The sequence below is a fragment of the Pelobates fuscus genome, chromosome 11 (genome assembly GCF_036172605.1).
Source record: "Pelobates fuscus isolate aPelFus1 chromosome 11, aPelFus1.pri, whole genome shotgun sequence".
Lineage (NCBI taxonomy): Eukaryota > Metazoa > Chordata > Amphibia > Anura > Pelobatidae > Pelobates > Pelobates fuscus.
The window spans coordinates 105,686,857-105,794,164 of NC_086327.1; the positions used below are offsets into that span (position 1 = coordinate 105,686,857).

The 107,308-nt window shown below is 42.0% G+C and overlaps 2 protein-coding genes across 3 annotated transcripts; both read left to right on the forward strand.

The window, feature by feature from the left end:
- Positions 1-16,690: 16,690 nt before the first annotated feature.
- Positions 16,691-88,360, forward strand: PUSL1 (pseudouridine synthase like 1). Of its 2 annotated transcripts, XM_063437214.1 has the most exons (9): positions 16,691-16,772; positions 20,452-20,509; positions 70,731-70,918; positions 73,683-73,829; positions 75,949-76,122; positions 78,665-78,719; positions 84,287-84,449; positions 86,368-86,422; positions 87,942-87,982. In XM_063437214.1, the coding sequence occupies exons 1-8, from the start codon at positions 16,714-16,716 to the stop codon at positions 86,388-86,390; spliced, it is 867 nt and encodes a 288-aa protein (XP_063293284.1). In that variant the 5' UTR covers positions 16,691-16,713; the 3' UTR covers positions 86,391-86,422; positions 87,942-87,982. The 2 variants fall into 2 exon arrangements, with proteins under 2 accessions (XP_063293284.1, XP_063293285.1); XM_063437215.1 differs by lacking the exons at positions 84,287-84,449; positions 86,368-86,422 and having other exon boundaries at positions 87,942-88,360.
- A 1,258-nt stretch (positions 88,361-89,618) lies between these two features.
- LOC134577188 (lysophosphatidic acid receptor 6-like) lies at positions 89,619-91,308 on the forward strand. Its single transcript, XM_063435858.1, has one exon. The coding sequence runs from the start codon at positions 90,105-90,107 to the stop codon at positions 91,170-91,172; it is 1,068 nt and encodes a 355-aa protein (XP_063291928.1). The 5' UTR covers positions 89,619-90,104; the 3' UTR covers positions 91,173-91,308.
- Positions 91,309-107,308: the final 16,000 nt, after the last annotated feature.

Genomic DNA, 107,308 nt, shown 5'->3' on the forward strand with positions numbered 1-107,308 from the left:
GCGGAGGTTCACGCTCGCCGTTCGCGAACCGAAAATTGTATGTTCGCGACATCACTACTAATGAGTTTACCAAAGGAAGCAGTATAGATGGAGAACAGTAGGGGACCAAGGACTGAAGCTTGGGGGACACCAACAGAGAGGAGTTGGGGGGAAGAAGCAGAGCCAAAGAAAGAGCGCTGGGAGAGGTAGGAGGAGCACCAGGAGGGAGCAATATCTTGTAGACCGATATTGCGGAGGATGAGAAGCAGCTGTTTATGATCAACAGTGTTAAAAGTCGCAGACAGGTCAAGGAGAATTAGGATAGAGTAGTGACCACGAGATTTTGCAGCGAGTAGATCATTAGATACTTTTGTCAGTGCCGTTTCCACAGAGTGCTTAGCGCGGAAACGAGACTGAAGCGGGTCTAGCAGAGAGTTAGACTCGAGGAACTAGCAGAGAGTTGGACAGATCAGCTTGATTAATCAATAATCTATCATCCTTCAAAGGAAATTCTGCAGGGACATTAACTTGGGGGAGCAAGTGAATCAGAGGATTTTTCTAATCACAAACTAAGTGGACAAATCAAGTGAAGTGTCTACGAGTTCTCTGTCCATCAAATGATACCTATAATATGTATGAGACCGTTGTGTTTCTCCAACCAGCCTTAGTTATTGTTACTATTCATTATTTGATCAAGTTGACATTTTACTGTGTTTGTGTTTAAGTTCTTTTATACACGCTAATAATACACATAGAGGAAGAGTAATGGGTCAGAAGGTGGAATGTGACATTCCCAAACCTTCTGTCAGGGAAACATTTTTGTTATTATGGTTTTTTTTCCTATCTTCGTGAAAGTTCTAGAAATTCATTATAACTGCCATCACGATTTATGATCTTTCTTCTGACTAAGCATTTCCTTGTATGCATTGGAAACCATTTATTTCTGTCTTTAAACTGCGGGTTGCCTGCCAGCCGTAGACGGAAACAGTTTCTCCAAACATAAGTTAGCGATCGTGTAAACATTACATTTCAACTGTTTAATAGGACCACATATGAAGCTTTATAAAATATCAAAACATTAAAATTTCTGGCCAATGCCTTTTTTTTCTTTTTACAAGGATAAACATGAGCTAAACATCCACTCACGGAGGTTCACTTGAAATGTCCGTCTGGCTGACTTGCAAAAGTCATCATAATCATATGAAGTATGACTGGGAAGCATACATTGCGTTGTGGCAACCTTCAAACCAGTGTGACAACTGTGAAAGCAAGCAATGTACTTCAATAGTAATTAAATATGACTAAGGCAAATACTGTTAGAGTAAAATATTTTTCTATTAAAAATATGCAGCAAACTAGGGCTGGGTTACTGATGATGTTTGTTGTTATAAATACATTTAGCAAGACAGTGAAGCTGGATTAGTTACTGTCATTGTGTGTTGGCCAAACCTTATACAAGGTACATAGTGGTAAAGAGACAGCAGTGTTACAAAGTTTGTTAAGTAACGATCCAAACAAGACTCGCCCACTTTCTCCAAGAGTGACCTGGACTCCTGTTTTGCCAATACCCGTAATATTAAAAAAAAATAACCAAAAGTTGCAGCTGTTCTTCTCTATGCAGTGTTTGTTTACTGGTGTCCAAATACAGGTACTTTTCGTCCAAATACTGATACCTGGTTTCATAAAGTTCTTTGGAGGAGAACAAAATGTAACCTGGTTTTGGGCATCAATGAAGAAATATTGTATGAAGATGTGTTGACAATCTAATTATTTTACAGTATATTTTAGACTGTATGAAAGATCATGTAATGGCTTGGTATCTCCCATTCCTAGAAAGTAATGCCAGATCTCTGGATATCTGGGTAAGTGATTGACTGCTGGGCAGACCAGAATCGTTCTTCTGGATCCTTGATGCATCAGGCATTCAATGAAACGGGATGATCTCGAAGTATGCTCAGCCTTTAATGATTTGGCATCTACCTTTCTAGCTGAGTCAGTAATGTCCAGCCTGCCATGACATGTCAAAATAGCAAACTAGTGGTTCTTAACGTTTTTCTTTTTTTGGACAAAGACCCAAATTATGTGCGTGGCATTATCTTGGTAACCCATTCTTCAACTGCAACAATAGCTTAAAATGCTGTGTATTCTGCATTTGTGATATAAGATATACAAATAAAAATATGCAAACCACCTACATTAGGTTATTCGGTGTCCAAGAGGTCTCCGTAATATTGGATGAAGCAAGGCTGCTAGGGTAAATCATTGTGGGCAATTGCCATATGGATAGGATGTGTCTGTTCCAACACCTCAGGCCCCTCTAAAAATGTTGGGTCCCAATCCAGTGGTTAAGAACCACTGCACAGTCAAGGCACTTTTAGTTTCAGGAGGCAGGTAATTATTTTCCCACAAATAGGGTCTTGGAAGTTTGTTTCAGTTACAGCTGCAAGAGACTCAATTAAAAAGAGTAGGGAGTACTGCTTCAGGGTTAAACCACAAAGTGAATTTATTACAGGCAATGCTGGGGTTGTGACAAAGAATTACTACTGGGAGGTTACAAATACGGAATTTCTGGCCAGAGAACAATCAACTCAAGGTGAGTACACATCATCCAACAGTAAAAAGCTGTTAGTTAAAGGGGATCTCATAATAACAGGAAAGGAGAACTGGGCAGTTCATTTAATGTAAGGAGGGGTAAGGGACAGACGGACCTCCTGTTGGGAACTGGCTCCAGAGCCATCTTACTCTGACTCACAGCTATCAGGAACCTTCCCACCAGCAAAAAATACAACCATAGTATTAGATGGAACTAGAATACAATGGAACATAGTCTTTAGCATCAGGAAGAAAGACAGCTCATACCAGGATGCTCTAATAAATATATGATTAGCTGCAGGGGAACATGACGATACTAGCACAGGCATTCTATGGTATCAACATTTCTATACACTCGTATAAAAAAGCTTATCAACAGCAGTGGAATAAATCTTGTGCAGACTCTGGGTAGCAGTACACACCTGTCTTTAAAGGCATGGTTGTCACAATGACCAAGTAGTAGCAGACAATTTTAAATATAGAACTGATAATTATACAGCATCATTATTTGGCTTTTCACAACTGAGTGGAATTTATAAGGTAATTTATTAGAATATAGAACAGATATGAAATGGGTCGAAATCGATAGATTCTTATTTTTCAATTTTGTCTTTCCCTACAACTCTTATTATCAGCTTTCTCTTAAATGGCCACGGCGCCTGACCGGGCCCCTCTTCAGTGATACCGATCAGGTGGCCCTAAATGCTTGGGCCACCCGATCAGCAAATTGCCGCGGAACCCCAATTGGGAAACGCTGCCCTATATAATACTTTAAATAATATTTAAATTAAGACATTTTGTAAATGTCTCATTTGATTCACTATGCTTTACATCTATTTTGTGTTTTATTTGTTTTATTTTATATATATATATATATACATATATATATATATATATATATATATATATATATATATATATATGTATATATGTATATATATATAAACAAATAACAAATATATATATATATATATATAGTTCAGTCAGATATGATAACTAGAGATTTGCAGAACCCTGGCACCGAAGGAGTTATGTCAAAATATTTAAGTGCTGTTAATCTGGCATTTAATGACATTTACTATGAAACTTTCCTTAGCACTGGAAAGATAGAAATAAATAAATAAATTACTTTATTACAGGAATCAGTGCTTCATACTTCCACCAAGCATGTAGGTGCCTAATACAAAGCAGTATTGTCAGGTTTTTGTTTTTTATATAAATATGGATTTTTATAAAAAGCTAAATTACATCATGTTAGTAGAATTTTATTGTTTTAAATACAATCAATATGCAAAATACAGAGATATTGAGAGCTGATGCTAGCCAAAGTGTGCTAAAAGGAGTTTATAATTTATTCTAAAGTTAGTCAATCCACTCACATTCGTTATAAGGCTGTTGTAGTAGATTTAATGATCCATTAGAATCACCCCAAGATGCAAGTCTTCATGTTCTTCAGCTCCGCACTAGCATCACAATATCAGTGACATCATGCAATTAATTTTGCGCAATGGAAAAGGAATGTGATGACACAAGAGCACGTTCCATGCCCAGAATAACATCAGCAGGCAAATATTATTAGTTTCTGCTTATAAATAATAAAAAAAAAAAACAGAAGGTAATTAATGATACAAGATATGTTTTAGTGTAGTCATTTATTCTGAGGATTGGATAAGCATATCCCTGCACTGAATCTCAGTTTAACATTGTTTGTGTTGCTAGGTGAGTCTTTCTGTGTATGAGGTAACTAACTTTCAGTCCTGGCCAACTTTAGTAGTAATCTTTGTGCCTTATTTAGGTTGTGGAGAATAATTACATAAACATAAATCAGCAAGCATACATTAATACAGATTATAAACTCATGGACTATCTAGCTAATGTGTTTTGTATAAAAAAAAAAGCTTTAACCCCTTAAGGACCAAACTTCTGGAATAAAATTGAATCATGACGTGTCAGACATGTCATGTGTCCTTAAGGGGTTAAAGGGACACTATAGTCACCAAAATAACTTTTGCTTAATGGCGCAGTTGTGCTGTATAGATCATGCCTCTGAAGTTTCACTGCTCAATTCAGTGCCATGTAGGAATTAAATCACTCTTGTCTCTGTTTACTCAGCCCTGGCTACACCACCCCTGTGTGTGACTGACATCTTCCATGAAAACGAAATGGTTTCATTTTCAATCAGATGTAACTTACTTTAAAAGCGTTTATCTCTTGATCTGTAGCGGATCCCTTATGAGCTTGTTGAAGTGAATGGTCTTCATGACACACACTACCTGATACTGCAACATTCAAATACCCTGCTTCAACTGTATTTGGTAAAATTCTACCAATCCTTTTAACATTTTTTACTTGAATTTTTTTTTGATTACTCAGAAGAACTTACATATCAAGACTATTTTTTTTTTGCTGATTTTTTACACGTTTTTGTTTCTGGCAGTATTTCATTTTTTGTTGTCTTTTCTAGAGACTCTGCTACCATTTTAGGCAGGACTAACTATATTCCTTAGAATTAGTACGGAGTATGGTAGGATGCATATATATCACAAGCATATATCGCTTAACTTCGATCCATAATATACCCAGGATCCAGGTTTGATGAACTCTCCAAAAACTTTTTTGATGAATTTGTTCTAAGTTTTGTACATAATTTTTCACGATCAAGTCTTCCGGATGAACTATTGTTGCTTTTTGATCTATATATATGATGTACAGAATATGAACTCTACTTGTACAGTCAATAGTGTATATAATATGAATTCAGTTTTTTTCGGCCAATGAAATATTGGTGTATATAGATGAATTTTCATGTGAAGTGATGCACTAATTGATTGCCTTTAATATTTTTTTGTTTACACTATCCATTTAATACTTTTTGATTTTTTTGAGCAACATTTTGGAGTGCGGTATCATTCCTTTTATTGTTGTTGTATATTTTCATGTTGGGGTTAATAAAGGTGGGTAACCCTGACACCAGCACCCTTCTGCAGGTTCCGGTGCCAACATACATTTATATTTATCTGAAATACAGCCTTCATTATTTATGCCTCCATTGATTTGAGAATATAACATCCATAATGTAATATCACAGATAGAATTGTACAGTGCTGCGCAATCTTTTGGCGCTTTATAAATACCAGTAATAAATAAATAAAATGAACATTGAACACAACAAAATGCAAATAACAAATGGTTATCCCCCATTCAACTTATTAACAAGAGAGACACAAAAGCATGGTCCCTCTCAGACCCTCACAATACAGGTGGCAGTATGAGGGTTACTAATAAACAAGAAGACTGGATCCAGCCCACTTACCCTATAAACTGAGTCACTATCCAATCCCAGTTGTCAGTTAACACCTCCTAATATTGGGAGAGTTTAAGCTCGTTGAAGCATGCCATTTTTTTTTTTTTTTTTACCTGTCTGTCCACATTATATTTATACATCAATTACAAATAAACCCATTGTATTATTATAAAGCACTGAGGAAACTGCGACACAATAGAAAGAATAATAATAATAATAATTTATGGAATATTATTGTGGTGGAATCTCGGTAAAAATAAATTTAGTAGGCCGAGATTACCACGTGGCATGTGTACGTGCATATGCTGACGTATCGATCAGTTGGTTGCACGAGGCAAGATACGATCAGTAGTGTACGGAGCATGTGCAAGAATACAGGATATAGTATTCCCCCTCCTCCATTGTGCTGGACAAGCCATGCGGTCAAACAGGAAGTTAATTCTTATTTGTGTTGATTGGTTAAGAGAATGTGCGGGTGGAGCTTAATATGGGAGGAGTTATATGCCTATATAAGGAGCCTGCACTATTGTCCGGGGCTCAGAACTTGCTGTATTTTGGTGACATTAGTCCCTCTGAGTCCCGATCGGTGATCCAATAAAGAATCTCTTCCTTCCTGAAGAAACCTGTGTCCATCTCTCTGTGCTTGGCTTCCGTCAGTTTCTCCGGTATCATTTGGTGCATTGGCCGGGAAGCTCATCGTTCAACGGTAGCTGAGAGGCAGAGGCGTGAGACGGTCTATCTTTGCCCACGTTCTCTACGGCTGCACCCCTGAACTTCTGCGTGGACCTCCCTTCGTCTCGGCGCCACTGGGCCGTTGTCCAGGAGATCATCGGCCTCTACGTGAGAAGTGCTGGGGTGTCCCCGTCGATGAGTGTGAACTCAGGTTCAGGAACGAGGAGGTAAGATAACTGCTGTTTTAGACGGCAGGACCCACTAGGGGTATACCGATTGTGCGGTAGGCCCAAAGGGGTTTTGAATCTGTGTATCTGCCCCCTCTGTCGGAGGGAAGGAGCGAAGGCGCACCGCTCGATCGAACGCTCTTTAGTCAGACCGTTTGATTTGGTTAGTCAGGCGGGGTTCTGGTGTAAATAGCCCTAGCCGGACACCGGTGTCTTGTCTAGACTAGCGTTCTAGGGTGTATATTACGTTCGCTAGGTCGGAGGGACCGGGAGACTAAGCGGCGCCTGTGTAAATTCGGTTCGCTAGTTCTCATCCTATCTGGGCTAAGTGGGAAGGCGTGTAAATTTGGAACCCACTAGACTTTTGATAGTGCGACTAAGAGGCGCCTGTGTAAATTCGGTTCTCTAGCTCGCTATATATGTGGTGATTGGGCAGTGTGGCTAACCAAAACGGGTGTATATAGTTTTAGGTAGTCCATTCAAGGTACTGGCCAATAGTTTAGTTGGGAATTGTAAATGTGTTAACGATTGTTTTAGTAAAGTGTATATCTTGTTAGATAGCGCGAGCTCAGCCGTCTAGCGAGAGTGTTAATAGTGTGTTGCTGTATTATAGTGCACGGTACCATAACCCTGTATATTTACTGACACTGTATATAAGTACTAATCATTGTCGTCCATTGCATGTTTAACACCATAACCACTAATAATTGTATTGTGACCTTAACTTGTGCTTTGACCTATGCTAACCGTACTGTAACCGCTATTTGTAAAAGACGATGTTACTGGGGTGTGTTATAGACGGGTAATTCGTATATAGAGAATTATAGCGTGGGTGACTGTATAGTTACGCCAAAGGGCATAATATTGATTATATAGTGACTGGTGTAACAGCTGTGTGTGTACGGGAATTCCCTGAGTGTTTATTGTTATTGTGTACGTTTCACTTGGTAACCGTACCACGTGGTGCTGTTGCCAGAGGAAACGGGTGTGACTGTTGAATAGTACGCGTGTATAGTATTCGTTGTCGACGACGTTCCATTGTTAAGTATGGGTGCGTCGCAGTCAACGATTCCGGATCCCTTAGGTTGTATGGTGAAGAATTTTAAAAAGGGATTCAAAACTTGTGATTTTGGGGTTAAGATGTCTCCTGTACGTTTAGTTACTTTGTGCACTAGGGAGTGGCCTACTTTGGTTGCGGCATGGCCGCCACGTGGCAGTTTGGATCTAACTCTGGTACAGCGCTTACACGTGGCTGTATCAGGTAGGCCTGAACTTTACGGCCAGTTTCCTTATATTGACTGTTGGAGACAGGCCGTAAATGACTCGCCAAAATGGCTCCAGACATGCCACGAGGAGCAGTGTCGCCTCATGGTAGCTAGGACTTGTTCGTCCACTAGGACTGGTGTTAGGCCCATTTTGGACACGCCCCCTGAGTCCGAGATCCCTTTGCCGCCCCCTTACTTTCCGTTAAGAAGAAGTGACGCAAACGCAGGAAGCCCTGCACCCCTCCCCTCATTACCCTCATCCACTTCCGCTTCCTCCTCCAGTACAGGATCCACCCCCCCTCGTACTAAATCTCCCCTTCCGGAACCAGAACCCACCCCCATTAAAAACGAATATCCTGATTTGGCGCCACTTCAGACTTCCGGTCAAGCTTCATCTAGCTCGGCTCGAAGTGTTTTATTTACGACCTTTTCCCAAAACCAACCTCCCACATCCCCATACCCTACCTCTCCCCGACCGGAACCCATGACTGACGCCTCTCTACGTAGCCCCATCCAAACCCGACAGTTGACTGGTGCCCAACAATTAAAGCACTATCAGATGCCTCTTCGCCTAAATCCCGGGTCAGCTTATATCGATGCCGCAGGTCAAATGGCACACGCTGACCCAGTCTTCGTATATGTCCCATTTACCACTACCGACCTTTTAAACTGGAAGACCCATAATTCCTCGTATACTGAGAAACCACAAGCCATGACTGATCTGTTCACCTCAATAGTACAGACGCATAATCCGACATGGGCTGATTGCCAGCAGTTATTAATGACTTTATTTAACAATGAGGAAAGGACAAGAATAAATCAAGCAGCCATTAAAGCATTAGAAGATAGAGCCCGTGCTTTGAACCAAGCTAATCCAGCAGCATGGGCCGCAACACATTATCCCAACACTGATCCCGATTGGAACGTAAATGGTGCTGATATGGTTCAACTCAGAGCCTATAGAGACGCTATAATTGCTGGCATGAAAGCAGGAGGAAAGAAAGCCATTAACATGTCGAAGACAGTTGAGGTGATCCAGAAAAGCGATGAAGCGCCCAGTGTCTTTTATGACCGATTATTGGAGGCATACCGCTTGTATACCCCCTTTAATCCGGAAGACGCAGACAATTCCCGAATGGTTAACTCCGCCTTTGTCAGCCAAGCATACGGAGATATTAAGCGCAAGCTACAAAAGTTAGAAGGGTTTGCAGGTATGTCCATCACCCAACTAATGGAGGTAGCTAATAAGGTTTATATGAACAGGGATACAGAAAGTAAGAAAGAGGAAGAGCGCAAGATGCGTAAAAAGGCTGATATGCTAGCGGTAGCGATCGCAGGCGTAGATAAACGGGGCCCAGATAGAGGCAATAATAGATGGAGTAGGGAGCCTTTGAGTAGGGATCAGTGCGCGTATTGCAGGGAAGAAGGGCATTGGAGGAACGAATGTCCGCAAAGAGAGCAGTACGAGAGAGACCAACCCAGGGCAGGCTACGGAAACTTTAGAGGCAGAGCGAGAGGTAGAGGAGGCCCCGGAGGGAGTAATGGTTATAGAGGGAGTAATGGGAACAGAGGAAGTGTTAGGGAAGACAGGTATATTCCAGCAGCGCAAAGGTCCCGCGATAGAGAAGGTAGGGACTTCGTAGGATTGGCTGACACGGTCATGGAGGACTATTGATACCGACCGGGCTCCATCCCCCTTGGTCGAGCGGAGCCTATGGTCGATGTATCAATAGGGGGAAAAAGGAGTGCGTTCATGATCGACACTGGTGCTGAACACTTCCCCCTGGAACACCCCATTGCTGCCTGTTCAAAAGCCCGGTACAGATGAGTATCGACCTGTGCAGGACTTGAGAGCAGTCAATGATGCGGTTGTTAGTATACATCCAGTTGTACCCAATCCATATAACCTGCTTGCTTTAATTCCGGGCGGGGCTACTTACTTCACAGTCTTAGATCTCAAAGATGCCTTCTTTTGCCTCCGAATTGCCGCAGAAAGTCAATGTATTTTCGCTTTCCAATGGGAGAACGCTGTAACGGGCTCAAAACGCCAAATGACTTGGACAAGACTGCCCCAAGGGTTTAAAAATTCACCTACCCTATTTGGTTCAGCCCTAAGTCAAGATCTACTGGATTTCGAGTCTATCCCAGGAGAATGTGTATTGTTACAATATGTAGATGACTTGTTGATAGCAGCAGTTACAAAAGAAATCTGTCAGCAAGCAACGCACAATCTACTGCACATTCTCTGGAAGGCAGGATACAAGGTGTCCAGGAAGAAGGCTCAGTTGTGTTTGCCAACTGTCAAGTATCTGGGATTCCATATCTCTGAAGGTCAAAGGATTATGGGGCCAGAGAGAAAAGAAGCTGTCTGCCAAATACCAATACCCAAGAATAGAAGACAAGTGCGAGAATTCTTGGGGGCAGCAGGCTTCTGTAGGATATGGATTCCCAGCTATGCGATACTAGCAAAACCTCTGTACGCAGCTATCAAAGGTACAGAGCACGACCCCTTCTTATGGACCCAAGAACAGCAAACGGCATTTGAAGATGTGAAGAAGGCTTTGATGAGTGCCCCAGCATTAGGTCTACCTGATCACACACGACCATTCTACTTATATGTACACGAGCAAAGAAGAATGGCTGTGGGAGTATTGACACAGTACTTGGGATCATGGCAAAGACCTGTTGCCTACATGTCTAAGCAACTGGATGCAGTGGCCAGCGGACTTCCACCTTGTCTAAGAGCCGTAGCTGCAGCCGCCCTGCTAGTAGCTGAAGCCGATAAACTCACTCTGGGTCAAGAACTTTATGTACGAGTCCCACATGCAGTACAGACGTTGTTGGATTACAAAGGAAATCATTGGTTTAGTAACAGCCGTATGACCAAGTATCAAGCAATGTTGTGTGAAAACCCAAGAGTGCATTTAGAGACTGTAAACACCTTAAATCCAGCTACCCTTTTGCCACAACCTACTGAAAGTCAACATGATTGTTTGGAAGTAATGGATGAAGTATTCTCAAGTAGACCAGATCTTCGTGATTTTCCCATCCAGAACCCCGATGTTCAATATTATACCGACGGCAGTAGTTATGTGAAAGAAGGGATCCGCTATGCAGGATATGCAGTAACAACAATAGACAAGGTGATAGAAGCTCGGCCACTGGCGAAAGGAACATCAGCACAAAAGGCAGAATTAATAGCACTAACACGAGCGTTACAATTGGCTGAAGGTTTAAGAGTGAATATCTATACGGACTCTAAGTATGCGTTTTTAACCACTCATGCCCACGGAGCTTTGTATAAAGAAAGAGGACTACTGAATTCAGAAGGCAAAGAAATCAAGTACGCAGCTGAAATCCTACAACTATTGGAAGCAGTGTGGGAGCCGAAAGAAGTCGGTATCATACATTGTCGAGCGCATCTGAGAGGAGATGGTGATGTAACCAAAGGAAATCGGATGGCAGATAGTGCAGCTAAGCGTGCTGCTGAATCAGGAAGACAGGAGTATGTGGGGCATATAGCTGCTCTAATACCAACCCCACTGTCTCAATGGACTCCAGTTTATACAACTCAAGAAGAGGAGTGGTTAAAGACTGAACCGGGAAAGTATTTGGAGAACAAGTGGTATCAGCTAGAAGATGGAAGAATAGTCATACCAGCATCACTAGCGGTAGAAATTGTCCAAAATTATCACAACGGGACACATTCTGGGAGAGACAGTACTGAAGAATCTCTCAGGAAACATTTCTACATACCAAGATTGTCCAACTTGACTCAGGCCATTGTACGCAGATGTGTAACGTGTGCTAAGAATAATGCAAGACAAGGACCAGTAAAGCCACCAGGAGTCCAGTTTATGGGGGGACTCCCCATGTCCGATCTACAAATAGACTTTACAGTGATGCCTAAATCGGGTGGACATCGTTACCTGCTGGTAATTGTGTGCACCTATTCAGGCTGGGTAGAAGCATGTCCTACTCGTACAGAGAAAGCAGGAGAAGTTGTGAGATTCCTGCTACGAGAAATAATACCCCGATATGGACTACCCTGTTCTATAGGATCGGACAATGGTCCAGCTTTTGTTCACCAGTGCCTACAACAACTGACTCATATGCTTGGTATAAAGTGGAGGCTTCATACTGCATATAGACCCCAGAGTTCTGGTAAGGTAGAGAGAATGAATAGAACTATTAAGAACCAGTTGGCTAAAATGTGTCAGGAAACCCAACTTAAGTGGAACGTTCTCTTACCTATAGCTCTATTGCGAATCCGCAGTACCCCTACCAGAAGGATGGGCCTCTCTCCTTTTGAAATTATGTATGGACGACCACCTCCCGTACTTGGTAACTTAAGGGGGGATTTGAGTCAGTTGGGAGAAGGAATTACTCGGCAGCAGGTTGTAGAGTTGGGTAAGACTATGGAGGAGGTACAGAAATGGGTACAAGATAGATTACCTGTGAATATTTATCCCCCTGTTCATAGTTATCATCCAGGAGACCAAGTGTGGATTAAAGAGTGGAATAATGTACCGTTAGGGCCCAAGTGGAGAGGTCCTTATGTTGTTCTTTTGTCTACCCCTACAGCGATAAAAGTAGCAGAAGTGACTCCGTGGATACATCACTCCAGGGTTAAACCAGCAGCAGTCGATTCTTGGCAAGTTACAGCAGATCCAGAGAATCCCTGCAAGATCCGGTTGAAACGCACTACTCAGTCGGAGTAACGAGGAATTATTGTGGATTACAAATTTTATTGTTACAGGTGTGAGTGAGAAGGCCATAATAAAGCCTGTCCGCTTACCAACACATAGTGTATAAGCCAGGAAAGTCTCGAAGGGACACCTGTGAAGACGAGCAGAACTCCATTCCCTGCAGCCCTCACATCCTGGAAGCTGAGGTTCCATCGCACGGACGAAGACTGAGGATGACGGCGAAAGATGTGCTTTTGATTGTGTTTATTTATATGTGTTTTTATATTCAGGAAGGTAGAGGTACCGACACTCCTAGCTGTGAGGTATGCATTAAGACTACGAGAACAGGTAACCATATTTCCCAAACCCTAATTTGGCATTCACAATACGAGTGTAAAGGAGATGTATCGAGATGTAGATACTTAAATATAGACTATAGTGTGTGCCATTTAGGAGTAGGAGAACCTAAGTGCTTCAGTCCGGAGTATCAACCTCGTACAATTTGGTTGACTCTCAGGAATGGAGATCCTCAGGGGACCCTAATTAATAAGACGGTGTTAGAATCCGTACATTCTTCGGGTGTTCTGCTATTTGATGCGTGTAAAGCGATATCGAGTGGTAGAAAGCCGTGGAATGTATGTGGGGATCTTAGATGGGAGAGGACGTATGGGTCTAATGATAAATATATTTGTCCCAGTAGTAAAAATAAATATGTAAGTCCTAGATGCCCAAATAAAGACTATAACTTTTGCCCATATTGGTCTTGTGTGGGGTGGGCGACTTGGGGACAGACAGTAGATAAAGACATGATAGTGACTAAGTTGCCGACTAGCCCTTATTGTAAGTCTATGGAATGCAACCCAGTCCATATACTTATTAATAACCCCGACAAGTTCCTAGATAAGTATGGCAATTTATTTGGGTTTCAGATATACGGGACGGGTTTAGATCCTGGGACATTATTGTTTATAGGAATAGAGACTGATACGGTATCCTCCCAGACTCATCAAGTATACCATTCCTTTTATGAAGAGATGAGTATAGATAATAAGATCCCCCATAACGCTAAAAACCTGTTCATTGACCTAGCTGAAAGTATTGCCGGTAGTCTTAATGTTACCAACTGCTATGTGTGTGGAGGTACTAACATGGGAGACCAATGGCCTTGGGAAGCAAAGGAGGTAATGTCCGGTTCTGAGGCAGTTGACCAACTAATATCTACACAAGCCGATTATCATTTGAGTGTTAGAGGTAAATCTGAGTGGAGATTAAAGACCTCCATCATAGGTTATGTTTGCATAGCAAGGAAAGGAATAATGTATAATACTTCTGTAGGAGAATTAACTTGTCTAGGGCAAAAAGCTTATGATGATGATACAAAGAATACAACTTGGTGGTCGGCTTCAAATGTCTCAGAACCATCTAACCCGTTTGCTAGATACGCCAATTTAAAGGATGTGTGGTTTGATCTATCCATCACATCTACCTGGAGAGCCCCAGCAAATTTGTACTGGATCTGTGGTAAGAAAGCCTATTCGGAGCTGCCACAGGACTGGGAAGGGGCATGTGTGTTGGGTATGCTCAAACCATCCTTCTTCTTGTTACCGATTGAAACAGGTGAGACTTTAGGTGTTAAAGTGTATGATGTGAATCATAGGAAGAAAAGGGGACCCATAGAGATAGGCACCTGGGAAGATAATGAATGGCCTCCCCAGCGTATCATAGATTATTATGGGCCAGCCACGTGGGCTGAGGATGGTACCTTTGGTTATAGAACCCCTATTTATATGCTCAACCGCATTATAAGATTACAGGCGGTGGTTGAGATTATCACTAACGAAACATCACAAGCGCTCAATCTTCTAGCGAAGCATAACACCAGGATGAGGACAGCAGTCTACCAAAATAGATTAGCCTTGGATTACCTTTTGGCAGTAGAGGGAGGTGTATGTGGGAAGTTTAACCTAAGCAATTGCTGTCTTCAAATAGACGACGAAGGGCAAGCAATAGCTGAGCTTACTAGCCATATGGTTAAACTAGTGCATGTGCCTACTCAGGTATGGAAAGGGTACAATCCAAGTAGTTGGTTTGGTAGCTGGTATGAGTGGTTTGGAGGGCTTAAGGCAGTGGTAGGTGGAGTCCTACTGATTTTACTGTTGTGTCTACTCCTACCGTGTCTTATACCCTTAGTAGTTAGGTCTGTGCAAAGCCTGATAGGAAGTATAGCAGAGAGGAAGGCTGCTGCACAGATAATGGCGATATATAAGTATAAGGCTCTAGATCAAGGAGAACCAATGCAGGAAGATGAGTGTTAAAAGATTCACATCATAAGATAAGTCTGGTCTGGTTCAAGGTAACTTGCGGTGTAAGCAAAACTAAGGTTATGTGATGCCTCAAGTAATTGTAAAATATCAAGAGGCATCAAAGGGGGGAATGTGATGGAATCTCGGTAAAAATAAATTTAGTAGGCCGAGATTACCACGTGGCATGTGTACGTGCATATGCTGACGTATCGATCAGTTGGTTGCACGAGGCAAGATACGATCAGTAGTGTACGGAGCATGTGCAAGAATACAGGATATAGTATTCCCCCTCCTCCATTGTGCTGGACAAGCCATGCGGTCAAACAGGAAGTTAATTCTTATTTGTGTTGATTGGTTAAGAGAATGTGCGGGTGGAGCTTAATATGGGAGGAGTTATATGCCTATATAAGGAGCCTGCACTATTGTCCGGGGCTCAGAACTTGCTGTATTTTGGTGACATTAGTCCCTCTGAGTCCCGATCGGTGATCCAATAAAGAATCTCTTCCTTCCTGAAGAAACCTGTGTCCATCTCTCTGTGCTTGGCTTCCGTCAGTTTCTCCGGTATCATTATCACCTCCCAAGGAAAAGAATGAAAACATTGTGATCGGCTGGGCAACATCTTGATCTGGTGACATATCTCTGTACATACAGGAAACACTTGGGATTTTCCAGTAAATGGCAATTTCAAATGAGAATTTGTTTTTATTTTAATTTGTGAAATTATTTTATTTTTTAATATGATTATTTATATAATGCATTCAAATGGTTGTGATATGGAGCATGCTATAGTGGTTATGGTGCTTGGAGTGTTCCTTTCACTGGGAATGTAGAGAAGTAACCGGTGTGTGACCAGAAAAGGTGAAGGATTGGAACGGGAGTCTTATATTGTAAGCCAAAATAGACAAACTGGTAAAAAAAAAAAAAAAATCTCCATCTCAGATAATTTAACAGGCCTGTTATTACAGTCCAATACCTGCAAGCCACCTGCTACTGCACCACAATTCACATCTTAGTAAATAAAGCCACATTACAACATTCTGCATTTAGCCTAAAATTACCAATTAGGACTTTAATCATCCAGTATTTTAATATATATCAACTGCTTTAAGAAGAGATTAATTAAAACACAATGTTACTATATGGTCAAATATTTGCAGTTTTATATTTTCCATTCTTACACATCCTGTATATATGCTCCACCTAAAAATGCACATTGGATCGTTGGGTGGCGGTCCCTTTAAATGCGTGACGTCATACAACGCCGACCAACACGCTCAAAGACCTTGAAACCGCTCTATCTTCCACTCCAGTCAGCTATAGGATGAGGCGACCGCGGTATGCCTGATTACAGATTTAGCAAGCGTCAACGCCGTGTATAAGAATACACGTGTTTATCATACCCGGCCATCGGATGGGAGCATAAAGATATTCACTAACAGGGTTTTTAAAGATTATTACATCCTATCTTTTGAAAAGGCAAAGAGAAAGCCACCCATGGGGGCCTTTTATTCCAGTGTCGCAGAGTAACATGCTGGAAGTGCTGTCCATGTGAGAGAACTCACTTGTCTCTATATACATCTATGGGGTCGTGCTAATGTCACGGATAACTTCTGCTTATCGTGCATTCATACAAACGGTTTATTTCAGTGACTAACGTGGAATTATTATTATTTTTTTACCATAATGAATTCTAACAAAGTTAGATATTTAATATTTTTCCAATATTTTGGGACAAAGTATAGGTAGGTGCCATTATTTTAAACATTTCAATGTCATTTGTTCCTTTTCTTTATAGCTGGAAGAATATCATAATACGTTGACTTTACATTAAAGGAGAATATATTTGGTACAAACATATACTTTGTTTAGCTGATGTTTATTTTCAAGGGTTTGTAGTATGTTTATGAACTCCCTAATATGGAGTATATTTTAATTTAGTTTCTTTTATACATAAAGTAAAAGATCCATAATGGTATATGTTGTAATTAATGAGGCATGCATGTAGTTGTTTAGTGTAATGGATTAAAAAAAAAAAGAAAAAATAATTCTATATATGCACAAATTTAACAAGGTGTTATGAAAGGCAAAATCTGTTTAACCCCTTAAGGACACATGACGTGTTACATGTCATGATTCCCTTTTATTCCAGAAGTTTGGTCCTTAAGGGGTTAAAGAATGTTTGACATAATTACATTTTAATAGCCCAATGGTTTTACAAAAAATAAGCCCCACTTACTATAACAATCTATGCTTTTATCAGGTTATGCAGTTATAGTTGTGGTGATTTCCAAAGGTTTGTCCAGCTATCACCCCACACTTACTGTATGCTGTCACCAGCGTGCCCCCAAGCTGTACCACCCGCTAACTTGCACAATCTTTATCACAGCTTGTACTGCAGCACTCACCTGCAAGTTTAATTAGTTTCGTTCATCCAAGCTTGAGGAAACCATGTCTAATGAATGGAACAATCCAATGTTAAAAATAAATGTATTTATTTCTAAAGTTGGGCTGGTCAATTTTTTGGGGTTAGTTTTAAGGTCCTTCACTGGTTAATTAATTAAATAAAATAAAAAAGTTATTCATATTTTTTCCAATGGCGAGACAGTCATCCTTGCGACTTCACTTTACCCTGGGAATCATCAATATGATTGGGCCAATCCAATGTTTCTCAAGAAAAAAAGCATTGGGTTTATAGTGCAGTTTCCGCACACTACAAATAGAATGCTGTTCTAATCCAATTCTTTTCAATGAGAAGCAATCACTAGTTCTTTGAACTAGCCTTTTTGTTGCTGCATTCCAGGTTTTGTATGAACACTTTTTTTCAATATTTGTGGAGTATTTTATTTTTTTTTTCCCCTGGAAATCTCCTGATTGTGCGATTTTATTCTTTTGTTTCTTGAGATTGATTATCCAGCTTAAATTGGATCTGATATCTGTTAGTTCCTAATAAAGTTACATTATGTGATTTAAAGTTGCTATATATTGTGTATTTGTATTTTTTGTTTTTCCATTTAAAAAAAATATTCTCGCGACTTTGATTTACATATATTTAAAGCAGAACTGTGATTTCTCTGGAAATGACAATTCATTGTTTCCACACTACAGTAAATGAAACAAATCACACCTCAACTGCACCAATGTGTTTAACCCCATGATGGCTTAGGTGGGAATATACAAAGAAAAACTGTACAAGCACGTGTCCATCTGTACATAATTTTAGTAGTACTCATTGACTTGCACAGGTTGATTTATATTACATGTTGTGCCATGCAGCCCTAGTAATTGACCCGCTTAAGGACCAAACTTCTGGAATAAAAGGGAATACCGACATGTCATGTGTCCTTAAGGGGTTAAAAAACAAAACTAAAACCCTCTTCTCTTTTTTATCCCATAACCTTGTTTTTACAAAAATAAAGAAAAATTGATATAAAAAAAAAAAACCAAAAACTAAAGTGATGTTTAAAAATATGAAAAATCCTAGGTAGAATTAATTGGCTATTGGCATGTGCATGGGCTAGGTAGAGATGTTCTGTTTTATCATCCAGAAGTGGTGGCATTACCTGTTACACAAATTCAATGATCATTCTAAAGAAGATATCCGCTGTCTTATATCCGACTTGTTTCATAGTCTCCATAATGCACAAAAATACACTGAACGCTAGCCATCTTACATAGGAAACAAGTAGCTCCGCAGATCCCTTACATGAGATGAAAATGGCCATGCTGAATCTCAAATCTGAGCTTTGTATCTAATATTTGAATCGGTACTGATCCTAAATCCTGGTCATGGGGAAATGCTTGTATTAGTAAACCTAAAGGTTTAACAAAGCTAACAGATAAAATGGAATGAGAACGTCTGCTTTTAGTCTCTTTGTGAAGATTGGTAGGAGCATGACTGGTTAGAGGTACCAAGGTAAGTGTCAAACCATTTAAAAATGCTGCAAATACATACTGTGGGACAGCACCAGGGGTCACTTGGCACCAATACAGCAGGCTGTAGTGGTGTTGGTGCTTGGCATGCTCTCTAGGTTATCACAATATGTGGTTAGATCTTATATAAACAAGGAGAATAGAAAGTACCCAATAATATAACACCGGAGAACTGTGTATAACGTTGAATAGGCGGGAGTCGTGGCACCCTGAGTAATGTCTGATATGTATTAAAGGACCACTATAGGCACCCAGACCACTGCAGCTCAATGAAGTGGTCTGGGTGCCAGGTCCCCCTAGTTTTAATGTTCACACTACAGGGTTAATCCAGCCTCTAGTGGCTGTCTCCCTGACAGCCACTAGAGGCGCTTCTGCGATTTACACTGAGTAAATCCCACTTTTTTGATGCTGGATGTCCTCACGGAGTCCAGCGTAAAACAATATCCCCATAGGAAAGCATTGAGTAATGCTTTCCTATGGGCGGGTTTGAATGCATGTTTGCCTCTGGCCGCGCATGCGTATTTGGCTCCACTCGGGAGCTGACGTCGATGGAGAAGGAGAGGTCACCAGTGCCGAGGGAGCCCGGCGCTGGATTAAGGTAAGCAAATAAATGGTTAATTAACCATTTATTCGCCGTGGAAGGGCACCTAGTCACACTCTATAGCGTTAGGAATACATACGCGTGTTTTGACTTTTCCTATGGTTTGAGTTTTCTTAATTATAATATTAGGGTAAGCAGAATAAAATCCCTTTTTCAAAATTTTGAAAGTTTGCTTCAGAAACATGTTAATTATCACCGGAGATTAATCTTTTAGAAGGGTTACAGTTACTGTAGATATAGTTAAAGAAAGTTCAATTGTAGTGGGGTTAGAAAGTATTATTTGGCATTTGCATCTACTATGTTAAATGAAACATTAAAATATTTCTTTAGACCAAAACAAACACTCTCCCAGCATTTGAAGCAGTGTTTGTGATTTATAAATATGCTGTAGTTTTCTTGTGTCAATGGAAGGTTCGGCTATTTATTGGTTTATACAGTAATCTTAGCAGCTAATAAGAGGGTGAGTTCATATTTTTTTAAATGTATGAAAACACATTTTTTTTCATGTAGACTGTTTCAAATGAAACTCACTTAGCTTTATGTTTGAACATTGAAGTTGTTATAGTTTGTATGTGGCCTACGTATTCAAAGGTTCTATGTTGCCATTGTACAGCGCTACGGAATCTGATGGTGCTATATAAATAATAAAATAATAATAAGACCTATTCGTTTTTACTGTTATATTATATAGTTTATATCCTTGTATGTCCATCTTACGTCACCATAGATATCCCTGGTGGTTGTCAAATTTCATTTCCATTTTCTATTTTTTAAAATGAAATATTACTAATTGCAAGCTGTCCAAATCTTGCCATAACTCAGAGACCAATTTATTTTTTCTACCACCATTTCAGTAAGTGACCTGAATTTGTCTTTTTCTTTACTTTTAGTGGAGTGGTGGAGACACCTGTCACACAGTCTGTTCTAGGTGTGCAGAACTATTTGCAGGTGAGTTTCAATTTAATCACTTGTCTCCTAGAGTTTGTTATATTGACGGCCAGGGTTATTAAATAAATTGAGAACTGTCATTAACGGACTAGGGAATTTGCCATTTCTAGGCTAAAACGGCCATATTGGAATATTAACAGAGTACACTTCTTTTGGGGACCTGACATTGGTTCTAGTGGTGAAAGGACACAACAAATGTACTGAAATATTTTTGTTATTTTTATGTAACTAGGTTGTGGTGGTGATGAGGGGGAACACTAATCCCCTGGTAAGTTTTAGTGTTAAAGCATGTGAAAGAGTGGGTGACCCCATTTTACTAGTAGAATCTATAATGATCAGATATAATGTTGCCCATAAATAACAGCATGGTTTAGTATATGTAATACGGAAAATACAAGTTTAGACCACCCAAGTGCAGTGTGTAAAGGATAAAAAATATATAAAAGGATAGTTACTTCCTTTTCCTCGGTCAGGTATAGCAAAAGGATTCCTCTTAATCCTCAGTACATATAGAAACAAAATAAGAGATATACCTAGACCTAAACAATAGAAAAAAGCACGCTCATAGGGGATTACGTAAATTTACAAACAGCCCCTTCTTTATATGTCACACTCACAAAATTTAAGTAGTTTTCAAGCCCATCAATTGAGTAGATTTTCACGAATTCCTCGTAGTTGGAATAGTGGATATTACATGTAAAAGATAAAAGATAGCATAGTATAGCACTGTTGCAAAAATATAAACCTAGTCTTAAATTAGAGGGGCAAAGGTTTAAAAATGATATCATGAAGTATTACTTTACTCAGAGGGTAGTTGATGCATAGAATAGCCTTCTAGCTAAAGTGGTAGAGGTTAACACAGTGAAGGAGTTTAACCCCTTAAGGACACATGACATGTGTGACATGTCATGATTCCCTTTTATTCCATAAGTTTGGTCCTTAAGGGGTTAAACATGCTTGGGATGGGCATTAGGCTATCCTAACTATAAGATAAGGCCAGGGACAAATAAAAGTATTTGGATAATTGGGCAGAGTAGATGGGCCGAATGATTCTTATCGGCCGTCACATTCTAGGTTTCTAAGTAAAACCCTTCCTTTATTTTCTGAAGTATTAGGAGCTGAACATCTAAATAGGTAGGTTTAACATGCTACCACTAGGAATACATGTTTGTATTCTGAACGCTAGTGTTCTGTAAAAGATGTGTTTTCCTACTGATAACTAGCCTATACTGACAGCCTTTTTCTTTCATTCACATTGTTTAGATTACTTTATAACTGTTTACAAGATCTGCATTCTTTGTTTGTGTTACTTTATCCATGATTAGATCCATTTACCTAACATTCCAATATTATTATTGTTATATATCAGAAATGAAATCGGTCGATGTCCGCACTTTACACTTCACACCTTCCCCACTGCTTACCAGTTGCAGGAAACATAAGAATCTGCCAGCGACTAATACTGATAAAGGTTTCCGTGTATGTCTGGAACAAAACCTCAGAGGATTCCAAAGTTAATGACCGTTTAATTAAATAAAGGAAAATGCATTGCTATGTTAGGCAGCTCTGTGCCACACTTCTCCTTCTGGTGCCCGCTGCCTGCATCACCTGCTAGTAATTAAGAGGATCCCCCATTTCCAAGCCCATCGTTGCTGTAGTTCTCCGCATACAATAACAGACAGAGAGTGAGAAAAGGGTCAGGTGGATTTAACAGGTGTGTTACAGCCTGGCAGGTGGCCAAAGGGCTACTTGTTTAAACACGTTAACCTCTGCGCTGCCATATTTATTGTAACAAAAGGACTGTGCAAATTAATTGACTGCTGTTCCTAAAACATTATATTAAAGGGACACTATGCATTATAACCACTTAATTAAATGTAAGTGTTTATGGTGTCTGGAGTCGCCCAGGTGCTGGCTTGCCTCCATTGGTTAAAGGAACACTATAGTCACCTAAATTACTTTAGCTAAATAAAGCAGTTTTAGTGTATAGATCATTCCCCTGCAATTTCACTGCTCAATTCACTGTCATTTAGGAGTTAAATCACTTTGTTTCTGTTTATGCAGCCCTAGCCACACCTCCCCTGGCTATGATTGACAGAGCCTGCATTAAAAAAAAACTGGTTTCACTTTCAAACAGATGTAATTTACCTTAAATAATTGTATCTCAATCTCTAAATTGAACTTTAATCACATACAGGAGGCTCTTGCAGGGTCTAGCAAGCTATTAACATAGCAGGGGATAAGAAATTCTTAATTAAACAGAACTTGCAATAAAGAAAGCCTAAATAGGGCTCTCTTTACAGGAAGTGTTTATGGAAGGCTGTGCAAGTCACATGCAGGGAGGTGTGACTAGGGTTCATAAACAAGAGGATTTAACTCCTAAATGGCAGAGGATTGAGCAGGGAGACTGCAGGGGCATGTTCTATACACCAAAACTGCTTAATTAAGCTAACGTTGTTAAGGTGACTATAGTGTCCCTTTAATTGGGGAATTCTCAGACAGGGGTGCTGCTGATAGGCTAAGAGTGCTGGATTTAACAATTTGGTGATAAACCAATGGTTCCCAAACTGCAGGATGCCGCGGAATGTTTCCCCCGGTGCTATGATTAAAAATTACTACTGAACAGGGGCCCGGTAGCGGTCTTAACCCCTTAAGGACCAAACTTCTGGAATAAAAGGGAATCATGACATGTCACACATGTCATGTGTCCTTAAGGGGTTAAAGTACCGCAGCACCCGACTGGACCCCTGTTCAGTAGTAATGTAATGTCGGCCTGCTGGGAGCAAGTGACAGGCTGCCAGCGTCCTGCAGGGAGACAGCGCGGGAGGAGGTAGCCGCAGCATGAGGGGAGAGGAACAGAAAGAGCTTCAGACCCCTCACTCCCACCAGCGGCAGGACTCCAAGCCACCTTCCTGGCACATAAGGTAAGCTGAAGGGAACAGGAGGGTGGCTGGAGATATATAAAAATAAAAAATACCACTTGTGTGTGTGTGAGTATGAGTGTGTGTATGTGTATGAGTGTAAATATGAGTGTGTGTGTATCAGGGTGTGCATCTGTGTATATATATATATATATATGTCAGTGTGCTTCTGTGTCAGGGTGTGTGTTTTTATGTCAGTGTGTGTATCTGTGCCATGGTGTGGGCATGTATCAATGTTTGTGTATGTTATGGTGCATGTGTTTATATGTCTGTGTGTGTATGTGTCGGTGTATGTATATGCATCTGTGTGTTAATGTGCATGAATATCTGTGCATGAAGCTGTGCATGAAGTATGTATGTATGTGGTAGTGTATGTGCATACATCCAAGCAGTCAAACACCAGCACAACATACAAGCACACTCCTGCAATCTAACACAAATTTAATATACAAACATACCCCTGCATTCAAACTCAAAAAAATATGTACAAACACACCCCATTACTCAAACAAATACTTCACACAAATGTTCATCCACATTGAAAAGTGAACATTACATTCAGACACACCCCTGTATTAAAACACAATAACTCTATACAAGCATCCCTTCAAACACCAACACTGTACGTTACACTATAGCGCCAGTAAATGCTGCAGCGCTGTACAGATATACAACCTAGAAGTTTTGACTTGGGGTGCCTTGGAAAAATACTGAAATATTAAGGACGCCTTGAACCTAAAATGTTTGGGAACCACTGCGATAAACCATGCATTAATGGTTTCACCCCTAGGCTGGTGCCTGAGGACATCCTCGCCCCATAACAACTTCAATCCATTGAGGTTGTTATGGTGCCTGGTGTGTCCCTCTAAAGGGGAACAGTCACATCCTAGAATTGTTTATATTATTTGTCCTTATCACCTATATTTAACAAATATGTTTTTTTTAAGGGTAGAAAAAGTAAATGTAGAAATCTGCACCACTACATATGTCTTATCCCAGAGTTGCGCTCCTCCATCCTGTCTTTCATTTTTATGAGTTCTGCCTTTTGCATGTCGTAGAACCAGAAACAATACTTCCATTCCTTCTCCTATGCAATGTGTGCCTTGACTATGCCTGAACTGACCGGGCTTGTGGCATCAATTCCTAAATCTCTATTATACATTTAGAGGGACACTATTATCACCAGGAAACACTTTATCTCAATGAAGTGGTCTTGGTGCAGCGTCCTTGTCCCCTTAAAGCGGCACTGTCATGCCGAATCCCGTTTTTTTTTTTTTAAACCCCCCTCCCGCCTCCACTACATCCAATTGACCCCTTAGTCACCCCCAAATGCCCCTAAGCCCCCTATATTACCTCTTTTTTATTCTTTATTTTCTGCCCCGATCTATATTAAGGGTGCCGCCATCTTTGTGTGGGTTGGTGAAGTCCCTGTGGGACACGTCATCTGCCGACACTAGATAGCCTGTGAGATTCCCGCACATGCCCAGTGAAACACCTGGACATGCGAACGGGAATTTCATCTATTCATTCATTCATCAGACAGACGAATGAATGAATAGAAAAATCAGACGAACAAACTAACACTGTGTATCAGTGTTCGTTTGTTCGTTCGGTTTATTACAAGGAGGGCGCTACTGGCGTGCAGCTCCCTCCTTGTAATATGTAAAGATAGAAGCGTCAGGGAGCAGTGCTCCCCACCACTTCATAAGCCCCCCAGGTCCCTCCCTCACTCTATGGGGGTCAATATGACCCCCATAATAGCATAAGGGAGATTAAAATGACAAAGAGCACTCTGATTGGCTTAAACCCACCAATCAGAGTGTTCTTAGCCTAATTGCAGGGCGGGGCAAGGCTTTATAAGCCTTCCCCCGCCCTGCGGAGCTCGGTCTGCGCGGAGCCCTCCATGGGTGAAGATGGATTATTTTTTTTGCGCTCGGGTTGTTTCTTTTTCGGCAAGTTTTTATTTTTGCGCTGGGTTTTTATTTTGCGCTCTGGTTTTTTTTTTATTTTAAGTTCGACGGGTATAATGGATTTTTATTTGCCCTTTTTGGGGGCTGAAAAATTAAGATTTTAGAAAAAAGAAGACTTTAAATGGTAAGTTTAATTTTACTTTAAAGGGTAGTAATTTTATTCCCCCCTCACTATTTTTTTAGGGTGAGGGGGGTAGGTAGGGGCTTTTTTATATGGGTGGGGGGGTGGGTGACTAGGGGTGGGGGCCGGGGTGGGAGGAAAGTAGGTCCCCCCCTCATTATCATTATGGACCCCACCCGCCGCACAGGGGTGGGGGCCTGGAGGGGAGGACAGTAGGTCCCACCCCCTCATTATCTTTATGGCCCCCACCCGCCGCCCAGGGGTGGGGGACGGGGGGGAAGACAGTAGGTCCCCCCCTTCATTACTGTTGTGGCCCCCACCCGCTGCCCAGGTGCGGAGGGGACAGTAGGTCCCCCCCCCTCATTATCATTATGGCCCCCACTCGCCGCCCAGGGGTGGGGGCCGGAGAGGGGGAGGACAGTAGGTTCCCCCCTATTGTAATTTATGGCTCCCACCCACCGCGCAGGGGTGGGGGCCGGGGGGAGGACAGTAGGCCCCCCCCCATTATCTTTATGGCCCCCACCCACTGCTCAGGGGTGGGGGCCGGGGGGGGGGCAATAGGTCTCCCCCTTATTTTACTTTAGGGCCCGCACCAGTCGTTTAGGAGTGGGGGCCAATAGTTTTTTTTTGGTTTTTTTTACAGTGAGCAGCCACAGGCTGCTCACTGTTTACTAGACATGCCCCTACTCGCGGTATAGCGAGTAGGGGCAGCATTTACTAATACTAAGTAATCTTTACTTAGTATTAGTAAATGTGGCTGAAAGAGTCTTTCAGCCTTTTGGTAGATAGCTCCCTAATACCGTGGGAATTAGGGAGTCATCTACTAAGCGGCTGCAAGATGCAGCCACGGCACAAATTAAATCGGAGTTTCATTCATTCGAATGAAATTCCGACACGAACAAAGTGCCGAATTGCGTTCTAAAACAAACGAACATACTGTTCTCATTCAGTTAGAACGCAATTCGGCAGTTTCGGCTAAAATGACAGGAAGCATCGTGGGAACAGGGAGGAAAGGTAAGAATTATGGGAAAATTGCTCTGACCTGCGGAAATGAAGCACACTTTGCTCCTCCGTTGGTCAGAGCTGGTCAAGCGGACTAATCCTCCATAAGTCAAAGAGTCCCTACTTTGTCTTATGATTTTAAAGACAACTATAGCAGACAGGAAGAAACGGAGAACAGATCCTGACAGAGGGGGAGAAGAGGAAGAGATTGAGGAAAGGTAAGTTCGGCATGACAGTGCCGCTTTAACCATTCAATGTAAAACATTTCAGTTTTTTTACTGACAGCCACTAGAGGCGCTTCTGTGGCACTGAGTAGGACTGAGTAGTGCTTTCCTATAGGGAATTTTGAATATTCTAGGGGGAGCATTGGATTGGTCTACGGCCTCCTCTATGATGTTGCCTGGGGAGGAGAGCCTTGGTGCCTCATCAAGAGAAGCTAAAAACGGGTATTTAACCCTTTCAAAGTCGAACGGGGCAGAGGGGGACCTAATACTACTAGGGACAAGAGCACTATACTGTTAGATTACAGATTTATATTCCCAACATTATAGTGTTCCTTGAAAAAAATAAAAATAACAAATAATCAGAGCATGACATGAAAAAAAGTTTTACACAAGTTACATTGTTTGTGATTTGCAATGATTTATACAACGGTGTAATTTCTATAGAAGTCACAGTTCCCCTTTAAATCCACCCATTTCTATATATCAATATGGAACGAGCAACAGCTTAGAGAAATCCAGTAGCTTTGAAAAAATCCCTGTGGTTAGTCCCTGTTCCGGTCTAAAAAATGTTTTTGCTCACTTGTGTCACTTGCAAATAAAACCTGTACCATTTGCACATCAGACTGATCCCCTCCCATAAGGGCACTCAGTCTGGATCTGAAATGCAGGAACAAGCGATACAGCAACCTTGGACTTTCAGCTACACTTCGCTGATGAGGCCCAGAGAAGGCGGAAACGATCGTCGAGGGTTGATGCATTCCTTGTGCAGAGAGAGGTTGCCAGCATTTCGGTTCCGAACTGCCCTTATGGGTAGGAATCAGTCTGATGCGCAAATAGTATAGGTTCTCTCTGTTCCTCGCACAAGTGAGCAAAGCATTTTTGAGCCCTAAGCGGGGATTTACCAAAGGGCAAGCTAGTGAGTTTATCTCAGCTTTTGCTCGTTGTTAGAGTTCTCATATTCTCTGTTTTTGTTGCAATGAAGTTACATGTATAATTCGGAAGAAATTGGTGGTTTTAAAGGGGAACTGTGACACCGCTGAATGAAACTCTGTAAATCACATACACTGTCACTCTCTCAGATTCTTTGTTTTTTTTGTTTTTTTTTGCTATATATGAAACTTTCATTTCTACTGGAAGATTTTCATAATGCACTTATGTTATACCTATTCATTCACCAAACTAGGAATTATGGAAAACTGACAAAATAATTATTAGATTTAAGTTAAAGCTGGAAACATGGTTGCAATAGAGGACTTTTCATATTCTGCTACTTTGTCCTACATGTCATGATCCCTTGTCATTTATCTGCGGACCCTAAACGAGAGAATTGCAAAACTGAGGTGAAATGGCCACGCTGTACCTCAGTGGGAGAAATCTTGTCCCACTATTGACAAACAGTTTTGTTATTTACACTGGGAGGGCGCATATACACTCTTTGCACCATAACCACTGCAGAGGGCTGCGGTGGTCATGGTGCTTGGAGTGTTCCTTTAAACCTTACATGTGTTGGCCAGGAGTAAGGACCTAGGAACGTGAATAGCACACGATCTTCTTTCACTGATGTCCCTTGGTTCTCTCACTGTTGTCGGTGACATTCCACAGAACCAGCTGTGCGTAGTGTGTAGACTTCATTCTTTCATAAAAGCAGTTCAGTTTGTGTGCCCGAGCTATTTTCAGCCAAATCTTATCAATGAATGCCCTTGTTACGTACAAAAACAATTTGTGGTTTCCTTCTCTGTTCCTCTGTGGTTACAGGATCCTTTTTTTAGCTGTTTATTTCTATTTTAGAAGACAGCATTTGTCAAAATAAAATGGCCTCTTGTATGTTTTTGAAGCTCACAGCTGGCTGCGTGATCTGTTTATAAAATAATGTGTACTATATTGGGAACATGTGCAAGGAAATTCTGTCAGGTCAGGTGACACAGTAGTATCCCTTAGTGTTAATATTCCTTAAAGATTTACTGCTAACCTAGGCAGGAAGAGGAAATGCACCCCAGGCACGTGGACACCATATATGTTCATTAACCCCTTAAATGTTAAATATTTACCTTTGCTGTCATCAAAATCTGGTCTGCAAAGATTGCATGCCTGCTTAAATGTTCCTAATTATTTTGCATTTCTAGCACTATAAAGCTGGGCATGAATCTTGCCCTTTCATTGCTTTTTGGAATCGGATCCGTAAAGATCACATTGTTATGATGGCCTTGATTGTCGGTCCTTGAGGGGTTAAAGATCCACTAAAGTCACCCAGACTGTGAACCCTGTAAAACCTTGCAGTTTTTTGTTGTTGTTTTTTTAATTTAAAACTGCAATATTGTAGGGTTAGGTTCACCTCTTGCGACTGTCTACTAGAGGTGCTTCCGCTGCATAACCGATTAAAACTCATGTCACGCGATGCAGATGCTTTCGTACGGTGAAGCATGGATGCACGTGGGGCATCAGTTTCCAATGCTTCTCTACAAGGAGCATCGGGTTGTCCATCACAGAGGAAGCCAGATGACGTTGCAAGAGGCAGTGTGGCTGGCAGTGCTGAGGAAGCCTCTGTGCTGGATTAAGGTAAGTAAAAACCTTACTGTGGGGGTTGGGTGGAGGGGGAGGTTTGAAAAGAAAAAAAAAACACACAAAAAAAATACAAATAGGTCAATATAGCTTTAGGAATGCAGGTTTGTTTTCCTAACAATGTAGTGTTCCTTTAAAGCAAGGCTGTCCGACTTGCGCCCCCCCCCCCCCCCCCAGAAGGAACACTGAAGCTTCCTTTTGGAGCGTGGTGACTGCAAGTGAGAAGCATATTACATTTGTTGCGTGTACTCAGAGATGTAATATTTGCATCCCCCCATCAGCTGTCAATCAGACAGTGGGCCATGTTACTCCTTGATTGTTTTGCTCAGTGGAGCGTCTGCTATATAAAGTCCTTCAGTAGGGGTGGGATGTAAAAGTGACACTCTGAGCCAATCAGTGCCATTCAAACATGGATGAAATAGATGCAATTAATGCATGAAATGAGCTTCCTTGGTAGCAATCCCGGCGAGTGGGGGCAGGCTTTCTGGTGCCTCAAGGACCCCTGGTTTTACCCATTTCCCAACTAGTATGAACATGGGCACAGTGCCTACAGCCTAATAGCACCATAACAACCTTGCTTGTAATGGATACTGTGCTTAGAATGATTCTTTAATAAGATTCCAGCATCAAGTCCCTAATTAATGTTTCAATTAAATACAACATTCCATGTGTATAGCAACCCCCCACCCCTTTACCAAAGTACCGCTTGGGGTCCAAAAATACCTTCCAAACATGAAGTTTTAAGTTGATATGACTCTGGCTCCTTGTTTGTCACACAGGTGTCTTTGTTTTGTGTGAGTAATGTTTTTCTCTTAATGTAATCGCTTCAAACACAGCATTATTGCATTTTTATGCTGTCAGTCTGTGATTAGGTGACTCACTTAAGAAAATGTGTGGATGTCGTTTTGAAATTGAATGTTGCGTTATAAGTTATGATGAGGAATGAAGGAAAATATCTTCCTCTAAATATGAAAACGTCTAATTTACCCTCGCATGCAAAGATGGTGAAAAGTATAATTTTTCCTACTTCAAATAAATAGTATGCTCACACTGTAAAAGGTGCATGTACACTGTACTATGTAAGCAGGTGAGATTTTAGTCAGGATTCTGTGCGGCAAAACAAGGGGGGCCCTGCAGCTGTTTCTGCTGTCAGTGAACGACAGCTTGCTTTAGAAGTTTGTAATCTCTATATATTGAACTTTATTTACACACAGGAGGTACCTGCATGGTCTATAAGGTTATAAACCGTGCAGGAGTGCAGAGTGAGAAATAAAGGAAGTTTTGAAAATTAAACCTTGTTTTAAGGGAAGTATTTATAAAGGCTGTACAAGTCACATGCAGGGAGGTGTGCCTACAGCTCCATAAACAAAGTGATTTAACTCCTAAATGGCAGAGAATTGAGCAGTGAAATTGCAGCGGCATGATCTATACACCAAAACCACTTCATTAAACTAAAGTTGCTATAGTGCCTATAGTGAAAATTGAATAATGAAAATTGTACCTAGCTCAATGTTGGCCCTAAATTGTAGAGAATTGTGTTAAAACCTGTATTATATTTTAGAAAGTGTTAACTATATTATCTCTTATCACTGTACCCAAGTTATGCCTAAGATCTCTCCTCTACACTCTCCATGTCACTTTACTACATTCTCCTCAGGGCCGGTGAAAGGATTTCTGCCGCCCTAGCAAAGATCCATCTTGCCGCTCCCTCATGTCACTCACTCACTGGCAGACACACACTGGCAGACACACACACACACACACACACACTCTGACAGACAGACATACACTCACTGACACACACACACACACAGAAACTTAGTAACAGACTCACACACTCACTGACACACACAGACACTTACTGACAGACTGTCAGGATACAGTAGATGCCCAACACACAGAACTTAAGTAGAACACAAGAAAATATTCAAGACGTAGTACCGGGCCTTAGAATGGTCGGATTTAACGCATAAAGGTAAAAAGCCACAAGACAGGGAAAAGACAAGATGAAGATATAACGCAAACGATGAACAAGCCATGGGTCAAGGAACGGAGAAATCAGAATAGTCAGGAGCCAAACCAAAGGTCAAGGAATACAGAGATCGGATAGTCAATAAGGGAAGCCAAGGTCAGATACACAAGAAATCAATACAAGGAACGCGCTCTCGGATAACCAACTGGAAACCACGACAGGGCACTGAGAAATGGACAAACTAGGTTTAAATAGCTAAAGGCCTTTCCTGATAGGCTGTAAGGAAACATGTGATCAAGCTTATGTGTGTAGCACACCCATATTAAATTAATTGATCTGGCCCTTTAAGGTTTTAACAGGAAACCCTTAAATTATTCACAGATGCAGCGGGCGGCGTCTTTAATGATACAGACCCGGCTGCTGAGAGAGGAGAGGTCACCTCCGGTGAGTGTTTGGCAGTATTCCCCTTAGTTTGTGGGAATACCGCCGTAGCGATACGTGCCTGCCAGGACCCATGCTGCCCTCTGGCGTGACACAGACATACACTCACTCACTGACAGACATACATACACTACCTCACTGACAGACAGAGAGACACACACACAGACACTCACTGACATATACACACACAGACACTCACTGACATATACACACACAGACACTCACTGACATATACACACACAGACACTCACTGACATATACACACACAGACACTCACTGACACGCATACACTCACTCACTGACACTCACACACTCGCTGACAGACACACGCAGACACTCACTGACAGACACACAAACACACACACACTCACACACAGACTAACACAATTAATTTTTTGAGGCCCATCCAGCCTCCCTACCTCCCTGGGGTCCAGTGTGGGGCAGCTCCTCACTTCTCCAGTGCGCTGTTTAGTATGCCGGGGACGGAATTACGTCATATTCTGGCTCCCGGCATCACAGAGGGTGCGCGAGGGAGGAGTGAGAGGCTGCAAGAACAGCTCCCTCACCGCCTGCCTTCTCTGTCCCCCTCTCCTCAGGTCACCGGCATTTGTTGGCAGAACAGGCACCTGCCATCAAGGTAAGCAGGTGCTCTGCCTTACCTAGCATTGCATTGGGGGTGGCCAAATGGCCACCTCCTGTGACAGGGCTCTTCTCGGCGCCCCCACCTTCGGGCGCCTTGAGGATCGGCCCGGCGTTGGGGGCGGCTCAAGAGCCGCTTGCCCAGCATTGCGGCCCCAGACATGGGTAGGCAGCCCACCAGGAAACATCTGCAGGCCGGCGCCCTGGGTGAATGCCTAGTTCGCCTAACGGTTGTGCCGGCCCTGATTCTCCTGGTTGCTTACCCTCAATTCACTTGTTTCTTTAACTTTATCCCCAGTCTCTATACCTCACTACCCTGGCTTGTTTTAACTTTAGTCTTTTACAGTCTTCATGTGTATTTCTGGATATGATTAGCACAGCAAACCCATGGTACACCAGCCTGTCAGACCAAACAGGCTGCAGAGACCTGAGGATCTCCGCTGGGGCTGGTCTATCAAGTGTCCTAGTGTTACTTCTCCAGATATGTGCAAGCTCCAACTGAGCGTTCGGCACTAGCAGTGATTGCAGCTGAGGGTGGCGGGCAGCTCTCAACTTACTCATTGCAATGCTTGGTGGTAGAGCAGATACTGCAGCTCCTGCCCTTGGTTAGCCAGGTCTGTTCACTGGACTCAGGTAAGCAACCCAAACTGCTAGATATACACACATAGCTGCAGAAAAAGCCTCACCAACACGCAAATACACAAAAAGCTTCCACAAACACAACACCACCGACAACTTGCATGCATGCAAACAACCGCACAGCAACATATCATCCCACACACACTCCCACAAGCAGACCCCCATACACAGCCCGCATTCAAATACATACCATGATACATAACCCACATACATGTGTAACACACACATATGACCACCAACTGCCCATGCACATACAGAATATAACACCGCCGACATACGCACAAATACAACCCTACAAAGCACCAAAACGTAACACAGCAGAAAATATCAACTTGCACATTAGTTTAAAAAATGAATAGGGTCGGCATGCCCAGGGACTTTAAAGCCTTGTTTTGGTTGTGCTGCTAGGTTGCCTAACCCTGGTTTTAGCACCTTAACAGGACACGTCCTGTTTCTGTTCCGCTGATCCAGGTCAAGCAAAAAACTGACAGAAAATCTGCACAGTAAACTCCTCCATCACCATCTGCCCTTCTCCAAATGTTAAAATGTTTTATTAATATTGCTGTTATGATGCATTCCTTTTCCAAAGTCCTTAGTCCCCCCAACAAGTGGACTTGAAGAGGGCAATCCTCGAGGTCAAGCAGAATGCTGAACGGGTGAAACTAAATGCTGCTTGCAAAAACCTGAAAAAATAGCTGTCGTTTTTTTTCTTTTTATTTATTATATTTTCTCATATTTTTTTATATCACACGTGTCACTGTGTTCTTTGTTTGAATTTGCTTTGATTCAAATCTCTCTGCACGCCATATTGGAAAGATACAATTGATATAACTGTACTTTATAACCATGTGCCACATGGCGTAGCCGTGTTATCTGTAAAATGTAATGAATGCTTTAGGAAAGAGTTAAGCAAACCCCAAGTATGTTAGCTTACAGTAGCAGGCAGAGCGTGGTGAAAGGATGTTGAGACTGATTCTACGTAATATAAACTGTCTCCTGAAGCCGAGTGTCTTCAGCTTATAGCATTGCGGTAACATTATAAGCCGAGGAAAAACCTCGGAAATGGTCGAACGAACGCCAACCCTGGTTATTTTACAAGGACTTTCTAAACAATTGTGCTTTTAGTTTGCAGACACATCACAAGCGCTTCTTAAAAGTACTGGTTGGCTACAGCACAGTTTGTTCGATTGATCTCTGCTTAGTAAATTAATCCCTAAATACTTTCACATTTCTGGCGTACAATGATTCCACCACTTGAAAGCAATCCATATCTCTGGTAGTTTGGAAGGGTTTCATAAAGTGTGTCTGTAACCCCCAACATATTTAATTTTAATTAGCAGAGCAGATGTGGTGTTAACATTATTTGTTTTTTTTTATTGTATAATTTTATTAATTTATATTATTCCTATGGCATACATGGTACATATGCTGATTTGCAATACTTTTTAAGCAAGTTTGGAGAAACATGTACAACTTAATAACTGCATCTGGGCCTGTTGATACTGATTTAAAAGGACACTATAGTGCTAGGAATACAAGCACGTGTTCCTAACCGTACAGTTACCTGTTCCAGATAACCGGCTCCCCTCCAACTGCATGAAAAGGTGAGATGTACTTGCCTTTTCTCTATAGCTGAGCTGGTCTTACCGTGGCTTGCCATGCCTCCAAAAGAAAGCATTGGGAGGTTATTGCACATGCGCGGCAAAACTCTGTGATGTGCCAATCAGCATCTCCTCCTAGAGATTCATTGAATCAGTGCATCTCTATGGGGAACGTTCAGCATGCAGAGCGTGGAGACCCTGCACACTGTGCCGCACTGAAATATTAAGCACCTCTAGTGGCCGTCTGCGTGGCTGCCACTGGAGGTGTTACTAGGCAGCATTTACATTGAAAGGCCTGCAGGGACATTCTATAGACACCAGAACCACTGCATTAAGCTGTAGTGGTTTTGATGACTCTAACGTCCCTCTAGCTAAAACGGGGTGCAAAATAATTTGATTGGCGCTTGTGCAGTAATCTCCCAATGCTGCCCTATGGCGAAGCTCTGGATTGGCTGAGGTCATCAAGACTGATGGTAGAGTAACAGTATAGCATTAGGAATACACGTTTGTATTAAAAGCCATAGTTATGTAAACTGTTTTTAAAGCAGGGCCAGTTAGAATTTGAGATATCTTGGACCTGCTTGAGATACAGTCATTGGTTGGGGCCTCACTTGTCACCACAGAGTACTCACCTCAAGCCAACAATTTTTGTTCTTTAGTTGAAATATTTTCAACTTTCTCTTGAATTTCTCTACGAGTGCCTAGTTTCTTTATGTAAAATGTTGGGTGTTTCAGGGCTCTGCTCATTTATAAGCAAATTGCATTAGAATGATGTGGGAGGACAGAGCATACACATCAGTCTTTTGTTGAGATCCAGTGGGCTGCATGACTCACCGTTCAGCCCCCACACTGATTAAATAAGACATGTTCTAAGGCACACGGCTCTAGCAGGAAAAAGTAAGTTTATAAAGTAAATCACGCAGAGTTATTGGAACGATGGCTATTGTTATCTCTGGATACATGGAGTTCTTGCTTATAAATCTTCTTTTACTTGACAAAAATGATTTTACGGACGATCTTTTTTTAAGTGTTTGGTCGTATTGCAAAACAGGTAAGAAATATAAGGTTTATTTACCCAACGTTAAATTGTAGTTATATATAATAGCAAATAAACCCAGTAGATTGTGATTACAGATGTCATGTCTATTCTGTGGTGTCCTGGGAATGAAGACTTCTGTGATTCAAAACTATGGGCTAACACTTTTTTTTTTTTTTTTTAAAGTGCCTTATAATTTTTATGAGTTTGACGGTGGTAGATAGAGACTCCAATCAGAGAATGGAGTGCAATAGGGAGCACACAAATCAGACTAGAGAAAGTAGCATGAGGAGACCGTAGGTAGGCAAGTTGGTAGTCTGATAAATGGGAAAACCTCGGAACAAACAGTCTGGGCATAGGCAGTCACTAGAACGGCTGCTTCTACATCTCATCGGCCAGTTTAGAAAAAAGATTTCTCAAAAATTTTCATTTATCAATTTTTTTTAGGGTAAGCGCAGTCAGTGCAAGCGGGCTGTAGTGGTTATGGTTTTTGGAGTGTTCCTTTTACGTTCTCAATCTAATCAGAACCAGCATTGTAACAGTAGAAGACATGAGGCTGATATCAGGTAAAGCCTCTATCTCACACACATTCTCTCCAGCAGTTAAAAAGCCTAGACACGGATCTTTGCTGTGACTGTCTTCCATCAGTGGTTTATTTAAATCTCTTGCTTTTTGCCTCTAGACTTTGGTTTTTACATTTTATTTTCAGATTATACAGGATGATTTACCAAAGTGAGAATTTAAAGTGAATTCAAAGTGAATTTCAAGTTTAAGGTCACAACAGCCAAAAGTGAAAAATAATTTAAGTCAGCTATTGCTTTAAGGTTGGCTACTGTGGCTTTAAACTTGGAATTCTCACATTAGTGAATAGCTCTGTTAGAGGCTGGGTTTGCCCTATTTGTGCATTATATAATTCCATAGATAAATATAGATATACATCCCGAGCATTGTTTGACCGAATTAGCCATTACTTCTTGGATAAGAACTGTTACATTCAATCTACTGCCTTTCAATAACAAAGACATTTTAAAATATTTCAGAAAGCTTTAAAATGTTTAACTTTGGGCTGGAAGTAACGTTGGTAATGCATTGAGCGAAGCTCCCAGAAACACTGACCCAATCAATTTCATTTTGTGTAAAACTAAAGTTCCTTAAAGGGACACTATAGTCATCAGAACTACAGCTTTTTGTATTTTTTTCCGGTGAATATAATTATTCCCTGCAGGCTTTTTGCAGTAAACAGTTTTTTTTTGTTTTTTTTTAGAGAAAATGCAGAAAATGCAGAAAATTACAGCATAGGGATACCTCCACGAGCCACTCCTGAGATGGCTGCTAGAGGTGCTTCCTGGGGCAATCCTGCACAGTAAGCAGCACTGCCATTCAGTATCTCTACCATCTGCATGTAGACACTGAACTTTCCTCATAGAGATGCAGTAATTCAGTGTATCTCTATGAGGAGATGCTGATTGGTCAGGGCTGTGTTTGACTTGTGCTGACTCTGCCCCTGTTCTGCCTCCCTGACAGCCTCAGCCAATGGGGAAGCATTGTGATTGGCTCAGACCACCACTTCTGATGATGTCAGCCAAGCATCATCAGAGGCAGCAGCTGCAGGCTTGAATACAAGTAAGATTGTACTATATTTAGGAAGGCAAAGGGGGAACCAGGGGGCTAGATGGTGGTTTTAATGCTCTAGGGTCAGGAATACATGCTTGTGTTCCTGACCCTATAGTGTTCCTTTAATTGTCACCTAACCTTATACCTTAAATAGTGACATAACAGTAACTTTTAAAGGAATATTTTAAGCACCATACCCACAATTATGTATTATGCCTATTGTACCCTGGTGCCATCCCAAAGTAAGTAGTCAAACATTTTAAAGGGTACATGTAACCCCATGTACAATGTGTGCTCATTTTAAAGAGCATAAGATGTCATCTCTATATAGTGCTAGCAGCTTTTCTAGCAAATGTATAGATTGGGAAAAAAAACTAATTTAAAAATCGATCCTTCTCCTGCTTCTCAGTCAATCAAATCTTCGGCATAGACTTTATGTTAACAATTTGACTGACAAGGGAGAGCAAAATAGAACTACCATAGCAGGTCCTTCTGCTCTCCCAAACATAGCAACCAGCAACCACAACGCATGCACTGTGGTTTCTACGGAAACTCCCTGTGCAGAGGCTGCTAGTGCTGGCTAAGGAGTATAGTAACGAAGCTTCCGGCTCCAGGGTATGGCCACCACAGGTGCATGGTGGACCCTAACTAAGTTTTTTTTTTTTAATACAATTTATTAGAATGTTAAACGGTCAAACCATTTTTAAACTGTTTGACTGCTTATTCTTTCAAAGCGCCAGGATACTCCCGGCACCATAACCACTACAGAGGGCTGTAGGGGGTATGGTGTTTGGAGTGTTCCATTAAATGGAAAAAATATGCAGGAAGCGCCCTCCAGATGTCATGCATCACTTTCATGCATCACCTCACTTTGAAGTGTTATGGTACGTGGAGTGATCGCTTATAGAACCAGTTTGGGCACAATAACAACTTCATTGAAGTTATGGTGCAAGGACGTCCCTGATGCTGACTCACCTTTAGGGGTTAAACCATTCTTGAACTGTTTAACTCCAAAGTCTGTGTTCCAGCTCCTGATTTCGCTGCTCGTCTGTCTTTCTATTTTCTTAAAATCTGGAAACCGTAAGGCTCTTGCCGCATCAGTGCAGCTGTTTTAAAATCATTAATTTTTTAAATGGACTGCATTCACTTTAATGTAAGGGCCAACATCTATGCCAGTGGTTCCCAACCCAGTTCTCAAGTACCCAGTCCAGGATTTAGAGATTACCCAAAAAGGGATTACAAAATACACTTTAGACACAACAGGGTAATCCCTAAATCTTGGACTGGTAGGGGGTACTTGAGGACTGGGTTGGGAACCACTGATCTACACAAAGAAGACCTAGAATTTTTTCTGAGTACTGGGCCAAGACTATGCACTCCGATTTTGCCTTTAAAATTTATGTGCATGGAATGAGGAGATTTGGACAGTGACAATCATGTCTCTACATCTTCTGGAAGATAAGCTACCATCGAAGCAGTTATTTTTCTCTTCCATTACTCATAGTTAAGGACTGTGACCCATCCTCTAAATTGTTCCAGTAAAGATAAAAAACACTAATTACTAAAAACTAGGTTTGTGTTTATCTTGACACTTTTCTTGACCAACCAGAATTTTTTTTTTGAAATACTTAAAAATACAAAAAACATATCTTGCAACATTCAAAAGAAGAAATAAGGTATATAAAACCAATATTTTTCTGCAACAAGAAGAAACTGATGGACGTCTTTTCTGATGACCTCGTCTGCCCATTGCGAGGCAATTTTCAATGTTCTTCCATAATTGGGGATTGTTTTGGGTGGTCCCCATGCCATATACAGGACCAAGGCCAATAGGCTGAACCATTGTATGTTTTTCTTGTGCACCAGGATGTCGATCCTTTAATAAATTTTGCTTCTATTGGCCCAAACAAGACATCGGTGGTCTGCTGTTTCCTGACTAGTGGTACCCTGCTACAGGTCTCCTCTCCCCTGCGAGAATCTATTTTTTATTTTTGGACAATCTTTATTTTGGTTTTGTCAGTTGCAAACAGAAAAACATGAACACTATGGTATACCTCTACGGTGATAGTTCCATAATAGTTTCACATAAGTGACAGCAATGATACACTTTTCCTCTCTGACATATAGAACTATATAATGTATATGCATAGGTTAAATCTCGCAGCAACAGGGTGATTGTGTCATTTATGGGCAATTCAACTGGAATGTTCTGGTTTGTCTCGGTCCTTCAGTAGCCTCTACCCATCCCCAGGACGCTCACTCCCTCAAGACTCTCAGATTCTTCATTCATCCTGTGTGCATTGGGTATAGAGACACCACTGGGTACCGTTGGGTACTGTTTTATACGGCGTAATTCCCCACTGGTTAACAAATCATCTGGTGTGGCCTTTTGTACCCCATCTGTGTATTGGTGAGGATGTGAGGTGTGCCTTCCACTTGTAGCTCATCTTTTGAGTTGGGTAAGCAAATACACCTGCCCCTGGGTGGCACCTGCTGTGGCGGGACATCACCACTAAGTGCCATGTCCCCTGAGTATTCAGAGGTTTGGTTTTATATTTTGTGTCTCCAATATGTACTGTGATGGTTTTCCCTTGTTAAGTATGTGTTTCCCTTTGTATTTGGCAATCACTTGCCCCTGTCCCCTGTGGCAAACCTAGCCACTTACAGAATGTCCTTGTATATATCTTGCTATTACTGCATTGCAGAACATTTAAAAGTTGATAATTGACAGTTGACCGTTAACTCCTGGAGCGGTGAATAAAAATAGTCAGTTGACTCCCAGGCTATGTGTCGTGTGGTCCTTGGGAATGGGAATTATGCTGTGTGTCCTGCCTTCTGTATGCTGGATCCTGATTACCGGCGGAGAGCCCTTGGATTAACCCCTGCCGCTCCGCTACACCTGCCATGTGTGAATCACTGGTCTATGCAAGTCCCTAGGGGCCGTACAATAAATGGAGATGCCATGTGTACATTACATGTCTACTCGGGTGTCGTATAGGGTGGAGGTCATGTATGTCTTCGTGTCTGAGCATGACCGCTGTGTCTTAGTCATTCGACTGCCGGTTTCTCCCGTATGTACAACCTTGGATCCAGCTCAGTGAGTGGTCGGTCGTGCGTGAGTCTGACCGTCAAAGTCGTGGATCACTTCTCTCCCTTCTGCTGTGTTCTGGGGCCTGTGTTCCTAGTGTATGGCTTGTCACCCGTGTCTGTGTCCCTGGATGTGTCATAATTGAGGTTGTCTGGCGCGTGTCTTGGTATGTCCTGGGTCAGCGCTTCCCCACCCTCCGGTAACTCTTGAGCAAGTGTTCTGAAATCCCAGCGGGCCCGTCTCTGCCTGGCCAGCTCCCCCCCCCAACCTTCCAACCTGGCCCACAGAGCCAGAGGGGAGGACACCAGCCGCCCACTGGACCCGAAAGGCAGGCTCATGAGCAAGTAGGCGCGGAAGGGTGAAGAGCTGACAAAGAAGCCAAGGGACAGCAAGCGCACCAAAGGGGTCCCCCACGCCCCAGTGCACCCCCTTAATCCGCGTACCCGGTCCGCCTGGAGATGAAGTCCAACCATGGCATCCACGTCTGTGAGCAGTGCACTGTAGTTCTGCGGAGTGCGGCTGTAAGTGTCTTCATCTCATTTAGGTCCTCCACCCTGTCCATCCAACTCCGTAATGTTGGGGTGTCCGCGTCTTTGCGAGATTCTAAGACTGACCACCCAATCGCAGCCCTAAATGAATGCTATGCCTTTGATGTATTCTGGATTCTCGTGACACTTGGCTTTGACATCCCAGTTTCGCTGATACTTTCAGTTTACCTGTGGTGATGATGAAATGCAGGACAGTGGAAGAAAAATCTTCATTTTGGCAATCGAGACAGTTGCATGCATTTTTTCTTTCAAGCCCCAAATCATAACCTCTCGATCACATCCTCTTATCTCTAATTCCACATGTTGGTTAAGCATCATGGAAGCTTTAGTTCAACTATAGCTGGAGACACTCAACAGGCCCAAACATACTGAGTAGATAGTGCTCTGTTCAGTTTCGAGTCCTACTGAGAAGAAGGTGAGAAGTGACATTGGCGCATGCTTGGGTTATCACTGGCACTGGGCTCTGATCTCAAACAGAATCAGAAAATATGCACAGAGCTTTCATGTGGAATTTGGGACACAGCCAGGATCTGCTGAATTGGCAGCTACTATTAAAACCGCATGGGGAAATGTATCCCTTATGTTTGGGCCTGCAACAAATGTGTCAGAGGCATTAACCCTTGTACTGGTATCCTTGATATGATGTACTCTTGAGGGACTCTTTACAGAGCTCTGAATATGCATCCGAGATCTATGGTTTGGAGCAATATATAAATCTAAACAGAAATTTGCATGCAGTCATATTTACTAAGGTAAAATATCTTTATAGGACAATTTGGGTAACAGCAAACCCATATGATCCTTTCAGGGGTAGATACTTGCAATACTCCGAGGGTGTAGGTACTTTTTCGAGTTGCTCCAAAACAAATTTAGCCAGAACCCAGCAGTTTAATGAAATATTTTCTATTGCTTTATGCAAAAAAAGATAAAACAGCAAAAACAATATCAACACATCAATCCAACACGTTTCTTCCTGCTTACAGGACTTCCTCTGGGAGCACTTAATTATAAAATATACAAATAAGCATCACCATACAGACAAGATATAATCCCTCACTCTCGATTCCCTGTTTAAAATCTTTATCCTAAATGTTGACCTAGTGGGTGTGTGGGCTGATCCTTTATTTTCATTTATTATTTAGTGTATGCCTCTGCAGTCTCACTGCTCAATTCACTGCCATTTATGGAGTTAAATCACTTTTGTTTCTGTTTATGCACCTCTAGCCACTCCTCCCCTGGCTGTGACTCACACAGCCTGCATGAAAAAAAAAAAAAAGTTTTATTTTCAATCACCTATGACAGCACATTGTGTTTACTTTAAATTTGTGTTGTGTTAATTTTACGATAATCATGCACAGGGGGCTCCTTCAGGGTCTAGAAGGGTTTTAACAGAGCAGGAGCTTATAAATTCTAAATTAAACAGACTGTGCAATAAATGAAGATTAAACATTACATTTATCTTTAACGGAAATCTAGAGCAAGGCTGTGTATGTCACATGCAGGGGAGGTGTGACTAAGGCTGTAGAAATAAAGTGATTTTACTCCTAAATGGCAGACAAATCAACAGTTAGACTGCATGGCCATCATACAATCATGCAATGTAATAGAGACAATGTATAAAAGGCAATGGATAATTGGTAACATGTGTACGTGTAATAATTTGGATATTGAATTATTGAAACTATCTACGTCTACTATCTATGTCCTCGCTTCTCCTTATCACCAGTCCTGATAAAGCTTGGAGTAGGAAGCTTTTGTGTTGTATGTTTGTTGACTTAAGATCAAGGGTCAATTCATAAAAAAAAAATAAGTTACTGATCCTCTGCCCAAGAGAATGAAGACCAATTTTTTTCCAAGTACTGTAGGATGATCTAATGCTGAGGTCCCCTTTTCTGTTGTTTGTACACAAGCCGTAGTTTGAAGGTCTTGCTAAAAGGGAAATAAAAAATGTTAAGAATGACTGAAAACTAAGGAACAATGTAGGAACTCGGTCAACAAAACAAAAGTACCGTATATCATATAGAGAAACAAAAGTATACACTGTCCCTTTGTACACTGCTTCATAAATAATAATAAAGTAAAGTGATTGTAACTGTCACAACTCCCCATGTATGTAGTTACAGCGGGGTGTAGTCACATGTGCAATTTGCAGTTGTAAAGCGCTGCGGAATATGTTGGCGCTATATAAATGATAAAGATTTGTGGCCTCATTGAATTTCCACTTCATGTAAGTAGATCAGTGAGGGGGAACAGGGAAACGTGGAAATAGTTAGATTTTAACGGAGGTTGGAAAATATTTTGCTGAGCAAACGTGTGCTTAAAGGCCTCGCTCCGCCATGTTGTTGGAGAGTATTAATATTTCATGAAGCTGGAGCCAGAGCTGGCACGTGATAGTCTGGCTGTGTCAGAACCGTGGAGCTTCAGCGCTCAGATCTTCGAGCCAAACCCATGTAAAATTCTCTCTTGAGTTTCTAAGTCGATGAGGTGATCCAACACTTTAGGATCCAACCAAGATATCACTCTGCTCGCAGAGTTTAGCACTGGTGATGTTTGTATATGCTGTGGCCCTTGGTTTCTTAATGCTGTCAGAGGCTTTAAAGGGACAATATACTTATCAGAACAAATACAGCTTATTGCATTTGTTCAGGTGAGTAGAATTGCTGTCTTTTCAGATAACTCCACTGGCCATTCCTCAGATTGCTGCCAGAGGTGCTTCCTGGGACAGTGCTGCACAGTGTGACTGCCATTCAGTGTATCCACCCTCTGCATGAAGACACTGAACTTTCCTAATAAAGATGCATTGATTCAATGGCTCTCTATGAGGAGATGCGTTTAGCTTGTGCTGGCTCTGCCCCTGTTCTGCCTCTTTGACAAGCTCAGCCAATCCAATGTTTTCCTATGTGAAATCATTGTGACTGGCTTAGAATAAGAGTTCTGATGTCAACCAAGCAGGCAGATCAGGGGCAGAGCAAGCAGTAGCAGACTGGATCAAAAGTAAGATTGTACTATATTTAGGTAGGGTAAGGCAGGGCCAGGGGGACTAGATTGTGTTTTCAACATTACAGGGTCAGGAATACATGTTTGTGTTCTTGACCCTATAGTGTTCCTTTAATGAGGAAGCCTCGGATTTGGTGAGTACCTTTCTCACACAAGTTTGCGAATGGGGAGCCAATGATGAGCTAAGAGCCAGCTGATGATCTCAACCTATAATCGGTGCCAAGTCCGAGGCTTCCTCACAGAGACCTCTGACAATCTGGAAACCCAAGGTTCAGAGCAGATGGGTGGCGTCTTCACAACTTTGAGGTTAAACTGTTCTTGAATGGTTTAACTCCATAAGGTAAGACTGTGCCTTAGGACATCTTGGCACAATAATAACTTCATTGAGATTAAGTTGTTATGGTGCTCAGAGTGTGCCCTTTGAAAGCATAAATTTCATAGTGAAATTCATGTTGAAATTCAACAAAGGTAAAGTAACTAATGTCACCTAGCCCTGTCATGTTTACAGCATAATATCAGGTATCCTTCTCTTGAAAATGATACACCAGCTCCTGCCTACATCATTGGAAATGTAGAACCCATTTACATCAGGGTTATGATGGGATTAATGGCCGCCCATAGAGGGGAAACTACCATAGTATTGAGAGACTCTCTTTTTTTTGTCTAAATGCCACTAGGGGCTCACAGATAGGAAAGTACACCCACTTGAGTAAGTGAGACAATACAGAATTTTGGCATTCATTCTCGTGTATCGGCACTGAATATTTGCCTCTGAGCCACCAGGTCATGATACCTTTATTTAGGGTCCCTGGGCAAGGTCATGCATGTCGGACGTCCACCTCAAGAGTCAGCTATAATGCTATTTCTGATTTCATTCTTATCAGTTCAAATCTGTGTTTTCACATTTTATGTTGGTGCTGAATCGTCAAGTTATATCAGTATCACCTACTATTTAAACATACGTGTATTTCCTAACACTATAGTGTCCTGCTAACATTTTACTTCACTTTCTTCCTTCACTGCGCTGCTCTACACACTACCGCCCCGCCTCTCTGACTGAGATCATCCAAATTCATGATCTCAGCCAATCCAATTTTGTTCTCACAAGAAAGCACCTCTATTGGCTCTCAGGAAGGCTGTCACATTACAGGTGTGTTTAACCCTGCAACAAAACATTGCCGTATCTACTGCAGGGTTAAAGCTAAAGGACCCCAACACCCAGACCACTTCATTGAGAGGTGGTCCTTTAACCTTTCAAACCAACATGTAGAAGTATGACTTGTCCATACGCGCATTCTTTTGTGACCGGTAGTGTTTCTTGAGTGTGATCCGTTGTGTCCTGCAATTATCCTGATTTCTGATACCATAGTTCTTTGATATGGTGTATTTCTGATTACCTGACTTTGGCTATAGTTATTGATTATTGCTGCTTGTCCACAGAATATTTTTTCCTCTCGTTGCAGATATATTAAGCCTGGCCACCTTAAAGTGAAACGCGAACGTCATGAATAAATATAATTGTTTCTAATGTTAGAGTGCTCCTTTTATTAGATTCAAGGCCCTACCTTTTGGAAAAGAAAAACAAACCTACAAGAAAACTTTTTCCAGTGTTGTCCCAATCTCCACCCGCTTCGAGATCATCAGTCTGATCCAATGCTTCTCATAGAGAAGCATCAGAGTGCTATGGCGCATGTGCAACAATTGCTACACTCCGCCAGTTGGATGCTTCTCATAAAGGAACAGCAATTTTTGCATATGTCAGACTGCTGGGACAGGGTATTGCACCAAAACCACTGTTTTAAGATCTCTTTTTTACTTTCCTATCTTTCCTAAAATATGTTATGGCCGGTACCTTACAAGGTGGTAACTGACTAACCAGTAGAGTGTTTTAGTACTGATGTTCTACATCCAAGAATTCTAAGAATCCATCTGCTGCTTACCCCTGCCAGCAGTTAAGAGGTTACTGGACCATTTGAACATATCTGGGCGTGCATTGCTGTGCTCTGATTACACACACACGGAGTTGGCTTGGCAGCTGGCCCCAGACTTTGGAATAGCCTCGCTCCCACATTCGCCCTGCTTTGGCCTTCTCCCTGTGTGCGTTCGGCCGCCGGGGCTGAAAGCAGCACATGTGGAATGAATAAGGAGTCAAAGGAGCGTGAGGGGGGAACCTTAAAAAAACACACTTGGGGCCCACCACACCTCCTGTCACACTTCTGTGGCTCCCGCAGACCAGAACCCATAATCAGTACGAAGAAAGGGGAAAAGAAAATCTAAAACTTGTATATATCTGCAACACATGGAGACATGGATGTTACCCATTATATACTAAAATGTTTAGAGAGAATTCACGAGTTGTAAAAATAACACAAGGCTACCACAACACTGAAAGAGTTCACAGAGGTCAACGCTTCCACTAACATGTTTAACCCCTTAAGGACCAAACTTCTGGAATAAAAGGGAATTGTGACGTGTCAGACATGTCATGTGTCCTTAAGGGGTTAAAGGGACAGTCCGAGCACAATAACAACGTATCCCCTTTGCATTAAATATGTGCACTGTGTGTCTGTATTCTCATATAAGAATAGGACCCCAGCTCATGCTTTTGTTTAATAAGTTGTGTTTAAAGCAGTGCTGCATTGGTTATGGTGCTTGCATAAGTGCAAGGTGAAGTCTGGAACACGATGCCTATCTGCTTCTCATTTGAATATTCAGCAAGGCATTCTGGGATAATTGTGGACACACGCTCTCTCAAGACAATCGTTTTCGTTTTGTGATATGTAGATAATATAATTGTAAGGTTATATAACAGTACAGTTATGTAACATACTGTTGTCTGTATCTTTTGGTGCTGTTTTTTTTTTGCCTTCTTCTAAAATATTAGTGTTTAGAAATGGTCAGCGCCGATGGATTTTATATCACAAGTTAATAATGGGCTTGTCAACGGGTACTTAAGCCCCTGTTAACATTTTATTGTATAACAAGGCTTGCTGTCTGTCATCCCTGTCTCAAGCAGGGATGTCAACTATGACAAACTAGTAGGAAAAATAATAACTGCGAAAGTTCAATCACGATTAAATCACAGTCAAATATGAAGTATTCCTTCTCAAGTGTATGACCTCAGAATTTGCCCATTTACTCAGTAACCGCAGTAAAAGCTGTGACCTTTCCAACACACGATTAGTAGAATAATTTACTAGAATTATGTTCTGTATGTTACTTTGTAGTGGACGTAGCAATGCTTTGTTTCCCATAGGAAGCTCCTTTGGTGTATAGGATATCGTCTTACTTTTTAGTGTCGTTTTTATCTCTCTGTGTACAGCTCTGATGCCCCATTGTTTGAGATAATTTCTTTTAAAAAAAGGCTCTTAGTTCGATTTAAAGTGGAGTTGTCACCTGTGAGATTGTTTAACATGCCAATGGCTAACTAAAAGTTTAAAGGGACACTATAGTCACCAGAACAACTACAGCTTGTTGTAGTTTTTCTGGTGTCTGTAGTATGTCCCTGCAGGCTTTTTAATGTAAACACTGCTTTTTCTGAGAAAAGGCAGTGTTTACATTGCAGCCTAGGGACACACCCACTGGCCACTCCTCAGGTGGCTACTAGAGGTGCTTCCTGGGGCAGTGCTGAACAGCGTGACTGACATTCAGTGTCTCCACCCCCTGCATGGAGACACTGAACTTTCCTCATAGAGAGGTGCGTTGATTCAATGCATCTCTATAAGGAGATACTGATTAGCCATGGAGGGGGTCTCGCTCCGCCCACCGGCCCACCTCTTCATCAGAAATTGCAATCATAGCCAATCCAATGCTTTCCTATGAGAAACTTTAAACAGAAAAGGTGAAATTGTGGTAGAATGCAAAAGTGCAAAAAAGGCCTTGATTACAAAGGCATTGCATCTCAAAAGAGTAATGATTCGTAAGAAGTTAATAAAAGCATAGATACATAAATACATTTAAAAAAAAACAAAAACAAAAAAAACACATTGCACCTCTTCTTGAAATAAAATCTCAATGTAATGAAATGTAATCATGTGTCTTGCCATGGGCACATGCTCATTCCAGTAAATAAAATATCTGTTGTTTTTTTTATTTTATCGGTAGATTGTCTGTTTACTGATTTCATGCAGAAATGAATATACTTTCCTGCTAGAGTAGCACAGCGAGCCATTTGCCTGACAAGTACATTCATTCACAGAATCATTAAAAAAAAATGTAAAAAAAAATCTGTCACTTCTTCAGCAATAAAACATGATGTGTTTTTCTTGTGTTTTCAGTCTTTCATTTTCAAAGCAGACGACACATTAATCAGTCTAAGTGTGTACGTTTGCTGGAACCTCTTCTCACCCTCCATGTGTTGATAGAACTGTCCAAATACAGCAGATCAGTTATGAGTGCCACGTGCGCCACTTAATCCTAAAATCAGCCTGCATGGGCTGCATTAGGAAGCGACGTTGGCTTCACTCCAGGCCGTTGTGAAATCTTAATCCAGTTTATCCATAAATGAAATTGATAAATAACTGATGAGACGGATTTTACTATTTTTAGTTCGAGACTAGACTGGACACACAACAGTGTAAAACTTGCTGAAAATTGTGGCTTGTGTAGTAGCTATGGTGCGATGAGGCTATGGGTACATTCCCTTTGTTTTGTTTTTTTGTCAAACCATTTTTATCCTGTTTTCCGTAAACAGTAGGCTTCCCCAGAACCCAAAACTTACACCTCCTCTATGCAAAATATTTGTAGAAGTTAGAGGGATTCGGTAGGGGAGAATAACCATTAACCCTTTTAGTGCTTCTAAAAAAGTGCACGCATCAAGTTGGCAGTCACGAATGTGTTAACATTGATTCACTTAAGAACAATTCCTGGGAATTCAAATACATTTCAAATTTAAGGCCAAAATAGCAGAATTGGAAAAATTCTCCAAGTCAGCTACGCTACTATGGTAACTAGTCTAACCATGTGTGAATGGTTTGGCAGCTTACCTGGGGTACCTTGAGTGCTGGGCTTAGCTCATTGGCTGAGAGCAGTCAGCTAACACTCGAGGAACTCAGGTAAGTTGTCAAATTGGCTGTAGTGGTTATGGTCCTTTTAACCTCCCCATGATTTTCTAATTTTGGTGGACAACTGCCTTGTTACTCAAGTCAAGTTGTCTCCTTTTTGCTTTTTCCGCCTTTCCCTAGAACTCAGCTTTAAATTATTTGGAATGTGATACATTGAGTCTTTTCTGTACATGACTAAGAGTGAGCGTTTACCTGATTAAATACTGGGCAAGAAGAAGTCCTATTTACACAGCCAACGTGCCTGTGCGTCAGTATGACTTGTATCTTTTTGGCGGCTGTAAAAATCAACTCATTAGTCACCCAAATGCACGACAAAGCTAAAGAATATCTATTTTCTGTCCCGCTGCTGAGCAATAAGATTTGGCTTCTTAATCAGAACCACATGTAAACTGAAACAACACAGACAGAGCGAAAATGAAAAAGAATAGAGTCTCTCTCTCTCTCTCTCTCTTTTTTATTTTGTTTTTTTGTTCTGGTTCCCAGGCATACTTGGGCCGTCTTGGTTACAAAATATACATTTATTTTTCTCTATTTCCCCCCCCACGGTCTAAGCTTACAGAGACTTGTCTATGGAACATTAGCGGGAGGGCTGGAAGGCGGCCGGTGAACGCGCATTCAAATGTAGCTCTGTAGCTGGCTGGCGATAGCAAAGTAGAATTGATAGAGAAAGGATCAATTAGTGGTTAAAAAATGGTTTAACTCCTTAAGGACCAAACTTCTGGAATAAAAGGGAATCATGACATGTCACACATGTCATGTGTCCTTAAGGGGTTAAAGGATTATGTAAAGTTTGGCTAGTGATAATTTGTTTCTTTAAAAAATAAATAAATAAATAAACTTAAATTGCAATCAACTGGGATTAAAGAAACTGTCATAGTTCAATGTTTAAACTGGTGGCAGTGCGGGTTGTGCAGCAGTGTTTGTGAGAACAATTTCGTGGTGTTATGGTACTTTTTGAAAGTAAACCAAAATGTTCAAAGTCTATCTGTTCCTGTCCAAATCTGAGATGATTAAATTGCGTATACGCAGAAGTAAGCTCACACTGACACATGGAGTTCAGGTTAAAAGCACTTCAGAAAATTTAATGCAATCTGGTTGGAAAACAGTTGTGCAGATCTTTTTAAAAGCAAAATGACATCATCATTGAATATCAGATAATAACAAATAAACATCATTGATTGGATTAAACATTATGTGACTAACTTCGTGTCCACCCACCAATATTATTAATTGGCTCAGGGGTTTGAGTGACCAGCTAGGTGTCCTCCCACCGGGAGGTGGTATTGTTCTGGACAAGGGTGTGGACAGAAGGCTCAGGCGCCATCTTTCCCAGCATGAGGTTTACTCGGTGGAAAGGGGGGCTTGAGCGTCATTTTACACAGTCAGTGATATCAGGCCTCATGTCCAGGTGCAAGGTCTCTTATGAATAGAACATTTCATTACTACTGTGTTCTCGTGGCCTTCAAACTATACTATCTTACAAGTCCTAAGGAGTAGCCGGCAAGTCTTAAGGAGTAGCCAGCACCTCCTGGTACTTGTCCTTGTAGGAAACACGGTCTTTGTCTACTGTATTAATTGGGTTTGAGAAGTTCAGTCACGTAAGGTAGTTTTAAAATGAACAAGTTAAGTCATGAGGACAAAATGGAGGATTTGAAGAAGTCAGGTTAGGAGGACAAAATGGAGGATTGTCACAATATAAGGTTAAAATGGAGTTAGTACAATAATTCAATACAAGTACAATAATAATTTTTAATAATTCCACATCAGTCCCCCCTATGAAATGTTAGATTCTAAGAGATAAAACTTTATTATGTTAGTATCAGAAGACGTGTTAACCCAAAGGCACAGAAATGACTGGAGTAACGGTTCTCAAAGTCTTCTTAGTTCTTCAGAGGGACATCATAAATAGACAAGCTTACATTACCATATGGACTTGTGTTATCTGGAACATAGGCACAAGTAGTCATGGTGACAGGTAAACGTTGTTGGTTGCAATAGATATAATAAATGCAAATCAAAATATTATTATTATTATTAGCAGTGACGGTTGGGAAAATGGACTCAAACTTTCCTTTTACTGCAAAATCATCTGGTACCCCCCTTGGCACACCTATGGCATCAATATATATATATATCAATCAAACTTTCCCTTTAGAGGGGTGCTCCTCTTTATGTTCTGAAGCATGAATGTGGTGTGTCAAGAGTACCTTGTCATGTATTATGTGTATGGACATAATAACCTTGGCTAGGGTGTAGTATTAAACCTGTCCCACGCTACATCAGCGTAGGTGGACTCGGATCATTTAGTCAATATTAATATCACCACAAACTCAGGATGGGCAAATAATCCTGAGGGAGCTTGGCGTTTGGATCTCTTTAGCTTCACGAGGTCTCCTTTTGGGGTCCTCGGCTTTCCATCGATGGCAGGTGGTCAGGCATTATTATGGCCATCAAACACCTACTTGCTGGTATCTTTTTATTTAACAAGTCATTTTTTTTTTTTCTTTAGAGTCAAAAGTGTGTCAAAATCAACAAATGTCACTTCTCATGTTGCAGAGAGAGTCTTGAATCTGGAACAATGAATCCACTGAGTGATCTCTGCAACTTTCACAATGCATTACTGGGTATATGGTCTTGGATGTCACATTGATGACCGGCTAGGCTTCTGGCCATCCTGACAAAATGTCTATGATAACTAGTGCATATTTGACCCAGTAGCTCTTTGTCACCTGGATTCTTGAAAGGGATATTGAGAGTTAGCTAGGTGCTTAGGGGTATTTTAGAGATCAAAGAGTTCATGAGGGTCTTGGATAGGTATAAAGTTCCATGGGCTCACTGCCCAGTACATGTTTTTGGGTAAACAGAGCTTAAGAGCGTTGGAGTACAGCCCGTCTTCAAGGGTTGCCCCTTTCTGTTTTTCCAGCTTTGTATTTCTTCAGGGTCAGCAGCTGCTTGTCATTCTTTCAGAAGCTTGAAATCTGTGGGTAGGATCTACATGGTGAGTATAGAAGTTTCTTTAGCGGACACCCTTCCGTCCACTTCCCTTGGTGCACTTGTGGCTTGGTTGGCAGTTTTTAGTCAGCTGAGTGGTGCTTCTTATCTTCCAGATTGATCCAAAATAATGTGCTGCACCCAGGGCATGTCTTGAGTCAGTGTAGATATTGGCATGTCTTCCTTCAGGCATTTTGTATGCCACTGAGAAGGCTGTCAATTCAGCGTCTTGAGCAGATGTGAGTGAGGAAAGTGAAGGTGCTTGACGTACCTGATCTTCTGTAGCAACAGCAAATCCAGTATGGTACCTTTCCTCTTTATCCGCAAACAGAGTGGAGTCAGGATCTGGTAAAGCTACTGCATGCTCTGTTGAAAGGTGTCTTGTTTCTTCTTTCATCTGTTCAAAGCAACCATAAGGAGCAGTAGAAGAGGTTTCCTCACCTATTTCTGTGTGAGATTGGGGGGTATTTGTCTTTCTATTCACAGTTCTCTTGCTGACCCCCCTCTGTAGAGATCTGTAAGTTGAATGTTCATGTTTTGTTCTAATGAGTCAGGTTCCTTTCATGAGATTTCTGGGGACTTAGTGTAGAAAAAACATGAGGGACAGCCACCTCCCTTACAGGTGTCTTACTTCCATGGGAATCTGGGTCAGGACCGCACTATTTCCTTGAGAGTGCCCAAAACAGTTCTTTCATGTCTGAATAATTTTAATTTTTCGTTAGTGTGGTATTCCCCCCTGGGAAGTGGCGGAAGAGTGGCCAGAGCAACTTTTCTTCAAAATATAATGTTGTCAGGTAGAGGCAGAGTCGTCTATGAGTGGAGGAAATTGGTAAGGAATAAGAAGGGAGGAAGCATATAAAGGATACAGATATGGTGGTGGGGAGATGGAAGAATGAGTAGCGGATAGAGTGAGAGGGAAGAAGGTGGAGTAGGAGGAGGAGAAGGAGGAGTAGAGGAGGAGTAGGAGGAGAGAGGAGAAGGTGGAGTGGAAGGAGAAAGTGGAGTAGAGGGAGGAGTAGGAGGAGGAGTAGAGGGGAAGTAGGAGGAGAGAGGAGAAGGTGGAGTAGAGGGAGGAGTAGGAGGAGAAAGTGGAGTAGAGGGAGGAGTAGGAAGAAGAAGGAGGAGTAAGAGCAGGAAGAAGGAGTAGGAGGAGGAGAAGGTGGAGTAGAGGGAGGAGTAGGAAGAAGAAGGAGGAGTAAGAGCAGGAAGAAGGAGTAGGAGGAGGAGAAGGTGGAGTAGAGGGAGGAGTAGGAGGAGGAGTAGAGGAGAAGTAGGAGGAGAGAGGAGAAGGTGGAGTAGAGGAAGGGGTAGGAGGAGAAAGTGGAGTAGAGGAAGGAGTAGGAAGAGGGGGAGGAGTAAGAGCAGGAAGGAGGAGTAGGAGGAGGAGAAGGTGGAGTAGAGGGAGGAGTAGTAGGGGAAAGTGGGGGACTGCAGATGAAGGGGAGGGATCGGTGGGAGGAATAAGCGGGGGTGGGCAGGTAAGGGAGCAGACAGGTGATGTAGCAATGGAGGAGACATCAGAAATCAAGACTAGGTAGAAATGCAATGGAGGCTGCAAATAGCCCATGTACAACAACTATTAACTGGCCCTATGCTTTCCCTAGAGAAAAATAATAAAAGGCTAACATGCTCATCTTGTCTCCACAAGCCTCGAACGTTTCACTCCCATGGGTGGCCCATGATGGCTTGCCCACCACTTCTCCACACGGGGTCTTGTGCCCGCGGAGACAGACGCTATCCCTGACTCTAGTTCTTAATTTAATAATTTATATCTAACATCTCAAAATGTAATTTCTACTTATATCACAAATATACATTATCACAATTTTATGTCTCGTAAATGGGATAAAATTTATTCTACTCTTCACTGATAATGTATTTTTAAAACATACAAAATAGACAAATAACATTGCCTTCTGCAAAATAAATGGAAAAGATAATGGAGATTTTGTTAAGCTTATAAATGGCTATACATTAATTCACATTTCTTGTTCTCCAGTTTCTGGCTGTTGATGACAATGTACAATGTAATAGAGCAGCGGAAAATGCTAGTAGAATGCTTGGTTGCATAGGGAGAGGTATTAGCAGTAGGAAGAGGGAAATGCTCATGCCATTGTACAGAACACTGGTGGGACCTCACTTAGAGTACTGGATACAGTACTGGAGACCATATCTTCAGAAGGATATGGATACCTTAGAGAGAGTTCAAAGAAGGGCTACTAAACTGGTTCATGGATTGCAGGGTAAAATTCACCAGGAAAGGTTAAAGGATCTTGACAGGTATAGCTTGGTGAAAAGACGAGACAGGGGAAATATGATAAAAGCATTTTTAAATACATAAAGGGAAACAACACAGTAAAAGTGGAGACTATATTTAAAAGAAGGAAAACTACCATAACAAGAGGACATAGTCTCAAAAATAGAGGGACCAAGGTTTAAAAATAATATCAGGAAGTATTACATTACTGATGATGTGGAATTATTAAAAATCTTTATTGTACTTGTATTGAATTATTGTACTAACTCCATTTTAACTTTATACTGTGACTTCATCCTCCATTTTGTCCTCATAACCTGACTTCTTCAATCCTCCATTTTGTCCTCATGACTTAACTTGTTCATTTTAAAACTACATTACGTGACTGAACTTCTCAACCCAATTAATACAGTAGACAAAGACCGTGTTTCCTTCAAGGACAAGTACCAGGAGGTGCTGGCTACTCCTTAAGACTTGCTGGCTACTCCTTAAGAGCTTGTAAGATAGTATAGTTTGAAGGCCACAGAACACAGTAGTAATGAAATGTTCTATTCATAAGAGACCTTGCACCTGGACATAAAGCCTGATATCACTGACCGTGTAAAATGACGCTTAGGACCCCCTTGTCCCCCACCCGTGTCCAGAATAATCCCACCTCTGATGGGTGGGCACGGGACTAACCTCTTAATTTCACTAACCAATAGGTAAGACACTAACTCCGTCACTTAACAATTAATCCAATTGATGATGTTTATTTGCTGATATTCTAATAATCAATGATGACGCAAAATGCCTCTTAAAAGGGCCTGCGCGCCCGCTTTTACTTCACTCGCCAATAAACTTTCTCGAAGTTATTTTAACCTGAACCTCGTGTGTCAGACTTAATTACTTCAGCGTATATACGCAATTTAATTTTATTGATTTGGACAGGAACAGATAGACTTTGAACATTTTGGTTTACTTTCAAAAAGTACCATAACAACTTGGCGCCCAACGTGGGGCACCGGGCTATGTCTGGCCGGTGAGCCGTCCTAAGGAAGACAAGGGTGGACGGAGGAATCCAGGGGGAAGGAAGGGAGACTGATCACCTCCAGATACACGGTAGAGACTTCTGCAGAGCCACCGGTACGTTCCAGCCCCTTTGATTGACCCGTCCACGTGTCTGTGACTGCTTCCCGGGAGGACATCAAAGACAGGTAATATCTTGCCCGGTGTCTCGTTACTCACTTGTTTACCTGCATTTTAGTCTATCTGTTGCCTGGGTGTGTTTGAATTGTTTGCCTGTTTCCCCATTTTGAGATAAAGGGGGGGTGGACCTGCAGGGGATTTGCCTGGGGTTCTGTCTTGCTTGTTTTCCCCTTTTTGGGATAAAGGGGGGTGGACCTGAGGGAATTTGCCTGGGTCTTCGGTTTGTCTGCTTATCTATTTGTATTTTGCCCCTTTTTGGGATAAAGGGGGGGGTGGACCTGTGGATGTGTTCCTGGGGGTCTTCTGTTGCCCGTTTTACAGTCTAGCTAGCGTTTTGGTAACCCACAGCTTTGGCTGAGGGGAGTCCGGTTTTGGTAACCCACAGCTTCGGCTGAGGGGAGTCCGGTTTTGGTAACCCACAGCTTCGGCTGAGGGGAGTCCGGTTTTGGTAACCACAACCCTGAGCGCTGGGGTTTGTGGAATTCCAGTTTTCTGTTTTATTTGTGAGGGGGACTCTGTTTCCTGGGGGGATTCAAGTAGGCATTGCTTGTTTTCCGCATCACGTGGTAGTGAGACTTATAAAGTGGGTTTTATAGGGGCACTACGGGAGTGAGGATAGACGTGGCCACATTCTTGTGGACTGCAGAGTAGAGAGAGGCTGACGGAACTCGGACCGGTGTCAGTTGTTTTCCGTGGCCGCTGGTAGTGAGACTTACGAAAGTCGTTCTCCGAGCGGAGACACTACGGGGTTGAGGGAGGTGACTTTGGAGTAAGCACACGAGTAAAGGAAAGGGATTATTGTTGATTTCATTTGAACTGCGATGCATGCACTGTATTTCAATTGTATTGTTGTCTTGTTTGTCTAATTAGGAGTCTCATGAACTCCTGTGTCTGTCTCTAAGGATTTTCCTTGTCTTTCATCTTTTCTGTACTTCCTATATTATTATACTATCCACTCCCATTCCTCTTAAAAGAGAAGTGATTGGTCACACACTTCTCACCTCGCTCCAATCCGTGTCTACCACCCCGGGTAGGCGGATTCAGTGACTAGTCTACGTTTTGGGAAGACGCACCTGAGAAAGTCCCACGATTCTCGGGTGGCAGTCGAGCATTGTAGACGTTCTTGTTCAGTTTTCCTTCTCTCTCCCTATATCTAGGACGCTGGTATAGGGATAAAGGGATTATGGGACAGGATTTAGGCAAGCCCAGTAAGGGCTGGTTAGCATGTGATTTAGTCGAAGACAGAGAGGGTGAGGAAATGGTTAAAGGTGTTGAAAAGATTGCAAAAGTATGTAGAATTGCTGTACCGACATGTGGAAGATTGCAACCAGAAAGTTGGCGTAGATTACTGACAGAAAAGAAAGGCAAACTTACAGATAATGGTTTATTAAAGACTGCTGAAGCATGGTATAGAGTAGCGAAGGCTATTCAGCTAGAAGGTTGGGTTGAGGAAGAGATAAATCACAAAGGTGTGAAATTGTTTGTGTATCATAATAATTGTGTTGCTGGGGTCTATCCTCAGCCAGCGCCCAAAACCGGCGCCCAGGGAATGTCTATCCCCAAGGTTCAGTCAGCAATTAGTGATAGCCAGCTGACTATGTTCCCCACTCCCAATACCCATCCCATCACCTCCCCTGTCTGCCCGGTCCTGAATTCTGATGGATCTTTCTTTTCCCCTGCCCCATCTTTAACATTCCCATCATCCTCATCCATCCCTACGCTACCTGCTATACCTTCCCCTAACATTTCATCTGCCATTCCTGCCCTACACTCTCTCTCTGTTCATGACCCCCTCCTCTCTTCTTCCACCCAACTAACCACCTCTTCCGCCCTTGCCCCGGCTCCTCCCTCTACACCCACCCCTACCAATCCCTCTCCGTTCCCTCCCATCTCCACCCCAGCTCAATACCCCACCTCCTTCCCCTCCCCAGCCTGGCCCTACCCCTTCCCATATCCCATGGCCCTGCCCTATCCCGGATATCCACTCTCCACTCCCCAAGCCACGCCCCAGGTTCCGGTCATGCCCAGTCCGGCACAGTCTGTCCCGGATGTGCCCTCTTCTAACATGGCCACCACTTCTTCCCTTAACCCTAATGTAGTACCTTCTCCGGCCACCAATATGGCGGCCCCCAGTTCGGCCCTGATGCCGGTAATTCCCGGTGACTACCTATCCCCAGGTTATGACTCGCTAGCTACCCCTGCATCTGGGGCTCGTTCCCAACCACCAATCCTTTCACCTCATTCAGGCCCTGCTCCACGGAAAAAAGCCAATATCATAGAATTCGATGATGACGAGATGGACAGGGTGTCCCATGTCTCATCGGAGCTTGCCGCGGGAGCCCCAACTCATCGTTCTATCGATGACCCCTTTGGCCACAAGGGTCGAGGAGAACAAGCCCCTCCTAAATATGTTGCTTTCAATCCCACTCAAGCTAGTGCTCTAATGAAATCACTCCCTGACCCAGAAAAACAGCCTATGCCCTTCTACCGAGGGATAGTTCAAATTCAAAAGACTTATTCCGCAGCATGGCGTGATCTACTGAGCATTTGTGCTATTAAAGCAGGGGATGCATATTGGCCGAGCATGGCCCGACACCTCAGTACTAATCTACTCAGCAGTGATGTTGATTACCCCTCTGGAGTAACTTTTTGCACCCAACTAAGAGAATGGGCTAAGGACAAACTTGCGGATCAGGCTGCTGGCCTTACTGATGTTATTCAAGAAAAAGGAGAATCAGTGGAAAGGTTTCATGCAAGACTGTACCAAATGTTTACAGATTTGGGGTTTGATCTCACTGACAAGATTCATTCACAAATGTTATCCGGTGCGTTCGTCCAAGGTGTTAAAGACCCAATACGCAAGGGAATCATTGCTGCACGCCCCGAATATAAGGTTGTTCCCCTAGATACTTTACTCCTAGTTGCTAGGGGCCTAGAGTCTGTCCAGACCCTTAGAAGGCCAAATTCTGCTCCCCTCATGGTGGCACGCACTACCCCTATTCCCAAGGGTACCAGACCAGAGGAAGGTGTTTGTTTTAATTGTAAGGTCAAAGGGCATTTTAAGAGCGACTGCCCGGAACCCAAGAGAGAGCCAAGAAAGCCACACAGGCCTGCCCCGGCCCCTAAGACTGAGAAGGGGGTTCCAATAATTGAGGAACCAGATGACTAGGAAATTGGCAAGCCTGTGTCACTAACCCCTGTTATGGCAGTGTCTACAGGGGATAAGGGGGGGCCACTTGCTACAGTAACTTTGCCCATTGAAGGCCACCCTACCACATTTCTTGTTGACACAGGTGCAGCCCGTAGTGTTCTACGAGAACGAGACCTGCCAGACCCATCTTTCCTGTCCAATATTGATGTCTCTTGTGTTGGAGTGGATGGCCAGCCAAGACATAGCCCTCTAACAACCCCGCTACGAGTTGGCTCTAGCCTGCTCGCTCGCTTTGTAGTATCCTCCACATGCCCCATTAACCTGTTAGGTGCTGATGTCCTCTCACGCCTGCAAGCATCCATCACTTTTACCCCGGATGGGCAGGTAGAAATGTTTACACCCCTGTCTGTATCAGACACCTCAGCCCTATGCTCTTTGCCTCTGATGCTGCATTTAGAAAAGCCCCGTGAGGAGACAGCAGAATTAAGGTCCAATTTCCCAGAGGAATTAAAAACACAGGTGCCCGCAAAGTTATGGTCCTCAGGCCCAGAGGACATAGGTCACCTAAATGTTCCCCCTGTGGTGGTAAAGCTTATTCCAGGAGCTAAGTTACCAAGAAAACCACAATATCCATTAAAACCAGCACAGTCAGCTGCAATTTCTGTCCACATTAAGGCACTCTTGGAGAAGGGTGCCCTTGTCAAATGTAAATCTGAATGCAATACCCCGTTATTTCCTGTGAAAAAGAAAACTCCAAAGGGTGAACCAGAGAAGTACAGGATGGTCCAGGACCTCCGTGCTGTTAATGAAGCTACCGTCCTGGACACCCCTCTTGTACCAAATCCTCATACTCTGCTCTCTGGAGTCCCACCATCTGCACAATTCTTTACAGTTATTGACCTGGCCAATGCCTTTTTCAGTGTCCCACTGGACCCTTCCTGTCAATACCTGTTTGCTTTCACTCATGAAATGCAACAGTATACCTGGACTGTCATGCCCCAAGGGGCACAAAATTCACCAAGTCAATTTGCAAAGGCCATGGCCACCATCCTTGACCCATGGCAAGCCGAGCACCCAGAAGTTGTCCTGCTTCAGTATGTGGATGATTTGCTGCTCTGTGGAGATGACATACCCACTACCGAAGAGTGCTCAATTAGTCTGCTTTGTTATTTGGCAGAACAAGGATGCAAAGCTTCGCTCATCAAGCTACAGTTCTGCCAACCTTCAGTAATTTTCCTTGGACACTGCCTATCTCAAGGTACCAGACATCTTACTCGGGACCGGGTAAGAGCTGTGCTGGATATTCCGCCTCCAAGGACTTCTAAGTCTCTTCATGCCTTCCTAGGCCTCATTTCCTACTGCAGAGCATGGATCCCAGAAGCCTCTCTGCTCATGCAATCTCTCTATGACGCACTTAAGTCTGACCCTTTCTGTTTAACTAAAGAAGCTATGGACAATTTTAATGCTCTCAAACGAGCCATTGCTTCTGCTCCTGCCTTGGGCCTACCTGACTACTCCAAAGCTTTCAAATTGTTTGTCTCTGAAAGACAAGGCCACGCAACAGGAGTGCTCACCCAAACTAATGACTTAAGAGGCCGCCAGAGGCCTATTGGATATTTCTCATGTCAACTGGACATTGTGGCCAGAGGGACTCCTTCCTGTCTCAGGGCTGTTTTTGCTGCGAGAGAACTCATAGAGAAAACCTCAGACCTGGTCCTTGGCCACCCTCTGGTTGTTTTGGCCCCTCATGACATCTCTGCCATCATCAACCAAGTCCAGCTCAAGCACGTGTCTCCAGCCAGACACCTACGCTTACAGTGTCATCTTCTTTTGCCTGACAACATTTCCATCCAAAGATGTCAGGTACTTAATCCGTCCACTCTTCTTCCACTCCCTGAGGGGGGTATCTACTATGGATTTATCACGGATGAAACCTACATTCACCTGCTCTGTGGATGTATCAAGAAAGTCATGCATCCACATTTGACATTTTATGAAGGTGAAAAACCTCTCTGTGAAGGCCCAGATTACGCCTTCTGCACCATGTGGTACAAACCGAACATTACTCCTGAACCTTGCTATGAAGATGAGCTTTACCACCGGACCGATGTAAAGCTCACTGCACAAGACTTCTATTGTGACTCTGAAGGCAATAGCATGGTCTTGGTCCAACTACCTCAACAACTTAACTACCTTTACCGTCATTGGGATACTGCTATCCCACATATTCCTGTTACCAAGTTGAAGACAAAGTCATGGAATGACCTTGGGCCCATGGCAAAACTATGGGCCACCATGAATGAAGAACAGCTACAGGAAAATGGTATTGTCAAATACCCAACAACTGACCTTCTAGAAGCATGGCCACGCCATTTCCTGGAAAAGGAATTTCAAGATCTGGTCATAAAGAATGATTATGACCCAGAAACACCTCATGACTGTTTTGAACAGATGAAAATGGAAACAGTGCACTTACCAACTGTGCATGAGAACCCATTACCAGATCCGGATTTTACCCTGTTTGTGGACGGATCGAGATATGCCGATGAAGGTGGAACATATCACACAGGATATGCCGTAACCACAACAGATGAAGTTATTAAATCATCATCCTTACCACCAGCAATGTCTGCACAAGAAGCTGAATTACAGGCTCTGACTTCAGCCTGCAAAATTTCCGAAGGAAAACGTGCCAACATCTATACAGATTCAAGATATGCTCTAGGCGTGGCACATGACTTCGGCCTAATTTGGAAGACTAGAGGATTTCTTACCACCGCCGGTACACCAGTCAAACACAGCACTGCAATCAAGGAGCTAATGGATGCCCTCCTACTCCCCAAAGAAGTGGCCGTTTTGAAAGTAAAGGCCCATGGGAAATTGGATACAGATGAAGCAAAGGGCAACCATTTGGCTGATCAGGCTGCTAAGTTAGCGGCCAGGGATTTGCAGGAAGTGGATGAAGAAGTGTCCGGACAAGAAGAAGAAGTCCCTATTTTTGCCCTGCAAACTCTTCCTACTGATTTGCGAATTTTACAAGAACAGCAAGCTGCAGTCACTCCTGAAGAAATCCAGAAATGGAAAAAGAAAGGAGCTGTCCAAAAGGACGGAATATATTACAACAACTTCAAATTTTGTCTTCCCAGAAATTTGTATCCAGCAGTTGTCCAATGGGCACATGGGCCTGCACACCTGTCAAAAGAATTGATGGCCGCCCTCATACAGAAGTATTATGAAGCACCTGGAATCACAACATTGATCAATAGCTTCTGCAAGGCCTGTGTCATCTGTGCAAAATGCAATCCAGGAAGACCAGTTAAAGTACCTGCGAAACACCTGGCAAAGCCCATGTACCCCTTCCAGCGAATTCAAATTGACCACATCCAAATGCCCAAGAGTGGGCCCCATGAATATGCACTAGTAATAGTGGACATGTTCTCAGGCTGGCCAGAAGCCTACCCAGTGGCCAATATCACTGCAAAGACAACCGCAAAGCGCCTAATTACAGATATTGTATGCAGATTCGGACTCCCAGAAGTCATTGAGAGCGATCAAGGCCCAGCCTTTACAGCAACTGTGACTAAAGAAATTTGGACTGCTCTAGGGGTGACTCTGGCCTTCCATACCCCTTACCACCCACAAAGTAGTGGTAAAGTGGAGCGCATGAATGGCACCCTAAAAACCAGAATGTTAAAAATGTCACAAGAAACAAAGATGCCCTGGCCAGAAAGCCTACCAATAGCCCTATTTAGTGTTAGGCACACACCTAGAGGGAAGCATTCACTGTCCCCATATGAGGTTCTATTTGGGACAGCACCCAGACTAGGTTGTTATTATCCACAGCAGTTACAGCTCCAATCAGATGTTTTAGTAGACTATGTAACTGAACTTGCAAATGTCCTAAACAAAATACATGCCCAAGTTTTCTCTTCAATTCCAGATCCCGAATTGGATACAGGTTCCCATAACCTACTCCCCGGAGATTGGGTCCTGGTTAAGAAGTTTGTGCGGAAAAATACCCTAGAACCAAGATTTGACGGTCCATTCCAAGTTCTCCTGATCACCACAACCTCCGTCAAATTGGCCGGTAGGCCAAATTGGGTCCACGCTTCCCACTGCAAGAAATCTCCTGCCCCAGAGGAAGCGAATATCGCACCAACATGTATCTCTGGTACATCTTCTCCTTAATTAGCCTTATGAAGGCCCAGCAAGTAGCCATTACCAAAGACATTAGTGGGTACACCTTCTGGTATAATTCATCATGCACCCAGGTGGCTACTTATACCTTTGACTATTGTGATATCGTAGAATGCCCATTTCCCACACCACAAATCCAGAGCATCTATAGAGATATCCCTCATTCGAAAGACCCATATGTTTGTGTAGTTGACAAACAATGGGGGCACAATTGTGACCATTGGGGGGCGGCGGGATGGAATGCCGGGCCTGCCTGGGGTTACAAACCAAAAAGTGCCGTAGCTAAAGTAGATGATCATGGTAGATCGCTTCTCCAGAGAATGACTTTGAGAAAGCCTGGGGGGAGCACACCAATGAAATTAATCCTTAACATTGAGCGCCCAAGCCCAACGGATGCGGACCAGTATGTGATGGGAATGTACTGGAAAAAGGGTTCCTACCAGAAATTAGGGCATTTCTACCTTAAAGATATGTGCAACTCTTCTGAGTGGCAAGGGGCCACCCATATGGTCCCTAACCCATTAAAACCTCATATCCAGACCTTTCAAGACATGATGGCCATTGCTAACCCCACTTTTGAAGATACCATGGCCGCTGAAACAGGTTTTAATGATGTAAATTTATGGTTAGAATGGATGAAATATAATGCTAATAAGCATAATAGAACCGCATGTTATGTGTGTGGAGGTGCCCGGCCTCACCTGGGTACCGTACCTTTAATCCTACCCGTAGATATAGAAGAATGTGTTTTAAGCCTTTTTGCCTATCACTATAATTTTAACAGGTCCATATGTATTGCATGGACAAAGGAGTATCCTCTTCTAGCCAAAGACGTCAAACCCCCTGATGGTATTACCGTATATAAAGGTAATTACACTTGCTATGCCATGTACGATGGTATTGGTAAATTTGTAGGTAACTTTTCCAAAGGCTATTGTGCTACATATAGAACTGTCCCTGTACGTTTGTTGCAACATCACACTAGGTCACTAGGGGACATTTATTGGTTGTGTGGGGATTTACAGCTAAGATCCAGAATGGACACAGAATGGTGGGGAGAGTGTACTTTGACTAAGGCCATTATGCCTATACATATTATTTCTGACACACACCTCAACACCCATGAGTTTAGCCACACTAAGGTTAAACGTGACGCCCCAGTGAAAGGAAGTTTTGATCCTCATGTATATATTGATGCCATTGGAGTGCCCAGGGGGGTGCCCAACGAGTTTAAAGCTAGGGATGAAGTTGCTGCAGGATTTGAATCAATTTTTACCATAGTTACCGCAAACAAGAATCTAAATTGGATAAATTACATTTATTATAATCAACAGCGTTTTGTCAATTACACCAGAGACGCCCTCCAGGGGTTGGCCGAACAGTTGCAGGCCACATCCCAAATGACTTTCCAGAATAGAATGGCCCTAGATATGATCTTAGCCGAAAAAGGAGGGGTTTGTAAGATTTTGCCCGACACTATGACATGTTGTACCTACATCCCAGAAAACACGGGCCCTAATGGTAAAGTCACACTAGCTATAGAAAAATTAAATGACTTGTCTGAAGAGCTAAAAAGGAATTCTGGGATAAAAGATCCCTGGGAAAGATGGTTTGGTTGGATGACAGGATGGCAAAAGGCTTTAATGCAGATTGGTATGGCTATACTAATTTTTCTTTTTATTTTTGCTCTTCTCTTTTGTTGTGTCCTCCCATGTCTGAGAAAATCCCTCATGAAGACTGTTGACCAAGCAGCACCCACTTTGACCCATCTCGAAGTTGATGACCAAGAATTCCAAGACATCAACTCACCCTGTCTGCCGCTGCAAACATTCCCTTTTGTCGATAAAGTGCAGGAATTCTAGGAAGGGACTAGCTCAGGGACAGCATCTGTCAGTGAATGGTAAAGGCCCCATGTGGAGAAGTGGTGGGTTAGCTGCCATGGGATACCCTTGGGTGTGAAGCGTTCGAGAGCCATACTGACGGATGGTTAGCCTATTAGGGTCAGATCTAGGGACAGCCTTGCACTTTGCATTAACATCTAGCTAGCAGCCACGGGGTTTCTGTGCCTTTGGGTTAACACGTCTTCTGATACTAACATAATAAAGTTTTATCTCTTAGAATCTAACATTTCATAGGGGGGACTGATGTGGAATTATTAAAAATCTTTATTGTACTTGTATTGAATTATTGTACTAACTCCATTTTAACTTTATACTGTGACTTCATCCTCCATTTTGTCCTCATAACCTGACTTCTTCAATCCTCCATTTTGTCCTCATGACTTAACTTGTTCATTTTAAAACTACATTACGTGACTGAACTTCTCAACCCAATTAATACAGTAGACAAAGACCGTGTTTCCTTCAAGGACAAGTACCAGGAGGTGCTGGCTACTCCTTAAGACTTGCTGGCTACTCCTTAAGAGCTTGTAAGATAGTATAGTTTGAAGGCCACAGAACACAGTAGTAATGAAATGTTCTATTCATAAGAGACCTTGCACCTGGACATAAAGCCTGATATCACTGACCGTGTAAAATGACGCTTAGGACCCCCTTGTCCCCCACCCGTGTCCAGAATAATCCCACCTCTGATGGGTGGGCACGGGACTAACCTCTTAATTTCACTAACCAATAGGTAAGACACTAACTCCGTCACTTAACAATTAATCCAATTGATGATGTTTATTTGCTGATATTCTAATAATCAATGATGACGCAAAATGCCTCTTAAAAGGGCCTGCGCGCCCGCTTTTACTTCACTCGCCAATAAACTTTCTCGAAGTTATTTTAACCTGAACCTCGTGTGTCAGACTTAATTACTTCAGCGTATATACGCAATTTAATTTTATTGATTTGGACAGGAACAGATAGACTTTGAACATTTTGGTTTACTTTCAAAAAGTACCATAACACTGAGAGGGTAGTGGATGCATGGAATAGCCTTCCAACTGGAGTGGTAGAGGTTAACTCAGTAGAAGTGTTTTAAGCATGCGTGGGATAGGCACTTGCTGCTAGTAACAGATCTAGAATTAATATACTATAATGCCCAAAGTCTCAATTCCTACGCATATGCAATAATAAAATATCTGGGCTTACAACAAAAATTATGTTAGTCAGTCTTTAAACTTGGCTTATTCATTTGTTCAAGAAATCTTGGTTTATTAGAACTTTCTTTTAGTAAATGTTCTTTAAGATAACCCTTCTTTCAGCATGTTATCAATCTTTGTACACAAAGCTAAAACACACTTGTTACTTATACGTGAAACGATAGACATATATATTCTATCTACATATTAACCAATACTTGTCACAGACACCTTCCTGACACGGGGAAACTAATAGCAGGATAATCCTAGTAACCGTAACCTTTTTGTTCATAATATATGGGAATTAAGGAAGACAGCATGTCTTTAAGATAGGATGAGCATGACACAATACACGGGCGGAAAATAAATAAATAAATAAAATAAATAAATAAACTCACGGAATGCAAACAATATACCTACAGCCATTAATCACTTTTCCTCTTCACAATCTAGCTTAACAACTTTGCATATTCCCTCTATCCACATTGCATAGCAATGCAACAAATCACACTTGCCTTTACATTTTTAACTCGTCCAAATAATTCTCTATTCCTGCATCAGATTCACTTTCCTAACCTTCGTAATAAACACTGAGCTACATCCCTGACTCCTTATCTTATACAACAGTCTTGGAGAAAATACTTTGTTCCATTGCTAAATCTTATTAGTTTCTGAATAATTTTACTGAACGCAGAACTGAAAAACCAGGAATGTCACCCCTCCCTCTCCCCCCTCGCGTCTCACAGAAGGCAAGGAGAGAGCCAGCATGAAGTTTTTTAACCATGTCAGCGCTGGAAAGACAGTTACGTTACAATTATTGCAAAAGCAAAGGGACACAAAAACACAACATTTAATAATACTCTTCAGTGAAACTCAATACAAAACCCCCACCCTCTACCAGGGTAATGGCTAACACAAAATACAAAAACAATTATTATAATATACATACATTCTTAACCCTTTGTGATCTAGTTCTTCCTCAACCCTACCTTCCTGCTGAATAGCATTGCTACTCTGTACCAGTAAGCTTGCTTTCTTCTCTGTCAGTAATCTACCACATGAAGGCACAGCAACTTTACACACTTTAGCAATCTCTATCTTCAACTAGATCACACGCGCTAGCCAGCCCTTATTGGGCTTTTCTAACCCTGTTCCATTCCCCTCCTATACAGGCGTCCCAGATATAGGGGGAAAAGGTTTTAAACAGTGTCTACAATGGTGGACTGACACTCGAGAGGGGTGGGTCCCCCCCCAGTGCGTCTTCCCAAAACGTAGACTAGTCACTAATTGGAGGTGAGAAGTGTGTGACCAATCACTTCTCTCACAATAGAAATAGGAGAGGATAGAATAATAATATAGGAAGTATAGAAAAGGGAAAAGGCAAGGAAAAATCCTTAGAGACAGACACAGGAGTTCATGAGACTCCTAATTAAACAGACAAGACAACAATACAATTGAAATACAGTGCATGCATTACAGTTCAAATGAAATCAACAATAATCCCTTTCCTTCTACATGTGCTTACTCCAAAGTCACCTTTCTCAACCTCGTAGTGTCCCCGCTCGGAGAACGACTTTCATAAGTCTCACTACCAGCGGCCAAGGATAACAGCTAACACCGGTCCGAAATCCTTTCCAGCCTCCCTCTACTCTGCAGTCCACAAGAATGTGGCCACGTCTATCCTCATTCCCGTAGTGCCCCTATAAAACCCACTTTATAAGTCTCACTACCACGTGATGCGAAAAACAAGCAATACCTGCCTGAATCCCCCCCGGAAACTGAGTCCCCTGCCACAAGGCTCAGTCTCCTACCACAATTAAATAACCAGTGGATCTCCGGCTCAACTAGAGCCGAAAGGTCCGGGCCAGGACGTCCCCAACTCAACTAGAGCTGGATGGTCCGAACGTGCACAGTGAAGCTAGCTAGGCTATCAAAGTGACACACCATTGGATCACAGGAACCTATGATTCTACACAGATCCCACAGTTCCACCAACTTCTTTTTCCTTACAGCCACAGCCACGAGGCTCCTAAAAGAAGTAAACAGGCAACAGAGGACCCCCAGGAACACATCCACAGGTCCACCCCCCTTTTTCCTTACAACCACAGCACAGTGGTTCCTAAAAGAGGTAAAACAGGCAACAGAAGACCCCCAGGAACGAATCCACAGGTCCACCCCCCTTTATCCCAAAAGGGGTAAAATACAAACAGATAGACAGACACACTGAAGACCCAGGCAAATCCTCTCAGGTCCACCCCCCTTTATCCCAAAAAGGGGAAAACAAGCAAGACAGAACCCCAGGCAAATCCCCTGCAGGTCCACCCCCCCTTTATCTCAAAATGGGGAAACAGGCGAACAATTCAAACACAATTCAAACACACCCAGGCAACAGACTAAAATGCAGGTAAACAAGTGAGTAACGAGACACCGGGCAAGATATTACCTGTCTTTGATGTCCTCCCGGGAAGCAGTCACAGACACGTGGACGGGTCAATCAAAGGGGCCGGAACATACCGGTGGCTCTGCAGAAGTCTCTACCGTGTACTTGGAGGTGATCAGTCTCCCTTCCTACCCCCAGGATTCCCCCGTCCAACAGCATCTTCCTTAGGACGGCTCACCGGCCAGAGGCCATAGCCCGATGCCCCACGTTGGGCGCCAAGTTGTTATGGTACTTTTTGAAAGTAAACCAAAATGTTCAAAGTCTATCTGTTCCTGTCCAAATCTGAGATGATTAAATTGCGTATACGCAGAAGTAAGCTCACACTGACACATGGAGTTCAGGTTAAAAGCACTTCAGAAAATTTAATGCAATCTGGTTGGAAAACAGTTGTGCAGATCTTTTTAAAAGCAAAATGACATCATCATTGAATATCAGATAATAACAAATAAACATCATTGATTGGATTAAACATTATGTGACTAACTTCGTGTCCACCCACCAATATTATTAATTGGCTCAGGGGTTTGAGTGACCAGCTAGGTGTCCTCCCACCGGGAGGTGGTATTGTTCTGGACAAGGGTGTGGACAGAAGGCTCAGGCGCCATCTTTCCCAGCATGAGGTTTACTCGGTGGAAAGGGGGGCTTGAGCGTCATTTTACACAGTCAGTGATATCAGGCCTCATGTCCAGGTGCAAGGTCTCTTATGAATAGAACATTTCATTACTACTGTGTTCTCGTGGCCTTCAAACTATACTATCTTACAAGTCCTAAGGAGTAGCCGGCAAGTCTTAAGGAGTAGCCAGCACCTCCTGGTACTTGTCCTTGTAGGAAACACGGTCTTTGTCTACTGTATTAATTGGGTTTGAGAAGTTCAGTCACGTAAGGTAGTTTTAAAATGAACAAGTTAAGTCATGAGGACAAAATGGAGGATTTGAAGAAGTCAGGTTAGGAGGACAAAATGGAGGATTGTCACAATATAAGGTTAAAATGGAGTTAGTACAATAATTCAATACAAGTACAATAATAATTTTTAATAATTCCACATCAGTGGGGTCCCCAGATGTATTCCATCAGGGAACATAGCCATGTCGTTTGGACAGAACTGTGCGTCTGGAGTCACAAATGTTTTGTTAGAATCATTTGTCTCGTTTACTTTATTGTACAGCGCTGCAGAATATGTTTGCGCTATATATAAATAATTGCACACTGTAATTTTATGTGTAAGGAAAGGTTGCCCCATTTTGCAGATCCCATGGTTTCGGGTGTATAGAAAACACTATAGTATGTGGACTTTAAAAAAACAAAAACCAGGAAATCAAATTTTTAGGTCAAAATAGCAACATTTTTCAGTTTCAGCATGTTTTGATTCAGATGATGGATTTAACATCGGTAGTATCTTAAAAGGAACCAAGTAGCATAAACATATATTTATTCATATTTTTATTGTACGACTCTCTACTTTTAGACGGGCTGTTATTAAATCTAATTTTATTATGTGCAATTTCAAATTATCTTTCAAATATTTTAAAGGGACACTATAGTCACCAAAACAACTTAATGAAGCAGTTTTAGTGTATAGATCATGATCCTGCAATCTCACTGCTCAATTTTCCGCAATTAAGGAGTTAAATCCCTTTTGTTTGCACCTCCCCTGGCTGTGACTCACACACCATGCATAAAAAAAAATGGTTTCACTTTCAATTAGATGTAACTTACTTTAAAAGTTCTTCTTGCCTGCTCTCTAAAGTGAACTTTAATCATACACGGAATGCTTCTGTGGGGTCTAGCAAGCTATCAACAGTGCAGGGGATAATAAATGTTTAATTAAATAGAATTTGCAATTAAGGAAGTATAAACATTAGCTGACTCTTTACAGGAAGTATTTTGGAAGGCTGTGCAAGTCACATGCAGGAAGGTGTGACTAGGGTTCATAAACAAAGGGATTTAACTCCTAAATTGAGCAATGACACTGCAGGGAAATGATCTATACACCAAAACTGCTTCAATAAGCTAAAGTTATTTTGGTGACTATAGTGTCCCTTTAAGGAATACCCTAGGCACCATAACCACTTAAGAACGCTGTAGTGGTTATGGTGCTAGGAGTCCTCATATACTCATAATCTGTTAAACTGTTTATTAACGGTTTCATGTTTACTGTGCTCTGTTAGACGTCAGCGGTCCTTTCAGTTTGAGTTGGTCTGATAAAGCAGAAGTTCATACTTTCAGATTATCAAACCAACTCATACCAAGTTCAAATAATGTTCATTGAATGACTGATCATGGTTCTTCGTATCACTTAAATTAATAAAAAGAGACATCCATGGTTGGGAATATAAAAAAAAAAAGTCCTCGTCTGTTGATTTTTTTTGAAAACTCTGATCTAAAAACCTACACCGTACATGAAAATGTTTGCTCTTATGCAACATATACCTATGTAATATATTAAACCCAAATTTTTCCTAATTTTTAAACTCTAGATGGCAGCACAGAAGCTCAGACTGGTTGGCAATGCCAAGTTCACCATCTCCAGCCGAACAGACACTGGGGTTCATGCTATCTGTAACTCGGCTCATGTGGATATTGAAAGGGCAGTGGGGAAGCCTCCATTTTCCGAGACCATACTAGTAGATGCATTAAATCATCACTTGGTACCAGAGCCCATCAGGTGAGCAAGACAGGTGCGTGGTGGTTCTGTCTTATTGTTGACTAGAGTAATTACCGTTCCTTCTTATACTATAGGGCAGGGGTAGGCAACCTTTGGAATTCCAGATGTTATACACCTCACTGTGCCTAGAGGTGTATCGGATATATCTCGCTGACGAGGCCCAAAGAAGGTAAAAAAGATTGTCCGGGGTGCCGAAGGTTGCCTATGCTTGCTATATATGTATTTATTGAAATTAAATTTAGTCCTCAAATCTAAATATAGCTTGTGAGTTTTGGTATTCAGCCGCTGTAATTGGCTGTAAAGGTTAGTGGCAGTTTTCTTCCTGCAGAGCAGTTCTGGAGCATGTTGGCAAAGCCTAACTACTTCCTGTCTGGTTTAAACATTAATATTTGATATTTGAATCTGTAAATGCAATTACATAGGCATACCTAGGCTCTAACTATCATAGGCATATTCAACCTAGACTCCCAACTAAGTAGATAGACATTCACGCACATAAATTATAAATGCGCTAGCTCACTTACATTTAAGCACATAGTTTAATGTTGGCAACATACATTCATACACATAGGATTATGCTGGGAAGCATTCATTCATACATACAGGAACATGATGGCAAATTGACATTCATAAACGATGGAACATGTTTGTAAGAATGTATTAATGTACATTGAAGAATGCAAGCATGTATATTCATTTACATGTTGGGCCCACCCAAACATGTACAAACAGGGGATAAGCATGGAGATAGTCATTCATACACATACACATGCAAGTTACAAACATAAACAATTGACATTCTCATAAATCTAAATATGCAAACAGACATTCTTACACATACACGATAAACATGCGAGCAGAGAGACATTCCTATACATACAATATAAACAAGCAACAGACAATCATAAACAAAAACAAGGAGTAAAATGTTTCATACACGCAAGCAGACATTCATTCATACACAAAGACACGTGCATGCAAGCAATCATACGCCAATCTCCATTATACTCTCTACCTTTTTGCTCCTGCATTTCTTCCTCTTATCTTTCTCTCTCTCTCTTTTTTGCATTCTTTGTTTTTTTTCTCTATCTCTCTTTCATTATGTCTCACCTTCCTTCTCTCTGTCACATTTCTCTTTAACACTTTATTTCTCTATTTGTCTCACTTTCATTTTTCCCCCAAGCACCAAGTTAATCTACAGTTATTACTCTAATAATTAAGACCTAGGTTTTAGGTGCCGCTTTAGCACCAAGGATATTTACGGTGTGTTACTACTTTAATAGTCTAGACCTTATATCTGCAATATACTGCCCGTTTAACACCGTTATTCACTGTCAGCACTTCTCTGTGCCGTCTCTTACGGTTATATACCCTGACACAGACGTGTGTGTGCAGGGTTATATCTACACCAGTATTAGTTTCGGTTTACAGATTTACCTAACAGGTCGCTCTGCTAACCTACAGCAACCAGTAGTATCAAATTCCACATCGGAGACTACGATCAGAATACCGTATCTTAGATTCTCTGTAGAGACAGGTCTCTACGACTTTCTATTTACTGTACAGAAGCACGTTTTTTAAAATATTAACAAAATGTATATATTTTATTTCCCAACATATGGTGATAAGCTGACACTCTTATTAGAGTTTATCTTTTCCCAGTTTTTCCCCTCCTCCCCTTAGGTACACTAGTTCTTGTTTATCCACTTTAGTTTCTATTTGGGGTTACCCCCCTATTAAAGTGTACTAATTGTGACCTTGTAACCCTCATTCTCTTCCTTTTTTAAATTTCTTAACCTTTCTCCTTTGGTCTCTGACTTTCCCTATCTTCCTTTTTTTCCCCTGCCTTTTAGTCTGGTCTTGACTGTCTAATTTCCATTCTTTATTTCCTATGTTGTTTTTGTCTTTCTTCCTTGCTCTCTGTTTAGCCGTATCTCCCTTTCCCTTTCTCCGTTACTCCACGCTTTTCTTTCTTTCTGTCATGAGTTCAGCAATTGAGCGTTTTGGAATAGACTGCAGACGCCCCTGGCAGTCAGTGCATCGTCCACTTATCTTCTTTCTGGATTTCTCTCGTGTGCTTATTGTTGCTAACAGATGAGATGGAGCGGCAGTGATTTCTGGCACGTGAACATACAAACTGCACATTCCTGTCATACAGCAAATCTCACACACAAAGCCTGGTTTCCATAGTAACTAATTACAATGGTTGTACATGCCGTTCAGATTCTACCTTGAGGGAGGGAGACGGGCTGGCCTCGCACACGCCTCTGTGGGACCCTGCAGTTTGGGCATTCAGAATACAATGTATTGAGGTCCATTAAATTACAGCAATAACACACAGCAGTTGCTGAAGGAATGTGATGTCCAAGAGTTGAGAATTGTAGTCCAAACAGAGAAACAAGTCTGGTAGCAGATGGAATGTCTCCCGGTGTTTGATGTTAAACGAGAGGCATCTTGGCGCGGTCTACTGCAATCTTAGTACAGGGCCTTCCGCATGAGAAAGGACATGATCTGTGACCGAACTGCAATAAAGAATTCTATATTTCTCAAATTCTTCAGATGTATTTGAGGTCCAGCTACCGTGGAGTGCAGCTGGGCTTCCTTATGTTTTAGTATATAACATGACTATTGAAGGTGCCTTTCCAAAAGACAGCAGGCAATATCATATATATTTGATTGTTTTTTTTTCAGTCTTTTAGCCTGTGCATCCTTCAGTAGAATTTCCAGCTAGCTAAATACTTACTCCTTGCTTCTTTTCGTCTAGTGTCCTCAAAGCCGTTCGAGTTTGTGACAATTTCCACGCTCGTCACAACGCGCTATCTCGGACATACGTCTATCGGGTAGTGACGGGATGCAATCGGTTTGACCTGCCTGTGTTTGAGCGAAACCTATGCTGGGCGGCAAGTGTAAGGTACATGTCAAAGAACTTGAATCTTAATAAGTAGAAAAAAAAACAACAGTAGGATTTGTAACCATAACTAGGAGCGCTGCTCGGCGTCTCTAACTTCCATTGCCTATTGAGGCATTTAGGGAAGAGCAGCAGAACTTGGTGAGCAGGTTTTGGGGTCAGAAGATGAACAAGGACAAGAGTGATTGGACATTTACCATAACATGTAGAGCTGGAAGATCGTGGACAGAACTAACTCTGACAATTTACTCGGAGAGCTGTACCCTAGTTGTTATAACTGGATATTAGTGTGCAAATCCTGAAAGTCTGCTTTACATTATGTACTCAAACACTGAATTGTGCTCCAAAACAGGGCAGAGGTACAGGGCAGAGGTACATGAAGATAATCTGACTCGCGTTGACTCAATACAGTTTGCCAAACAAATGCTTATATCTTTGACACTTCATTCCAGTCCATTATATTTTTTAAGTAACTGGGCAGCTGGTATTTGGGGACAGAGTAGGGCATCCTGTTTGCCAGCCCTCTGTTTGTATCCAAAATGCCTGATTCCTCTGTCCACATTGATGGCCAGACATAAATACCCTGTTTTCTTGAGGGGTTTGCAAGAACCTCGCTGTGGAATTCAGTCCTACGCTTCTGGAACAAACATAGGTACTTAGAAAGTGAGTTTATTTATCTTTTATTCTATAAAGTGCTAATACTATGCATCAACAAAAAGGCCTGGATAGTCCTTTAATACCCTATGGGAAAAACATTATTTATTTTGTTTTTTATTTCTTAAAACTTTTTATTCCATTAATGCTAATTAAGCAGTGCATAAGACAATAGGTACATACATTTATAATGTAACAAATATATATCCAGGTCTGCGTAGTCAATAGAGAGTTAATTGCATAAGACATTCAACCAAATGGAGAGGAGGTATGAATAAGGTGTATCAAGGGTGTCCATTTTCCAAAACAAGATGCAGATTCACAAACGTGCCTAGGCAGAATCTGTGGTATGTATTCCTTGGGATTGGATTGTGACCACGAGAGGTCCTAAGAGAGTACCACTCAGTGTACTGGAAGGTGGTTTTAAGTTTTTCTAAAATGCATGATGGAGTCTTCACTCTTTGATATGGTGCAAATTAACCCCTTAAGGACACAACTTCAGAAATAAAAGGGAATCATGGCAGAATATTTCCGTCATGTGTCCTGAAGGGGTTAAATAAACTTTGAGGTTTCAGTGTTTACTTGCTGTCACCACTGCCATAGGTCATCGAAATCAGATGAGGAATAGAAACCTCTTGCATGACAAAGACCTTGCTATCGTGTATGGTTTACATTTATTGTCGGTCAAAGCTCACATTTCTGTTAGGTTGGACCATGTGTCTTTTAGCTGGAATATGTACATTAAAATGCAGCTTTGATAAATTTATAAAAAAGTGTGAGACAGTGGTACGTCTTGGAGGAGAGCATAATCACTCTGAAGCTATACACACATGGAAGGGACAACCTAGACCAGTGATGGCTAACACCATAACACCATAAATTGTTTCTGGAATACATTTCCTATGATGCTCAGTTAGCTTTTAGAGTCTAAACGCTAGCTGGGCATCATGGGGAATGTAGTTAGCCATCACTTACCCAGGTGGTTGTAACCCATCCACTCAAGGGTATAGCGCCACATCTTCCACCACATCCCTTTTATCCCCACTATAACCCCAAATGCAACACAACACGCAGCCATCCTCAGACACACAATGCCAAAACAGAATTCCCACATACACCACAAGCAGCTTCCACACGCAAACTTTCCTAGCCCTGTCCCAGGGCAAGGAGGGTAAATCCAGCCCTGCGTCTGCCCCCACAATTCCAAGCTTGTTACCCCACTAGGCATTTAGAAATAGCAGTTTTTGTACTGACAAATTACACAGAAGAACATGCTGTCTAAATCCAGATCTCAAATAAATATAAGGGATTTCCCCATCACAGTACATTTTATAACATACCTGCGCAAACTTCGTTAGCCACAGGTAACAGGTTCCTAATAATATTGTGAGTCAGTGTCTGTTATCTACTTTGTTTTTAGCTTTCGAACACTGGCTCTGAATGTGATCACTGTCATTTCTGTTTGCAGCAGCCTGAGTGTGACCGCTATGGAGGAAGCTGCAAACCTGCTTCTTGGGACCCATGACTTCAGCGCCTTTCAATCCGCCAGTAACGAAAATATTTTCAGGTCTCCCATCAAGACGCTATCACAAGTAGACATCAAGCCTTCATCTAGCTTCTGGCCACATCTCCTACAATACAGGTAGCATCACACGGTGGGGCTGTTTCACGTGGAGCAGTGATGGACAGGTGGATGCCCTTATTTTGAAAATAACGGCCTCCGAACCGTTTGAGGACTCAAGGGATGACCTTGTGACAAAGCAGTTGTTTATTCAGCCCACTGGCACTAAAAGCATCCATTTATTTGACACAGCTTCCCATAAGGTCCTTTTAAATTAGAGACTTCCTTTTTTGATTATCTTATGAATTCTACTACCTAGCTGCTGGTCCCCTTCATTCTAGAACCCATACCACGGAATTCATAAAAAGTTAATGTAGTGGATTGGGTTTATTATTACCGTGATAGTTTCATACTCTGTCATGATTTAGCGGTCGAGTCTCGTTAGTAAAGGTTTTTTGCATTTGGATTCTAATCAATGGTCGTATGCACTGGTAAGAGTGTATTACCGTAACAGATTTTTTAATATAATGAATATTCATGGGTGGAGCAAACGTAGTTTCAAAGCTCCCTTGCCTTAATACTCAGGCAAATCTCGTCCAATTTTAAGCTGGCTAAGAATCATGGGAGCTGTAGTTCAGCAACAGCTAAAGATCTATTTTTTAGTCTTGGGGTATGGGCAAAGAGATGGATTGGAAATTGAATAGTGGTCTTCAAACTGGTTGTGTAATTCTGTAACTCCTAATCCAAGAAATGTAATTATTAAGCTGTGCACATGAAGCCTCGAGGGGGAAAGAAGAAAGTGAGAAATAGGAACACACCCAGTCTGTCATTCTCTCCTCTCTGCTCATAATCTTGGCTATAAAATGACTTCACACGTAGCATTGGTCAGAGATCTGTAGGGCATGAAAAACACTGAAGAATTCACCAGCACGTTCATGAGATGTTCGTTTTGAAAACACAACAGCCAGAATAATTTATAGAACATGCATGCCTTGTGATTTCACACATTAGAGAAATCTTAGAGCGGGTTAACAGTGAACGCCTAGAGTGGAAATGGTTTTCCCATGAATGAGACAACATCTGGTGGATATAATCATCTTGCTGTCCCTCAGGACCTTTTGCAAGCGTCAGTGGACAGCAGTCTCCACCCGTTATTGTAGGAACATAGAAATTTTAGGCCTTACATTGTTAAATCCCATGTACCAAGCTCAATATGTGACCGAAAACCCTCTGTAAACTCAGCTAATACATTATGATAGTTCGCACATTCCAGCACAACTGGTATTTATTTGAAATGATTTAAAGACTGAGCTCGGATTGTCCTGTGAAGAGAAACACAAAGTTCTATCAATAATCATGTTCTAATGTAGTTACTTCAAATTTAAAACATTTACTAAGCAATGATTGCTACAATGATTATTTTATAAAGCTGTGTTTTCAAGACGGAAAACACACAGAGACCCTTTGCTGGGTGTTTCTGGTCTTGGAGAGAGAAATGAAACTAGGGCGAGCCAGTAAATGCATCAAACAAGTATATTTTATTGGATGCTGTAAAATTTGGTGCATGACAGATTGGTGCTTGTGTGAAAGTGTAAGTAATATTGTGTTTTTCAGTACTGGAGTAAGATGTTTCAAGTTTTCTTTTGCAACAATTTGTTGCCACAAGTCCGGGCGGGAATGCCTAGGTTTTCAGCTAGCTTTCATCAGTTTTGACATTTTGTCCCACAGTCGTACCAGTTATATCTCCACAAAAACACATAAAATTATCTTCAGCTTTCTATTTCAAGAACAGCTACGGTTGCACTAACTCTTATTTATTTGGATATTCGCTGTGCCTAGAGGGAATTCCGGAAGCACCTCACTGATGAGTTCTCTGTCAGGCTGAAACATTGTTCAGATTTGCTGTATCTCTTGCGCAGGATACCTGACTCTCTTTTTACATCTGATCTGCACTTGTGAGTGGAATCAGTCTGATATCTAATTGGTCTAGGTTCCTTCTGCAATGGCACAAGATAGCAGACATGTTTGGCCTCCACTGGGAACGCTATTATGCTTTTTGTCTGATATATTGACTGTTTCTAAAATTTGTGTTTTGAGTTCCCAAACTTCTCTAAAATCAACCAAGACATTTACATCCTACTTTAACCCCTTAAGGACACATGACATGTGTGACATGTCATGATTCCCTTTTATTCCAGAAGTTTGGTCCTTAAGGGGTTAAAAGACTGCATGACAATTTACCAACAGACTGGTGAAAATGCTAACATTAATAATGTTACGATGGGAATAAAATGACAGATATTTCTCTGTAGAAAATGTGTTATTGGTCATCCCAAGCCTACGAAACGCTGTACTTGTGGCCCATGTTGGTGCTTTATAATTAAATGTTAATAACAAGGGAATTATTGCTTCACCTGGGCAGGATATACAGGCACCAGAACTATGATTTCCTAGGGCATTGGTATTTCTACAGAGGGAAACCCTTATTTGGGGAATTCCCATATTCGATCTGCTGTTCTATTCCTCTGTTATTTAGCTCTGTATGGGGTTTCCATTTATTAATTTCTATTCTTCATCCAAAAACCTGATATAACCAAAAACGATTTTGTTCCTTTCTTTGTAGAGACCTGCAGTTTTGGGATTTAACCTTCAAAAGCAAATCATTTCTCTACAAACAGGTACAGTGTTCTACCATACCAGCTGCCATGTTTATCCAAATACAGTAATAGAACCAAATTCTAAATATTTCTTATTGTATGGACAAAATATATCCTTAGCACACTGATTTGACATTCCCCCGGAACCAAGAATCCATCACTGCTAATATCTCAAGTTTTTTCAGGATATAGCATGGAATTCTCTCTATGTGACCATTAATTGTCTCCTAAATATGTTTTTCACTCTTAAATTCCAAATTCTTCTCAACCCCTACCTTTGTGATGCAAATATATTACAAACCTATCTCCACCACAAGCTATTCACAAACAAACAAATTGGTGGCCTCTGCAAATTGTGTCACGAGTTGCTCCCCAGGACTCTGTTTAGAGTTTGGCTGCGTCTTTGCACACATTTTTCAACCAGCTTCGCACAGCTCTGTCGATTCCTTGCAGTCCGTGCTCCTGTTAAATTGACAAGGGCCTAATAAAAGGGGATCATATGATATACAACCTTACTCACTGAGCAGTGTTGCCAGGAATTGTTAAACTATTAGGTCGAAAAAGTTACACCTGGATGAGCTTAGCTTTTTCGGCTTGAAATTTTAAAATTCACTGGTTAAAGGGACACTGTACTCACCAGAACTACTACAGCTTAATATAGGGGTTCTGGTGTCTATAGCCTGATCCTGCAGAGAAAAGGCAGTGTTTACATTGCTGCCTAGTAACACCTCTAGTGACAATCACTCAGACAGCCACTAGAGGTGCTTCCTAGTCTAGTCCTGCACAGTGTGCAACAATTCCCACAGGATCATTCTCAACTACCCTTTGCTGTATCTGGACCTAGGCAGGTCAAACCCATATTCTGTGCAGATGTTTTTGTACACAAACCCAGGAACTTGCTTGTTCTTCTCCTTGTGCGCTGTCCTTGTTAACATCGTGCTGGATTGTATCCTTTAGCACACTATTTACAGAGTAATATATATCATCAAGCCATCTTGAATAATAATTATAAAAAAAAAACAACACTAAATATTAAAACAGCCCAAATAATTTACCTTTACTCCAAAAGTGGGACAGACTCCTCATTACATCCTAATCCTACAGTCAAGTTATCAGTCCCAGGGATGTGGAATTTATATCGCCTGACGCCAGAGACATGCAGTTCCGGGTGCTGGGCATGTGGTTTCTTTTTAGTTTAGCCCAGCCACAAGCAAACTGGCCCCACATTTACTGCAAGTACCGGCATTGACCATCTAGGGGAAGGGTATTGCAAGGAGACAAACCCTTCCTCTCTGATCCTGCGCAGCTGACAGAACAGCTGACAGAACACTTCCTCCCAGCGCTTGCGAAACCACACAGGAGTGGACAGAATATACTTTATTCCCAGGCCAAGACTGGCACGTTAGAGAGCAAATATTGCTCTGCGCTAAGACAGGCTATGCATGTGCCTACTCTGCCCCAATGTATAGTGTCCGGGGGCGGGGGTTGACATAGGTGGCGAGGCCACAACCCCCAACAAGCCCTAACACCAATGAATATTAGGGAAGCCACACTTCTGCTGCTAAGATTACAGAAACAACAAAAAAGAAGGCGGCTAAAATAACATTAGTGTGTGTGTTCTTGATAGTATGTTTAGCTGTTTACTTGCGTGTGTTTGTAGTGATTGTGTGTGTATGTGTGCATAGTGGCTGGCAGAATTCCTGTGTGTCTGGCAATGTGTAATTGAATGTTTGTGTCAGGCAGTGTTTTTTGGGATTTGTCTTTGACATGGTGAACTGGGGAGGAGGGGGTCTAGGTGTGTATCCCATAAATGTGTCTTCCGTGCATTTCTGTGAGTGTGTATCTCTGTCTCAGAGAGAGTGAATACTGTGGTCTGCACGCGTTGGATGTGCAGAACACATGCTCCCCAACTTAATCCCACCAGGAATTTAATCCCTGCTGGACAACAGGGATCCAAGACTTCTGATGGACAACCAGTGATTCAGGACACCCTGCTGTGCCAAAATGGATTGCAGCACCCCTCCATGATGAAATTTAAGATGGAGGGGGTAAAACACATTACATACAGTCAGAGCACACACACACTCATTACTGCACACACCACAAACACAGTAATTACACCAAATGATTCACATAATTCCAAACTAAAACCTGTCTATGTCCAGGGCTCTAGGCAGGGGCCTTAATCTGAAATTATTTTGGGGGTAGCGTAAGTAGATTGTCATACTACTTTTGTCCTTGGGCAAGTAGATTTTGTTTTAAATTTCCACTACCTGACGACTGAGGACTTTTGTCTAAATGGACAAAATGCACACATAGGCCATGTCTTCTTTTACAAGTCTGCAGGTACAGCATTGTAGAGCTCAAAATCCATTCATGAAGATGAAGTAATTTTGGTACTTAGAGTGTTCCTGACATTTCCTCCTTCCTTTGGCCCAATAAACGCTATTTCGGTGTATACTAGGGGGGATAATGCAGTGGAAGTAAATTATAAAAAAAAATTTGCTCTGAGGCACTTATATGATGAGGCGGCTCGATCCCTCCATCATGCCGTGTGCGCGTGCTCTCAAGCATCTGACATCAAATTCTATACATGTGGATGAAGTGTTTTCTTCAGGGTGCTATGCACACACATGAACTGTAGAAGAGTTAGCTCAATTATAAACTCTAGCAGGCTTTGCATATTAATGAAAATAAAAGAAAATACGAAAAAAGTAAATAATTTCACCAAAGCCTATAGATAATTGGAAAAGAGCTTTTAGGTTGTGATATGACAGTTCCTGTTATACAGTGCCTCAATTTGTAGTTAAATATGTTTTTTTTTTTTTATTTATTAAGGTTGTAAACAGCCACAGGAATCATTTCAAAGACAAAGAGTCCATTAAATGCCACTTTAAACCCTTGACTATACAAAAAAAGCATCAAAGCTGACATTTTACGTGACTTGTTTAAATATCAGAGATCCACAGGACAATTCGGCAGCTCCCCTATGTCTTTTTTTTTTTTTAATTATTATTGAATGCTGATCGAGAAGTGTGAGAGATGTAGTTTAGACACTAAAGGGGCGATTTTTGGATTTTTCATCTGTTGCTTTTTTTGTGCCCTAACTATAATTTTTTTTAATATTTTAAGAATGGATTTAGAAATCTTTCTGACACCTTTTCCCATCAGATAAGTGGGTATTTTTCTTTCTTTACTGCCAATTTGTCCGTCTTCTGCAATGGATATATCAGCAAAAACTGTAGAAATGTATTTTAACTATTCCAAAAACCTTGATTAATCCGCCTGTATATTTAACTTGTCCAGTTCAGATATTAGTCAGTGGTATTAATTATTTATCACAGTTCTTGCAATATCTTTAACAATAGATTGTTCAGCCCACTCAATAATTTAGTCTGAAAACACTTATGAGCATATAATTGTAGCCCATATCTTATCGTCATTCCATGCCATTTATTTCACATTGAGATTATATACGTTATGTTAGCTATGACAAACATCATACGGGGTCTGCAAGAGCTGCCAGAACGTATTCATTTTTGCACATTACAGCTATTTGTTTCTTTTTTTTTAATCCATGTTAGTGTTGTTTATTACATGGCGGATTGCATCTCTTGTTCACAAATGATTTCAGAGAATCACTAGTCAGATGCGAGGCGGACCTTAACTACCAGCGGCACACTGAACTGTTAAGCATTTTTTCATTAATTAGGTTTTGTCCCATCACCTCCCTGAATTATTAGTCGGTTTAAAGCAGATTTATAGTGAATGTAGTATTTTTAGTTGCCCTATTCCTGTTGTTTTTGGTGTAAAGTGTTGATATTTGTTTCACTATTTTTGGTAAGTATGGCACAAGCACGATTAATGCCAATACATGAGAAAATACTGAACAACAGTTTTATACGCTACGCCGTGAATCAATGAACACAGTTGAAGGGACAATCCAAGTGCCATAACATCTTTTGTTCCTTGTGTAGGTTCTGGTGCAAGGAGGTCCTTGGTTTCTTGGCACACAGTTACCTACAGCTGCTGTTTTAGTGACAGACGTCATAGCTATAGTCCCTCCTCAGCCTGCCTAAATGTTTGTATGGTGTGCACACACAGGGAAACCACGTGGGTTTATGACATCATATTCCTGCGTCAGGTGTAGGAAGTACAATATGGATCACAAAAATGGAGCAGGAAAGATAGATGTACTATTTGAAGCACAGTTGTCCCTTTCTCTCACTAGACCACCAGAGAGTTTCCTACCACCTTTAAGGTATGTGTGAGGAGGTAATTAAAAAAGATGAGGGTTTACAAAATGTGTGCTACACCATGCCTTGTTACCCCACTGGTCATATAAATAATGGAAAATTCTATCTGAGCAGATAAACAGAGGTAACTAAATAATTATTGATATTCAGTGGACGTGCGTGGGCACTACACATCTGAATTTTGTCTGAGCAATATTTAAAGCTGAAATATTTTTCAGTTTAGGAACAGATACTAAATATTTTAAAACCGTTTTACACTACAACTCTCATTATCCACATTTTGTTGGCATTTATTTGTAGTTTTGCAGTGTTGGAGGCTCTGGTTAAAGGGATACTCCCGGCACCCAGACCACTTCTGCCCATTGGAGTGGTCTGGGTGCCAACTCCCACTACCCTTAACCCTGCAAGTGTAATTATTGCAGTTTTCATAAACTGCAATATTTACATTGCAGGGTTAAGTCCTCCTCTAGTGGCTGTCTACCGTCTACTAGACAGCCACTAGAGGGACTTCCGTGTTCTTAGAACACAAAAAGTGTGTTATATGAGACTGGACATCCTCACGCTATGTGAGGACTCCAGCGTCTCCTGTGGGGAGGTCTAATGTGCGTTTAAACCCCTTCAGCAACTTGGGGTGGGAGGGAGAGGGGCACTGGAGAATCCCTTTAACTGCCTGAGCCTCTATACAATGGCAATGTGCAATACAACTTAGCACCTCATACCCTGTTCTTTTACTGACCCCTAGTGGTTATTTCACAGAATGCATGTCATGAAATTTAAACACGTTTTTTTCTAAAGTTAGAATTGTTAGGACTTCAAAATGAATTTGTAATTCAAAGCCAAAATAGCCAAATTGGAAAGATTCCAGTTTGGCTATTTTGGATTTTACTTTTAAATCCGCTTTGAATTCCATAAAATTCTCACAAGACAAGAGTGCTAGCACTGAGTTTTTGACATTTATACCTCTCCCAAAACATTTCCATAATATTTTCATTTTTTTCTATAAAGCAATTCAAAAACAAAACTTTAAAGACATGTAACTTGGCAGTCAGAGTTTGCCACGATTAGACTGTCCTACATAAAATCTGTCATTAAAATACCTTGCAGAACAGATTTGAAAATTCTTCTAAAGGGACCGAATAAAGACTACAATTATTATTCTAAACAAATACTGCTATAATCAAGACAAAAGTGATTTTGAAGAAGGTACAATTTAGGTTTAACACGCAGAACTACCAAATATAATATGTGGGAGTATAATATATTTTTTATGTATTTATTTATTTTTTGTGTCTTCTTGGGTGGTAGATTAACAGATTGCTCATGGTTTTCCAGGTCAGGAGAATGACTCAGGCTCTTGTTGCTGTTGGCCAGGGACGACTCACACCACTGCAAATTAAAGAGATTATGGACACACGAGATAACACTGCATTTCCTGGAAACCCCATCGCCCCAGCTGAAGGCCTGTTCCTCAAGGAAGTGGAATATGAAGGGATTGGTAAGTAGCTGATCTGACCAGCCAGCGCATTATAAACAGTATACACTAAAAGCTTTAATAGGATGAGCTTTCTAGGAAGATCAGAGAGAGGAAGGGGTTTATTTATTTTAAATTCTTTATTTTAAATTGCCGTCATACAGAGAAGCATTGATGAAATGGTCACAGCAGATGTTGTGCCAGTACAGTGAACAATGTACTAAGTCCAGTGAAGCTGTATCTTACGCAGTGGAGTCCTAGAAATGCAAAATGAACAGCTCATAATCTGACGACAAGGTTTTTTGTTGTAATATATAAAAAATAACTGAACAGTAGTAGGAAACCAAATACCAACATATAGAGATATACCAGTCCAATAATACCCTCTGATTGATGGCGAGTGTGAATAGATAAATAAACATCTGCTTAAGTGTGTGATTTGTGCCTTGCCTAGGATAGCCATGGTTGGAATGACAGGTATAAAGAAGAACAAAAAGAGAGTAGAACAGAAAGGTAACATAACACAGGGAAAGCAAGGTGAGTATGGATGGGGGTTGTAAGGGTTACCAGTGACGGTCTCGAAGAAATTGCTGTCAGCCCAGTTCAGGGTCGCTATTTGTGGGGCCTGGAAATACCGATCGCTGCGTGGGTGCTCTCGTTCTCTCGGAAATCAACTCACCGGGAGTGGGGTTCGGGATTCTGTTTACTGGGCAAGGGGGCATGATCCCTCCCCTCCCCCAGCTCCCACTTCCCCCGACCCCTCCATTCCTCCACTCAAGAGCCCCTAATCCTCATGACACCCCCCCAACAATCCTCAACTGGTTTTGTGAGCCTCAGTGGGTCGTAGAGCGAGGAAGGGGTTTATAACTTTAACAATCTGAGTGAAGCTATATGTTGTTTGCTATCTCTTCTATGTTGTGGTGAGCAGTTGACATAACAATGTATCGCTGACTATTATCATAACAGGTGGAGATGTGGAGAATGTAGAGGAGGATGTCCTCTCCAGCTGTGGTCATTAGTATAGCAGAAAAATAATGCATAGTATAGTAAGAAAAAAATATTTTAATTTTCTCCAGCGGAACCAGACAGGACCAGGAGCTTACACCAAATGTGACCGTGTTACCCTCTCTGGATGTCACCAACTATCCAAAACTGATAGCAAATGAGCACCAAAGCTTACATAACACTGATAGATAGATAGATAGATAGATAGATAGATAGATAGATGAATAAATTGTTTAATGTGTGCTTTGTTTCTGACCTGACCATGTTCCATCTGTAAGATAATAGGTATTTTTACATTGCTTGAAGGCCTTCCTCTCAGACCATCCCTTAACATTCTCCCTATAGATAAATATACCCAACGCACTCACAAGCCTTTAATCCACCTGGCCCATTTGAAGCCACAATGTTCTCAGAACAATTATTATGGTTATTGTGTATCTAATCCCTTGCAAGGTAACATTAGCATTATATTTCCTACATCTTTATGTTGACCTCAGTAATTGTCCACTTGATTTAATAACCTGTCATATCAAATGACATCTGTTTCCTTTTGGACATTCGCTGGGCCGAGAGGGATGTCCGGAAGCACGTCACCGATGAGTCCTCTCTGAGTCTGAAACAATGATCAGATTTTGCTGTATCTCTTGTGCAAAGGAGACCTGACCCTCTTTTTACATCTGAATTGCACTTGTGCGTGAAATGCTATACTTGTGGCCCATGTTGGTCCTTTATAAGTAAGTGTTACTAACAAAGGAATTATTTCTCCAACCTGACTGGATATACAGGCACCAAAACCCCTATGTTGGAAATTTACATCTAAATTCTGCCGTTGTGTTCCTCTGTTATTTAGATCTGTTGAGAGTTTCCATTTATGCATTCCTATACTTCATCCGAAAGCCTGATATAATCGGAAACTATTTTGTTCCTTTCTTTGTAGAGACCTGCAGTTCTGGGATTTAACCTTTAAAAGCCAATCATTTCTCTAAAAACAGGTACAGTTTTCTACCATGCCAGTTACCATTTTTATCTAAATACAGAAATAGAACCGAATTCTAAATAATTTTTATTGTATGGACAAAATATATCCTTAGCGCAATGATTTGACATTCCCCCTGGAACCAAGAATCCATCACTGCTAATATATCACGTTTCTCAGGATGAAGCATGAAATTCTCTCTATGTGACAATTAATTGGCTCCTAAATATGTTTTTTTACTCTTAAAATAGAAATTCTTCTCAACCCCTACTTTGTGACACAAATACAATACAAACCTATCTCCACCACAAGCTATTCACAAACAAACAAATTGGTGGCCTCTGCAGATTGCATCCTGGGACTCTGTTTAGAGTTTGTGTGCATCTTTGCAAACATTATTCATATGGTTCTATAAAACCTATGCACTATAAGCTTTTAATAGGACAACCTTTCTAGCAAGAGCTACACCACACGGTTCTCAGAGTAACTATTGTGGTTAGTATGTTCCTGTAATTCTTTGCAAGGTCATATCAGCATTATTTCCTACATCTCTATGTTGAGTAACTGTCCACTTGATTTAACCACCTCTCATGTCAATCATCATGTGTCACATGCAGACAATCCTTCATTATCGATACATTACTGGTTGGCGTGAGTTACACCATTATTGTACATCTGGGTCCATAATGACTCTATATCTACAGCTCATATATTAATATTATTATTATTATGTTTTCATTAAGAAACGTTAACTATAGTAATGTGTTTCCACCGACGACATTTCTAAGCAATCAACAGGGTCCGAATGCAGCCTCCACAAATTAAGTGTAAGCTCATATGATGCAAACTATTTAGGGTTACTTTGTTATGATTTCGTTCTATATCTCCCAGTATATCAACAATACGGGACCCCAAATACAACACCATTGTAATGAGAATCCTAATAAAATTATAATGTGAGATCTACACAATAACAGATCCACAAACAATTGTTATTGTGCACTCTGACACTATAAAAAAAAACTTAATTAAAGATTCAGACACATCTCCGTCTCCTTAGATAATATTTCAACGTATATTGTACCTCACTTTTTTCCTAAATTTTTTTATAAAACAAGCAAAAGACAAATCACATTCCATCGTGTACTACATTGTATTCCGCAAAAACCACAAGAAACGATAAATGCAAAAATAGGTGATATTGACACCATAATTTCACTGCTTGCATAACAGAAACACCTTCATTATTTCTCACCGCCACCACTGGAGGCGAGCACGGTGCAGAGATTAAATGGATGTGTACTGCAATGTATGGTCTCAGGAAAGATTGTCCGTATGTGTCTGTCTTTTTAGCCTTCGCCAAATAATACAACAAGGTAGTATGACAGCCTAGTGACGTCTGGGCCCAAATACTAATAAGGACGTAAAGCTATGTCTTAATTTCGCTTCTTTCCACCGTTCCATTGTTAAATCTCAGAAATCCTATAGATGTTACGTTCACTTTACATTTGAATTTCTTCTGATGTGTTTTCCAGCACAGGAATGAAATGCTACAAAGGAACGAGAGGAACACATGGACGTACCTGGTTATGCGTCTGTCCTGTATGAAGCCTGCTTAATATTGTAGAGAGAGAGAGAGGGAAGCAGTTCGATTGTTTCCTTGAAGATGGCAGAACTTCAAAGCACAGTTTCAATGTGCCCCCTTACTTATTAGTAAGACCAAGTGAGAGGAAGCGAGGCTGGCTCGGTTAACCCACGTCTGCCAACTTGAAATAGAGTGCCAGTTTTGGGGCATTGAGACTCCAGGAAGAATACAGTCATGTGGCTGGTGGCATTATGTAAACACTGTATTCATTATCAATACTAGGACGCTTACACTAAGAAAAATAACGGTGTTTTAAAGGGTAAGATTAATCAGCATGCCTTCTGTAATTTCTCCATCTGAATCACATAAAGAATACATGTGAGAAGTGTTTTAATTAAAAAAGTAATGAAAATATACTGTGTCTTATGTATAAAAAATAATTAATTGCCAGAACCTCAGTTTCTCCAACATTGGAGAGTGATTTGATTATAATTATTGCTTCAAATTGTTGCAAGTGCTGTATAAAAAATACCCATGCTGTGTTTTGTATATAACCACACTGCTGTAGTTTTCAGCATGCAATATCTGTAGTATTTGAAAAGTCATAATATGAAAATGTAAAGCTGTGATTTTGTCTCTTATTTTTGTTGTTGTTATTATGTTAATATTTATATAGCACAAACAAATTCTGCAGCGCTTTACAATGGGTGGACGAACAGACATGCAGTTGTAACCAGACAAGTTGGACACACAGGAGCAGAGGGGTTGAGGGCCCTGCTCAATGAGCGTACATGCTAAAGGGAGTGGGGTAAAGTGACACAAAAAGGTAAGGATACAGATTTCTGTAATGGCCCATTAAGAAATCTGTGTACTTAACAAACCAACCCAAAGGCAAAAATATGGCCAAACAGAAAACTCCAACGTGAGACTAATCGGACAGTGCAGATAATGCCAGATACAAAATGAAAGTCAAAAGAAAAGCAATAAAGTGATGTAAAAAGGCAGCGATTTGCATTTTTATGTATATATTTTTTAGGTAACATTGAATATATATCTTTTTAAATTTTGGTGTAGATGTTGCATTGGTAATTTTTCCAGACTTACTTAGCTTATACTAAAGACAAAATGCAAAATCTCCCCTAGGAAATAACGTTGATATCATTCTTCACTAAAGTGTAAATAAATATAATAATCTGGACGTGATTATTATTGGGAATAGTGTCTGGATTTGTGCCGGTAAATGCCCCTACATTATTTTTGCTGTTGGGACTAGGGTTTTAAATTTCTGACAGTTTACACTTTACCGGCATATTTAATAAACTCTGATTTGCAGCATATATACATTTGTATTGCAAATGAAAGTTAAAATATCCATCAAATCTGATCCAAATTTTTTTACCAAATTTTTTTTAAAACCCCCTATTGTGTTTGGAGTTTAACGAATAACCCTTCAAGTATTTCCAATGACAACTGGACTTGGCTGCAAATTCTTTAAGGGTTCCTGTCCTGTTTTCAGTGGATGACCTAGAAATGCTGAACATATCTCTTCTGCTCTGTTTACAAACATCCAGAGCATTTCGAGTACTATTCTGGAGTACGGAAACAATGGTTGAATTTTCGTATTTAAATGTCTGCTTTAAGATTGAAACAGGACCTCGAAAAACAGATATTCTTTTTATTTATTTTCTAGCAATGTTGTCTGCTGCAGAGAAACCAGAATTGGAAAGTGCCCCTTGCTTTTTTGCAGCTTGATATATATCTATAATTTTAACCACGGCCCCCATGAAGAGGGCGGGGGAATGCCAAAAAAAATGCCGTCACTCTTATTTAAAAATGATTTGTTGCAGCTTAGTAAACTCTGTGTGGGTAACTGCTTCCTGTCACTCGACAGATTCTGCATGTAAGTTTGACACATATGAACGGATTATACACTTCCTTCTGTAGTTGCACACCGCAGACAGAGCTGCTGTATTTCGTCCTTGCACTACAGATCCAATGCTTTGACTCTCTGCACAACCTGGACCTAAAGAACAAACCATTCTTCTGATGATCACAATCATTTCTTGCAACAGTTGCCGCAGAGACTCTCTTCACTGTGCATGTAACGAACGTAATGCACTTACTCATCACAAATTCTAGTTCCATGAACTCCAGCATAGAATGCCACTTAGAGGCAGACTTTCAATATGGATTCTTTACAACTATCTACAGCCTGGTAGTTATACTGGGATTGCCAGTGAATGCATACGCTCTATATTTCCTGTGCCGACGATCACAGCGTGCTAAACGATCCAATGTTTATTTTGTCAGCCTGTCCGTGGTGGATACAATTTTCATATGCTTACTGCCAGTTCGGATATATTACCACAACTCGGGTAATAATTGGGTGTTTGGAGACGTGGCTTGTCGGATTACTGGCACTTTATTTTACTTGAACATCTACTTGAGCATTGTTTTTTTTACCTGCATCTCCTTGGACCGGTACATGGCAGTTGTGCTTCCGTTAACCTACCTGCGGCTTAAATACAGCTGTTACCCACGGATATTGACGTTTGTTATCTGGTTGCTGGGCTGCTCCATTGTCTTGCCTTTGATTTTTGGAGGACCCCTTGATAACATGCCTGAAAACAGCAGCCGGATTTCTTGCTTTGAGGACTTCTCCCTAAGTAGTTGGCAGAGTCGGTTGGTGCCTTATAACGTCTGTGCTTTGATTTTTGGCTTTCTTGTCCCCTTCTCAGTAATTGCAGTGGTTTTCCCAGTGATGGCACGAAAAATATGCCAAATTAAGACCAGTGTTCACCGAAAGGTTGCTTTGCAGATAATTGGATATATTCTTGCGGTCTCTCTCATTTGCTTTTTGCCTTACAACATAACTCATCTGTTTCATTTCCTTATGAGACTTGGATTCATTCAAGAGTGTGCGATTGCCAGACACATCTACAAGCTACGCCGCATTACATTAGCCTTAGTTAGCCTCAACAGCTGTCTCAACCCAGTCCTCTATTTCATACCAGTCATAAATCGGGGACGGTTAAGCATTCCAAATTTATTTCACTCCAAGAAGGAATACAATATCTCCAACAAACTCACAGAGGCAAATGTCCAGGTCACAAGTCCAATCTACCAGCCTAAACCTGGCATTGTCACTGTGGTTGCTCAAGCAGAATGGTCGGTGGTGTAAGGAGATATAAGGATGTATGATTCATACCAATCATGACGTCTCACCAGAGATATCATCTAAGACAGTGCTTCTAACTGCAAACCATCCCGGTGCTCTCTCATCCCATCACACTCCGAGCTTAGGAATCAGCAGTACAAAAGTAGAATGTATTGTATCTTTTTAATATTTTTTTGTGTGTGAGTGATATACACATACACAGACATATTGGTATCACTCCATTTTTATTTTTTTAAGATGATATTTTTATATTAACCTTGTTTGGGTTCAATTTGTTAACCTTTTGTGTCCCAGAGCAAAGCATTGGGTTAATAAATCATTTTAAAAAAGGACACAGGATTTAGTTAAATACAATAAAACAAAAGATTAATATACAGCTCCCGGTTCCTTTGTATTCGGCTTTCAGAAGTGAATTTAAACATCTTGTCTCTGTTTTTGTAAGTGAATCAAGTTAGAGATGCCACCACTTCTATAATATCCCGCAGGTCTTAAGACAAGATTGAGTTATTTTGCTAAATTGGCAACGTCTTATTAAAGCGACACAACTTGATGACCAGTGTCAGGTGGAGAAAAAATACTGAGACAAAGTAGTCCCTACTGGTACTGGTTTTGTTTGTGCATTGTGGAGGGGACAAAAATGACATTCTTCAACATGTGAATTGCCTGTTTTCTACCTCTATAAGCTAAATATTGTGTGATCTGATATCAAAAAGGGACATTCAGGTTTAAAATTCTTATGAGTGGAAAGTCACAAATATCAGGGTTATCTACCAAAGCGTGAATTGAAAGGAAATTAATATCAAAATTAGCCCAAAGTAGCCAAACTAGAAAAATTCTCCAATCACATGTTTTCAATTTGACTTTACTTTTGCCTGAAACCTTTAATTCTAACACTCCACATATTTAAGGAAGAATTCTGTTAGGGTTCTGGAAACTGGATTTACGGTTTTCTCCTTTTTTTTTGGTTAAGCAGTTTTGGTGTACATTTTGATATTCACTTTGCAATTCTTGCATTCATATTACATAAGATGGGGCTTTAGTGTAGCCGCTCATATTTGGCAAAAAAATAGATCCATATAAGCAGAACAATTTTTCCAACCCATCAGAACCCATCTTACTAATGCAAGAATTCATAGTGAGAAGAACTGAAAGTATAGCGGGCTAAGATAATGCTTCCAGTTTGGTTATTTTGAACTTAAATTTGAAATTCACTTTGAACTCTAACTCTTGTGAATAACCCTGTTAGAATGACTATGAAGGCACTGGCAGAACGCTAATTTCAACCCATTTTGCCATCCCAGCAGAAGAATGAATAGCAAACCCGAGATTCTGCTCTGGTAAAACCAGTGATCCTTGATAGGGACCCAACTTACATGCATTGCCATTAACTCTGTGCTCCATCCGTCTGTATAACAATGTAACAATATAACATATTTGTTAGCGTCTTCCCTGTTTCTTAGAAATCTCCACTCTATTTAAAGGCAGTGCTGCTACACGGGATGCTTCATCTCATTGAAGTGGTTATAGTGGCCAGAGTCCACTGGCATGGTCCTTCCATTAAGCACTAAATGTTTTAATGATAAACAAGAACCCCCAGCAGCCCACCCCCTCTGTGCAGCTTGGACTAATGTGGGATCTTGAGCTGTAGTGTGCACATGACAGGCATGAATCGGTATGGCTACCAGGAAGTGTAGTTTTGGCAGAGATAGGAACCAATACTGCTCGAAAATGGCTTAACACTGGATGAAGGTACATTGCCAGGGGACTCTAGGTATAACAACCAATTCAATGAGATGAAATGGCTATAGTGCCCACAGTGTCCCGTTAATGTGATGTGCCTGATCCTACCCTTATGGGCTCCAATTACATAACACAGGAACCACATTCTGGTCCTGACCCAGGTGTTAAGTTTAAATTATTATTTTTTTTTTTTTTTAAAAGCTGTTTTGAAATCTCTTACCACATAACTATTTGATTTGATAGAGCTTGGAAATCAACAATTTGCAGGGTGAAATCTGCTATGGCTTTCAGAACTGAAACACTACTGACTAACAGGGTGATCGATTTAACTAGCAACTGCACAATATCTGGGCCCAAAAAGGTAGATCTCCACATGTTATAGAACTACAACTCCCATGATGCTTTGCATGCCTCTGGAATGTCTATAGAATGACGACGCATCATGGAAGCTGTAGTTTTAAAACATCTGGGGAATCTATTTTCTGGGCATGCCTGCACTAGGGAATTGAGGAAGATTAAATATTTTTCCAGCTTCGCTGTGTTGGCCTAGTCAATTCTCTGCAATTTCTAGTTTAATAGATCACATTGCTTGACTATCTCATTTCCCACACTGACCCGCTCTTCCTTTCCAGCCAATTATTCCCCCTTATTATGGTTTTTAACAAACATTGGAGACTTACACAGTGTATGCTACTGGTTTAATCAGGCAGCACATACCAAAATGTGGGGTATCTCACTGCGGTCTTTTTAGATGGACCTACTTGATCAAAATTGCCAAAACAACTCTATATGAGAAAACATGGTCTACATTAAAAGCAAAGTGTGTGTAGGATATGGGGGAATATGATTACCATTTGGTTAAAGGACCACTCTAGGCACCAAGACCACTTCAGCTTAATGAAGTGGTCTGGGTGCCAGGTCCAGCTAGCTTTTACCCCTTTTTTTATTATACTGAGGGTTAAGCCAGCCTCCAGAACCTCTAGTGGCTGTCTCATTGACAGCCACTAGAGGCGCTTGCGTGCTTCTCACTGTGAAAATCACAGTGAGAGCACGCAAGCGTCCATAGGAAAGCATTATGAATGCTTTCCTATGCGACCGGCTGAATGCGAGCGCGGCTCCTGCCGCGCATGCGCATTCAGCCGATGACGTCGCGAGGAAGAAGAGGAGGAGGAGGAAAGCTCCCCGCCCGGCGCTGGAGAAAGAGGTAAGTTTAACCCCTTCCTCCCCACAGAGCCCGGCGGGAGTGGGTCCCTGAGGGTGGGGGCACCCTCAGGGCACTCTAGTGCCAGGAAAACGAGTATGTTTTCCTGGCACTAGAGTGGTCCTTTAATAATGACTGCTATGCTAAATCTTTTGTCTAACTTGTTGAATTAGGCTTGTACTCTACATTCTATGGGCCAGTCTCTTGTAAAGTAGACTCACGAACCGACGTTTAAATGAAATAAAATAAAAGATTTTTTTTTTTTTATTGAATAGTGTATGTTTACATTTTTAACAGTGTATTCTAGGAATGATTCTCACTTTTTCCTCCCATGCCACGCCGGTCTCGCTGCAGCTCAGATCATCAATCTTTATGATCTTCGCCAAACTCCGGCCCTCCAGATGTTGCTGAACTACAACTCCCATGATTCTCAGCCTATTTCATTCATAGAATCATGGGAGTTGTAGTTCAGCAACATCTGGAGGGCCGGAGTTTGGGGAAGCCTGTCTTAGGCAATCCAATGCTTTCTTGTAGGAAAGCATTTGGGAGATTATTGGGCATGCGCAGCAAAGCGCCACCCATCATCTCCTCTTAGAGATGCACTGAATCAATTCATCTCTATGAGAAACACTCAGTGCCTCCTTCCAAGTTTCTCCTTCCTTTCCCCTCCTTTATTATACTGTTCTTATAATTTGTTTTAAAATTTGAAAAACTTTCAATAAAAACGATTTGAAAAGAAACAAACATTCGGTGCCTCTATGCCAGCGTCTGTACACTGTGCGGCAATGGACTAGGAAGCAACTCTAGTGGCTCTCGTCTGAGTGACTGCCATTACATATATGTTACTAGGCAACAATGTAAAACTGCCTATAGACACCAGGAGCACAACATTAAGCTGTAGAGTTTCTGGTTACTCTGGTAAGAGGATATCTGTATTGATTGCACAGTTTTCATCCATAAATTCTGATTTAGATAGTGCAATAAAATCTGGGTGTACTGAGGCCAACATTTAATCTGAAAGAAAATGTCCAACATAGGCTTCAGTTTAATAAACTCTTGAAGTGATACAAATTATTTAACAGTATTATTAAAGCTAGTTCTGGAATTTGACAATTTTGGTGTCACTTTTACCAAACTTGCACAAAATAGTTTTTCTGTCATTCACCAATAGGGGAATATTCATTGTGCAGAGCCGAAGCATCCAGAAGCCAATACAGTAGTCAGTCATAGGCTTAGTGTGCAAATTCATTGGGACAATGCAAAAAGCAAAAAACCAAAAACAAACATATAAAAACTGACATTAGCCAGCCCGGAACTTAACTACTGGACTTTTGGACGACGCTGCCAGAGATGAAGTTAAAACACTGGCAGCCATTGGGTTAAGCACTGTATTTAAAACATTTCCACCAAAATACACATACAGACTCCAGGCACCATAACCACTTCAAATCACTTGCGTAATCCTTTAAAAATCGAAATTCCACATCTTCAACTTTAATGCTTAAACAAATTGTTTTGATGGGACTTTCCTTTCAAGTGGAACAATGACATTTGTTTTCCACGTATTGGTATATATCTGAGGTATATACAGTGGAGGAATGGAATAAAATACCACAATGATCACACATAAGGACTCCTGGGTCATTTTCACTTTGTATCCGAGGCCGGGCAGAACCCAAAACAACCCTCACACGTTGGCTTGCTTTTAGCTATTAGAAAAGTCTCTTCTCTGCACGTTTGTTTTTAAGCATTTCTGATATTGCATGTGATGAGATAGGACTATAGAGGTTATCTTGGTCGTAGTAATGGGAAGAATGCCAAATGTATCAGTTTGTTTCATGCAGAGTAAGTGTTTGTTTTAACGAAGCAGAGAAGACATTAGCAAACCACAGTTAAGACAATGTGGTTTTGTGCTTTATTTATAAAGATAAAAATGAGCCTCACCGGAAACTTGAAAGTGCTCGGAAGGATATTTAGTTTCATTTTAAATAAGCCAACAAAGTCTCAACAAGTATTTAGGCTCAAGCTTTTCGGGCAGCTTCAATTCACAAAGTTCAATCACAAGAAACAAATTGTCAAATCCAAACCTGGCAATCGTCTTGCCACTGTGTGACCTAGAACACGGATACATGCTATGGGTTCCTGTAGCGTTTATACAATATAGTAAAGTATTGCGGTATCTTTTAATATCCATTTTTAATTGGACTAACAGAAATTAGTAATGACAAGCTTGCGGGAGTTCCTACTTTTTATCAAGTCGAGAGCATTTGTTACAACATTGAAACAAACAAGACACCAAGAAAACCAACAAACATTCCCGAATGTCACAAAACAAGTTAGGGAGTAGAGAGGCACCTGGAAGGAACCAATACACAAGCCTGCGTGTTGAAAATACACCCACGCACCAACACTATGGTTGTAATAGTATATACCAGCTCTCTGAAAAGGAGAGCCGTTTGCCAAGAAGCCTCCGTCCTCATTCAGTTCATCACAAGAAACTGCAATACTTCATTATTTTGCGTCTACATTACTTGACTTATACAGCAAATGTGCAATATGATTAGAAAATAGATAGTGACAAACACAAAAGGAAAAAATATATATATATATATAACTTTAGCACTCCTACCTCCAGCCAATAATACCGGGTGCCCAGCCACACTGTAATACAGAAAAACAAACGATTGCCGGCACTCCTGGAAGTCCAACATCAAATAGTTTATTCTCAAGTCGACGTTTCAGTCCCTAACCTGTGGGACTTTCACCAGGACACACAATGTATGTCCTGATGAAAGTCCCAGGTTAGGGACTGAAACGTTAACTTAACAAACTATTTGATGTTGGACTCCCAGGAGTGCCGGCCAAAAAATAAAATTATATATCTTTCTAGCCACATGAAATCACATGCTGCATAGAAAAATTTGAAATTTGTCACAACCTCTTACTTTGGAGATAACAAAACTAAATAGTACCTTTAATAGTGACAACACACAGGCTGCATGTTTATTATTACAAAAACAATAAATGATACTGCACTCAAAAAATAGAATAGAATGTATTTATTATTGATAATAAATGGATTTCATAGGTATTTCATGAGTATTTAAATATATACAAAAAAACGTGAATAAATAAATAATGTAGATCGAATAACTCCTATAGCAACCAATATGATTACATGTAAAAAAAGAGATCCTGAGCTGACTCACTGATATACAGTAAATGTTTAAACTCTATAGTATCATGAAAAATTCCAAATCTGGAATATTGACAAATACTGACAAGGAAATATATACAATAGTGGAAAAAAGTAGAAAAAATTGAAAAAATGAAAAAAATGCAAACAAAAGAAAAAAGAAAAAATGTATATACAGTCCCAGTGTGTACACACTATTGTATTTGGGTGGATCTCACCATATGTCCTGTTGGAAAAAAGGAAGGTCCAATTCCAAGTGAAGCTGCTATACTTTGTTGTCCCAATTGTCAAGACTGTTCCTTCTTAGTTAATGTACAGCTATACGTCCTTGGCAGGTCCTGGTCAGATGTGTCTAGAGAGCAGACTCTTGAGAAGACGGGCTGCGCGCTCGGGACCCTTCGGTGGCCCTGTGTAGGGGAAGGAAAGAGTGATGTGTCCGCATTTATGATGGCATTGGGCGCGCCCGCTTGTTCGCGCGGGTTGCGCCCGAATGACGTCATGACGCACATGATGTCATTAACGTGCTTCACCAGCGCATGCGTCTCCCATTGAATGCGCTCATATGCGTTATACCGGAGGAAAATCTAGCCAATTAATTCTTATGTGTCCAATTTTCAAAGTTGTAGTATCCATATTTTATGCAGTGTACAACCACACATGTCAATGTGTACTATTGCCACATTACCAGTTCCACCCTACTTTATACAAAGGGGTGTACAGAATGTAAACAAACATAAAAAGCACATAAATGGGGGGGGGGAGCCTAACTGCCGAGCCAGCCGGACGCAGAGTGGCCGAGCTCCGGGAAAAAACTGCCTAAAACATCGACTAACAACGGTTAGAATCGAGAAAGCAACGCCTGAAACACTTACTGCGACTGTGTGAACCTTTGTGCACACTACTCCACCGGAGTTTGACCGGCGTCTGGCGGTTCTGGACCACAAGAGGATGGAGGCCTGCTACACGAGGGGGGGAGGGAGACGGCCGATCCCTCTACCCTCGGGCTCCTATACCTTCACAGGGTCCATCAGAGCACGTCCAACCCCCCCCCCCTGCCGGTGAGGGACATCCTGGCACATGTCAGCCGCTTTGCGGGGTCTGAGGGCATGTCTACCCAGCTACAAACCGAGATAGATACCTCCTGCAAAATGGCGGCACAGAGAACCCCTGACAAGGGAGAACAGCTACCCGACCTCCAGTGCAAATTAGACAAGCTATTCGCAAACTTCTGGCGCAAGCTGGAGGCCAGAATTCACCCACCTGCCCCACGAATACCAAACAGCCATCTGCCCAAAAAGCTGCCCCAGCAGGAAAAATGGCGGTGGACCAGGCGGCGCACGCTACTCCAACGCGGGAAACCAAACACCCACATGGGACACTGCCAGGAATATGGGGCACAACGGAAGAGCATGACCACACAAGCCCACATGGCAACCCCGGGGACCAGAGGACTGCAACACCTCGCTCCACTCCAGCTACGGGCACCATATAGATCAGCGGACCAACTGGACCGGGGTCAGAAGAACCGTAAGCCCCAAGACGCTAAGCAGGACTACACCTTCCACACTACCACCCACCTGAGTCTGCCAGGTAGTATGGATTACCTGCACCCCACCTCACCTCCACAGCGCAAAACCTGCCTCCCTGTGGCATTCCCCACCAACAACCCCAGCATCTTCCAAGCCTGCTTAGAGAACCTGCAATCCCAAGGAATCGGCTGAGAGGAACGCGGACCCGCAGACTGGCAGGTGACGGTTGCTGGGGAAGACGGATGCCATACAGAACTGTACCCACCGAGCAGTGTCACTGCCCTTTTTCATTGTGGACTTGAGATATGTTTTCCCACTTAACCCCAGAGCAGCAATGAGTCCCATCATTAGCCCCACAATAATGCTTTCCCAGCAAACATACCTTCATGCAACTACATACCTCACATAGAGATATAGCGCCTCTCACATCACGCTACCCACTCATATCGGATTCTTAACCTGAAACAAACTACAACACTAGCTATATTTCACCATGGAAGCTAACTCACACCACACAGCTTGTACATGCATGCTTTCATAGATGTTTTAGCAAGCATTCACATGTCTGGCGAGCCCACAAAGATACATATACTCCCTACTATGACTAGGCATGTGTATTCTGTTCTAGAATTGTTGATAAGCCTGTCACACAATCTGCACGACTAGAGTACACACGCAGGTTTGCATGTTTACCTTACTTTTACCGATGAAGCATCACTGAACTAAACATGTTTATAATCTAAATTGCATTGAAAAATCCATTGTTTACGCTAATCGAGAACTTAAACTGTTGCAATTTTGTTATCTTTAACTAAAAATGTGCCTGACAATCGATTACCACAACCTGTAATGCAAATGTTTATTAACATACCCTGATGTCGCTGTTGTGGCACACCAAGGCTTATTGTTACTTTTGTGCACACCAAAAATAAAGAATACAAAAAACAAACAAACACATAAATGTTCACTCTTTGCATCATATATATGTGTATAAAAACATAAATACATGAAATAACCTGCAAATTATTTGCAGGATATACAGAAGGGTATTGTAAAATATCTGAGTACTGTCTCCTGTACCCTCTCAGATATATCTAAGGTACAGGGTTGCTTCAAACATGAAATAAATTGGATATTTCTGTAGGGACACTCTCTCAGGGAAAAGAAAAATATTTTTTTATATTTAAAAAACTATTTTCAAATTTATTTTAGAAGATATTTCTTTTGTATACATAGAGTTATGGTTAGTATTCAAGAAGGTTATCTATTTCTATTCGATACCTTTTCTCATAGTTGTAGGGCTCAAATTGTTTTGTATTCGAAAGGAGTAGTATTGCAACAGATAATCAGAAGTTAGTGGTTCACTCTTCTAAAAGTTTTATAATATAATGAAAAAAGGAGGGCATACTCACCAGCAGTGTAGTGTGTGAAAGTTGCCCATGGGTTCCCTTAAGTTGGACACCGCTGTCAGTCGGGTAACGGACCACAATTGGTCAACTTCTTTAGAGATCCTTAAGGGATAATGGAGACAGACGTACCATATATAGACCCAATAGTACACTGTAAATATAAAATAGAACATTAGTCTTAGGGGACAAATAAATGTACTCCCTAAATAAAAGTCTACATCCCCCGGGAATTAGTTTACAAAAAATGTTTGAGGTCATAGTCCTCATTTAGACCATCCGGGTGTTATGTCTCCAAAGTGCTAATCCATTTTGTTTCTTTTCGCAAAAGCGCTTTTTGTCTATCTCCCCCTCTCCGTAGGGGTTTAATACCATCAATCACTTGAAAGCGTAATTGGTTAACATTATGTCGTTGTTGTAAGAAATGTCTTGGTACAGGTTTCTCACAGGTCCCTTTCTGGATAGCTGCTCTAATATCCCTTTTATGTTCTCCAATGCGTTCTTTCACAGGTCTAATTGTTTCTCCAACATAGAGAAACCCACATGGACACTTCAAAATATGAACCACATAATCAGAGTTGCACGTGTAGTAATCAGGTATTTTGTATGACTTGCCTGATCATGGGTGAACAAAACAGTCACCCCTGATTATGCTGTTTAAATGTATACAATTTAGGCATGGGTAAGTGCCCTTCTTAGTTTCTGAAAAAAATCTTTTTTGTTTTCTATTACTGCATATGTCAGATTTTACCAGTTTGTCTCTCAAATTCTGTGCTCTTTGGTAAGAGAACAGAGGTGGATTCCTAAACTCATTTGGTAAGTTGACATCACCCTCAAAAATGTTCCAGTGCTTCATTATGATTTTTTTGATATCATAACTACAGGGAGTGCAGAATTATTAGGCAAATGGGTATTTTGACCACATCATCCTCTTTGTGCATGTTGTCTTACTCCAAGCTGTATAGGCTCGAAAGCCTACTACCAATTAAGCATATTAGGTGATGTGCATCTCTGTAATGAGAAGGGGTGTGGTCTAATGACATCAACACCCTATATTAGGTGTGCATAATTATTAGGCAACTTCCTTTCCTTTGGCAAAATGGGTCAAAAGAAGGACTTGACAGGCTCAGAAAAGTAAAATAGTGAGATATCTTGCAGAGGGATGCAGCACTCTTAAAATTGCAAAGCTTCTGAAGCGTGATCATCGAACAATCAAGCGTTTCATTCAAAATAGTCAACAGGGTCGCAAGAAGCGTGTGGAAAAACCAAGGCGCAAAATAACTGCCCATGAACTGAGAAAAGTCAAGCGTGCAGCTGCCAAGATGCCACTTGCCACCAGTTTGGCCATATTTCAGAGCTGCAACATCACTGGAGTGCCCAAAAGCACAAGGTGTGCAATACTCAGAGACATGGCCAAGGTAAGAAAGGCTGAAAGACGACCACCACTGAACAAGACACACAAGCTGAAACGTCAAGACTGGGCCAAGAAATATCTCAAGACTGATTTTTCTAAGGTTTTATGGACTGATGAAATGAGAGTGAGTCTTGATGGGCCTGTGGCTGGATTGGTAAAGGGCAGAAAGCTCCAGTCCGACTCAGACACCAGCAAGGTGGAGGTGGAGTACTGGTTTGGGCTGGTATCATCAAAGATGAGCTTGTGGAGCCTTTTCGGGTTGAGGATGGAGTCCTACTCCCAGTCCTACTGCCAGTTTCTGGAAGACACCTTCTTCAAGCAGTGGTACAGGAAGAAGTCTGCATCCTTCAAGAAAAACATGATTTTCATGCAGGACAATGCTCCATCACACGCGTCCAAGTACTCCACAGCGTGGCTGGCAAGAAAGGGTATAAAAGAAGAAAATCTAATGACATGGCCTCCTTGTTCACCTGATCTGAACCCCATTGAGAACCTGTGGTCCATCATCAAATGTGAGATTTACAAGGAGGGAAAACAGTACACCTCTCTGAACAGTGTCTGGGAGGCTGTGGTTGCTTCTGCACGCAATGTTGATGGTGAACAGATCAAAACACTGACAGAATCCATGGATGGCAGGCTTTTGAGTGTCCTTGCAAAGAAAGGTGGCTATATTGGTCACTGATTTGTTTTTGTTTTGTTTTTGAATGTCAGAAATGTATATTTGTGAATGTTGAGATGTTATATTGGTTTCACTGGTAAAAATAAATAATTGAAATGGGTATATATTTGGTTTTTGTTAAGTTGCCTAATAATTATGCACAGTAATAGTCACCTGCACACACAGATATCCCCTAAAATAGCTAAAACTAAAACCAAACTAAAAACTACTTCCAAAAATATTCAGCTTTGATATTAATGAGTTTTTTTGGGTTCATTGAGAACATGGTTGTTGTTCAATAATAAAATTAATCCTCAAAAATACAACTTGCCTAATAATTCTTCACTCCCTGTATAAGGTGTAAATTATAAGATAAAAGGAATTCTGTCTATCGTATTCCTTGTGCCAATAGGATTAAGTACCTTATCTCTATCCATGTTTAAGACCTTACTTTTTTGTTGTTCCACTAATTCCAGTGGGTAGCCCCTATCTATCAATTTGTTACACATAAATTCCATCCCAGAGTTGACTTGATCTTCCTGTGAGATTATTCTTTTAACTCTCAGAAGTTGACTATACGGCAGACCATCCTTCAAATGTTGAGGATGGTAACTGGTATACTCTAAGAGATTATTTCTGTCCGTGGGTTTAGTATAAATGTTCGTGTGTAATTTGTCCGCAATCAAATATACTTGAGTATCAAGGAATGGAACAGTTGCCCTATCACATGTCATGGTGAATTTAATGTTGGGGTCCAGAGAGTTCAGTTGGTCAAAGAAAGTGTCCAACTGAGCTCTCATACCCCCCCAGCATACAAATATATCATCTATAAATCTCTTCCACGTGAGACATTTCTCAAATAATGGGGCGGTATATATGTGTACTTCTTCTAGTCTGTTCATATAGATATCATATAGATATTAGCATCTGTAGGAGCTACATTTGAGCCCATCGCAGTCCCTTTTACTTGTTTATAATATTTATCTTCGGGGCGTGGCTTGGAGGTCCGCGAAGATGGCAGCATAAACTGAGAGCTCCCCGCCGGCCTAACTTTCAGCCGCACCGACCACACTAATAAAAGCTGAAAATGGGGAAAACACACCGCGCATCGTGCGCCCAAAGACCCGGGGACACCCCGAAAAGCACCTTGACCCCCTCCGTGAAGCCGTACCTCGTGGCACCAGCGGACCTAGACCAGGCCTCAAACGACTCCACGGCCTCCGGCCTTTCCCACCCGCGATCCCCACAGGGTGACCATCCACTACCGACCTCCCAAGCCTCCCTACCTGAAATAATGTCTATACTGCAACAACTACCCACGAAAGCGGATTTGAAGACTGCAAACGCGGAACTCCGCGCGTCCATTACTGCTGAGCTACATGCCATGCGAGAGGACATACAAGGCCTCAGCCAAAAGGTGACTCAGTTAGAAGCAGACAGCGACCACATGTCTGCGGTTCAGGCAGCAACCACAGACAGACTGCAATCCCATACTAAGGTACTGCAACAAATGGCGCTTCACATTGAGGACTTGGACAACAGGGGTAGGAGACAAAATATCAGAATCAGAGGGGTGCCAGAGGCGCTGGACAGGAAAAACCCAATCCAAGACACCTTGCTGGACTTATTTAACAAATTGCTGATGCGACCACTCCAGACACCCATTAGCTTTGTACGAGCGCACCGCGCCCTGAGGCCTCCGGGCCCCCCAGATGGACCACCCCGTGACATTATTTGCTGTTTGGAAAACTTTCCACTGAAGGAGGAAATCCTCCGCAAAGCAAGGGGCACGGATAAAATACTACTGGAAAACTCTGAAGTCCACCTGTTTCCTGACCTGTCCCCAGCCACGCTGTCATTCAGACGGGCTCTGAAACCCCTTACAAGGCAGCTACAAGCAGCTCAAATAAGGTACCGCTGGTGCTTTCCCACGGGCCTACAGGTTGCAACACCCAACGGCCCCTTCACGATCCTAGGGGAAGAAGACGCCCAGGCGCTGCAAAGAGAGCTGCACCTTTCGCCGGAAACTCTGACATGGCCGAACCCGCTTAATTTCTACGCTTTTGCCCCAGATCGCAGGACACGGGCCCTCGCCCACAGAGAATTCGTCCCCCTCGTACTCAAACGACCAGACCAGTGGGGACACCCAACTGAAACCCGCTCCATTCCTGGGAGGTTACCCCCCCCCCCCCGAAACCGCCATTTTGACTCCACTAGCGGACTGTGAACTGTACCACTCACAGCAGACCACCCTCGGCACTTCACCGCTATTGTGAACTTTGACTATCATTTTGTCACAGCAAGTATCATGGGAGCTGAAGCTCCACTTTGGGCGTGGGGGAAAATTAGGCCTAGCTAAGATCGCCCTGGGGGGTGGAAGGGGTACTATACCCACACTGCCACAGAGAGGAAGGGGACCCACGAAGGGCCTAGGCCCGAGAGGTAAAACAATAAGAGCAATGCACCTCACAGCCCCATTACAAGGCCCCCCACACTCTAACACTTAAGGGCCCTCTATATTAGTTGAGATTGGTACATTAGGCTGGGGAAGGAGGGGGTGTCTAGCTTTGGGAGTGGGAGAGGGGAAGGTGATGGGGACTTGGGAGGGGGGAGGGAAGCGGCATAGTAGGCCAGTAGACCTGCCAGGATCTGCCGCACAGGGGGGGGGGGGGGGGGGGGGGGGAGGGAGGGTAATATTGAAATGTTGATATGTTTTGTGTTATGGCTAATACTATTGCTACTGTTTTTTACTGTAATTATATGGTGAGGTTGACATTTATGCTGAATTTTATATAGATTTTGCCGTAAGTCGGGGAGATGATGGATCCTAACTGGGTGGTGCCCCGAGAGGTCACAGTGGTCTGTGACGACCTTTTTGAGAGCGCACTTGACCCCCTGGACCCTACTCACTTGGGATTCCCGGAACTCCTTCGACTGCCCTACTGGAGTGAGCGACCAGAATCAGGTGAGCGGTCCCCCTCCGCCCTCTAACGGACGGGGGGGTTCCAGCCCCCCTACGCTCTTTTCCGATACCGCTGGTTATAGCGATTTTGTACAGACTTAACGACTGTGACTCTTGACTCCTGACTTTTTCCCTCCCCGCCTGACCCAAGCCTTCCTGTACCCCCCCCTTTCCCTATCCCACCTTCCCGCTTGCCCGCCGGACGGACAAGCCTACGCTGCTACACGACTGCTAGAAGAGCCCCGGTCATGTCCATTGCCCCGGCCCCCATCACGATACTCTCCCTGAACGCCAGAGGCCTTAATCAACCCGAGAAACGGTCGGGAGCGGTGAGGGAATTTCTCTCCCGTAAAGCATCGATAGTGTTTGTACAAGAAACACACTTCAGGGAGGGGTCACGTCCCACACTGACTAACCACCACTATCCCGTAGGATACTTTAGCGATTTTCAGGGGGGAAAGTCCAGAGGAACTGCGATCCTCATTCATAGACGCATTCCGTTCACAGAAAAAGACGTACAAACCGACCCGGAGGGTCGATATACTTTTTTAAAGGGGGAGATAGCGGGCACGCTTTACACCTTCGCTAACGTCTATGCCCCAAACCGCAGACAATACCGTTTCCTGGCCCGGACACTTCGCTCACTGCGGCACTTCGCAGAAGGGGTACTGGTCCTAGGGGGCGACCTAAACGTAGCTCTAGACCCCAAATGGGACTCCTCCTCAGGACGCTCACCCGTCCCTACCCAACACATCGCGGCAATCAGGGCCTTACTGACGAGGGAGAGACTAGTGGACTGCTGGAGAGCACTACACCCTGACGAAAGGGACTATACCTTCTACTCTCACCCGCACAATTCCTACACTCGCATTGACTACCTTTTTCTTTCACAATACCACCTACCACTGGCTCTCCGGGCTGACCAAGGCACCGCAACGTGGTCGGACCATGCACCGGTATCGGTCACCCTGGAGTCTCCCCTATTTAGACCTAAGGTCTCTAAGTGGAGGCTGAACGAAGCCCTACTTGCCATACCAGAACTGACTGCAGACATAGACACCACACTCTGGGACTACTTTACACACAATGGCAACCAGACGTCCCCCACCATACGATGGGAAGCACACAAAAGTGTTATCAGGGGGCATTTCATACAAAAGGGCGCTCTCCTGAAAAGACAGAGGGAGGCACGCATGACTACACTATTGGCAGACATACACCGCCTAGATACCCTCAACAAACGCCTCCAACTCCCTACACACCAAGCCACGCTGTTAGGTCTGAGGAGGGAACTGACCACACTCATACAGTCCCAACACCATAGGGCAGTCCTATGACACAAGGCATTCTTTCATGTTAACGGTAACAAGAGTGGGAAGCTCCTAGCACGCATGCTCAACAAAAGAAGGCGGGACACATACATAGACCGCATTCGGGACAAGGACGGGAACCTCCACAGACACCCTACCAAGATACAGGAGATCATCCGATCATATTATGCAGACTTATACTCCCTACCACGACCGCACACGGACATGCACACCCTCAGACTCCGCGACTCTATAGATGAGTACCTCTCGGCCCATACACTCACCGCCCTAGCGACAGACGTATCAGACCGACTAGAAGAACCCATCACCTCGGAGGAACTTGCGCTAGCGATTAAAAGCTCCAAATCAGGGAGGAGCCCGGGCCCCGACGGGCTACCACTAAAATATTACAGGACATACGCTGACATACTTTACTCCCCATTGACAGACATGTTCAACGCGATCAGAGAAGGACACGAACTCCCCGGACAGGCACTAATGGCGCACATTACGATCATCCCCAAAGAGGGGAAGGATCGGGAGCACTGTGGCGGCTACCGACCCATATCCCTCATCAATACAGACATTAAACTCCTGGCAAAGGTCCTGGCGACTAGACTCCAGACGCACGTTCCCGGCCTGGTCCACGCAGACCAGGTTGGGTTTGTGCTGGGTCGGGAGGCTAGGGACAATACTATCAGGGCCCTGACACTAATGCATAGG

Coding starts and splice junctions, on each gene's coding strand:
- PUSL1 (XM_063437214.1), top strand. CDS start 16,714: ATGAATTCTAACAAAGTTAGATATTTAATATTTTTCCAATATTTTGGG. Junction 16,773..20,451: donor TATTTTGGGACAAAGTATAG/GTAGGTGCCATT, acceptor CTTTACTTTTAG/TGGAGTGGTGGAGACACCTG. Junction 73,830..75,948: donor TGCTGGGCGGCAAGTGTAAG/GTACATGTCAAA, acceptor TTCTGTTTGCAG/CAGCCTGAGTGTGACCGCTA.
- LOC134577188 (XM_063435858.1), top strand. CDS start 90,105: ATGCACTTACTCATCACAAATTCTAGTTCCATGAACTCCAGCATAGAA.